The sequence below is a fragment of the Cupressus sempervirens genome, chromosome 5, assembly GCF_028749045.1.
Source record: "Cupressus sempervirens isolate cs-2001-9-10 chromosome 5, ASM2874904v1, whole genome shotgun sequence".
Lineage (NCBI taxonomy): Eukaryota > Viridiplantae > Streptophyta > Pinopsida > Cupressales > Cupressaceae > Cupressus > Cupressus sempervirens.
The window spans coordinates 1,044,387,856-1,044,532,034 of NC_143122.1; positions in this window are offsets into that span (position 1 = coordinate 1,044,387,856).

The following is a 144,179-nucleotide window of genomic DNA, read 5'->3' on the forward strand; positions in this document are numbered from 1 at the left end:
ACGATCTCCAAGGCACTGGTAATAGGGGACATTACCTTTCAACAGAGCCTTCTCAACCCTTCAGTAGCCAAAACATCTCGTACATGATCGTAGTCATTTGGCGGCAATAAGTTTTAAGCTGCAGAATTGAATTTGAGATGATTTGCTTTGAAGATTACGCAGGGTACATGGGTGTTCAAGAATACAACGGGGATGACAAAGTAAGGGCACAGGACTCAATACCGACCACCTTTCCAAGCGTAGTTAGTGCCATTAAAATGCTGGGGCAGTAAGGTTTAAGCTTGCGTGGGCACCAGCTTATAACTTTACCTCCATCCACCTGCCACGCTAGTGCTTAAATGTGCTAGGAGATGTGATGGAATCCATTCCCAAAACGTGTCAAAAATGGTAGGTGCTTGGGGAGGGGATTAAGTGAGTTTCAAGGTGGTTGAAAAGTTTCAAGCTCATCCTCTCCACAAATGTTAACTTTGCTGGCACCCAAAATTGCTAATGTTATCCCCCCCGACCCCCAAAATTTGCACTTGAACCAAGAACTATCATATGTTGCCCTAGATAGGGACATGCGTCAGATTATACGATGGGTATGGTCAGGGTGGCTCATCACATTAAAATGTCGTCATTTCAAAGGAGGAACTGAAAAATGATAGAAACCCGAGTGACTTGTCAATGCAGAAAGGTTATGAAGATGTTGGGATCATTTCAGCTGAGGAACCTAAACAAAATAAAATCTAGAAAGAGTCATCAACAATAGTATCACAGAATAGTTGTGAAGATGTGGACACTTTTTCAACTGATAAAGCAGCAACATGGGTTGATTATGGAGATGTTGAAATCATTTCTGTTCAGGAGTCCAAACAGTATGAAAACAAAGAAATTCATCAAGGCACAACACTTATCCCATAAGAACATACGCCTCCACCAACAAAAATAAAAATAAATAAATAAAATAAAAGGTTGTCCCTCCAATCACGTCGACCAAGGCTGCCAAATCATAGTAGGGGAGGTCTGCCATATAGGATATGTGTGGTAGTAAAGGCAGCTAGGCTAATGGTAGAGCGCTTGCTTAACATGCGAGAGTTATGTTAGCATGAATGATCAATCATTGCAGTCAACTAAATAATTAATAGAATTAATCTATCGTAGACTTGTAGTTACTAACAGGATTAATAATCATAGATCATGTTTATTTTTTTCTATTTTATTTGTGCAAGGATTGTTTCTACTGGAATGGCCTTTCAATCGAATCATGTTATCACTCTACGTCAAACGAAAAAAACAATAGTAGCACTATTTAATTTCAAACATAAAAGATCATCTACAGGAACTAAGAGTATAAAATGGGTTTTGAGCAAAATCATCCATAGGAAGAAAAAGTTCAAATCCAATTTGAACCTGATGTGATCCAAACACACAACCTTCTGCTGCTTTAATTTGTGAATTAATTTATTACCAACTTGTTGGGGGTATTTGGGATGAGTAAATCTAGTTGGGAGTCTCAGAGCCCATGTCGATGATGTAGACGTAAAATTCGAACACTAGACCTATTGGAGATGGCTTCACCAACTCCTTAGAATCTCCTATGATTCAACCTCTTGACCCAAGTGTAAATTACCAACTTCAAATGCCTCCACCCTGAACGTGCTTAACTTATTTGTGTTTGCTGATGGGTTGTCCATCAGTCCGCTCAAAGTTTGAAATTGTTTGAAATGTTTTTGAAAGACTTGAGCCTGCAACGTGGACAAAAATCATGTGAGGTAATTGACATACCATGGCTTTAATGCCTACCTAAAAAACTTGGACTTTCCTTTCCTTGCCAAGTGATGAGGCCACTAGAGGCTACGAATTTCTATGAAGATGTACATGGGTTATGCCCATTAATGTTTCTGTTGACTTATTTTAAACTCCACCTAGTCCCTCTGTCCAAGTCTGTCGCCTAGGAAAAAGTGGGGAAAAAGTTATTTCATAAAGTTTGATTGGTAAAAATTTTGGGCTTAAGATATTAGAGCAAATAGATATGTGTATAGTTTTATATTTGTTATCATTATTATTATTATTATTATTATTATTTTATTTTTTTTTACTTAAAATAAGAATTTTATAGGGAATATTCTCTATTAACATATGAAACCATAATTCCCTTGCCCATTCAAAATCTAGAGGCTTATTTTGCCTTGAGACATCCTTTTTTTAATTAGCCCCCCCCCTTTTTGTTTTAACTTGCATTTTTTTTTTTTTAAAAAAATTTTTTAAGAGGCATAATTTTGTGCCTTGTAGATTTTCATAACAAGGACATTTAATTCATGTATTTTTAAACTTCTACACTTTATATGGACCCATTATTGCCCAAGTGTTATGAACTAGGCTCTGATACCAAAATGTCATGCCTAAAATATAGGGCATAAACACACTGACAATTTTTTTTAAAATTTACTCTTCAAATAGGATTAATACTCATCATATCAATTAGTCAAGGCAATAATATGAAATCTCTTTCCAAAACTGATTCGTAATAAAACAATGTAGCTCCCATCCATTATGAATTTTCCTTCTCACGTTTGGATCTTAAATTTTGCATGATTGTTCTCATCATTATATCAAGTTACAATTTGATCGGTGATCATCATTTTTGAACAATTAACAATATCATAGGAAGTTTAAATATCAATTCAATTACTTTTAAGCAACATATGCAAAAACATAAATACTGAAAATTCCACATGCAAGAAGATTACTCGATCTTTTCTCTTCTATTAATCAACCTGGTTCAAAGGCTCCATCGGGAAAGAACCAGTAAGAAAACCTGATGTCGTTGCCAATCATTCACAATATAATTTACATAAAATTTACAATTCATGATAAACTCTTCAAAATTTCTTCACAAGACTTCCTTATTTAACTTCAAATCTTCATGGAAACACAAGGAGAACAAGAGTTGACCCAAGATGATTCAACACAACACAAGGAACAATTCAACATACACCCAAACTGGTTTAACACAATAAATCCATCCATAGGACCCTATTAGGGGGAAGGTGGATTTTCCCAATGGGAGATGTCAATCACCATACCTTAACATAGCCCTTTCGGGGCTAAAACCTCAGGAACTTTCTTTGTTCCACAAATGCCCTTTCGGGGCCAATCCAACAAGGATTTTCTCTCCTTTCCATACTCAAGATTTCACAATATCAACAAGGTATGTGATGACCGGTAGGGGCCCATACACCCTACCCTTTTTCCCTCCTCTCACCATGAAATGAGACTCTGCACCATTAAGGTCCAACTAAAGCCCTACCCCCACATGGCCACTTCTTCCCTATCCAAGGGTGAGTAATGCCAAATACACCTCATGAAAACCCCTCAATACAATACATCAAGACAAGCACAATAGTGCAACAAGAACAAGAATGAAACCCCTCCAAATCAACCCAACACACAAGCAAGCAACATCAAAGAACCACACTATACCTTATGCAAGATTCAAACAAGAACAATATGAAAAAAAAATCCAAATGAGTGAAGAACTCCTACCTTCACAAAATGTTATGGCAAATGGTAAGTTGAGAAGAGCTTTTCCCTTACTTCCTTCCATCTTCCACTTTCTCTAAAACTAGAGATTGGGTAACAACCCCAAAACTACTCCAAAAAGGCCCTCTAAATAATATCCAAACTCAACCACCAAAAAGGGCAATAACTCCCCCACTTGACTCAGGTTTCTAGAAACTTCTAACTCAACCTCCCCACTAAAGAAAACTTTAGGGTAGAGTTTATGTTGTCAAACTCATGATGGAATTTCAATTTTCGCAACAAAGGAAAAATGGGATATTTGGGAAACCATAAAAGTCAACAAAATGGGCTAAGGGGGTGAAAAATGTCCCCAACCCATACCCACACCCCTTGGGTACTTAAATTTCATGTTTTTAGGCCTTTAGGATAATTAGAGACCTAACAAAAAGCTAGGAATATTTTAGGATTTACTAACAACCTTCAAAATGTAGATAACTCACTAATCCTAATTAGGGGTAATTAATCTCAAAACAACTAATTAAAAAATAAATTAACTAACCAAATTCAACTTAGATCTTTAGGTTACTCAGTCCCTCTAACTATCAAGTTGGAATGCATACACAATTCATAAGTGTCAAGCGACACTATAAAAACATTATTACGAAGCATTAACATTTACTGATTACAGAATGATACATTAATACATCTCACAATAAAATTAAGTTACGAACAACAAGGTTTCCACAAATAGCACATAGGGATCAGTTCCATTCCTCCATCGGGTTTCTCGGCTAAAATATCCTGCACACTCATTGCACACATCAGTAGCACAAGAAAGTCACATGCATATATGTATATAATGTATCAGAGAAATTACATAAATTAACACATCCATCTTTCAAATAAGTTAACTATTTAATTCATTTCTACTCACATTTAATCATAAAAAATTATAAAATTAACATAACATAGCTTATCCATTCATTTAGATTAAAATACTAGAATAATCATTGTTAGTGAAATTTTAATATTTAAATAGTCGAGATAATGTAGTAGTTCTCGAATCATGGAGCATTAAACATGGATGTATCAATTGCTCTCAATTTCATTAGGACATTCATAATATAAACCATTACTTCATATCAGTTCAAATCTCCTACAACAGATTTGACAAATAAATTCATAGTTAATAAGTATGTGCGAGAAGGGGCCTCACAATAAATAAAAAAATGCCTCTCATTAAAACTATTATAACATTTTTCCTCATTGATCATTTGAAGATTTTTCCCACGTGGACTTAATTCACCCTGTCCCGGAGAGAACCCAGAATTTGTTTAACGAGATTCAACCTCTTTTTCCTAGAAAATGGGACACAAAAGGATTGTTTTGGTTTTTTGAACATGTTGTATATATTTGAATATTCTGTGATCTCGATGTTGTTATTTGTTTGATCTACCCTATTTGCAGCATGTGCTTGATATATTCATTTTAATAAACTCCTTAATACATCACAATAACATTATATAACTGGGATGAGTTATGTATTTGTAATTTTCTTTTGGAATGGAATTTGCTTACTTTTCTTATTTAGCTTCACACACTTTGCATTAAATCAAATCCATGGACAAGTGCAACAGTTTGAAAAATAGGCTCTGTGCTCCTTATAATGTACCATTGCTTTTATGGCATGAGGATTCTTCTGCCTCAATACTTGTCGGTTATATATTATTGTTACTTGAGTGATTTGACCACTGTATTTCCTTTTTCTTTTGTGGAATTGACTTCTTATAGCCTCATTAACACTCTGTCATTTTGAATGACATATAAATATGGTCTCCACCAAGTGAATGCTTGTACTTTGTGAGCTGTTGTTTTTTTCCAAGTGCTCAATAACACGACCTCTATTCAAAACTTCACCACTGTATTTTATAGCTTTCAATATTGTGTTAAGCCTCCTTACATCACTGTTGTAGCCTTGAAAATTGTATCTTAGAATATATTTTGACATTACTGGCAGATCTATAGCTTCTTATATTTTTGAGTGAACATTTTCCATGTTTATATACTTATCTCTTGTTCGTTAAAGGCTGCTATGAGGGTTAAATGAAGATAGCACCTTAGGACATTGATATTATTCTATAGTTGCACATATAAAAAAATTTGTTAGATAAAAGTGGTTCTTTGATGATGTTTTCTCATTTAGTTTCTCTCTGAATGATGACCATGCTGCATTCTTCATGACATAAATTTTTGGTTACTTGATTTTCATTAGTAAATCTCATGCTCTTGTAGAACATATATGAAAGTATGTGTGGCTGCTCAGTTCTTCTTGAACTAACACCATTTTGTACCATCTTGCAGGTGTGCTAATAATGTAATGATAACTTCCGCAATGTGGCTGATCCAAATATAAGCTCGACAAAAGATTATTTCCACAAGGCAATAAGAGATCCTAACCTTATCTTTCCTATTGACTAATATACCCATACTTTCATATATGGAGCTTTTTTGGTACACATCCACAAGTTGCTTGTGGTCATACTATACTTTTCATTTGTAAATGCAATTAAGATTTAACTTGGATTGCAAAAGTATGTTAATGTTTACTTAAATGTACTTCTTATTGGAAAGAAAATGAAAGGACTTAAGTTCCACAAATGCATTTACCTATATCCTTTGTGAACACTTATGCATCTCAATGTATTGATTTATCTTTCACCAATAAAATCAGTTGGTGTTATACTTCTTCCTTTTGTGTTCCTTTTTTATACTTTTTCTCTCAGTCACTTTCACATGTGTATGACTTGAATTGTAGCACAAGAGATAATACCTTAAAAAAAATGAAATTTGTACAAATGGAACATACTTATGAAGCTCATTATAGGTGACAGTAAGCATAACAAGAATGCTTTTAGTTTTTGTATATAATCTTGTGTTGACTTTTCTTGATGGTATGATATTTTGAAAAGGGTCAAAGATGGAATCATTTATAGTATGTTGTATCATGACAGGTATGGTGAGTCTTTTCCAGTCTCAATAGAAGCTCTTGATTCTAGCTTCTATCTTCCAATTGGGAAAGAAAAGGTACATATGTTTTGTTTAATCTCTTATACAAGTTCAATTTTTTTGACATCAATGGCTTATCCAATTATCAAATTTTAACAGATTGAGAAAGAAGGGAAGGTTGTGACAATCGTAACTTTTTTAAAAATGGTTGGCTATGTGTTGCAAGTAAAGATATATGTTCTATTTTCTAAATGAATACCTTGCTTCCAAGTTAGGATCAATTTATCAAGATGATGTTACCACCTTAGGCTTTCATTTTTTCAGCTGTGTATTGCAACAAAATAAATTGATGCTTCAAAGATGATTTATAAATGCTGTGAAAACATGGCAGCTGTAGCTTCAGGTGGCATGCATCTTGCTTGGTTTTTTCTCACAGAATGGAAAATAAAATCATGTAATTGATCAACATGGATAGTTGTCATTTTATATATTGATCAACATATTGCCTAATCAACATAACGAGGAAGATGCCACTGGTATTCTACAAAAATATTGGTTGTCTTTCGATCATTGATCGTAGGATTCAAGCATCACTTGCTTGTGCATGTAATTTGACTTATCATCAATTATTCTCTTCCACCAGTATTCCTCCCTAGAAGTTTCTAGCATCCATCACTAAAATGATTTTACTATTATTATCCCTTAATAATTATTTTTGTCACTATATTTATTCAGAAATGGGTGCACTAATTTGATGTTAAACTATTATTTGAAGAAGCACTTGTCTATAGCAAGGCAAGAACTTATATTGTATATAAAACTCAACCATTCCTTTAAGCCATCCTCATAATTTTCAATGTTCCTTTAGCCCATGTAAATGATAACTTCTATACTTCGATATACCAGTTTCAAGAATCATTAGCTGATCTTATAGGTAGTTTTGTAGGTTAACCAAATTCATTCAAAAAAGTCATCATGACACATTGGAATGGAACTATGAAAATGTTGGGGTGTTAAAATTAGTGATCTTTTTCTTCCTGTTACTTAGGGAAATTTATGGTTTTTTCAATGTATCTTATAGTTTTATGTTCACACATTATGCATGATTATTGTTTAAAGGGTGCTAGCTCAATGGAAGAGCACCTGCGTCACAAGCAAGAGGATGGTGGTTTGATTCCATCATGTCATAATATGACCAAATCTACTATTAAATATGCTACTAAATATACTACTAAATATGTGATTAAATATACTATTAAATATATGATCAAATATACTACTAAATATGTTATTTAATATACTACTAAATATACCACTAAATAAGTAATTTAATATACTACTAAATATGTGACTAAATCAATGATTAAAATTAGTGATCAAATAAGTGACTAAAATTATTTAGTAGTAAATTTAGTAGTGTTATAAATGACTGGATATTAACTACTATTAGTCATGTGACTAAGTTTAGTCACATATATACAATTTTTAGTGGTTTTTTTAGTCACATATTATTGTATTTGTACTAGTGGGAGAAATATTAGTTTCATGGATGAGAGAAAAGCATAATTGTATCTCATAGTCAAAAACATAAAATAAGTATGTGGTAGTTGAAATCAATTGTCAACAAGTTGCGTAGATGAAATAAATTCTTGAAGAAATATAGGAAACTATTGAAGAACTAGTTGGTATACATTGTGACAACACTAATTCTATCAACATGTCTAAGAATCTATTAATGCACTCAAAAACCAAACACAACAATAAAGTATCATTTCTAAGAGAGAAAGTGCAGAATAAAGAAGTTAGACTAGAATATATTCCAAATAAGCAATAATTTAGTGATATATTTACAAATCTATTTCCAAGAGATAGCTTTGAGTACTCAAGCTAGGGATTCTACCCCTATTGAGAATCAACTAATATGTAGTGTGCATTAGTTCATGAAGAGCCTAAGATAATATTTTCTATATAGACTAATGAAGACATGGGCTTCTCATGGGTGGAGTAGTCTAAAAGAGATATTACATGAATACCATAATCAAAGCGATAAGTAAGCTTAGTAAAATGTGTGGTGTCTTTTGTATTGTTATCAAAGGAGAATAAATTTGGTAGTCAAGGGAAAATATATGCGTATAAGTGATGAAGAGACATAGATGATAAGATGAAGAAAATAATCCAAAAAGAAAGATCATATTGTATGGGGAGATTAGTTTTGTGGCATAGGATTATATTGTTTATTCTTGATTTTCCATTAATGCCAAAGGGGGAGATTGTTGGCATAACTATTTTATAAGTTTTTGATGCAAAAAGAAAAACCATGTATTGTATTGTTCATCAGTTATACTATTTATCATTGATGTTTAAAGGTTGGCATATTATTTCCTATTATTACAATATCTTTAGCAAGTCTATTGTTTGGAGCACTAAGAAACTAAGAAGAGAATAAAAAAGGCACCTTACCAAGAAATAACTAGAATAATCAATGGAAGGAATTTTAAGTGGTGGATTATCTTACCAGATTATCAGAACATAAGGCTTATCGAGGAAGTGAGAAAATAAAGTCAAATATTAGGTCAAAATATTTTTTGAGAAGTCTTGATATGAATGGAAAGATGTCTTTGTGATTATTAGATCTAGGTTTAGAGCCCGTGAAGTACAAAAGCATAAGGAAAAGATAAGGAAGAGAAGAGAACAATATCAACTACAAGTGAAACAAATCTATTAAAGAAAGGAAAGGAAAAGGTCTATTACAAGACAAGAAAAATAGTGAATGGTATGTTAATGTACATTGAAGACCATGATTGGATTTGAGATAGCAAGGCAGTGTAAATCATATATCACTTTTATTTTTGTTACTTTCTTATCATGTTAGTTGTTTAATTCTATTAGAAGGGTTACCTTAATTAGTTTTTTGGAAAACCTCTAACAAGGTGGAATTCTTAGATTAGAGTGTTGAAATCCTTTAACAAGGTTACTCCTAGTAGAGTAAATATCATCATAGATCTAGAGGTGTATCCTATAATGAGGTACACTTAACAATGTTGTGTAAGTCGTAACCAAGCAAGATCCTAACAAAGTGTATTCCAGAAGAGTACATTATTTTGTGAACACCAACCTCACACCATGATTTTCACCCAAATTGAGTTTCCACAAGAATAATATTGGTGTTAGTATTGTTTGGATGATTACACTATTTACTTTGGTTTAATGTTCACTAACTAATAACAATGTTATAGGTACAACTGGATCTTATCGGTAGACTATCTAGAAGTTATAAGAACAAAATTGTCAATTTGGTGATTACTGATTCACCACCCGCTTCCCCCTTAGTGATTAATCCTATACCTACAACAAATATTATAAAATAAAAAATTATTATTTACTTCATAGGATTGATGAGAGAAGTATAAATGGAACAGCAAAGGTTATCACACACGATCTAACTTAGAAAGCTCCATGGTTGATGAAATTTTAGTAAGCTCAAAATAGGATCTAACACAAAAATAAAAATGGAAATGTTATAAGTCCAGTTCATGAAAATGTATAGAGATAAAGGAGAAGGGTATGTAAATATTTGGATGAATCAACTCTCTTTTCAATGATTATATGACCAAAAGGAAGATGTCCCCAATAGGCTCAAGAGAAAGCTCAACCGCTAAATGGGGACAACTTTCCTTTTATAAATGGAATATTTTTTATGAAGTTAAGATGCTAAAGTAATGTGAGTAAGGTACTTAATTTAGTATTTGTATAAAATATGAAATTGTAGATAGAAAAATCTGATATTGAGTAAATAGTTGTAGATGCAAAAAACAAAGAAAGGTATTGTTGAAGTTGGTGAAAGATCAACCCTATAGCTCCCAAGAATCACCTACGAGAAAATACCTATCACAAAACCAAAAGAGCAAAAGCTATGGAGGATGGAATTCCCAAATCCATAGATGTGACATTCTTGATGAGTAAAAAGAGAAATTGATATTAATCAAAAGTGAATGAATTAGTAATTACAAAGAGATCAATCCTTATAAAGGATATCAAAACCCTAAAAGGTAGAACCTAGGTTGTATTAAAATAATTAATAAATGAATTAATTATTATATTCCTAAATTTTATCTTAAGTAAAATAGAGTTAATTAGAAAATATCTAATTACTCTAACACCCGCTTAATATAAGCTTAGGGATTAGCTAAAAACATAGAAAATACCAATGAAATTAGATTTGGACCATAACAACAAAGCTAGAAGAAGTACCCAAGCACAAGCAAATATCTAAAATGAGGATAAATAGAGAAAACCACATGGGAAAAATCCTACTCCAAAAAGATATGGAAATAATGTTGAAAGAACTAGTGAAGGACTGAAGAGGCCTCCAAACTATAAAACATCCCAAAAGATAGGAACAAAAGATGATCATGAAGAACATCACTGAAGCATGTAGAGATTGCAAAGCTTTGTAAAAATTAATTATTGATCTGAAAAACCTCCACTGAAATAGAACCTGACTAGGTAGAGAAGACTATAATCTGCATAAGTGCTCTCAGAAGACACTACTCAAATTAGGAGGAAAAAAAGGAAAAAAATTGAACTTGAAGATGCAAATAGCATAAACATCAAAGCCTAAGGCGGTGATAATTCAAACATGGAAGGCTACAACCAAAGTAGGAATGAAAAGAAGAGTGTCTATATGGTAAATGATTCATCTCACCAAAATGCATAGGTACCCAAATACTGCATCTGCCTAGTACATCAAAATAAAAAATTGAATACATAGCTCACTCCATCGAACCAAGGAAGCATGAGAAACAACAAAATAAACACCACGCCCCCCCCCCACATAATGTGAACAAGGGTGAGGTGATAGGAAACTAGAAAAGTGGGCTAAAAGAATTGCTTGTCAAGGAACTATGATCAAGATGCACAAAAGGATACATATGTGTGTACTAAGATGATCAGTCTTAGACATTTCATGACATTATTATCATGGAAAAGAAACTTACTAGACAAAGGAAGATGAAAAACAAAGGAAAAAAATCAACCCTCCATGAGATGTGATGAATTCCAAAAATACAATAATTTGTATTAGTATACTTAGATGACACTACTTGAATCAGAAGGAAAAACAAGGGAAAAATAAGTAAAACAAAAATAGTGATGGAATATGGCACTTTATCTTAGTACATTTGTAAGAATGCACATAAATGATGTCTACAAAGACTAGAAGAGACATAAGGATGATATAATAGATAGTACAACCCATGATGAGTCATCTGAAGAAATGAAATTGATCCCCAGACTTGAAACAACCAAGGTATCCACCAAAATGAAAAAATAAAAAATATTGAATAGAATATTCCTAGAAAAGAATATGAAATGCAATTAACATCACTAGAAATAACTCTGAAAGACCTTTCCAATGATACAAAGAATTCCCAAATCAAAGTTTAGATGCTCAAGATATGTCTCATGGAGTGCAAAATAGAACCCTTTAATTTGATTGCATAAATAGGAAATCAAATAAAATTAAAAGCCCAAATAACCTACACCATCATGATAGTTTCAAAAAGAGATTTCTGACAATATACTATTTGTCAGAACATACCTCCATATGCCTAATATATGGCAATAAAACCATCAATAGGGCTTTAGGACAAAACAAATCAAATAAATGATGGCTAAATGGATTTCAAATTTTGAGTTCACAATTGCTAAAATCATGACATGTAGCTATAGGTGTTCCTATACCACTAATGTTGGCGATTTCACATAATGATGCAAAATCATTTTACAAAGTCTTTTAAAAAACTTTTTGAAAGGCTTTAAAAAATTATGTGCTTTTTACTAAAAAGCTATGCAATTTTTCAAAAAAAGTGTTTTGATATTTTTTGTGATTTATTTCTTTAATTAAAAAAATTATTACATTGAGAAGTGTGTCAAGATCTAGAGGTAATATTTTTTGCCTCAAATTGTGTCTAAATTGGACAAATTTATATGGGTTTTTGGTTGCTACAAATATAATGGTGAGGTCCATTTGGGCTCAAAATGCACTAAAAAAAGGTGATGCCCCCAAATCCAATACATAAAAACTCTAAAAAATAAAGCCAAACCTCTCAAGAAGAGAACACAAGTATGAAAATCTGAAGCTCTGATATCATGTTGAAGTTGGTGAAAGATCAACCCCATGGGTCCCAAGAATCACCTACATGCAAACACCTATCAAAGAAAGAGATAAGAAAAAGCTATGGAGGTTGGAATTCCAAGATCCATATATGAGACATTCTTGATGAGGAAAAAGAGAAATTTATATTAATCAAAAGTGAATGAATTAGTAATTACAAAGAGATCAATTCTTATAAAGGAGATCAAAACCCTAAAAGGTAAAACCTAGGTTGCATTACAATAACTAATAAAAAAATTAATTATTATATGCCTAAAGTTTAGCTTAAGTAAAATAGAGTTAATTAGAAAATATCTAATTACTCTAACAAGTATTGACCAATGGGTAAAATTTGAATTGAGACTTTGATTAAATTTTTATAAGGATCTCTAACTATATTTTATCTGCACAATCTTGATCTAGTGGCTTTGTAATTTGCACATTCACATAAAAAACATGGGAAAAGGTTGAATAGAAGGGTTTTCCTTTGTTAAACCCCTTTTACAAATTAACCTTGAAAAGAAATGAAATAAAAGAAATCATATTTTCATGTAGTAAATGCTAGATATAAAAATGAAGTATATCATATCTTGATAATGAAAATACTTCTTTCAATAAAATCAAATATGTTCATTCTGTAGAGTTGACTAAACACAAAATCTCAAAATGTAATGCCCCATCAGGGAACCCAAAAGAAATTAGCCTAAAGTTTCACTAAGCTTGCCAAACATTTTTTTAATACAATAACAACAAGAGATAATATAGCAGAAGAAATAACTCACATAACTATAAACAATCCACAAATAGATTACATCTCTTAAGGGTCCCATGATGTTGAATCAAATAGATATATATGTTTTATTAATACTAAATTTGAGACATAATGAATCTACATCATAGAATAACCACAAGTACAAACCCAATTAAATAATATACAATCACATAAGATGCCACATTGCATAACCAGAATGCATAATCATCCACTGTACAAGTCACAGGATATGAAAAGCTCAAAGAATATACATCATGAATAAATATATCATCTCAAAAGATCTTTGATAATCAAGTATAATACTATAAAATATAACCATTCAACAGACACACAAGATCTAGATGGAAGGAACAACTACACAAGTACATACAACAATGACATCTAGTTTTTGGATCTCAATGGTATACGAAATACTACCACCCAACCTCATTAAACCTAAATGGACCACACCCATCATAATGAGAAGATAATCTCAAGTTCCATATGGATATCAAACCTAAAAGTCATAACCAATATCTAGATTAAAAGAAAACCTAATAGCAACCTATCTCAAAGGTACTAAGACACAAATAACATCTAATCTCATAGGCAACAAAGACACATAGGAAATCTACTATGTAACTAGGCAAGTTTTATTACATGAGCAAACTCTAAGGTTACCTTAGTAGCCTCTCTAGACTGTTGCCCACTAGTGTCTCTATGCAACATTAATATCCTTTTTTATAGACAAGGCATACTAATGAGGCAAGGTCATAACCAAGCATCCTCTCTACTCCCATCCTAGCCTGTACTAGCACTCAATGCATAGGGAGGAAAATTATTGACTCTTATTACTTCATTAAACCCATTTAAAGAAATGTTATCACTTTTTAAAACAACTTACAATGGGTTACCCAGGCAACCTCCTTAGGGATCCAACCTCTATTTCAAGCCATTTCCCAACATACACATAGATTAGCTACCCTAAGACCATGAAAAGTACAAGTCATAAAATCACAATTTTCACCTTAGACCTATATAAGAAACTTGAAAGAACCAAAAGATAATTGATCAAAAAAACAAAGGTTACAACAAAGGAATCACAATAATCACCTCATTCCTATACAAGAAACTGGAAAGCATCAAAAGATAACTAATCAAAATTCAAATGTTACACCAGGAAATCACACCATTCACCTTAGTTCTATACAAGCAACTAATCAAAACTCATCATAGAAATGCATGAATAAATCACAATGTTTGGGTATAAAAGTTCATGACCAAAATATACATAACATCAACATAGAGAAAAATCCCCCAAGCCTCTAGTAAACATCCTGACTGGTTAATGTACTAAGTCAAATTCTAACCCAACACAAGGTAAAACATACATCACATCAAAACTAGTTTTGTAAATCATTTATTTTAAAAATGTGTGTGTTTGGTTTACAAATAGGGTTCAAGTTTTTGTTTCTATTCAAGTGTCATATTGAATAAGCGTTTTGAGTTCTCAAAAGAAAAAGAAATGAATTTCATATAAACTGAATCCATCTTTTAAAATAACACCCTCAAATTTTAAATGGAAAATTCTCTCTTAAATAAATATCTAAAATATGTCATATTTTCTAATGTTTTTCTAATATTTTACACTTTTGTAAGAATAAAAATGGCAAACTTTCTCAAAAATACAAATAAAGTAGACCAGTCGATCAATCTCAAAAACAAGGCTAAAAACCCTAATTCACATTTGATAGACAACAATCTCATAGAAAATATGAAGGTCTAGGCTAGACCATAGTGTCTCCCTACCATTAAAGATTTTGTGAGATCAGAATATGTGGTCAAGATGACAAATAAATTCTCCATTTTGGAGAAATTTGAGGAGAAGGAAAACCAGGGTCATCCTAGTCACCATGGAGCTATTATCTTGCAACAGGAGAAATCAAGTAGGCATATAGACAATACACCTAAGTTTAAGAGCTCCAAGGTCAAATCTCCTTACATTTATTCATGTTTGATAGGGTTATTTAGAGCTCAATTGATTGTTTTTACTATTGATAGTCTGGACAACCCGATTAGGGTTTTTAACCTAACTAAGTATGCCCATTCTAACAATTGTGAGTTATCCCATAAATAAATAGGGTTATGTATGTCTGAGTCTGCAGATTTGTTCCATTCCAATAAGTTAGGGTTTACTTATCCACCATCTGTAAGTGCATCTCCTAGTTCATATATCCCCCCCCCCCAATTGAAGACCTGTGGTTGAGAAATATCTTGCTTCATCAAAACCTAATAAGCATCCTAGTACTTTGGATTCATCAGTTTCTAAAGTTAATTCTATGATTAGAAACAATGAGGACAGCAAAGAAAAATGGCTCAAACATCAAAATGTTGGAGTTTTCACTGTTTGGAATGGCCTTGAGAAAGATTTACTCCATCTCTCTAATTGGCTAGAGGAAAATTGCAAAGAGCAAGTATCTCTCACTTTTCACATAGAATTCTTTATTTGCACTGTATGGATGAATATGTTAAAAAAGACTTTATTTTTGTGTCTGAGTGTTTGTTCAAAGGTTACGCTATCAAATTTGTAGAATGGTTCTCGAATTGTAGAGAAGAAGTTTTAGATATCATGTTACCAAATTGGTTTAGCATATAGTCTCTGCCCTCAGAGCTGCTTCAAATAGAGTTTCTTAAGTCAGTAGGATCTGCTATGGGAGAACTAATAGGTATTGACTCTTCCTTTCAATACTATAATACTATGAAAATGCTCATCAAAACTAAGATTAATCAACCTACATGGATGCAAAGGAAAGTAACAACAAACAGAGCTACATATGATTTAAATTTGCATATATTTGATGGTAAAATATTAGAAATTATAAGATTAGATGACAATAGAAAGATCAAATTTAAGACATTGCCACTTACTTTAGATTCAACAGAAAGTTCCCAATGATGAGAATAAAGAAAATAAGGATATGCCAAAGGATTCTTGATCATAAGACTCCTACACTTTCTCATAGAAAGATTGAGATTCATACAAAACCTTCTTACACAAAAAGGATAGATAATAGAGGGAAGGTAGATACATTAGTAGTAAGATTAAACCTTAATTTAGTTATAGTGGCTGATCATAAGAAGAGCCCTGGATTTATACAAGATGATAATTCAATAGGAAAATAGAGATCCACTAAAGAAAAACAAAGAGCTTCAAATAGAAATAAATACAGAGTAAGACTATAGAAGAAGGTAAAGTTATAGAGACCAGTGGGAGTATAAATTCATAGCACTTTGATGGAATACTAATATCTAATGATATGCAAAAGGAAAAGTCTAGTCCCCATTGACACTAAGTATTAGGGACTAAATATAAATCTTAGAAAAGACACTACAGACAAAATTTTAAGTCTAACATGTGAAGAAGTCAAAGGTAGAGATATTTCAGCAACACAACAAACAAAGGCATTACTAAAAAGTGAAAAGGGCAGTTTAGAGGATATAGAGAACTCACTGTTATTTGAATCAAATCAAGAAGGTGAAGGGCAATACAAAATCATGATGGAAGAGATTAAATTTAAAAAATGCTAGGTACATGAACAAAGGAAAAAAAAGTAACACTTATCAAAGAGGTTTCTAATAGATTATTCAAACTTTGGCAAACTCCATCAACTTCAATTAGTTCACCATTTACCTCAGTTAGTAATCAAAAGGAGAAGAATAGTGGTGTAAAGAGAATAGAAAAACCTCTTTCAAAAGAACTTCATGACTTCTTAAATAAGGATAATATTTGGGAAGCAAAATTGGAGAACATGAGCATATCAAAAATTAGAAGAAGTAGCCTTGATCTATTAACTAAGGAATTAGTTCAAGTGTTTAGTTTGGAGAATATAGATAAAAGCACTAAAGCTCAGAGAGAAGACTTAATTCAAAGAGTAATCAAATTAGGAGGATACAATTATACATGTGAAGATTTAAAAAGAGATCTATTTAACATTGAGAATAAGGATAAAGACAAGAGTCAATCTCATATAATGGAAATAGAACATTTACAAAGGGAAAAGGTTGTGGGTAAGGACAAGAAAAAAGGTTATGATCTAGAGATAGGAAATCAATCAAGTCTAATAAATCAAATCTTAAGAGAACTAGAAAATGAGGATGCAGAAGGAAAAGATAGAAATAAGTTGTCAGCTACTCAAAATGTAGAAAAAAACTTTTAGCAACTTGGGATTCAGATGAATCGATAAGGTCTATACTCACCTAAATGCAACAAAGTGAAAGGTAAAAGAGGAAGGAGATCTTTGAAGGAACTCAGGGAAGTAGATGGTCACAACAGAGAATAGAAAAAAGATAGATTAGTTACTTAACAATGGGAAGGGGAAGTGCCTTCCTAAGGAACCATGAAGATCACAGCATGGAATGCTAGGGGTTTAAATGCCCCTAGTAGAAAAAGACTATTTAAAAAAAACCTTAAATCATTCGATTCTAAAATCATTTTATTACAAGAAACAAAATTAAATAAGCTAGAAGGAATTAAATTAGATAAAATGTTAGGTATTTGAAGTTCCGTCCTTCAAGATTCAGTAGGTGCTTTAGGGGGTATAGGATTCATTTGGAATCCTAGAAAGGTTTCCTTAGATATTTTAAACATAAATAATAATTGGATTAGTGGTAATGTCCAAAGTTTGAAATCCAACCTAAAGTTTATTCTAATTAATGTTTATGGTCCAATAAGTAATTTGGGAAAAAAATCAGTTTGGGAAGAAATCAACATATTATGAACGATTATACAGATAATATGTTCTTAGTAAGTGGATATTTTAATACTATTCTAAACTTAAGTGAAAAAGTAGGTGGAGTTCAATAGATCTCCCAATCGTCTAATGAATCCATTTAAATGTGAAAAAATGTGGTTTCTAGATCCTAGCTTTATAAGTAATATCAAAGAATGGTGGGTGCAAGGTAATTTTGAAGGTTCTAAGATGTTTATTTTCATTTCTAAAATAAAGATGCTTAAGGGGTAGATTCTCAGATGGAATAAAGATCACTTCAATAACATTTTTAAAGAAAAATTGATATAGAAGAGAGACTAAAGGATTTAAATTTAGAAATAGTTGAGAAAGGCATGAATAATGAGAACAATTTGTTAGAAAAATAATTACTTGCTAAATAGGAGGATTTATTATCCAAAGAGGAAATTTTTTGGAGATAAAAATTGAGAGAGAGATGGTTAGATGAGGGGGATCAGAATATGAAAATCTTCCATAATTCTATTTTATATAATAGAACTAAGAGTAAAATATCTAGTATTAAAAACTACTTGTGCATCTTAACTAACAAACCAAGTGAAATTGTAGAAACCTTTGTAGATCATTTCTAGAAAATTTTAAACAATTGTGAGGGGTCAAATAGAGAATTTCAAGCTAATTTACTCAAAGTAATCCCTAAAATTGTTTCAACCAAAGATAACAAGGTTTTAAATAAACCTATTACTTTTGAAGAGGTCAGATAAGAAGTCTTTAATATGGACCTTGATAAATCTCTAGGTCCAAATGGTTTCCAGGCTTTCATTTTCTAGAAATGTTGGAATATTATTGGCCTAGATTTTTGGAAAGCTATTGAAGCTTCAAGGAATGGTGGAGCTCTGCTATCTAAAATCAGCTATTCCTTTCTTACTCTGATTCCCAAAAAGGCAGAGCCTGAGACTCCAGGAGACTTCATACCTATTGTTTTATGTAACACAATTTACAAAAAAAAAAAAAAAAATTCTAGCAAATAGATTAAAGAGTGTCCTTCCAAAAATAAAATCTAAGGAATAGACAGGATTTGTTCAAGGTAGATCCATTCTCGATGGCATTCTCACCATCCAAGAAACAATTCATTCTGTTTGCAAAACAAAGAGATATGCATGTTCATGAAACTAGACATACAAAAAGCCTATGATATGGTTGATTGGTAGTTCCTTTGCAAGATTATAGAAGCTTTCAGTTTCTCTCATCAATGGATTAACCTTATTTTTAAATTCATATCTTCTTCCAAAATTTTAGTGCTTATTAATGGGACTTCCGAAGGTTTTTTTGAAATGTCTAGAGGTATTAGACAAGGAGGTCTGCTATCTCCTTCCCCTTATATTATTATGGTTGAAGCCTTTGGGAGAGCTATTACTGATGCTTATAATAATTAGAAGATTTTAGGCATTACTGCCACAAGGAATATGCCTAATATCACACATCAGAAATACGCAGATGATACTATTTTGCCTAGTAAAATCATAGTAAAAGAGGCACTTGGCCTAAAATCTATCATAGAATTATACATGAAAGCTTCCAGATAGAAAGTAAATGATCTTAAATCTGAGATTTATTTTATGAATACAAAACCTAAAGTGGAAAATCAGATATTTTATATCATGGGGTACAAAAAAGGTCTATTTCCTTGCAAATATTTGGGCATTGCTTTAGAGAAAGGCATGAAGTCTAGTAAGGTTTGGAACAACAACCTGGAGAAATTGGACACTAGGTTAAGTAGTTGGAAAGATAAATGGCTTACTAAAGCTAGAAAGAGTATCAAGATAAGATATGTTTTGTCTACCATTCCAACCTACCCTCTTTCCTATCTTCCTCTATCCAAGCACCTCCTCCTCAAATTTGAGGCCAAAATAAGGGATTTTCTTTGGAATGATTGCGAGGAAGATAAAAAATTAGATCTCATAAAATGGGAGAACATTTGTAAACCTACAGATATGGGTGGATTAGGAATTAAGAATTTACAATGGAAAAATGAAGCATTAGGTGCTAAATTAATATCGTGTCTATTTAAGGAAAGAGAACATAAGTGGGCTAAGATTATGTATAATAAGTATCTTAATGCAGATGATCCTCTATCAATTTTTAGAATGAATACCCTTCCTAAAGGGTCTGAGAGTTGTAATTTTATGATTAAGTGTCATCACCTCGTTAGCAAGTACCTAACTTGGGATGTCGGTAAGGGTGATGGGGCCCTATTTTGGGAGGATTCTTGGGATGGGCATCCTCCAATAGATACTAGTCAAATCCCTGTGGATCTCAAAGAAAAATTAGTCAATCTGTGAGGAAGTAAAGTCAGTAACTACAAGACAAAGGTCACTTTAGAATGTATATCTAGATGGATTTGGAAACCTCTAGAGGGTATTGAATTGGATCTAGCTGCTATAAAGTCATATGAAAAGATAATACTAGATAGGAAAGTTAAGCAACTCAAGAGAAATAATAAACTCATCTGGGCAGCATCAAATGATGGTAAGTATAGCATGAAAAATGGATACAAAGCTCTGATACATTCACAAAAATGCAATGAAGTGGAAATTCCACTTAATCTCTAATGAGACTCTGCCTATCTACTAAAGGCAAGATTTTTCTTATGGCTGGCATTTCAAAATAGGATTAAGATGGTAGACAAATTTTGTAAATTAGGCTTTGAAAGTCCTTCTAGGTGTGTGTTATGTAAATAGAAAAACAAGGATTTGGATCATCTATTATATATACATCCATTTTCCCAAGCATGTTGGTAATGGCTTTGATATATGTTAGGGTGGTCTTTTCCTTTTTAGAAATCATTTATTGACCTCCTCAAAGGATGTCCTACCAACCTAGTTAAGGGCATTTATAATAAACTCTAGAACATCTTTCCTTCCATCTTGGTGTGGGAAATATGGAAAGAAAAGCATAGATGATTTTTTCATGACTCAGAATTGAAGCCAAAAGAGTTAATATTAAAAATTGAAGCTAGCATAGCTGAAATAACCAATTCCCATCTTAGAAACTATAGAAAAGAAGAAGGCTCCTTCTCTATTTGGGATGGTCAAATGAAAAATAATTGGATAAACTTGATTAATCCTCCACTTGTCTATTTCAAGAAAAGAAAGGAGGCTAGGGAAAGGTGTAAATGGTCTCCCCCTCTAAAAGGATGGGCTAAAATTAATTTTGACAATGTAGCTAGAGGCAATGCAAGAACGACAAGTATTGGTTGTATCATTATTGATAATATAGGAAAATGGATCGCCAAAAAAGCCATGTCTATTCAGCCAACTTGCAACAACTTGACAGAACTAGAAGCACTAGATAAAGCTCTACAACTTTTTCATAAGTTAGGTTTATCAAGAATCATCATTGAGGGTGATTCATAGATTATTTTAAATGTGATTAGGAAATGTGCGACCCCCAACTAGGTCCTTAACTCTAGTTCTTAGACTTCTAGATTAGTTTACAGAAACTTGAATATGTCACATTTTCCAAGAAGGTAACCAGAAGATGGATTCTTTAGCAAACAAGGGAGCTAATGGTGTAATCTCCTTGATTATTAAAGATGTTTCATAAATACTTCCAACATAATTATTTAAATTCTTAGTTTATCCTAGTAGGTTTGGCTCTTTTAAATATGATTTAGTCATTAATATGAATAGTTTGGGGTAAATCTCTACCTAAAGAAGAAAAGGAATGTATGCATAGTATATTGTATATAATAAGTCCCTAATTGATGGTATATAAGCTAGACTAGCAGATATAGGTTTAGGTTATTTTCCCTGGAACATATCCTTTGGGATATCTTAATTAGATTCTAACTTCATAATGCATTTTATGCTAGGTTTTTAGTATGACTCGCCACAACATTAGCAAGTGTGGTTTGGTTGCTTCATTATTCCTTTCTAATAGGCTTTTTTGAGGACTATCTATAGCATAATAGTCTATTAAGTGATTTCAATCCCTAAGAAAGTGGAGGAAGGTTCGTGGTATTTCTAGAGTCTTCATGAGTATCTATTTCATCCCTTTTGTAGAATCACTATCATGATTCTGTCTCTTTTCTTCAAATCATTGAAATGGATACACTTGTACTATGACCTTCCAAGGCAATATCAAACCTAAAAGGTGGAATAGGGTGTTGAGGTTGATTTACAAAATGATGTGCATCACTATTAGCAGGGCAATAGAAGAAGCTTTCTTCAAATATGACTTCACCTAGAGGACAAATAGCTACATTATAGGTATTTTGATTGGTTGCATGGCGAGAGCCAAGATTAAAAAATGGGACATGATTAGATTGTGTTTGAATATCTTTGATTCCACTTGGTGTCATGGCTTGTTGTAAGTGGTCACAAGCTTGGATGAGAATCTTTGAGTGCCCCTTCTAGAGATGTATATGGAGCACCCTCCAAGGAGCCTAGTTGTTGCAAACATACTAAGGTGGCCTGCATTGGTGATAAGAGACCAGGTAGCTTTCAATAAGGTATGGTTGAAGATGGAATCATGATTCCAATTTCTTTTGAGATGGAGTAAAATTAAGGAGGACAATGGAATTATTTGGATCTACAATTCTCTGGGTTTGTTCAATGCATATATTCATCCGAGAGTTGAATTTGGTAAATTGGAGGCACTTGACTTCTGCACACCTAATATTGAGAAGTCAAGAAGGGAGAATTTTTCCTTTAAATTACCTCCCTTTTTCAAGTCTAAAACCCCTAATGACATTGTAGAAGTAATCATGGTATTTTGGAAGAAATAAGGTGGTCACAGTTTAAGTTTGATAGCTCTAATTTTTTCGAATATAGATGCATATTCTAGTCTATGTTGCTGGTTGTATTTGGGTCTTATGATGCCTTTTTTGGAAGAAAATCTCATCGGTATGCTACCTTTATTAGCAATTTTGGTCTTTTACTTTTAGTACTATGTGGATAGTAGCCCTCTAGCTTAGATCAATTAGATCCTTGCTTCTCAAGGGATTAGTTGAAATAGTTTAGTCTATATTATGCCCTTTGTAAGAGGAGGATCTAAGTAATGGTCTTTTAATATAAAGCAATTTCATTTTATGTATTTACTCCAATTATGAATATATAAGTTATACTTATAGTAATTGTGGCAATCTTGAGTTAACTGTTATGTTGTTGGATCCTCTTTTTATTATGGTTTTCATTCAACTTTGATTTCAGCATTGGAAGATGTTTAGTCATGTATGAATGATATTGCTATGATATCTTAAGAGCAACAACTGGTATCTTAGCAAAATATTTTATTATGTTAAATTTTCTCTACAATCGTGGGTCATCTCTCTCAGTAAACATGGTTGGTTTCAGCAAGGAAATTTGTTCCAATTCTGTCTGACATGTGGTTCACTTTGTTGAGATTATGTAAGCTAATTGATTCGTATATGCAAAGGATGGTAATCTCCATAGCGCGAATAGGGTAATTCTCAGATTAATCTTAGCATTTATAGAGCTTTGAGATTATCTTTGGAAGTTATACTCTATTTTCCTACTACTAAATCTTGTCATGGTATGCTCACAATGGTAGTTTGGATTAATTTTTTGTTGATTCATTTGACGGTTTTATTGCCATCCTTTTGGTAGCTTGGATGGTTTTGAATATTTGTTGTTTCTCAATAATATAGTTGGTTTTAATTCTGTCCTTGGCTAGATGTAGATCTCAATGCAACTTGAGGATTAATTAGTTATTTTTTTGAGTCTTAAAGTTAAGAATAGTCTCAATATAGTGTCTAAGTTATGCAAGGATATTATACCAATTTTGGCATATCAACATGAGTATCTTTGGAGATAACTGGGATTTAGTTGCTTCTTTTTGTCTCTTTAGGTATTGTAATCAAAATTTTGTATATAATATTGCCTAGTATATTAGGTTAGTATCAAGATGGTGCTTTCTCAATTATTATTATAAATATAATTCTTTGATAGGGTTAAACTCTAACAATTTTACTGATAAGTCTTTAATTATAAAAGAAGGGATTACAATTATACTAATGAATTGGTAAGTGTAATGTTAATCCAGAAGGTATGAGTAACAATTTATTTGGTTCAAGCTAGCTTTTAAGTTTTAAAGATTAGTTAGTATTATTATTAACTAGTCTAATTGTCAAGATAGCTAGGCAGGGATCAGCGTATCTTTCAGCAACAGAAGGATGCAAAGATAAGTGGATGAAATGGTTTTCTATTGGTTTCAGCTATATTTATGAAATATTTGATCATATGTACTCATTTGAAATAAGATCCATCTATTGTAATAATAACAATAATGATAATCTAATTGAGGTATGACCCTTTTATGATGTAATAATAAAAGACCATGGTCCTTGGCTAGACTGGAGGTTTTCTTCCCCATTCTTTCCTACTAGTGCCCATTTGAACTATGGTATGCTATTGTAATTAAAATTTTTTATTAATAAAAATTATCAAGGCCTTGGTCATTTGTCGATAAAAAAATAAATCTAAAATATGTCTATTCTAATTATTATATATTAAAAAAATACAATTACAACACCTTATAATTAAATACTATTATTAAACTTTATTAAATATTATTAAATTATTAATACTAATAATTATTAAATTATTAATAAAATAATATTAATATTAATAATATAGAATAAAACCTTTTTTTAAAAATCACAAAAATCCAAAATGCCATTACATATCACATACCCCAAAGTTGAGGAGGCCGAAAGTGACCTAGTTGCTTTGGCAGCTCGCTGCCTTAGCAACATCCGTTGCATTGGCAAGGTCTATTGCTATTGCAACATGTGTTGCCATTGCAATGGGGAGGGGGAAATTCATTGCCCTCTCTTCCCTTTCATTTTTTCTTTTTTTAAATTAAGAACTGAAAATCATACACCCCCTTTTTAATGATAAAAAACTTGCATTCCAACAATATTCTAAACCCTGTCTTTTTGAGTAAAAATAGAATTGTATCTTAATATAAAATTATCACTGTATTTTATTTACTATGGTTACAATCTTGATTTTCTTTTGTAATGAATTATTATTATTATTTTTCTAAATTTATCCAATCCAAATACAAGAATTCTCAATCAAAGGGTTTCGTATTGATTTCAACTACAAACATTTTTGAAATGAAGAACAATGATTAATCACAAACAAGAGTTTTCAAACAGAGCCATTTCCAAAACAAGATTCTCAAACAAGCATGAAGAAGGCAGAGAGAAATACGAAGATAAATTATTGTGACAAATTCAAGCAACATTCCTACCTTGATCTGATGCTAACCAGATGAACACTCAAATATTGCAAGAATTTTATGTTTCCTCAAAAAACATTTTTTCTCAAAATTTGCTCCTCCAAACTCTATGTGTGGAGAAATGAGCTCTAATTTCTTAATAAAGAGCTTTCTCCCCAATTTTACAATCACGTGAACTCTTTTTCTTTATTATTATATTTTATTTTAATATCATATACAAAAATTTTGCATTTTAATTAAAATAAACTTCATTAAATTTATTCTCCCTCTCTCTTTTATTAAATCACAAAACATTTTCAATAACAATATTTAGAGTATTATAAAAATGAAACTCCTAAATAAATTATTATTAAATTAAATAAATATAATTATGCCAAAATTAGAACTTTAATTAAATATTTTAAATTTAATTCTTTTATTTAATTAATTTCTCAATTAATTAAATATAATTTAAAATTGATTTTTTAGTTAAAATTTTCATTTAATCAAATTATTTAACATTCTCTTAATTTGATTTAATTATAACTAAAAATCACATCAGACTCACAAATTGAAACAGGAAAACTCATCTAAAAGACAAAGTACTAAATCAAACTCAAGAGTCAAAATCTTCAATTCACGTCACTTGATGAATTCGAAAGGGTAAATAACTTATAAAATTGTCATACTTTCTAGGAAAATTATTTTAGGGTTAGGATTTGGACTGAATAAATATCTCCCCCTTTTACCATTGAGATACAATGATATGGCATGCTCATCCTGACAATTCAGGAAGCCGATGTTTGGTACCTACAATCTGCATAAAATCTAAGCATATACATATACATATTTATTTAAACTAAATAGACAATGGCAGTGAGTGGTGCATCATGAAGATCCTAACTAGTAGATGACTACGACTCCCTCCCTTAACCACATTAGAAATGTCAAACATGAAGTAAAACATACATCTACACCATACACATGCAAGTGTGGGGTAAGTATTTGTAGAAACTGCATAAAATCATCCATCTATCTATTATCATCATGAGATAATTGAAAATCACTATATACAAGCATCATCATTGAAAAAATAATCATGAACACATGAAATAATTGAGTATGAAGTAGCTCATCAAATATATCAGTTAACTTATAAAATAACATCTAATCAAATCAGGTAACCAAGTACCAATAATCATAAAATATAATGATAAAATTGGCCTAAAATAATTTGGCAATAACATGAAAAGTAAAGTAAGGGTAGGAATTACATCCACCTCCTAGACTTAAGCTTACTCTTGGAACCCTATGAACAAGATGAAACTCAAGAACTCAATGTGCAGGTCCTATTGGACGCTTTCTCCCTATAGGAAGATAAGACTCCACTAAAAATACCCTTTGTAGTGTACCTATATCCCCAACTGTGGGTTCTAAAACTGTAGGTCTCTGATCTGATAACTATGATTTCCATTGAGGATAATGGGACAACTTATGCCCATCTTGTCTGCATGAAAACCATTCTCTATCAAAACTCCTCTACACTCTAGGTGTGTTGAACTGCTGAAAAATACCACCACTAGCAAAAGAATGAGTACTCTAAGCTAGTTGGTCATACTAATTGTGCCTATTGTGCTAAGAGTATTGAGAATTCCTAGAATGTAGACTGCCATCACCACTCTATGCTGGAGGATAAGACCCTCCCTATTTCTACTACGTATTGCCTCTAAAAGAAGGAGGTTTCTTATTACCACCCATTCCCTAATTACCTTTTGACTCTGATGCTATAGGTGCTCCCACAAAACTACCATATCCCAAGGTGACATTTTTCTCTACAAGAATAGCCTAATGTACTACATCCTTGAGGGTTTAAATAGGTTGGAAAACCTTTACACCCCCAATGAGATAGTTTCTTAGACCCTGAATAAAGTGTTGAACCATTAGTGGTGAACTATCACTAGTTCTTGCATAAGGCATGAACTAATAGAATATTTGCTCATACTCTGCCACGATCATAGTATACTACCTCAGACTATGGAACTCATTTGCCTTGGTGCCATTCCTCTAGTAGAAAGCATTCACATAAGTTCTCAAGGAATAACTCACATGTAACAATGTTCATGTTTACACCTAGTTTCTTTTCATCAATGTTCCATCATGTATCCCCAAAGAGCTTTGGGTAAGTGATGGCATACCTCACTTTGACATTAGAGTCAAAGTCCTATATAGAAAAATATCTATCTAATGCAATTAGCCAGTACTCTACCACATATCTTGTACCAACACCATTGAAAGATTTGATCTTGGACCTCTATAGGTCCCTCATCTCAGTGGCCTTAGCTAACCTCTATCTATCACCACGAAGATCTCCCCGAGGACTCCTAGATCTTTGCCTCTAATCATTCCCAGCATGATATGATCCCTTCTAATCAGAACCCCTTAGAGGAGGTAGATGCTCTAAGATCATCCTCATCATCTATCTCAAATTAGTCTCCTCTGAGTCAGCATGCTCTTCTCTATGGCTCTCTTCCCTATTTTATTCCTAAACAAGACTCTCTCTATGATTCAAAGGAGGACTAACATGTCTCTTGTGGTATCCACAACACATGCCCTATTCCTCACTAGGAATGGGGACCCCCTACTTTTTTTGACTCCCGAACTCAAGGTTTGAGAGTCAAGAGAATAAAGTTCTATTAGACTTAGAATTTTAGAGTAAAAAAATAAAAAAATCACAAAAACATAAAAAATTGAAATATCACAAAAACATTAGAAAATAAAAAAATCACAAAAACATTAGAAAATTTGATTTTTCTTTTTTGAAAATTTGAAAAACACAAGAAAAAATTGAAAAAAAACCAAGTGCATGATCATACGCGCAAGTGGAGTGCATGTTGCACATCGGTACACACATCAAGGCGTGCCATGCACTTGGCCTGACGCAAAGGGGAGGGTTATAAAACCCTCACCAAATCCAAACACTCATCATGTTTTTGTTCATCTTTTGTAGGGTTTCAGTGACTAAAAGAGGTAATGAATAAACTTTTCCCATGTGGCGGTGTAGCCTATGCCCTCAAATTGAATGTGCGCACGGTGACAACTTTAATTTTGTGGTGGCACAGCCTACGCCCTCAAACTTCATGTGCACCTGTGGTGGCAGCTTTGCCTACATAATAGCATGGCCTATGCCATCAAACTTCATGTGCAACTACGGTGGCAACTTTTCCCACATGGCCTGTGTCCTCAAACCTCATATCCACCCATAGTGGCAATCATGCCCAAGTGGTGGCACGACCTCACACCCTCCAACTTCATATCCTCCTACAGTAGCAACTTTTCCCACATGGCAGTGCAGCCTTGCACCCTCAAATTCCATGTGGTGGCAACTTTGCCTGCATGGCAACACTTTAAACTCTTATGCACATGGTACGCCTAACATAACAAGCATCATGGTGTTAACACAACCCGTGCCCACACTTACATGGCATCACTTGAACCCATGCAGTGCCCCTATACACAACTCCATTTTTTTTCTTTTTTTTTTAAATGTTAAAAAACCAAAAAAAATAAAAATAAATAAAAAATAAAAAAGGAAATAAAAGGAAAAAATAAAAAATAAAATTATAAAAATAAATGAAAATAAATAAAATGTCTAAATGGGGACATTTCTTTTCTTTTCTTTATTTTAATTCATAGTTTTTATGTTTTTGACTAATAACATTTTTGCTTATAATGTGCAGGTGATCAAATGGCATCCACATCTGGAGCAACACCCAAACCAGTAGTCTTCAAGTTCCAAGGTGTACTTGTGAAGTCTAGATTCCATGATGATTATGCAGAGATTAGAGATACCGACATCAGACACACAGATTAAAGGAAATTCCTAAAACTTTGCAACAAGCCAATAGAGAGGTCAGCCTTGGTATCTGCATTGATTCATTTTGGATTGGTGAGTGTAGTGTCACATCCAATGTTAGTACAGTTGACTGAACTAATCATGGCCCTATCACAACATTTCATTCTTGATGAAAGAGTGGTTAAGAGTATCACTAGAGAAGTGGTGTTGGATTTGTGACCCAAAAACATTGAGAGGGTCTTTCATATTCCTAGAGCAGACCAATTCATTCGACTCTCCTATGAAGCAGCTAAAAGATGGTATAGAGAGAATCAACAAGAGGCCATTGACATTATACAATCCTCATACCTAATTGAGAAGCCTCCTTGGGGAAGGATAACTGGAAAAGTGGATATGACTCAAGGATATATGAAGGAAGACATCAGGTACTCTATTATTCTCCTGAGTAGAGTCATGGGCTTACCCACAGTAGGTTACCTCAGCACCTTCATGGTCAACTTCATTGAGACCATTAGATAGGCAAAAATACCACTGGATTGAGCCACCACACTAAGTGAAAACTTGTGTGAGCAACAGAGGATGGTGAAGGATAAGAAGAAATTTTACATGAATTCTTACATGGTGTACTTGCTTGTAGCAAGGGAAACAAACTATCCTAGTTTGTACAGAAAAGGAAGCATGCAAGACCCCAATGCCTAGCCCTATATAGTCTATACTCAATTGGTGAAGAAGAAGCTCTCAACATAGAGCAAGGAATATATGATAGTGAATTATGTGTTCATCTTTGCTATCATACAATTCATTGAGGGTGACTATGGGAAAAGGTTATCTGATGAAGCCAAAGCACAGATCATGGCTCTCAAAGCCTACTTCATCCAGTTCAAGATGTTCACATATTTATGGGTAGTTGGTGCATCCATCAATCCTAAGAAGCTTTTGAGATACCCAAGTGACAAGTTGGTACTATTGGAGATCTCTAGGCAAATTGAGTCAGCCTATGAGAAGTTAAAGAGGCAATAGAGACCCTACTAGGAATGACCATTGGTCATTGGGCCATATCAAGTGAAGTGGAAATAGGATATTTTGTCCTTTGAGTGGGAGTGGGAGGACTATACTCTTGAAGAATGCAACTCTCCCTAGCCATATTTTGACAATGTCAAGAAAGTGGAGAGTCTGGCAAGAAAAGACTTCCATCATAAGGATGCTATTGAAGATCACTAGATGAATGCCACAAATGAATATGATGTCCACATTAGAGACTATTGTAGGATGAATTTGTATCTAGTAGAGAAGGCTCTCTAGTTGACCATCCCTAGTGAGATAAAGTAACAAGATTCGAAAGAGTTACTAGACCCCCTGTTCAATGTGGATAAAATTGGTGAAAGACCTATTCTGAATATAGAGGTTGATAGGGAGGAAGGAGATGATATTAATCATCGAGCAAGACATGTCATCAGAATGACAAAGGATTGGATCAAGAAACCTTTTCCACTTGAGCCAATTCTTGACACAATAATCTTCCATGCACATGCTCACCTAGAAAGAGGTAGAGGAAGGAAAGTAATAATTCCTATCTTTGTGCTCCAGTGCCCTATTAGGGCTAGAGACAGTCTACCAGCTTGATCGCCTAGTTGGATATTATCACCCTCTTGAAAGGAAGGGAAAGAACAAAAGAAAGAGGACCCCTCCTTAGAGGTTTCAAATGGAATAGGTGCCTTCCTAGCAATAGGAATAGAGTCCATAAGGGTCTCAAGATACTGGAACTACCCTAGTCCAAGATAAAGCACAGTTGCCTCCCATTGTGTCTAGCTAACCAAAAGAGGGAGAGATTCCATAAGTCTCCATTCCTTCTATGCAAGATGAACCTACTTCTCCTTCTACCTCCAAGAAATAGAAGAAAAGAATTAAGATTTATATGAAGAAAAGGAAAAGGATCATTAGAAGATTAGTGCCCAATCCATCTATCCCTGAAAGTATTCCAAAAGGAGATAAAGAAGAAGAAGAAATAGAATCAGAGGAGGGAGAGGAAGAAAAAGTTCCCCTATAGGGAAGAACTCTACTAGTTAGAGCCATAGAATTACAAAGAATAAAGAGTGCCACAGGTACCCTATCATCCACTCAAGTAGAACCACTAGAGCTCTCTTCTTCAAAAGATGAAGTACAATAGTGGGTAGATGTGAAGAGTGAAGAGAGTGGTGGTGTTTTCTCAATGTCAAATTTTGATTTCATGCCCATAGGTATAGAGTTAATTAGGGATAAGATCAAGGACACCCCTATAGGTGAACCTCAACAAGAAGATTGGACACAAATGCTACTAGATACATAGGGTCCTGATCTCACTCCTCCATCTCCACCATAGATTACAGTGGTAGATAAGGGTTTGATAACTCCTCCACCTCTAAGTTTAGAAGAGCAGTAGGTTCAAAAGGAACTATCATCAGAAGAGAAACCAAAACAAAGAGCTACCAATGAAGTGTCAAAGGAAGGACAAATGGTAGAATATGCACAAAAACCTTCCCAAGATGCTAAGGAGAAAGTTACAGAATCTAAAGACTAAAGCTATAGAAGGAGATTCCTCACAATAGGAGATGACTCCAACCAAGAGTGATAAAGGGAAGGAGGTAGTTGAATGCACACCTTCATCATCAAGAGCCAGATCCATAGGAAAATATATCCTAAGTTGGTTTCAAAAGGAGATAATGAGAAGTGCTAAACCTCAGTTTTGTACATTGGAGGATGACATTTGTGATATTGTAGAGATTTTGAACAAACCTAAGTCTCCACCACATGAGGTGATACCATTAGCATTTGTCACCACCATGCAGAACCAAGATTTATTTACACAAGTGGCTCTTCCCCCTGAAGATAGAGATGTAGAAGGCATTAGCTTCAAAGATTATAAGATGAAGGATGTTATGTTGGGAAGGCCTACACAAGATTCAGTCCAACAAATGATGACCATGGGAGTCAAAGAGGTCCTTAGGCACATGGAGTAAGATGAGATTCAACTTCGAACACTTCAAAGGAAAGTCAAGATCCTAAAGGGATATCTAGCTGAATTCATTGGTCCTCTTGATCCTAATTACCCTGAGAATACTTTGAACAATGTACTTAGAGAAGGGGGAGGTGTACAATTAGACCTATTTTTGAGAGCTTGTTAGGAATGGTGAGGAAGTTTTGAGGAGAAAGGTGTCACCATCATCACAAAGAATCTAAAGTTATTGCATGCTACATAGGAGAACGTGAACAAGATCATAGAAATTTTGAAGCAGGACTTCAGTATTATGGATGAGGTACAAGCCTAGAGTAAGGATTTGCAGACTCTACAAGCCATAAAGGGCCAAAGATACTGGGTCTTGATTGATGTATATACCAGAGAAGAATTGGATTTGATCAATGACTGGATAGAGAAAATAGCAGATAGCAATAAAGTAATGGAGACATTACATGAGGAGATCCATCGACTCAAGGACCAAGCCTGAGAGTGAATTTTGGAAGTAGAAAGAAACTATAGTGATGCATGCTTTGATATTTTTGAAGATGAGGAATGAGAGAAATTGTTAATTATAGAGATAGTATTGGAAAATTTCAAGAAGATTTTTGTAGAGGTTGTTGATGATGAAGACATTCGACAAGCCTTTAGAACAGACGAAGCCCTATTGGAGTTGGACACCAAACTCATAGATTTTGCAAAGACTCAAATTGAGGTAAAAAACTACAGACATAAGGTCAAGGATAAATATGAGGTTTTAGATCTTTTGGATGCAGCTAAGATTACTTAGATGATAGAGAAATTTAAGGGCAAACATCCAAACATAGCTTTGGGCTGAAGAAGAACAAAACCCAGATGCCAGAATTTCAATTTTGACACTTAGCAAAATTTTGAGATTTTGACCCTGTCAAGGTCCATAGCTCTACAACTCCATAGCTTCACAGGTTCATAGGTCCCCAGTTCTGTAATTCAGAGGTGCACCAATAGTTAATTTCTTGTTCCAAAAAATAGCACCTTCCATGCATCAGGAATGCATTCTAATGACAGTTTAACTTTGACACACACCTAGTGAATGACCAACTTCTATTTTTGACACCTCCATGCACTTCCACTTAAACTGATGGATTCCTCCTACTTTTTCTCTCATGCTTTCTCTATTTTTGACATGTAAAGGGCTCATGCATCCAATTAATGAATAAAATATGGATGGAGTCCCTCTAAGCACCAGATTAATTATCAGTTTGTATATATTTAGCTTGTTTAATGTTTTAAAAGAATTTTATTACATGAAGATATTTTTAACTCTCAACACAAATTGAGGATATGATTACTTATAAATACCCCATTGTAAAATGTAAAAAGGGCCACCATTATTATGCAATAAAATTATACTTTTGGTGCTCGCATTTGGAGTGTAGTCATTCTTGCCTGCATGTGTCATTTTTTTTTGAATTTTGTTCATGGAATTGTGATTGAGCCAAAGGTTTATTGCATTGTTTTCGATTGTATGATCTTTTAGTTTTGGTTTTTGCTATAGATTTGCGAATTCTACTAATGTAACAAGCTTGAGAAGAGTTCATCAAATTGCGTCTGCATAGTCTTTTTTCTTGCATGAGCACACTTTCCACAGCCTTGCAATTTGATGAAAGGTAAAATATCATATGATTATTAAAGTTTCTCACCGACGATTGCATTAGTGGATTCTAGGAAGCATTGCTCCTATTTTCATTCGTTTCTTATTGATTTCTTTGAAAGTTTAACTCACAGCATTTTTTTTTATGTAGCTTATGTCTGTCTAGGATTTCAATTTCAAGTTATTTCAATTTCATGTTATTTTCTTTCAGTTTCATTATTTACTTTACTAACCCCTTGTTAGAATAGGAACTCATTTTAGTTGCACTGTTAGATTGCATTCATTGAAAAACAAGAAAATACAAAAAATATTGTTCTTTTCTGTGTTATTTTGAGACAGCAAATAGATTTACTTCATTCTGGGATCATAATTAGAACCAGAAAAGGCCTCCTTGTGAACAATCACATTTATCTTCAACTGAGCAGATTTTGGTATGTCGCAAGACAAATACTAAACCTTGGAGTTGATCCCAAAAGATTAGCTTTTCAAGAGAGGAATTGCGCAATGGATTACTGTTGTTGACCTCATGTAAAAAAAATGCCCAAAAATGTTCACCTCTCCCATGACCTCTACCTTAGCCTACATAATGACATCTAACAATTGATTCGGTCTCATACACCATCCTCCTACAACACCCAAGCAAGAACAAAAAAAAATGATCACATAGTCAACAAAGGCATGCCACTAAGAAGTACAAGTATTTAAGTATTCAAGTTTGAAGTTTTTAGCTATTCAAGTTGTAATAGATACATATAACTATTTAAGCTTCCTTTTAGTTTGACTAGTTGTCATATAGTGGCATTCCAATAGACTAATGGTCCCAATGTAGAAAATTGAGCTCAGTTACCAAATGTAACACCCTACTAGGGGACCCAAAGTTTCACTAAGTTTGCCAAACATTTTTTATAAAGATAACAACAACAAGAGATAATATAGTGGAAGCAATAACTCACATACCTATAAACAATAAATAAACATATTACATCTCTTAAGGGTCCCATGACGTTGAATCACACACATAAATTTTATGAATACTAAATCTGATATGAATCCACATCATAGAATGACCACAAGTAAAAATCTAATTAAATAATATATAATTACATAAGATGCCACATGGCATAACTAGAATTCATAATCATCCATTGTACAAGTCAAAAGGTATGAAAATCTCAAAGAATATACATCATGAATAAATACATCATCTCAAAAGATCTTTGATAATCAAGTACAATACTAAATAATATAACCATCAAACAAATATACAAGATCTAAATAAAAGGAACAACTACATAAGTATATCCAGTAATGACATCCAACTGTTGGATCTCAATGGTATAAGAAACACTACCACCCAACCTAATGGAACCTAAATGGACCACACCCACTGTGCTGAGGAGATAATCTCAAGTCCCATGTAGATATTAACCCCAAAAGTCATAACATCTAGGTCAAGGAAAACCTGATAGCAATCTATCTCAAAGGTACCGAGACACAAATAACATCTAATTCTAGATGCAACAAAGACACATAGGAAACCTACTATGTAAGTGGGAAAGTGTCATTGCATGAGCCAACTCTAAGGTTACCTTGATAAACTCTCTAGACTCTGGCCCCCTATTGTCTCTATGTGGCATCAATATTCTTTCATATAGATAAGGCATACTAATGAGGCAAGGTCGCAACCAAGTATTCTCTCTACTCCCATCCTAGCCTGTACTAGCATTCAAGGCGTGGGCAAGGAAAAACACTTACTCTTATTAATTCATTTTAAACCTATTTAATGAAATTTAATCACTTATTAAAACAACCTACAATGAGTTACCTAGGCAACCTCTTTAGGGTTCCAACCTTAATTGCAAGCCACTTCACCACATATACATAGATTACTACCCTAATCTCATGAAAAGTAAAACTCATAAAATCACAATTTTTACCTTAGTCCTATACAAGCAACTAGAAAGCACCAAAATATAACTAATAAAAAATTCAAAGGTTACAACAAGAGAACCACAATAATCACCTCATTCTTATACAAGCAACTAGAAAGCATCAAAATATTACTAATAAAAAATCAAAGGTTACACCAAGAAATCACACCATTCACCTTAGTTATATACAAGCAATGTGAATACATCACAATGGTTAGGTAAAAAAGACCGTGACCAAAATATACGTAACACCATCATAGAAAAAAATCCCACAAGCCTCTAGAACATCCTAACTAGTTAAAGTACTAAGTCAAATAGGAACCCAACATAAGGTAAAACATACATCACATCAAAAGTAGTTTAATGAATCATTTGTTTTGAAAACATATGTCTTCGGTTTACAAACAAGGTTCAAATTTTCATTTTTATTCAAGTTTCATATTGAATAAGGTTTTGAGTTCTCAAAAGAAATAAAAATCAATTTCATATAAACTAAATCCATCTTTTAAAATAACAACCTCAAATTTTAAATGGAAAATTCTCTCTTAAATAAAAATCTAAAACATGTCTATTCTAATTATTATATATATAAAATACAATTACAACACCTTATAATTAAATACCATTATTAAAATTTATTAAATATTATTCAATTATTAATACTAATAATTATTAAATTACTAATAAAATAATAGATTAAATTAACTAATATAATAATCATTAATAATAATAATATAAAATAAAACCTTTTTAAAAAAATTGAAAAAATCCAAAATGCGATTACATATCACATACCCCAAAGTTGGGGAGGCCACAAGTAGCTTGGCTGCTTTGGCAACTCATTGTCTTGGCAACATGTGCTACCTTGGTAGTGTTGTTGTGTCTACTACTACTATAGCATGTGCTGTCATTGCAGCTAGGGAGGGGGGAAGCCGTTTCCTCCTCTTCCCTTTAAAAAAAAAAATCTTATTATTATTAAGAACTAAAACCATACCCCTCCACCCACCCAACCCACCCACCCCCCCCCCCCCCCCTTAATCGATAAAAAACCCACATTCCAACAACATTCTAAAAGCTGATTTTTTTGGACAAAAATAGAACTGTATCTTAATATAAAATTATCAAAGTAATTTATTTACTATGCTCTATATATATATATATATATATATATTTCTTTAAACAAAATCTAGCAGAGATCTGATAAGAAAAAAATAAACCCGATCGAATTTGTTTAAAAAAATCCTAATTTTCTTTTCCAAACCCTACCCCAAATTATAATTTGTTTTCTAAATTGATCCAATCCAAATACAAGAATTCTCAATCAATGGGTTTCATATTTATTTCAACCATAGATATTTTTGAAATAAAGAACAATGATTTCATAAACAAGGGTTTTCAAATAGAGCCATTTACAAAACAAGATTCTTAAACAAGCACAAAGAAGATAGAGAGAAATATGAAGAGAAATTACTATGATAAATTCAAGCGACATTCCTACATTGATCTGATACTAACTAGATGAACACTTAGAGATTGCAAGAATTTCCCATTTCTTCAAAAAAACCTTTTCTTGAAATTTTCTTTGTCAAACTGTCATGTCCCCTTTTCAAATAATTAAAAATAATAATCTTTGCTAAGGCAGGCAGGCCCAAAAAGGTGAAGTTTTGGAAAAAGGGGATAATCTTTGGAAGAGAATGGACTAATAAATGAAGATTATTATTAAAATATGTTTTATTAACCCCTCTTGGACGTGAGTTAGGGTTATGCCCTCTTTTAAGGGGTTTGGAGGCATTTTGGGCTAATTCCAGAACTTGATTTTGCTCATTTTTTTGTTATTCTTTAGAGGCTGCCAAACCTGTGGAGAAGGAGACCCAAGAATGAGAGTTTTCAAGTTTCTAGGAAGGCTAAGGATGGGAGTTTGAAGCCATTCCATGTGCATGGTCATGCAGAGTTTGCCTTTGTGCTGAACAGTGCAGATTTGTGAGTTTTCAGGTGTATTTTTTGTAAGAGTTTGGTGTTTCCAGTTGAGTATTTCATATCAGTTTGGGTTGCTGCTGTATATCAGACTTTTAAATGTTAAAATAGATCTGAAAATATGTATTTGGATATGATTATACTTCTGTGATATATTATTAAGTTTTTGTGGTGATTCTGGGCTATTTTGTGCTATTTTCGGGAGCCCGATGAGCATTGTTTTTGTCCTCCATTTGGGAGCTATTGTGTGCATGTTATACAGATCTGAAAATTTCATTTTATAGGATTTTATGCTTCTCAAATTTTTGTAAAAATTTCCACTTTCAAATTTATTAATAATAGGTGAAGCTGTGAAGCTTTTGGCACTATTTTCGGCATACCCGATTTGGGGTTTCTTGAGAAATTTGGTGGATCTTTGTGATATTAGTTGTTTGATTTTGAAAATCTGATTAAAGGCATGAAATATCATATAAAATAAGTAAAGGGACATTTCAGTGGTATCAGAGCCATGATCTTGCCAGCCTGAGGGTTTGTAGAAGTTTGCATGTTAGTTTTGACAACTACCCAGATCTTGCATGTCATAATTTATGGTTGCATGTTGCTTCTAATCAGCTGCATGTCAAAATTTATGGTTGCATGCAACTAAGTAAAAGAGAAAAGAGATATTTATAGTGAGAAAAGAATAAAGAAATTTTGATCAAACCTCCAGTTGAAAGTAAAAGTATAAAATTCAAGGAAGGAAAAAGTATGGCTAATCTAGATGAGATGGCAAAGAAATTCTTCCAAGACATCCAAAATACTTAGAAGCAAACAGTGGATAGTTTGGAAGAAACTAGAGAGGCTTTATGAATATTGACAGAAAAACTACAAGGAGTTGCATCTATTAATGAGAAAGGGAGCACTTCAGAGGAGCCAAGAAATTTGAAATCCACACCATCTAAATCAACCAAAACTATTTTCTTGCCTGCAGATGAGCCACCAGTACCAAATCCAGCCATTAATCCTATGGAAGAGGTTACAGGTAACTTGATCACATTAAGAGCTACTTACAATGGCTTAGATGATGACTTTCGTAGTTCAGTTCCTTTTAGAGAATATGTGGATATGATGAACACTTTGATGCCCAAGAAAGAGTACAGAAGGGAGCATGACATAAGTGGAAGAGAGCTCAAAAATAAAATAAGCAAGTTTATAGCACCTACTTTTGATGGAAAAAATAAAATTTCAGCTAGAGCATGGCTATAAAAATTACAGACCTTCTTCACACTTAACCCCATGAAGGAGAGTGATGTTGTTCAAATTGCAAGTCTACACTTGGAAGATGCAGCCTATGATTGGTGGTATCATGGAATGACTACTCAAGGTCATGATCAGGTAACTACATTTGATGATTTTAGTCAAAGAGTGATAGATAGATTTGACCTCAAGGATGATGATTATGAGGATGTTGTTGTGCACGATGGTGAGATACCTAGTAGAGATGAGCAGACATTGAGCATTCATGACTTTTCTGAGAGAGAGGACCAGGCACAGTTAGATGCTTCGTCACATGAGGTTGAGGTTAGTAGTACTTTACATGATTTATCCCGCCAACTGAAGGTGAGTGAAGACAATATTGTGACTACATTATCTCATCATGATAGGTATGTGGAGTTAGTTGGTATTGGTCATATTACTCAAGTGAGGAGTTTGCTTGAGTTACTAGCTGATTCTAGTTTACTGATATGGACTCGAGATTGTTATATTGGTGTTTGGGATTCAGTTGACTGGAAATCTTTAACACTTTTTGGTAGCAGTGATTGTTTGGGTGCTATCATGGATTTGATTAGCAGATTGCATGGTGTTGTCTTTTCTTGTGATAGTAGCTTGTCCAATGTTGGTATTATTTTTTATACACTAGTGTTGGGCTTTATTCATATATCCAATCGACCATTTTTGCTGGAATGTGTTGATGGTCTTTCATATTTGGTAGTGTGTACAGATGAGTCCCAAGGTCATATTGGCATTGATGACATCCAGGAGGATGTAGTGGGAAATTTTGAAGACTTAGTTTCTTTGGTGGTTTCTCTTGGTACAGAGGAGTTGGATAGCAGTGCTACAGTTTTTGATACTCTGTTTGTTGATATGAGCTTTGGAGTTGATTCACAGGATATGGATGGTAATACTCTAGAGACTAGTAACTTTGAGGATACTCCTTTAGAAAGTGCATCAGAGGAGGTTTGTAGGAGATAGTCTAGCTAGTGCCATCATGTGTCTAATCAATTGAGAGTTAGTGAGCAAGACATTGCTATCGCTTGCTAGCATTTTGATGCTACTCATCAGTTGTTAGCCGTTTATGGATGGAGTTCTCCTACTAGTGATGAGCAGGGAGGCCGTTATCTTTCCTTGATAGAGTTCCACTCTTTATGGGAGGCTATCCAAATTCTAAGACAAGATTATATGCAGTTGGTAGCCGATAGAGATTATCTTATGGAGTGGGGCAGTACAACATACGATGCATTGTTGGCCCATGAAGATAAGGTGAGTGAGCTTACTCAGCAGCTTGAGGTGACTTCTGAGATTTTTGAGAGTACACAATTGGCTTTCAAGGAGTCAAAATTTCATTTGGCTAAGGTGACCATGGAGTTAGAGAAACTATAGTCTTTACTAGATTCTATACAGTTACAAGCTATGGTGTCTGGTGATTCGAGGATGTCCATGGTCGAGATTGTCAAAGATAGTGGAGATGGGGATGCATCCATCCTTGATACTAACATTGGCATATCAAGTTTGTCCCCACTAGAGTCAGGTTCAGTTGAGTTGGGTGCTGCAATAGATTGTTTGGTATGCCTGACATGGTGGTGACCTCTAGTACTAATGGCACGAAGACTAGAGATGATGTATCAAAGACCATGTGTGATGTTGGTGAGCCGACAGTTGGCATGGTTCCTGCTAGTAATACTACTCCCTTGGCAATGTCTTCAGAGGTAGTAGTCAGTTCCAACTTTGTTAGTGATCAATTGCAGTTAGTTACATCTGGATTGCAGTCTGAGCCACTGATTGAGATTGGTTCATTCTATTGACATTACATTGTGAGATATGCTCATGACCATGTTGATGAGATGATGATATAGAGATGTACTTTGGTTCCTAGTGCTTATCATCAGTTATGGGATAATTTGATGCCTCGGGATGAGAGTTGTGATGGGCATGACATGGTGATAGGTCCTGCAGTTGATAGCTTGATAATACATGACTTAGAGCAAGAGTTTTGGAGTGATGCTTCAACGAGTGTTGTTATTGATTCTACTCCTTTGGCTATGACATCTCCTGACTTAGCTAGTGATCAGTCACAGTGGGTTGTATCACTTGTTCATGGTGAGCTATTGATTGAGGTTGGTTTTTTTTATCAACATTAAATTGCAGGGTATGTACATCAGTTAGCATTTGATCCTTGTGTTGAGGAGTTGATGGCAGACAAACTTGGTTTGGGTTCCATTTCTTGCTCATTTTCTTGTAATGTATTTTTACCATCAGTAGTGCATGGGAGTTATGGTTATGAGATAGTGGCTAGTGATTTGTAGAGTTGTGTTGACTACAAGAGTTGTATAGTGTGTGGATTCTCCATACTTGGTACAGTTTCATTCAAGAGCGTTCACCATTATTGCAGAGCTGGATTATACATTCCGTATAGGCCAGTGAGATACGTTGATGGTATTTACTGTGTTGGCAGTTTGATTTGTGCCCTTTACTTGGGTTTTGATGTTCTAAGAGTTTGTGTCTCATGGGTTTTTGACTATGGCATGTTGATTTTGGAGTTTGGTTGAGCTATAATTGTCAGTTTGATTATGGATTCCTCTTGGTCATATTGCAGAGGATATTGCAGGAGCCTGTGTTAATTGGTAGTAGTATAGTTGATGACTACATTTGGGATCCAGGTGGATTGATTGGTTTATTGTTCAGCCATTGCTTGAGGACAAGTAATTTTTGGGAGGGGAGGACTTGTCATGTCCCTTTTTCAAATATTTAAAAATAATAATCTTTGCTAAGGCAGGCAGGCCCAAAAAGGTGAAGTTTTGGAAAAAGGGGATAATCTTTGGAAGCTAATGGACTAATAAATGAAGATTATTATTAAAATATGTTTTATTAACTCCTCTTGGACGTGATTTAGGTTTATTCCCTCTTTTAAGGGGTTTGGAGGCATTTTGGGCTGATTCCAGAACTTGATTTTGCTCATTTCTTTGTTATTCTTCAGAGGCTGCCAAACCTGTGGAGAAGGAGACCCAAGAACGGGAGTTTGCAGGTTTCCAGAGAGACCCAAGAACGGGAGTTTGTAGGTTTCTAGAAAGGATAAGGATAGGATTTTGAAGCCATTCCATGTGCATGCTCATGCAGACTTTGCCTTTGTGCTGAACAGTGCAGATTTGTGAGTTTTCGGGTGTATTTTTTGTAAGAGTTTGGTGTTTCCGGTTGAGTATTTTATATCATTTTGGGTTGTTGCTGTATATTAGACTTTTAAATGTTAAAATAGAGCTGAAAATATTTATTTGGATATGATTATACTTTTGTGATAGATTATTAAATTTTTGTGGTGATTTCGGGCTATTTTGTGCTATTTTCGAGAGTCTGATGAGCATTGTTTTTGTCCTCTATTTGGGAGCTATTGTGTGCATGTTATACATATATAGAAATGTCATTTTATAGGATTTTATTCTGCTCAAATTTCTTTAAAAATTTCTACTTTAAGATTTATTAATAATAGGTGAAGCTGTGAAGCTTTTGGCACTATTTTTGGCATACCCAATTTGGGGTTTCTTAAGAAATTTGGTGGATCTTTGTGATATTAGTTGTTTGATTTTGAAAATCTGATTAGAGGCATGAAATATAATATAAAATCAGTAAAGGGACATTTCACAAACTCTATGTGTAATACCCCAAAATTGGCACATTACCATGCTAAACCAATTCTGGTCTATTTAGTCAATCCTAAGTCCTCTTTTACTAGGCAATTTTGATTCTGATAGTCACAACTTGATCTAAGTGTCAAATGTAAAAAATCCCTAATCTGTATTATTATACTCTTTATTCAATTCCTAAGTATTGACTTAAATTAGCTACATTAAACCTATTAATTAAGTTTAGTTTAATTATAAGTCTTCATACTTTAATTAAATTAAAATTACCTTTTTAGCTAATGTACAAGAGAATTAAATGTATTTGATTTAATAAGATATATCCTCATTTTAATATATTGAATTTAATTATTCAATTAATTAAGATTATACATTTGTGAGGTTACATTCAATTTTGTTAAATTAAATATACTCTCCAAATTCTCTCTTCAATTTGAAAATGGAAACTCTGAGTGAATTGGAATTGGAAATGGAATTTTTTGGTGTAATTAAATATTCACTAATTACACTTACTTAATCTTACTTAAGATTATGCATTGCATAGTAGTTTTCAATTGAGACAATTGGGAGTTTGCACCACAATTAAACACATCGTGTAGGTAGAATTCCACTCTAGGTGGTCATAGTTGTTATATCTTTCCACCTTTAGTGCACATATCACATTATCATCCTCGTCATCACACATACTTCATTGCATAATGGAGGATGATCCACCTTTCATAGACATGTGATTCCACCTTGTATGGGTGACATCTTATCTTCTCCTTATCATTGTTTCTTATCACCTCTCCTATAGAAGGAGGCCTATTATGTACATTTAAAATCAATCCCTTGGATGTCAATCAAGTCCATTATCAATAATAGCATTCTTGCATCTTCATGCAATTGTCTTGCCAATCTCTTATCGAAGTTATCTTGGTCTTTCATTTGATCTTGGGGGTGTTGTAGAGTCACCTAAAACTTTAATAGAATTAACTTAGTTTACACTTAGAAGTGAATTAGTTAACTTCATTTGCACAAGGAAGTTTCCACTCTAACTAAATCTCATTCCCAATCTCGACCATTCATTCAAATTGATCTTGGCCGTTGATCAAGTTTTGAGATTCTATTTAAGAAACCTTCAATTCCTCATTATGAAGGTTGACAATTGATAGTATCAAACTTATGCTAAATTGCTCACCCAAGAATTTTCACATTCTTAGCTTACATTTCCATATTGCTCTCATATAGATTAAGATGCATACATTTAGTATAATTTTTTCTTTTTTATTTCTAGGTTACTTGCATACATTTAGCTTTAAATTTGCATATCATCTAGCTTAAATAAATCCTTCATTATAGGTTTCTAGTTGCTAGCTTCTCGTTCTCAGAGCAATAACATAATCATTCTAGTTAGAAGGCAATAGATTGACTTACCACATTGTTTCAGATGAACAACCCAATGTTCATTCTAGGATGATTCTACATATAATGATCGTGTTGAAGTGTGTGTGAAGATTGAGGCCCATATTTCCCCCATACATTTATGGCACCCACCATGAGGCCAAGAAATTAAGTTTATGGCCTCATTTGTTCTTTTTTCTACATATTTTAATGTTCTATCACTATCATTTGTATAGTACTCTAGTTTCTCACGTGAAAAATCTCATTCTTGCACGAAGAAACTAAGATTTCACTCCCTTTACTACTTTTCCTCATGTGAAAAAGTGTATAATCTCATGGTTTTTCATACGGTGTAACGTCCCACCAAGGGATCCAAAAAAATTAACCTAAATTTTTACTATGTTTTTGAAACTTTTTTTTTTAAGAATAACATATACAACAATCATAAAGTAGCAGAAGCAATACCATACAATCACACATAAGCAAACATAACAGATTATATTCCTTAAGGATCCCAAGATGTTGAGTCACATTTAAATTTAAATAATATCAAGTTAAATAAATAACACATCCATATGAAAGTATAACTACAAGTCCATTCAACTTAAATAATATACATTTGTTCCAATTGCCACTTGGCAATTAAATTCAGAATGTACAATCTTCCACTATACATGTTACAGGGTATGAAAGGCTGAAAGAATATACATTTATAAAAATAGATTACATCATCCCTTTTAGAGCCATGAAACAAAATACAATACAATAAGTAAAATCATTCATCATAAAGATATAATCATCCATCATAATACATAAAGATAGAATAAAAGAAAATGCAAATAAGGAACTCCAACCATAGCATCAACGAATGGATCTCAATGGTAAGAGTAAAAAGCACTACCACCCAACCTTGTGGTAACCCAAAAAGGTCCACTCCCACCGCACTAAGGAGATAGTCTCAAGTCACAAACATGATAACAATCCAAAAATCAAAAGTAATATCTAAGTCAAGGAAACCCTAAAAGTAATCTAACTCAAAGGTTCCAAGATAAATCAACATCTAGACCCAAAGGAAAATAAAGACATGTAGGGAATCTACTATGTAAGTGGGCAAGTGTCATTGCATGAATCAATGTTAGAGTTACCCTAGTATTCTAACTTGACCCCAGCCCCCTAGTGACTCTATGCAGCACTAGTATCATTTCCTACTAATAAGGCATACTAATGATGCATAGTTGCAACCAAGCATCCTCTCTACTCCCATCCTAATTTGTACTGGCATTTGAGACATGGCCGAGGAAATACAAAGATTGCTATTAGGTTCATTTTACTCTCATTTAGTGTAGTGTTTTCACTTATTAAACAACTTACAATGAGTTACTCTAGCAGCCACTTTGGGCCCCCACCTCCATTGCAATCCACTTCCTGACATTATATATAGATAACCTACCCTAAGCTCATAAAATCAAAAATCAAAGAATCATAGTATTTCCCTTAGTCCTATACAAGTGATTGGAAAGCATCAAAATATAGTCCACAAAAATCAGTCAATTCTTTACAAGCAACTAGAAAGTATCCCAAACATAACTGATCAAAGACTCAAAGGTCAAGACAAATATGTCATACCATCCCTCAAGTTATCATGTAAGAACACTAAAAGCAATAATAGACAATAGATCTAAAACTCATCATTAAGCATATAGACACATTACCTTGGTTGAGTTTAAAAGATCAAGATCAAATCATCATATCACAAACACAGAACTCCCAAGCCTCTGGTAGACGTCTTAAAACTAGTCAACACTCTAGTCAACCCAAACCCAAAAACATATACAACATACAGGTAACAGTGTAGTTTTGTAGTTTGGTTTGATTTTGAAAACACATAGTTGAGTTAACAATAAGGTTTAAAAATTTGTTTCAATGTATGTTTCAAGTAGATGAGATTCATAGTTTATCCTTACAAATTAACCTATTTCTTATATATGAATAAAATGCACAATTACCCTAATTTGTTTATAAGTCAATATTTCAAAATAATTTAAAAGTAACTATTTATTAAATTATTAAAATAATAATTATTGATTTTCAAATAAATTAATTTACAATTTTATTAAAATCAATAATAATAATAATAAAATAAAGTTAAAACTTCATTAAATGATATTCATCATTAATCAAACTTAATTAAACTAAATTTCATTAAATTAATTAATAATTATTAAATAAGTAACTATATTAATACTCATTAATTATTTATTAAATTATTAATAAATAATGATTTAAATTAAATACAATTTAAATTTAATAAAAATAATTTTAAAATAAAATTTTAAAAATGCATGATACCTTGTGTTTAGGGCCTATCGACCTTTATGAGTTGTGTGGCCACCCTACTATCGTAGGGCCTATGATCGCAATAGTATAGAGTACTGTTGCTATCGTAGTACCATGTGAATAGCAACAATTATGTCATTGGCTAGGGATAAGGAGGGAGGTGGGGGAGGTGGAGTAAAACCCGCCTCTCCTCCCTTTTACTTTAATATTTTTTTTAATAACTTTTTTATATAAAAAACATTTTTTATTAATATAAACAAAACTTCATCCATTACAAATTTTTATAATATATATTTTTTTACAAATCTTCTATCAAACACTTTGATAGGAAAATTATGGCGAACCAATAAAATTTTCAATCTAAAATTTCTATTTCTTTCAAAACCTTCTCGGATTAATTGTAACTTTAAATCTACAGAACGAGGGTTTTACTGATATTTTAAATCATCACATATACAAAAGAAATCAACATGCATACTAGTAATTTCAAAATGAAATATTGAAAGATTCATCACGATGAAATTTGGATAAACAATTCACAATCATGATGAAGATAGGAATATTAAATAACATAATTTAACTAGATGAACAAAACATAAGGATCTACCTAGTTCTAACACTAAATTCCTAAACACCCAAAGATTGAAAACCTTCTCTCTAAAAATTTCCTTCTCCAAAAATTCCCGATCCCTGGAAAGTGGACCCTCAATTGTTGATAAGGAGTTCTCTCCTAAATTTGGGGCATCGATTGTGCGATCACCCGAGGGAACTCCTTGATCACAACTTGTTAACTCTCTATTGTCTTTTTCGAAACTTCATGCATACTATATGCAAGTTTAAATATCTTTAGTAAATTAATTTCTTTTTCACTCTTTAATTTATTTTTGAAGTGTTAATTGATAATTTATTTATTAACTTAAGTAGTAATAATATTTAGCATTTATTTAAAAATGATCTCCTAAGTATATTATTATTAAATTAAATAAATATTATTACACTCTCAAACTAGACTATAATTTTATCTTTAAATTTAATTCTTTTTTATTTAATTAATTTTTCAATTAATTAAATATAATTAATTTTTCAATTAATTAAATATAATTAATTATTAAAAATATCATAATAATTTTCTATTAAATTAAATCATTAATTTAATCTTTTAATTTGACTTAATTAATAGAAAATCACCAAAGACCTATAAGATAAAATACGAAAACCCATCATAAAATGCCACATGCAAGATCAAACTCTAGGGTTATAATCATGAATTTTTGGCATGCAATGCATTCGGAAGGGTAATCATCTCAGATACTTGTCCTAATTTTCTAAGACAAATGGGTTTAAAGGTTAGGATTTGGACTAAAGAATTTATCTCCCCTCTCTTACCATTGATATATTGGATAGGGTACACTCATATTGGAAACTTAGGGAAGTTGATACATGGTACCTATAATTTGCATAAAATTCAAGCATGTACAAGCACATATATACTAAACTAAATCGGCAATGGCAGGAAGTGGTGCATCATGTAGATCTTAACTAGTAGGTGATTATGACTCGCTTCTTTAACCACATCAAAAATGTCATACATAAAGAAAATATACATGCACACCATACACATGTAGTACGGGATAAGTATCCATAAGAAAAAACGTATAATAATCTATCTAACTAATCATCATGAAATAACTAAAATCACTATAATAATCATCATCAAGGTATAATCATGCATACATGAAGTAAATAGTACCAAGTAGTCTCATCATAAAATCAACCAAGTGTGAAACAATATCTAATAATCTTAAGATAATGCTACTAATCATAAAGCATAAATTGGCCTAAAAGAGTTCAGTAATAATAACAAAATGTAAACTAGGGGTAGGTACTACATGATACATGTCATTTTCTCGTGCGGGCTTGTATAGGATTTCATGCAAAATTCAACATTAGTAGTTGTAAAATGCAGTTTTTAGATTCTATTTTTATCATCATGATTTAACTAATGGTTGTTTATAAAGAATTTTCATTTTGATTTTTGATTTTCAATAGCTTAACAGTGGTCTGTAGAACACTTGTCAAAGAAACCTTATTACAAACCCTTGAAATAGTACTAACTATTTGATTGTAGGATGTTTGTGGAAGATACATGTGCTAAAGAATATGTTCAAATCCACTAAAACATTGTGTTTTCTTTACTACTTTCTTACACATAGTTTAATAGGGATTATGAACTTCATAGGGTTATTGACAAATGAATAGGGGAGTATGCTCTTTACTACTTGGAAGTGATGCCCAAGAGTAAATCAAAAAACTAGATGCCTTTGAAAGACAGTGCCTGAGGGATGCAAGAAAGTTAGTGGTTATCCTATATGAGTCTTTTTTATGAAGGGATGATGACTTCCTTTTAGGAAATCAAAATCTTGAGAAAAGGCAAGTTGGGATTGATAAGCTAACTCGGTGATGAACATGTTATGTGTGTTTGGGTGATGTGACAAGGTAGAGGAGTATGTTGTTTCCCCTTGTAGAAAATAAAAAACTTGGACCCTTAGATCTGAACCACTAGTCTGAGTCAACCTTTAGAGGGCCTACCAGAGTGATCCAACCTTAGAGAATGACCCAAGTGAGCACACTCCTTTCACTAAAGATTCCAACTCACTATAATAAAGAAGCTTTGTTGAGTGAAAGACTCCAAAGCCATGTTAATTCCCTCTTCTTCATTATGATATCACATATCAAGAAGATATACTACATTGGCCAGCATCAGCCCCAGTCTTGCTAGTGAAGTGTGTGCACTTACAGATGCTGGTGTGGGCTACTGGCCTCAACTTCATTTGCAAAGCCACCAAGGGTTAATATGAATGGAAGCCAAGTAAAAAAAATTTAGTTAGTTGCTACTCAGTTCACCTCTGAAAGGGTGCATTAATCTCTGTGCAAGGAGGGGGGAGAATCTCTCATGTAGATACTCACCATAGGCATGTACCTAGATGTTGGAAGATGGTATACATGCTTGACCCTTGCCATAAGGGTGTTTATTCAGAATATATGTTATTTAGCCCTTGGAATACACAAAAAACATGGGTGCCCTCTAGTGGGGTGACATAGTTGTGTGAGGTGAATGCATGCACATAAGTTGTGGGACAAAAGTTTTGCTTCCTCTTCCATTTTTGGTTATAGAGATAAAGCATGTCTTTTTTGAGTCTTTTAAATTTTCCAAATCTACCAAACAAACAAAAGGTCAATACTCCCCCATCCCTCCAAGTTGCTTTGTCCTCAATTGGATTGTTTGCAACTACTGCTTGCTTCCTGTGTCTAAAAGCAACTATCTATTTGAAAACCAAAATGATGTCCAAAACTTGGAAACTATGTTGATATCTTCTTGAAAATTGTAAACACAATCAGCCTTCTATTTAGAACTGTCAAAACCATTGAAAACCTCTTTAAGATCAGTGAAAAACTATAGGTTTGTCCTTTTTCTCACACCTAGATTTGTGAATTTTCATACAAGAAAAATCCTTGTCAGCACTTCCTCATGGGGTTCTTTGTAGTTTCTCATGTGACTCTCTACAAATCTTGGCACAAGATTTTTCCAAACACTGTATACTAATGCCAAAATTCTCTTTTTGTCAAACTTTCAAATCCTTGCATGACTTTGTGCAAGTCCTTGTGTGAGAAAAATGGATCAATTTTTCTATTCTAAAACTTCACCTAGTTCACTATGCTTTCTTGTGTTATTCCCAATGAATCCTTGCATAGGATCTTATCCTAAAATGGTTAAACTATTATGTCAAATTTATTTGCACTCAAAGTTTGATCTGTGTCTACAACATTTGATCACTTTGTCTATAAACAATGTCAAACAATCACTTCTTTCTTAGTCAACAACTTGCAATCTACATGTGAACTAGTCTCCTCACTTAGTTATCGTATTATGTCCTTTTGTGTTTTTCATACTTTGTGTCATGATAGTCATTACCCTTGGCTATTCTAGCCATTACTCAGATGACTCATACCTAAGTATACAACACTCTTATCTCATTTTTTGAGGCTACATTCTAGTGTGGTCCTTGTCTAAGCTTTTTCTCTCTGTCATTGTCTATGACTATGGCAACAAGGAGTGGAAATGTGTTTCATCCCCATAAACTTAGAAAAGGTAGAGCTAGGGGTTGTAATTGTGTTAGAGGTCACTTCTTAGCTTATACATGATCTATATCTAGTACATCTAGTGAGGAGTCATCATGATCTCTTTCACCTGTTAGATCACCTTGTGTTTAGAGAATGTTTTCCATAAACTTACAACAAACTAGGAACCCCTTGTATCAAGAGGATCCCAAAACTAGAAATGGTCATACATCTCCAAGCAACACAGTTGAATTCTTATTTAGGAGACCTTTTCAACCAACATATACTAAAACTTATCACAATCCCAAAATGGCTAATCAAGACCCAAAACATGGAGAACAAGATCACCAAAGGAATGAAAGACATAAAAAAACCTTTTACTAATGAGAATGAGGAAAACAAAGAGATACTTCCTGATTGTATTGAAAGATGTCATAAGGATAAACACTTCCAAAAAGTCATGGAAATCTTTCTTAATGAAGAGAAAGATAAATACTTTCTCAAACTCGCTCGGGAGGGAGCCAAGCTACCTCATCACTTTAATGTCAAAATTTTCATTACACCTAAAGAGGAAACTAAAATGTCTAAGTTGCAAAAACAACTGAATATCATGCAAGAACAATTAGCCCCAATGATGCATGAGAAGGAAAAACCTACAAAAACATACACTCTAGACACTCTTTTTCCATTTCCTTTTGACAAGAGTATAGAAATACCTCCTTTTCCAAGAGGATTTGAGTTACCCAAGTATGATAAATACATTAGAACTTCTAAACCCCAAGATCATTTACAGGAATTTGGTACCTAGTTTATCGAATTTATGCATAATCAAACGTATCTCATGCATATATTCCCATGAAGTCTAGGTGGTCAAACCATGGAATGGTTTTCATGATTGGCTACTAATATAAAAAATTTTGATGAGATTGCAAATTTGTTTCTTCAATAGTACTCCCACAACATAAAACATCTAGTTAACATACGAGACTTGTTTAACCTTAAACAGAAAGTTGGGGAACCTTTCCTCACATTCCTTTAGAGATGGAGACAACTTTACACCAAATATTCATGAAAGATTCTTGAAACAAAAAAATTTGACATCTTCATTGATAATATTTTTCCCAACTTTGGGTATAAAGTTCAACTTCAAGGTCCACAAACCTTTGAAGACATGGCCATACAAGCTATCCAAATAGAGGAATTCCTGGTCAAAAAGGGTGAAATAACCCTTCAAAAGGACACCAAACAATGATCAACGTCTAATAAGGACAAATCTAAGTATGTGAACAAGAATTGAGAGGTGGTACATGATGGATTCATTAACAACATTACTCCTAAGCCTACTAAAGCAACTTTCAATCTTATAGAAAATCTCAAAGCATCTAAAAACATTGACAAACCTCTTTCTAACAAAAAGACATTTGGAAACAAACCAAAGAACTCATCTTGGGTTACATGCCAAAAATGAGATTATGCACCTCTTGGTGAACGTTTCAATGTGGTCTATAAGACTTTGCTACAAAAAAAACTCATTTCTCCATTGGATAACTCTTGTCCTTATGATCCACAACCATGACCCTCATGGTGGAATGAAATTGTATTTTGTGAATACCACTAGAACAAGGTCACAAAACCAAAAATTACATCAATTTGCATCACAAATTTCAATACCTAATTGATGATGGTGACATTGTTGTAGATGGACATAACAAGAACACAAATCACATGGCTTTCAAGGAGCCATTCCCCCAGTATGAAAAAGGATAAAACTCAAAATAGAAATCTCATAACAAGATCAACTATACATATTCTAATTATGATGAGATAGTTCACATGGTTGAACTAGTGGATTTTGAATATTGTGACATTATCAACATCAAGGGAAAACAAGAAAACACTAAACTTAAGACACCATTTGTCTTAAGGGGTGCTACATCCAATACATCTGACAATGAACCATCACAATCTTGTACCAACACTATTACACATTCTTGTGCTAAGATAGTATCGAAAGGCCATGTGCCATCTACTCCTAAATTAGCACAACACAAAGACAAACCTCTTTTTGGTCCATCTTGAGAAGGTACAAAAGTTTCAACATCTTTTGTGGCTATTAGCTACAATATCCTAGATCAATTACAATGAATGAATGCCCAAATTATGATATTTGAATTGCTCAAAATCTTACCTACCCATAGGAAAATTCTTGATAAATCCCTCACCGAGGGAAATGTACCATAGGATCTTGATCTTGATAGGTTCCAATCTATGGTAGGTCATCTGACCTCACCTTACTATATGTCCTTCTCTAAGGAGGACAACAATTCACTAAGTCATCTGCATAACCAAGTGCTACACATTGAAGTCATGATACTCCAAAAATGCATCTATTGTGTACTCATTGATAATGGAGCTGGTTTAAACATTGTCTTTTCTAATCTACTTAGACAATTGGGCTATTCTGAAGAGTCCATTGACCCTTGTCACAAGATAACTATCAAGGGATATGACGAAGTTGAGCATAAATATTTAGGTCTTGTTGTGTTGCCTCTCTAATTTGGTCCTATAAAAAGGGATGTCACTTGTCAAGTCCTCAACATTCTATTAGTGTACAACATCCTGCTAGGGAGACCATGGATACATGAAATGCGAGTTGTACCCTCAACTTACCATCAATGGGTAAAGTTTCCATTTCATGGCTCTGAAGTCACCATACTTGTAAATACTATCTATACTTGTAACATGCTAAAATATACTGAAATATTGTTACCTGCTAATAGGGAGTCTACAAACCATCATGATAATAAGCTAAGATAAATCAAGTAGTCATTCAAGATAAAAGAAACTAGGATGGGTGAATATCACATAGAACCATTTTTTTCTTTGACATCTCTTCCTGAGTCTCCCATCATTATGGGAGACCATCTAAAGTGAAGAGACCTTTTGTACTAATACCTCAAACTAAGTACAATGGTAACTTTGTTAAAGATATTGTACCTCTCATGGAGGAAGATGAAAATAGAGCCATTATTGCATGGATATACAAAGAGGAAACTCTAGTTGACCTCATAGAATAGTCTTGCAAAATTATTCCTTGAAAGTATGGTCCAGGTCTTAAACTCTGAAATGCATTGGCTACAAGGGGAATGGTCTAATTGGATGCAAAAAAAATGGTTTGATTGATCCTATCAAAGTGATATCTAGAAGGTCTTGAGATACATCTGGCCTAGGCTTCAAGAAGATTCCCTTTCATCTAGGGATTAACAAGTTTATACTAGAACCTAAAATTACATCTGACCATGACGATGATGTTGACAATGAGGATCCTTATCTATATCCAATTCCTACTAATATTTCTACATTCTTTGTGGAACCAGATGATTTTGTACCACGTGTCAACACCATAGATGTTGATAGTGATTCTTCTAACAACATTATTGATTCTCCCTGTATTCAACAAGAACATGGAGAGTTTAGTCATGATTTAGTCATTGAGAAACTTTTTAAAAATCTACATGATGAAGAAGAATTTTTCCCTATCACTGTTGGGGAATTCTAGGGTCTATCTCCATGTAGCACAAATTCTCGAGAGTATGAATTCAACTCTCTCTCAAAAGAAGCTACAGACAAAGACATAGATCAAGTTCATGTATATAAAAATCAGCTTGAAGTAGGTGAATCATCTAGGGTTAGGTTGAATAAGTTTCATTCAACTAGTGTCATTGAGTCTTTGATTAATGCCAATATAACTCAAAGGTATTTGAACACACTTGTGGATGAAGTTTCTCTAGGTCTTGAATTGCTTGTCCATGTAATTGATGATTATATTGTGAACACTATCAAACCCACCACATCTCTTTCACTCACCTATCTTGAGCTCATAGACTAGAATTCCAATGCATCTAGTGAAGTCCCTACATTCCAAAATGACTATGCTCTTGCCTGCTACTTAAACATTGTCAAACCTGTACTGTTGTCCACCAGTGAACAAAGTGTCAACACGACTAAAGCTAACATCAAATATCTTAGCGAAAAAATAAAAAATAAAAGAAATAGAAGATCTAATGGTGAAAACCACATTGTGGTAGTATCAGAACCTAAAATGGTAAAAATAAAAGACATATCCAAAGGTGAAAACCTCTCTGAGGTGCCTACAAATGAGATATTTGAAACACTTCCTAGTCATTTTTAGGAGAGATCATCAATGTTGATAGAACTGACACAATCGATCAACTTGGGAATAGAGGAACAACCTCACATGATACATCTTGCACAATCATTATCTCCAAAAGAAAAAGAGGAATTCATTGCCTTCTTCCAAGAGAAAAAGATAAATTTTGCATAGGCATACTAAAAAATGCTAGGTTTATATCTTGATCTCATAAAGCATCATTTATATATTGCACTAGGAGTTAAACTAGTCAAACAAGAACTTAAAAATGCATCCTCATGTTGCATTACTTGTTAAAGATAAATTAGAGAAGTTTCTAAAAGCAGGTTTCATCTATGTTATTGATTATGCTAAATGGATATCAAACATTATTCTAGGCTCCAAGCATGAAAATCTATCAGAGTTTTTATAGATTTTTGAGATATGAACTTAGCATGTCTGAAGGATGATTTTCCACTCCCCAACATTGATATGATAGTGGATATGATAGCACGATATGAAATGTACTCACTCATGGATAGATTTTCTATTAGAGTAAATAATTCTTATTTACACTTTTACTTAAGTTTACTTAGGTTAAATGCATTAGTTATTAGTTATCACCTAGGAGTTAGCATACCTTTTACATATTGACTTGTTGACAACATAGAAGTTTGTGTATGTGTTGTCAACACCTTGTCATACTTATCCTTTCACCTATTTGGAGGGTAATCCACTTTTCATGGACATATGCTTAGTTGTCATGCTTATCTCGTAGCATCTTCTAGCTTGTTCTAGAAGCTTCCTTGATGATTTTTTTTTAAAAGAGGGGTCAATGCTTTGACCTAGAGTTATGAACCAGTGAGGCCACAAATGAAGGACCTCATCCCCATGAGATTTGACCCTTTATGGCAAGGATAAAAATGCAACAATGTAACCATCACAACGTGCCACTATTGGATTCCTTGAGGATTTTATATTTGGGCTCTCCTATTGTAATTTCAAAACATTTGATAGCGCATATTGTACAACAATTCATTTTTCATTGTTGCAATATTTTTCTCTCACTCTATTTAGTTTCTCCAACCTCTACCCTTTCTCCTTTGGTTTCTCTTCGACAGGTTATTTTCATGTAGGTGATCTTGGTGAGCTATGAAGTTGGCTTTCATCAACTTCTACATGGTATCAGAGCTAGAACTAGCTTTCCAAAAATATAACATTTTCAAAAAATAGAGATATGATGCACAAGATATGCTTGCCAGAGTGAAAAATAGAACATTCAACTTTGAATACAAAAAAAAGCAACTAAGTTGCATCAAAACCACAAAATACCTACACCAATGTCTCCATCTCAAAACTAGATTTCTAACACTTTTTTTGGATTGGAAAAATACCTCTGTATGCTCAAGTTATGGCCAAAAAATTGTGAGCAGTTCAAAAAGGGACCTAAAGAGGTTATAGGAGTACTAATGTAGTGCTAAAATCATGCTAACATCAGCATTTGTTGAGCCTAAAATTTATAGCTATGAGGTTATCAAGGAAAAAAAAAGATTTCCATGTGGCATCCACATAGCAGTACAGTTGCAAAATGTTGACGTGGCATGGGATCTTTTGTTTTGGGTTGTACTATCTATTGTATCAAGATTTTTCCCTTTCTGATCATTGTTGATATCATTTGTAAGCATCTTTATGCAAACACACTAAGATAAAGTGCCACTCTTGCATTTTAGGATCATGAACATTGTTTTGTGATAGTTGTACTCGCACTATTTTATAAATTGCCATGGGGGGGATAGTTGTCTGCCAATTTTGTGCCCTCTTCCTTTTTTGCCTCATGATGTTTCAATGGCACATGCCTTTATAGGTTTTTGTACCTCTTACTCTCTCTTATTTTTCTTGGCTCTTTCTGTAGAGGATTTTGGCCCACCTTTTTAGTTGCTTGTCAGCTCACCCCATCTACATTAAGGGGGGTTTATTCTATTGTTTCTAATGCTTCCTTGGTTTAATGGTTTGATAGAGTGAGCTATGTATTTGGTATTTGATCCTATATACTAGGCAAATTGTAGTGGATGGATACCTATGCATTTTAGTGAGATGGATCATCTACCATAGAGACACTCTCGATTCATGCCTTCTATTTTCGTGGAGGATCTTCATATTAGCAATTTCTTTCTAATAGAGTTTACATCTTCTTCATGCTTCAATGATGCTCTTCATGATCTTTTTTCATGGTTTCTAAGACATTCCTCTAGTTAGAGGCTTCTTTAGTCCTTCACTAGGTTTTCAGCTATCTCTTTTTGGAGAGGAGCTTTTCCCACTAGGTTTTCTCCTTTGTCTTTAGTTTTAGAGATTTCATTGCATTTCTTATGCATCTGTTCATGGGTACCTAACATGGCTTTGTTTTTGAGACCCATTCTACATTTCATCTTAGCTATTGTGAGCTTAAGTGCATTCCCCTAAGTTGCATTTAAGGTGGGGTGTTAGAGTAAATAATTCTTACTTATGCTTTTACTTAAGTTTAATTAGGTTAAATGCATTTCTTATTAGTTGTCACCTAGGAGTTAGTATACCTTTTACATATTGACTTGTTGACAACACAGAATTTTGTGTACATGTTTTCAACACCTTGTCATACTTATTCTTTCACCTACTTAGAGGATAATCCACTTTTCATGGATGTATGCTTCATTGTCATGCTTATCTCCTAGCATCTTCTAGCTTGTTCTAGAAGCTTCCTTGAGGCCTTTGTGATCAGGCTCTCCTAGTGTAATTTTAGAATTTTTGATAAAGCATATTGTATAGTAATTCATTTTTCATTATTGCAATATTTTTCTCTCACTCTATTTAGTTTCTCCAAGCTCTAACCTTCCTCCTTTGGTTTTTCTCCGATAGGTCATTTGCATGCAGGTGATCTTGGTGAGCTATGAAGTTGGCTTTCATCAACTTCTACATTTTTTGGTTATAATCAAATTAAAATTACACCCAAAGATCAAGAAAAAATTGTTTCACTTGTGCATGGGGAACCTTCTATTGTAATGTGATGCCATTTGGTCCTAAAAATGTTGGTGCCACGTATCAAAGGGTAATTACTACAATTTTTTTTGATATGATGCATAAGACTATAGAGGATTATGTCAATGATACCTTGGTTAAGAGCACAAAATGCAACACTCACCTTCAAGATTTGGGACCCATCCTAGATCATATGGAGAAATTTAGTTTGAGACTTAACCCCAAGAAATGTACATTTGGTGTAACATATGGGAAATTACTTAGTTACATTGTCTTTGCAAAAGGAATTGAGGTTAATCTAGAGAAAGTTCAACCAATCATGAACATGTCTTCACCCTGTAATATCAATCAGATGAGGGGCTTACAAGGAAGACTTCAATCCATTCACAGATTCATCTCACAGCTAGTGAATAAGTCATAACCTTTTACCAAGACTTTGCATAAAGGTGTGAAATATAACTAGAGCCAAGATTGCAATAAGAGTCTAACATAGATAAAGCAATACCTTGCTAATCCACCAATCTTGATGTCTCCTATCTACAAGAAGCCTCTTATTCTATACATCTTAGCAACAGAGTCATCTCTTAGTATCTTGCTAGCTTAAGAAAATAATGATAACAAGGAAAGATCTATCTACTATTTGAGTCAGACATTAATTTATTATGAAATGAATTATAGTATCATTGCAAAGGCTTGCTTGGTAGTCACCTTTGCTTCCCAAAATCTGAGACATGACATGCTTTCTCATACACGTGACTGGTTGTTAAAATTTATCCGTTAAATTACTTACTCAGCAAGGTAGCTCTAACAAGAAGGTTAGCTAAGTGGGTCATGATATTAAGTGAGTTTGATTCAATATGTTGAGAGAAAGGCTATCAAAGGACAAGCAATCACTAATCAATTAGTAGAAGAACCAATGTAGAGTCTTCTTTTGCTAAACATTGACTTCCTTGATGAATCAATTCTAATGCTTACACACCAAACATAGGTGATGTTCTTTGATAGTTCCCTCACACAAAAGGGACCCAGTGTTGGGCTTTTGTTCATAACACCATAGAGGCATTCACTACCAAAGGTGTACAAGATTCTATTTCCTTGTACAAACAACATTGTAGAATATGAAGCTCTCATTAATGGCATGAAGATTGCAATTGAATGGAGATTGGATGAATTACAAATCTTTGGTGATTTATAGCTCATAATCAACCAGGTCAAGGATGTGTATTAGATGAAAGATGAGAATTTGATACCTTATAAATGCATGGTGGATGACCTAAAGAAATAATTTGCTCATATTTTCAACAAATTCCTCGGGTAGACAACAAAGTGGCTTATGTAATGGCTGCTCTTTCTTCTATGTTATAGATGCTAGAGAATGATCTTTGACACGAGTTCTTGGTGGAAATGTTACTCTACCCTGCTTATAATTTTCCTGAATCTTAGATGATAAATTCTATTATGAGACATGAGACATCCTACTAGCACCATCTATATTCTACTTGCATGACCAAACAATTTCAGACAATCTAACCCAAAATGAAAAACAACACCTTATCCACAACACTTCACAGTATGTCATTAATGCTGATGACTTGTGTTAGTAAACAGTTTTCCTCATAAATGTTCATATGTAAAAATTGAGAAAATAATGTAAACTAACAAATGAATTCCTATAGAAGAGACTCAAGAATTCTTTGCTTAATGTTTCTTTACTGAAAACAGGCGCAACTTCCTTTATTATAATGAGAATTTTTTGATCTAATAAACTCAACAAAATGACCTTTTTAGGAAAACGATCTTGAAAGTGTTGAATCAACTTATTTTATCTCATCAATACAAAATGAACTTTAATGCAAAAGAACCACTCAATTTTAATTATCAAGATGATCCACATATTTGAAAATTAAAACTATCGAGTAGGAAATTCAATAGAACTAACTTCTCACAGCATCCCAAGTCTTCAACTGACAATTCCAAAATAAATAATAGACACAGCTAAAATCTTAAATAGTATCTTCAAAAATACTGATTTAAATAGGTAGATAATAGTATCCACTTACAAAGCTTTTAACCATAAATCAAACTGTAGAGTTTCACTGTATCTGTAGAAATTTTGAAATGCTACTTCTAACTTAGAATAAAACAACAAACAAAAATAGTTTTGTCTATCGATCTGCTAGAGAATTCTAACCCCTCTACCATACTAGTTATTACATATATATAGGCATGGGGCTGGACTATCACCAAAATTACCCCGCTAGGAGTTAATTGTCTTTTCCTAAAGTAACTACTAACTGAAAATGCAAGAAAAATGAAACTAGGAAAAGAAAATATAACTAAGCGATTAAGTGTAACCACTTGTCTTGATCAGGTAGCATTATCTCCACTTGCCACACCTTTCACCATCTTCCACATTTCATAGGCATTCGAAAAGGCTAAGATAACAGATTGATGCGGCAAACCAATATAGGCGAACCTTTGCTTCCATATTTCTTTCATCCTCTTCAATTCAACAACCTTTTCTTCATGCATTTCCAAGTGTTTTACAGTGATGATTAACATAGCTTCAGTATGCACCATGTTAGAAAATTCTTGCTTAGGTTGTTCCTTCTTGTCTTGCCACTCCTGGAACTTCTTCTAAACCTCTTTGATTATTTCATCTGATTGGGCAACGGAGTCATCTTCTTTTCCCATGAATTGTTTGTCAAACCACTTAAGGTTATTTTGAATAATTTGGTGTATAACCTTAAGCTCTTGCAATGCTTCTTTAATTTCAGTTACTCCTTGTGTCAATGCTTCATTCCTCAATTCGATGCAGTCTTTGATGACATACAGGGCCTTTTCATCTAGACTAGCTACGGGGCATTCAACCTAGAATTTCTGTAGGCCAAGTTCTTGCACATCTTCTAACCACATCACCACCTTTGCTCATTTATTCTTCTCTTTTTCATATCCTTCATTGCTTAACTCCACCTTTTTAGTAATGTTTGATATTTCATTTGAGGCATCATCCAAGCGACCTATGTGTTTTATGGTATCATGTAGAACATCCTGAACCCATTCATCGGCTACTTTAGCTACCGCTTTGCACTTATCTAGATTCTCCAATGATTGCTGATTGGTCACATAGGACACATCAATGATGGTTGAAATCTCATGGATTGGCTTTGCTTTAGGGTGCAGGATAGCATTGATATATTGCGCCATGTTTTTTATTGTTTCCTTCATTTCTTGCTTAGCCTGTCCATCTTTCCATACTCTGTGCGCAATCTTTTTATTAGATACTTCAAAGAATTCCATGTCTACTTTGTAGTTCCCTTTTCCCAGATCAACCTTTGTTATCTGGTAGTCTTGAGGAATCACAAAATCATGATAGCTTCCATCTGGTGGTGTAGCTATCTCTACTGCCCATCATCCTGAATTCTTATCAAAATTGATTCTTGCCTCAGTTCTTACTTTCTTTACTTTAGGTGCCTTACCAAGACACTTACTAACCAAATTTTCAATAGGCATGGATATTGGTACTATGTTCCTTTTCTTCTCATTGATGTCTCCAGCCATTTAGGCATAGCTTGGTCTTTTACGATAGCAGGGGAGCATTTGACAAGGGAGAGACTACTCTCCTGGCCTTCAGTAGTTATTGGCAAATTTTGGGATTCAGGTACATTATCCACCATAGGTGGGTCTTTTGCTACCTCCAGGTCCACGGTTATGGTGTTCTTACTTTTGACAATTGATGCCTTCTTTGTGCTTGAACGGTTTATCCTCTTGCCCTTTAGAGTTTCACTATATCTACAAAAATTCTAAAATAATACTTCTAACTTGGAATAAAACCACAAACAAAAATAGTTTTGTCTAAAAATTTGTTGGAGAATTCTAACCCCTCTACCATACTAATTATTACATATATATATAGGCATGGGGCTAGACTATCACCAAAATTACCTCGCCAAGAGTTAATTGTCTTTTGCTAAAGTAACTACTAACTGAAAATGCAAGAAAAATGAAACTGGGAAAAGAAAATATAACTAAGTAATTAAGTGTAACTGCTTGTCTTGATCAGGTAGCACTATCTCTAATTGCCATGCCTTTTGCCATCTTCCATGTTTCATAGGCAGTCGAAAAGGCTAAGATAATGGATTGATGCAACAAACCAATAAAGGTGAACCTTTGCTTCTAGATTTCTTTCATCTTCTTCAGTTTAGCAACCTTTTCTTCATGCATTTCCAAGTGTTTTAGATTGATGATTAACATAGCTTTAGTATGTGCCACGTTAGAAAAGTCTTTCTTAGCTAGTGCCTTCTTATCTTGCCACTCCTGGAACTTCTTCTGAACCTCTTTCATTATTTCATCTAATTGGGCAACAGAGTCATCTTCTTTTCTCATGAATTTTATGGCAAACCACTTAACATCATTTTGAATAATCTGGTTTATAACCTTAAGCTCTTGCAACACTTCTTTAATTTCAGTTACTCTTTGTGTCAGTGCTTCATTCCTCCATTCGATGTAGTCTTTGATGACATACAAGGCCTTTTCGTCTAGACCAGTTACGGGGCATTTAGCTTGGAATTTCTGTAGGCCAAGTTCCTACACATCTTCCAACCACATCACCACCTTTGCCTAGTTATTCTTCTCTTTCTCATATCCTTCATTGCTTGACTCCACCTTTTTAGTAATGTTTTATATTTCCTTTGAGGCATCATCCAAGTGACCTATGTGTTTTATGATATCATGTAGAACATCCTGAACCCATTCATCGACTACTTTAGCTACCACCTTGCACTTATGCATATTCTCCAATTATTGTTGATTGGTCATAGAGGACACATCAATGATGGCTAAAATCTCACGGATTGTCTTTTCTTCAAGGTGCAGGATAGCATTGATATATTGCACCATGTTTTTTATTGTTTCCTTGATTTCTTGCTTATCCTGTCCATCTTTCCATACTTTGTACGTGATCTTTTTATTAAATACTACAAATAATTTCATGTCTACTTCACGGTTCCCTTTTCCCAGATCAACCTTTGTTATCTGGTAGTCTTGAGGAATCACGAAATTACGAGAGCTTCCATCTGGTGGTGTAGCTATCTTTGCTGCCCATCATCCTAAATTCTTATCAAAATTGATTCTTGCCTTGGTTCTTGCTTTCTTTACTTTAGGTGCCTTACCAAGACACTTACTAACCAAATCATCAATAGGCATGGATATAGGGACTATGTTCCTTTTCTTCTCCATTGATGTCTCTAGCCATTTAGGTGTAGCCTGGTCTTTTATGGTAACAGAGGAGCATTTGACCAAGGAGAGACTACTCCCTTGGCCTTCGGTAGTTACTGGAAAATTTTGGGATTCAGGTACATTATCTACCATAGGTGGGTCTTCTGTTACCTCTAGGTCCACAGTTATGGTGTTCTTACTTTTGACAATTGATGCCTTCTTTGTGCTTGAACGGGTTATCCTCTTGCCCTTTGGAGTTGCCTCTTGAACTTGAAGTTGAAGTGTTTCAAGAATTGCTTCAACTTCAACTTCAACTAGACCTATAATAGAATAAGGAAAACCTTGATTAGTTTTCTTTTTGGCAGTCCTTTTATCTTTTCTTTTTGAAAACTTCCCAAAAAGGTTTGGAGTAGCCGTTGCCTTTAACTTTATCCACTTGATGGTTCTAGCTATTACATCTTTAGTACGGGCATAGACATCATTTTCTTCCCTCTTTTCCTAGTCAATTTCAGGAATGGGCATGCATTCAATCTGGTTAATATAAAACTGATCAAGCACTTCTTCATAATCATCATCCTTTAATCCATAAGTATCCAACTCTACATTAAACATAGTGATCTATTTAATGGTTAATCGTGACCACAGTCTTTTCCTTACTTCAAATTCATTAAGGCAGTTCTCCCAAAAATCTTCTAAGTATGGGGAATGGACCAGGGATACTGCATTCTTAACATTATTTTTGACAAAGCCAACATATTCAAAATCTAACCGAGAAATGAAAGGCTTAAAACATAAGCAAGTTAATGATTTTGCTGACAATATGACTTCTTTCAGACTGGGGCATCTATAGTGTCCAATTTCAATTGGGAAAAATACTGAAGAAGATCTCTTTGAAATCTGAAAAGACTCAATCATATAAAAAAATTTCCTACACCTCTCAAATAACACTATAGAGTTTGAACAATAATGCGGTAGCTTTAAAGGTTCTTCAAAAAAACCACCCACTCTGATATATGTGAATCTGGGGAACTGAATGTAATAGCAACCATAGATTTGCACAACTTGCATAGCTTCTTCTGACATCCTATCATTCTCCCAACCTTGGAGTCCAAATACCAACTTTATTGACTTGGTGGTTCTAGCTATTACATCTTTAGTATGGGCATAGACATCATTTTCTTCCCTCTTTTCCTAGTCAATTTCAGGAATCGGCATGCATTCAATCTAGTCAATATAAAACTGATCAAGCACTTCTTCAGAATCATCATCATTTAATCCATAAGTATCCAACTCTACATTAAACATAGTGATCTATTTAATGGTTAATCGTGAACACAGTCTTTTCCTTACTTCAAATTCATTAAGGCAGTTTTCCCAAAAATCTTCTAATTATGGGGAATGGACTAGGGATACTGCATTCTTAACATTATTTTTGACAAAGCCAACATAATCAAAATCTAACTGAGAAATGAAAGGCTTAAAACATAAGCAAGTTAAATGATTTTGTTGACAATATGACTTCTTTCAGACTGGGGCATCTATAGTGTCCAATTTCAATTGGGAAAAATAATGAAGAAGATCTCTTTGAAATTTGAAAAGACTCAATCATAGAAACAAATTTCCTACACATCTCAGATAACACTACAGAGTTTGAACAATAATGCGGTAGCTTTAAAGGTTCTTCAAAAAAACCACCCACTCTGATATATGTGAATCTCGGGAACTGAATGTAATAGCAACCCTAGATTTGCACAACTTGCATAGCTTCTTCTGACATCCTATCATTCTCCCAACCTTGGAGTCCAAATACCAATTTCCCTAGAAGGACATCATTTACCCATTTAAACTCTTTGCATAATGTATTCTCTTGAAGATCACCGTAATATCAGTAGATGGGCATGTCCTCAACCCAAGGTGCATGTGGAAGATAGTCCCATTCTTTAGATGCCACTAAGATGCAAATTAGATAAGAAGATAGGAAAAATGGACTACAATTGTTAATAGTTATTAAACCACTATGTAGGTTTTCTGTTATCAAGTTAAACCAATCAATGAATTTAACTCCTTCAACGATCTTCTGTATGAAAAACTACATCCATGACTCCCAGTGGAATGCATGCTCATTTCCCTTAACCCTATTCAGAAAAAGAACATTATCTACAATTTCTTTTATAAAATGCTCAATAGTCAATGGCTTAGGAAGTCTACAACCTCCCTCTCCTGGTTTCAAAAGCCAGGACTAAGCTATCTTGTTGTCATAGTTGTTTTTGTTTTCGACGTATAGGTGCTTAGCTTCTTTGAATGTCCATGGCTCATAGGGTTCCTTGTGAGGAATCCCAAAGGATGAATGGACACTGGTTCTATTGATTCTAATAATCACTTCCCTTGAGGCTTTCTTAATGTATCCAAAAATAGGGTCATAATGGCTTGCACATTCAAGGATGAGTTTAGGGTATGTGATAGCAGTGGGAAAGGTGGTGGCTTCTAATAATCCACTATCAACTAGCCTCTGGTAAATAGGACTTGACTGGGTATTCTTGGCTCGTTCAATCACCTCAGATAAATTTTTATTTACTAGAAATGTGTCATGAATTTCAGGCAATGAACTGAGCAAAGATGGCTTCTCTAACTTAGGCAATTTTGGGCAAAAAAGCATCATGATTGCTAATAAAGATAGGTTTACAAGATACGGCTTGAAATATCTCAAAACAAAGCAAACACAATTTGAAATGCAAAGGGTTATGAAAATGCACTTACAGTTTGATAGAGACAAAGCCGGCAACTTGCCCTTCTTACCCGATAATGCTGGAATTTCTTCGGAGAAAGTGGAATGAGTGGGAAAGGGCTAAAATGAATGCATTTAAGGAATGATTTGTGTGGGAGATTGCAGGATAGATTTGGCAAGTAAGTGCAATAATTACTCATTCATGTGGCATGTATTGGAAAAGACATCGTGTGTGCTTTTTTTTAAATACTCCATCAAATCCGCACATATGTTGTTGTGTTAAATGATCATGACATGACAATTTTATCTCTCAATCAAATCTTGTCATAGCCAAACATGTACTGCCTTAACTCCTTCCATTCATAACTTCGCATGTCTTGGGAAATGCTATACTAGGACCCACCTTGATTTGGTTCGAAGATTTGAAACCTACATACAACTTTTGTTAGTGTACAAAATTGACACTAAAGTTGAAGTTGAAAATTTGGGTGATTGGGTTTCAACTTCAACTTTGACTTTACTAAGGCCAACTCGAGGAAAGAGATCAAACTTGACACAAGAAGACTAAAGTAGACTTGAACTTGAAGTTGAATTAAACTAAAACTTCAAGTTCAACTTCAGGAAAAGAAAACTTGGGACCGAAACATACTAGAGTGAGAGAAAAAAAAAAACTCACAATCAGCTCCTATTGGGGAATGAGACTAAAAGGATCATGGATGAACCTTGGGTCTTAGGCTTTGCAGACCAACTCAAAAGATAATGAGACAACACAAAGAACAAAAAAAGGAAAGAAAGAAGAAAAAACTAGAAGATGGTATTTACAATGAGACATGAAACAAACTTAAAGATGGTACAGCTTGAGATCCTACATGTTGTAGGATAGGGGAAATTCATCTCCATTAGGATACTATAGTTTGAAGGCAATTGAACCTAGTTCTTCACATATTGCAAATGGACCTTTCCATAAGCTTGAAAACTTAGAATGGGCTCCCTTAGGTTCTCTTTTCTTATCCCATAACAACACCTGGTCTCCTTTCATGAATTTTTGTGGTCTCACCTTTTGATCAAAAATCCTTTTCACTCTTGCCTGATGATTTGTGATGTGATCCACTAGCTCTCTTCTTTCTTCTTCTATTTTTTGGAGATATAGTATTCTCTTCTCAATGGAAGACTGGAACATTTTGTCTTCAATTGCTTTCTGCAAATTCAATTTAGCTAGTTCTAAAGGCAAGGAAAATTATGCCTCAACTCCGTACACCAATTCAAAAGGTGCCATACTTATAGCTCTTTTGGGAGAAGTCATGTCAACCCAAACTGCTTCATATAACTTCTTGTGCCAATCTCTCCCCTTTTCATCCACCAATTTTTTCATAATGTTAACCAGGTTTTTATTTGTGGACTCTACCTATCCATTGCCTTGAGGGAAGTAATTTGATGAATGAGACAAATGGACACCATGATCATAACAATACAATTGAATTTCCCTAGATGAAAAATTTTGTGCATTATCTGTCACTATTTTACTGGGGGTACCAAAATGAATCAAAACATTTTCTGTCAAAAATTTGCACACCACCTGCAAGGTTGTTGCTTTAACAAGAACTGCCTCTACCCATTTAGTAAAATAATTAGTAGCAGTAAGGATATGTGTATGTCCTACACTTGAACTCAGATTAATAGGCCTTATAAAATCCAATCCCCACTGTTGAAATGGTTCTTCTATGATCACTAGTTTCAGGGGTAGAGTGGCTAATTATGGTTTCTCAGTAAATAGTTGACACTTTTCACAATTCCTAACCCAATGATAAGCAGCTTTCAACATTCTTGGCCAATAGTACCCACTTCTTAGGATCTTTAATGTTGTTACTATTGATGAAAAATGACCTCCGCAGGCTTCGTCATGGAAGGTTCTCAATAACTTATCCTATTGGTCAGTATCAACACATCTTAAAAACATACCATCTAAACCCCTTTTATAAATGATATCATCAATTATAAAAAAATTTACTACTCTGAGTTGAAGGGTACACCAGTCTTTTCCTTTTAGGTGATCAGGACATATTTTGTATGTTAGGAAATAAGCAATATCTGAATACCATTCATCTTTTAAACTTACAAACAAGCAGGTGGGATATGATTCTTCTTTTTCACCTTTTGCAATAAGTTTACATAACCCCTGTCCTCAGACCAATTTAGCTGGTCGAATATCCAAATCAAATTCTTGGACTTTTGCTACCCATGTTGCCCAATTGTTGATTGCTACATCCTATTGTGTGAGAATGCTCTTGACTGCGGTGGATGGCACATATACTATAGAGTGAGAGTGCAGAATATACTATCTAAAGTATTTTACTACTTTTACAATAGCAAAAGCTTGCTTTTCAGATAGAGAGTAGTTAAGCTCATGTTTCTTCAAAGGTACACTCATAAAAGACATAGGCATCTCTTCCCCTTTATTGTTCTTTTGGAGCAATATGCTTGACATGTTATGCTCAGATGCGTAATAATACATTATAAAATCTTTTTTAAAATAAGGATGAAAAAGCATTGGAGCTTTAGCAATAGCTTCTGTTACATCCTTGAATTCTTTTAACACTGGTTCATCCCACTTGAAATTATATTTTTCATTGAGTAGCTTGGCCATAGGTTTAACAATTTCTCCAAAATTAGGCACAAATTTTCTTAGGAAATTTATTTTTCCAATGAAGGACTTAATGCCATTTCGATTAACAGGAAGACATAGCCGTTGGATGGCTTTCACTCTTTCTAGGTCAATTTTGATACCTTCTTTTGAGACCATGTGTCCAAGTAACTTTCCTTTAGTCATGGAAAAATTTGATTTCTTGGGATTCAATGATATTCTATGATCTCTACATTTCTAGAGTGCTTTTCTCAAATCTTTTAGGTGTTTCTTCCATCTTGTGGAAAACACTGTCATATCATCAAGGTACACTCTGATGCATTTGTCCAATAAGTTACCAAAGGTTGAATTCATAGCTCGCTAGAAGGTGGCACCAGCATTTATTAATCCAAAAGGCATTCTTTTTTAGGCAAAGGTTCCCCATGGTGTTGTAAATGTTGTGTTGTGTTGATCATCTTCAGCAACTTCTATTTGGTTATAACTTGAGAAACCATCTAGAAAAGACATCATTTCTGAACCAGCAACTGTTTGAAGAACTTGATCCATTATTGGCAAAGTGAAATCATCTTTCAAACTTGCTTGATTAAGGTTTCTAAAATCAACACAAATCCTTATCTCTCTGTTCTTTTTTCTAACTGGCACTATGTTTGCCATCCATGTGGAATGATGGATTGTAAAAATAATGTGAGCTTTTAGCATCTTATCTATTTCTCTGAATATTGCATCAGAAACTTTTGGATTATATGTCCTCAATTTTTGCCTAAAAGGGGAGGTACCTGGTTTCAAAGTAATATGGTGTTTGAATTTACCATTTCTAAAAGTCTTCAAATCATCATAAGACCAAGCAAAGACATCAACATATTCTAATAGGAGCTTAGTGAATCTAGCTTTCTCACCTTCATCACAACAAGTTCCCAAATTGATAATTTTGGGATTATGTTTATCTCCCAAATTCACCTTTTCATAATCAACATTCAGATCTTCTTTAGATGTTGCATCTTGACCTAGGAAGGTATCTTGCCTATCAAAAAGTTTTTCAAGCTTGACCAAGCCTTTAGGTATTAAATTCCCTTTTAACTATAACACATCACTCTCATCAGGTAAATTAGGACAAAATTCCCTACATTCCATATTTGAGCCTCAAAGTAATTCATAGAGAACTTCTCAACACTTTGCAAGAAAGCATTAGTATGAGCATCATCTTTAAATACTTGCCAGGAATTATTATTATCAATGACACTCAGTCTGTGAATGATTTCCACTGAATACTTCTTGTTTATGAAATCAAGATGGGGAATTAACAAAGAAGCTGATACTACTAAGGACTCTGCCTTGTCATTCAGTTCTTGAGGGATTGCTTCAATTGCAAAGGTATCAAAACCTTCAATTTCGTCCCATACACAGTTTCTATAATGCTTCAGTCTTTGATTTTTAACTGAAAACATACCTTCAACCTATTTCACTATTAACTCAGCATCTCCTCTTGCTTTTCATAGCTTGATGTTCCTTCTTTTGGCTTCTTCTATGCCTAGAAGTAGGGCTTCATATTCAGTTGTATTGTTGGTATTTTCAAAGGCAAGCTTATAAGAAAAGGGGAATTTTTGATCATCAGGTGATATGAGAACTACATCGGCTCCAGATCCATTTGAACAATAGCTCCCATCAAACTCAAGGGTCCATAGCAGGTCTTCTTCTAATGATTTATCACCTGTTTTCTCATCTTTAGACAGAATCAAATAATTAGAAAAATTAGTTTCTTGATAAAGAATTTGAGATTTAGAGTCATCAGATGGAAAGACTATGTATTTGGATTTTGTTTCAAGTAATAAGGTTACTTTCTCCTTCCCAATAGGTATCACAACTTGAGACCAATCCATCTTAACTTCCCCTCCTAGATCTCAACAGAAAGTCTAACTAAGAAGCATGCCATAGCTTGTGGGGATATCCACTACTAGGATGGTGAGTTTAATTCTTTCTCAGGGTAAGCAGCTAATGACACTTGGGCATCTTTAATTTGACCCACTAAGGGTACTTGTTTTGAATCCATGGAATAACATTTGCCAAATGTTTTGGTTAAAGGAAGATCCAAAGCTTTTTCTACTACTGTTAGCATTATATTATTTGAAGCCCCTGAATCTATGATGCAGTTATTTAGCTTAAAGCCATGTAAAAAGAGGGAGACATAAAATGGATTAGGCTTGTGGTTATAAGAGGGTTCAGGACTGATTGGATCTAGTTGAATTACATCTTCCTGACTATGGCATTTTTGTGTTTCTGATTTCTTGTTGTTTGAAAATTCTTTCTTAAGTTGAGCAACTATTTCATTTCCTTCCAAGACTTTGAACTCATTGATCTATTTGGCTGCTTTTTTAGGAGATGACTAATTAACATACTCAATCAACTTATTAAGTTCACTAGGATTCATTTTCAAATATTCTACAGGAGAAATTTGTATCCTTGATGTCTTACAAAACTCAACAATGTCAAATGTGGAATTAGAGTCAGCAACTTTCTTTAAGATTTGAGGAGTTTTTGTTACAACAAGTGATGACTTACCTTCACTTTCTCCTTTCACCCTTTGTTCCTTGGCCTGAGTAGGAGTTGATTTATTTTTATCATGAGTATCAGCTACTCCAGTTCTTTGCCCTCGAGTCAAGACCGAAAATGAAGCCTCTTCTAAGGTCAATAAGATGTCATTACCCCTATCAGAGTCAGATTCATACTCAAGGTAATAGTTTACAGAGTCGCCCGCTTCCTCAAAAGATTCTTCTTCTATTATTACATTAGTGGAAGCCACTTTTTCTACTTCAAGCTACTGATATCTAATATTGTTAGGGCAAGAAGTTCCCTCATGATCATTTTTAAGATGAAAAACACAAATGTTGTTTTTTCTAGGTGGAGCTTCAATTTGTAATCATTGTTGACTTGAGGGTAATTTAAGTTGTTTTCCTTGAAAACTACTTTGGCCTGGGTATTTCCTTGGAATATCTTGATAATGACTATTCATTTTAGGGAGTTGTTTCTTAATATCCATCACATAATTAATGAGCTTTTGAACTAATGGGTCTAATTTTTTGGATGAAGGTGGTTGAGTTTTAGAATTTTGCATCTCTTTCTTCCATTTACCCACAGCCAAAAGGTCATCTTCTAGTTCAATTTCCAGTCTCTGAGTACCTTCAACATCTGCTACTTTGTTTCTTCTTAAGTGAAAACTAATATCTAGAGGCATTGCATTAATAAAGAATCCTTTACAATTTTCATCATTAGGTCTCTTGGTAGCAGGGATTTTATGAATTATCTTATTGAATTTTGCTACAAAATCTCTCATGGGTTCATGTACTTCCTTTTTCAATTGAGTTAACTAGAGTAGCAAGGTATGTTCATCTTCAGAGGATTTAAATCTATATTCAAAAGTAGTATGCATATGATTCTAGTCAATAATGGACCCTTGAGGAAGATGATGAAACTAGTATGTTGCATCATCAATCAAAGTTTGCACAAATAACCTCATAGCCACATCTTCATGTGCAACGACAAGGATGGCACATGCGGTATTAAAGACATTAAGGTGCTCATCAGTTGATTTCTTTCCATCACCATAGAACTTGGGCAACACTTCTCTAGCACCTTTAGGAAGTGGATTAAGATTAACTCCAAGAGCCAAGGGACCTACTTGTGCACCCCACAGATTAGCAGCCATCCTAGGGAGGAAAAAATTCAAAGGTTGGATGTTTAAATGAGAAGGTATTAATGTCCCTAGTAATATTAAGGCTTAAAGGTTCACATCTATTGGGGTGGATTTCTTAGGGGAAGTTGGCCTACTTTCACTCTTAACAGGCTTCTTCCATTTCTGGGAGAGATCAGGGGCGAAATTGAGGTTTTTTACAAATTTGTAAGACTCGTCAATGAACCCCTTTATTTCTTCACTTCGAGTATACCTTCTAATAGCTAGTTTATCACTATATAAACTAACATTCAACACTCAAAAAGGCCTTGGGATTAGTCTATCAACTATTGGTTCTTCATTATCAATAGGTACACCTCTAATGAGTTCAACTCTTTCTTCTTCTCTATCAAGAACTTGGTTAACTTGTGTAAATTTCTCTAGGCTTGTTCTAAGTTTCTAGGCTTGTACACTTAAATCAAAAATGATATCCTCTTGTGTATTATCAAACCCTAAGCCTAGTTGAAGTACCAAAAAAAATTCATAATGAGGCAAAACCATTTTACTGTTGCCCAGAAGACTCACAAAAAACTGTTAGTAAATAGTTTTCCTCATAAATGTTCATATGTAAAAACTGAGAAAAGCATGTAAACTAACAAATGAATTCCTATAGAAGAGACTCAGGAATTCTCTGCTTAATTTTTCTTCACTAAAAACAGGCACAACTTCCTTTATTATAATGAGAATTTTTTGATCTAATAAACTAGAAAAAATGACCTTTTCAGGAAAATGATCTTGAAAGTGTTGAATCAACTTATTTTATCTCATCAATACAAAATGAACTTTAATGCAAAAGAACCACTCAATTTTAATTATCAAGATGATCCACATATTTGAAAATTAAAACTATCGAGTAGGAAAATTCAATAAAACTAACTTCTCACATCATCCCAAGTCTTCAACTGACAATTCCAAAATAAATAATAGACACAGCTAAAATCTTAAATAGTATCTTCAAAAATACTGATTTAAATAGGTAGATAATAGTATCCACTTACAAAGCTTTTAACCATAAATCAAACTGTAGAGTTTCACTGTATCTGCAAAAATTTTGAAATGCTACTTCTAACTTAGAATAAAACAACAAACAAAAATATTTTTGTCTATCGATCTGCTAGAGAATTCTAACCCCTCTACCATACTAATTATTACATATATATAGGCATGGGGCTAGACTATCACCAAAATTACCCTGCCAGGAGTTAATTGTCTTTTCCTAAAGTAACTACTAACTGAAAATGCAAGAAAAATGAAACCAAGAAAATAAAATATAACTAAGTGATTAAGTGTAACCACTTGTCTTGATCAGGTAGCATTGTCTCCACTTGCCACACCTTTCACCATCTTCCACATTTCATAGGCAGTCAAAAAGGCTAATATAACGGATTGATGCGGCAAACCAATATAGGCGAACCTTTGCTTCCAGATTTCTTTCATCTTCTTCAGTTCAACAAGCTTTTCTTCATGCATTTCCAAGTGTTTTACAGTGATGATTAACATAGCTTCAGTATGCACCATGTTAGAAAATTCTTTCTTAGGTTGTGCCTTCTTGTCTTGCCACTCCTAGAACTTCTTCTAAACCTCTTTGATTATTTCATCTGATTGGGCAATGGAGTCATCTTCTTTTCCCATGAATTGTTTGTCAAACCACTTAAGGTCATTTTGAATAATCTGGTGTATAACCTTAAGCTCTTGTAATGCTTCTTTAATTTTAGTTACTCCTTGTGTCAATGCTTCATTCCTCCATTTGATGTAGTCTTTGATGACATACAGGGCCTTTTCATCTAGACTAGCTATGGGGCATTCAGCCTAGAATTTCTGTAGGCCAAGTTCTTGCACATCTTCTAACCACATCACCACCTTTGCTCAGTTATTCTTCTCTTTTTCATATCCTTCATTGCTTAACTCCACCTTTTTAGTAATGTTTGATATTTCATTTGAGGCATCATCCAAGCAACCTATGTGTTTTGCAGTATCATGTAGAACATCCTGAACCCATTCACCGACTACTTTAGCTACCGCTTTGCACTTATCTAGATTTTCCAATGATTGCTGATTGGTCACATGGGACACATCAATGATGGTTGACATCTCATGGATTGGCTTTTCTTTAGGGTGCAGGATAGGATTGATATATTGTGCCATGTTTTTTATTGTTTCCTTCATTTCTTGCTTAGCCTGTCCATCTTTCCATACTCTGTGCGCAATCTTTTTATTAGATACTTCAAAGAATTCCATGTCTACTTTATGGTTCCCTTTTCCCAGATCAACCTTTGTTATCTGGTAGTCTTGAGGAATCACAGAATCACGAGAGCTTCCATCTGGTGGTGTAGCTATCTCTGCTGCCCATCGTCCTGAATTCTTATCAAAATTGATTCTTCCCTCAATTCTTATTTTCTTTACTTTAGGTTCCTTACCAAGACACTTACTAACCAAATTTTCAATAGGCATGGATATTGAGACTATGTTCCTTTTCTTCTCATTGATGTCTCCAGCCATTTAGGCATAGCCTGGTCTTTTACGGTAGCAGGGGAGCATTTGACCAAGGAGAGACTACTCTCCTGGCCTTCAGTAGTTACTAGAAAATTTTGGGATTTAGGTACATTATCCATCATAGGTGGGTCTTTTGCTACCTCCAGGTCCACGGTTATGGTGTTCTTACTTTTGACGATTGATGCCTTCTTTATGCTTGAACGGGTTATCCTCTTGCCCTTTGGAATTGCCTCTTGAACTGGAAGTTGAAGTGTTTCAAGAATTGCTTCAACTTCAACTTCAATTGGACCTACAACAAAATCAAAAACACCTCGATTAGTTTTTTTTTTGGTAGTCCTTTTATCTTTTCTTTTTGAAAACTTCTCAAAAAGGTTTGGATTAGCCATTGCCTTTAAATTTATCCACTTGATGGTTCTAGCTATTACATCTTTAGTACGGGCATAAACATCATTTTCTTCCCTCTTTTCCCAGTCAATTTCAAGAATGGGCATGCATTCAATCTGGTCAATATAAAATTGATAAAGCACTTCTTCAGAATCATCATCCTTTAATCCATAAGTATCCAACTCTATAGTAAACATAGTGATCTATTTAATGGTTAATCATGACCATAGTCTTTTCCTTACTTCAAATTCATTAAGGAAATTTGCCCAAAAATCTTCTAATTATGGGGAATGGACCAGGGATACTGCATTCTTAACATTATTTCTAACAAAGCCAACATAGTCAAATCTAATCGAGAAATGAAAGGCTTAAAACATAAGCGGGTTAATGGTTTTTCTGACAATATGGCTTCTTTTAGACTGGGGCATCTATAGTGTCCAATCTCAATTGGGAAAAATACTAAAGAAGATCTCTTTGAAATTTGAAAAGACTCAATCACAGAAAAAAATTGCCTACACATCTTAGACAACACTACAGAGTCTGAACAATAATGCAGTAGCTTTAAAGGTTCTTTAGAAAAACCACCCACTTTGATATATGTGAATCTAGGGAACTGAATGTAATAGCAACCATAGATTTTCACAACTTGCATAGCTTCTTCTGACATCCTATCATTCTCCCGACATTGGAGTTCAAATACCAATTTTCCTAGAAAGACATCATTTACCTGTTTAAACTCTTTGCATAATGTATTCTCTTGAAGATCACCGTAATATTGGTAGATGGGCATGTCCTCAACCCAAGGTGCATGTGCATGATAGTCCCATTCTTTAGATTCTACTAGGATGTAAATTAGATAAGAAGACAGGAAAAATGGACCACAATTGTTATCAGTTATTAAACCCCTATGCAGGTTTTCTGCTATCAGGTCAAACCAATCAATGAATTTAACTCCTTCAAGGATCTTCTATATGATAAAGTACATCCATGACTCCTAGTGGAATGCATGCTCATTTCCCTTAACCCTATTCAACAAAAGAATAATATCTACAATTTCTTTTATAAAATGCTCAATAGTCAATGGCTTAGGTAGTCTAGAACCTCCCTCTGCTGGTTTCACAAGCCAGGACTGAGCTATCTTGTTGACATAGCTTTTTTTTTTTTGACGTACAGGTGCTTAGCTTCTTCAAACATCCATGGCTCATAGGGTTCCTTTTGAGGAATCCCAAAGGATGAATGGACACTGGTTCTATTGATTCTAACAATCACTTCCCTTGAGGCTTTCTTAATGCACCCAAAAATAGGGTCATAATGGCTTGCGCATTCAAGGAGGAGTTCAGGGTATGTGATAGCAGCGGGAAAAGTGATAGCTTCTAATAATCCACTATCAACTAGCCTCTGGTAAATAGGACTTGATTGGTTATTCTTGGCTTCTTCAATCACCTCGGATAAATTTTTATTTACCAGAAACATGTCACAAATTTCAGGCAGTGAATTGAGCAAAGATGGCTTCTCTAACTTAGGCAATTTTGGGCGAAAAAGTGTCATGATTGCTAATAAAGTTAGGTTTACAAGATACAGCTTGAAATATCTCAAAACAAAGAAAACACAATTTGAAATGCAAAGGGTTATGGAAATGCACTTACAGTTTGACAGAGACAAAGCCTACAACTCACCCTTCTTCCCCGATAATGTTGGAATTTCTTCAGAGAAAGTGGAATGAGTGGGAAAGGGCTAAAATGAATGCATTTAAGCAATGATTTGTGCGAGAGATTGTAGGATAGATTTGACAAGTAAGTGCAATAATTACTCATTCATGTGGCATGTATTGGAAAAGACGTCGTGTGTGCTTTATTTTAAATACTCCATCAAATCTGCATGTACGTTGTTATGTTAAATGATCATGACATGAAAATTTTATCTTTCAATCAAATCTTGTTGTAGCCAAACATGTACTGCCTTAAATCCTTCCATTCATAACTTCGCATGTCTTGGAAAATGCTATACTGGGACCCACCTTGATTTGGTTCGAAGATTTGAAACCTGCATACAACTTTTGTTAGTGTGCAAAATCGACACTGAAGTTGAAGTTGAAGATTTGGGTGATTGGGTTTCAACTTCAACTTCCACTTTACTAAGGCCAACTCGAGGAAAGAGATCAGACTTGACACAAGAAGACTGAAGCAGACTCTAACTTGAAGTTGAAGTAAACTAAAACTTCAAGTTCAACTTTAGGAAAAGAAAACTTGGGACCAAAACATACTAGAGTGCAAGAAACATATAAGCACTAACAACTTGTTTAGGAGAGGTCTCGATGGAACACTCCTTAGGTGTCTAGAACCTTATTGTTGGAATTTACAAGTGGGAAGTATACTTATGAGAGGGGGGGTGAATCAAAAGTACTAAGCTTTAACCAATAAAACCTTTAACATCCATTAACACATGCATGAAACATATTTGAATAACATGAAAGTAAAAGCATGCATGAAAATAATTGACACCATATTTTATCACCCAGAAACCCTCCACAATCATAAGGTAAAACTAGGGTGGGGATGACACCCCAACTTACTAATATAGCAATAATGTAACTTTCAAGGTTACAAAATTTGACCATAAATCATGGTCTTCCCTATGAAAGGCATGCCCTGTTAAAGACTTTTACACCCTATTAGAAGTGTACCTATCTAAAGGATTTACAAAACTTTCACTTGGAATGTCACCCTATTAAAGAATTTATACAATGGATGTTAAACCAACCTAATTCCATAGGATTTCATTCTAATAATACAATTGTTAGAGAGCATAGTAGAATGTTCAACCTGATCACATGCAATCTAATATTATTGATTCTAGATTGCTATTCAATCCAATCTGATCCTTACTAATTTGATATGAAGTTGTTGTAGTGCTAATACTCTATTCTGCTAACCTGCAATTTTCCTACTCTGCTTAGTCACCTTGAATGTCCTCTTGTCACTTCACCCTTTTTACTCCTTTTTTTCTTCACTCTCATGCATCATATTCTCCTCTTTGAATTATTGGGCTTTGTCCTCCTTAAAAGGTTTTTGTGACTTAGGGTTAGGTATGAATCTACGGCTAAGATTCATCCTTTTTTCCTCTTTAGCATTCCATTTATTTGATTGGTTGCATTTTGATTACATAGGGAATCAAATAGATTTGATCTTATCTCTAAGCTTTGAGATCTATCCATTAGTTGGCATGCAAAATGGTTTACATCTTAGTTTGTGAAGGCACAAACTCTTATGTCAATACTATTTTACTTGGCACTTGATAAAACTATTGCTCGACACATACTAAAATTTTGTCTTACCTAATTATGCTCATCATCTATTGTTCACTCAACACTTATACTTACTCAGCACTATCTATTTCCTTGGCACCTAAGTGACTTGACACTTACTATCTTTCTGATTTGACATCTATTACAACTCAACACTTGTATATATTATACTCAACATATGTTGCTTTCTTGGCATTAACTCAGCAAATAGCATAAGTGTGTTGACACTCAATTTTCAAAACCATTCTAAGATCAACAATCTCCCCCTTTGACATGAGTGTCAAAAACACTTAACTATACATGATGAATCTATCTCCCTTAAGTATAACACAATCATAGTTTATCATATATTCAAAACTTCAAAAAAAATTCAAAATTTTGTAAAGGACTATACACCTCAAAATCTTGTAACTCCCCCTGAGCTAATGGGCCTTTTCTATATCCAAAATCTCTCTTAGTAGATTTGTCTCATGTTGATTCATTATAATACTCTTTATCTAATTTGTTCTGATATGCCCTATTTTTTGTTTACTCCCCCTTTGTCTATTCTTTTTCTCTATTTGTTTTGTCTCCCCATTTAACATGTCTCCCCTTGTAGATTAAATCTCCTTCTAGCTTATCTCCTCTTTTTGATTGATCTCCCCTTTTACAATTTCTCCCCCTTTTTGACACTTATGTCATAGGGTTTATACTCTAACTGAGTATTTAGACAAGAAGGTCTTGTTCACTTCCATCACAATTCTCAAAGTAGCATCCCATTTTTGTAGTGCAACTTTTAGGGATTTAATTTGTGTTGATGTCTCTGCTGCAAGGTGAACTAAGTCATCTAATGTTGAAAGATTAGGATCTTTATTTAACACATTTTCTACATAGGCTAGTTCCTTCTATAGAATCTCCATGTGGAGGGTTAGGGCAGCTTTAATTTGAACTAATTTGGCTCTTGTATTAGCCTCTTCTACTGTCAGTACAACTATTTCCTTTTGAGTGTGAAGCGTTGTATGAAAGTGCTTCTCACTTTGAGCTAGATCTTCTGGTGATTTCATGCTAGATATCTTCAAATTTCTTTCCAAGCTCAATATCCTCTAGCTTTCTTATGTGAAGATGGATGAATCACACAACTTTGTGTATAATGAGAATATATTCTCAAGTACCTTATTCACTTTTTCTATCTTATTTGCCAGCTCTACCTTTGATAGTGCAATTTCACTGGATATATTTTCATTGACCTTTGCTTGAAATTTCTTTTTTGACCATTCCATAAGTTTAACGTTTGCATCCTAGTCCTCATTTGTCACCTATTCAACAATATCTAACAGTTATTCTAATATGTTCTTTGCCTCATCACGTGGTTGCAATCTAAAGGCATCTAAGAAGATGTCCTTGATCTCATGTAATGCTTGCTTTTGTTTATACTCATTTCTAAGTATCTTTTGCTTCTTTTTCCTCTCTAATGTCTCTTGCATGATATTAATCTATTCAAGCATAATGTTTTCATAGTCATATTTTGGAATGACTATCTCTTTATCTAGTGTAGGGTCTCCATAGTGAAGTACCCTTGCAACTCTTATGGAGCTTGAGCCTAGTGTTGAGATTTACAATGGCATAACATTAGTGCTCAGCTTCTAAAGCATTCTTGTGGGAGTCCTTGTAGTTGGCAAATTTACCAAAGTCTGAATTACTTCTTGCTCCTTTTCCTCTGGACTTTCCTTGTCCTCTTCTAATTTTTCTTTATATATTACAATAATCTATGGTGGTGCACCTTGTATTTTTTTAGTAGGTATAGAAGTAACCATCTATCATATTTGTTCCTTTGCAAGCTCTTTCTCCTTTACAGTCTGAGTCTTGTGTTCAATCATCATGACTTGAATTGTGGAGTCAATCTTTGTAGATGCTTCTATTGATCTTTGCACTATAGGTTGTCAACTGGTAGCTATAGGGATGATAGAAGGTGGTTCTTGTGTATTCACCTTGTCCCTTGTCAAGTTAGCTACAACTTTCTACAATTCATCTACACTAACCAAAATAGGATTATTGCATAATTGTGCTTGTAATGTAGTTTGGTCAAGGATTTTCTTAAGATCCTCTATAGTCAATGGGTTGATGTTTTGACTAGAGTTGTCAAGAACACCCTTTATAGTTATTGTATCTACAAGTGTAGAGGTGTCATATGGAGGGCTTAATGGTGGTAGTTGTGTATTTGACACACTTTGGTCATTTTGCTACTCCTCAACTATTGCCACTTCATCTTTTCTTGGTTGTGTCTCCTCCATTGTGTTGTCACCTCTTTCTTTCTTAGTTTCTTCTTCTTTGTCATTCTCCTCTTCTTCCCCATCATTATTCCCCTCAAAGGGATCCTCTTATCCTTGTGTAATACTTGTTAAACCATATATCAACTTCCACATCTTAGTTGATTTATTAACAACATCTTCAATGTTATTTTGGAGAATGCTAAAGGCTCTATATTTGGGGGGAAATTTGTTCCCATGCTTCTTATTTTCCTTAGTGATCTTACCTCTTGTCAATTCTGGCATTACTTTAGCCAATGTAGACTCTCTTAGTTCTTTCTCCATATTAAGGCAATAATGCCATTTATTTTCAACAATAGAATATAAATCTTTTGGCATTGAATTATCAAGTTCAATTGGGGTGTTCTTGAACTTTTCCATCATGGCATACTCTAATTCCTCAATCATATTTTCCTCATCTCTACTCAACTTACCAAAATCAACATTTTTCATGCCAGTTAAGTCTGCATTATCCTTAATATTATCACAAATATTTTCTACATTGGATTTGGATGCATGAATTACCACTCTGAATAGGCTTGTGTCTTCTGACTTGGTCTTTTCTTCATTAGAGTTAGGCTGTGCAACATATTTTCTCCTCAATTTCTTCTTTAATAGACCTTGTTGCTCAATAGCCCTCTTCTTTTCTTTTATTTTCTCCTATGCCTTTTGAGTAGTATCCCTTTTAGTGTCTCTTGTGACAGGAATAGTAGGCTTAGTAGGACTTGTCTTGGCTACTTTCTTACCCTTTGCCTTGGTTAGAGGTTGTGTGCTTGCCTTTCTCTTCTTGGGCTCTAGTTTAGTTGGTGCTTCCTCAACTTGTTCCTCCTTAGCACCTTCTTCCTCAACATCCTCATCCATGCATTATATCAAAGAAAGTGGTCCTTGGGCCAATTCTTCTTTTTCTTCATCTTCATCATTATCTCCAATAGTTCCCTCTCCAAATTTGACCTTGTGTTTCTTTACTAGTTTTTCTTTCTTCTTCAGTGTGGATGCTATTTTCAGCTCCACTTCCACCTTTGATTTCACAACATCATATGTGCCAAAATGTTTTTCACCTTTATCAATTTCTTCTACAAGTAATGCAATGATGGCAATTGATGCTTCATCAATGTTTATCTTATATCCTAGTGGCCTTAAGCATCTAACTTTTGGCATTGCTTCTTGAATATAGGTGTAATCAATATCAACTAGAAAACAGATATCATTAATGTGTTGCTCTAATAGGGAAACTAGAATTCTTAGCCTTTGTTTCATAGACTTCTTGAAATCCTCAAAATAGCTAGTCTTAATTGTCTCAAAATTGTCTCCCATCTTCTCTATATATTCATTTATTTGTACAATAGCTGACCTATTTGTCTTCCATCCTATCTTACCAAATGAGGTAAATTCATTTTAAACATAGAAAAATGTACATATCATAATGGAACCAAACTTACACTAAGCACTTTTGGATTTTCTTATTGCTCCCAAATTCTCCATTATTTGTTGTAGTTACAATTCTGCTAGATCATATATATGATATTTCTTTACAATTTTATATCCTACATCCATTGCAATGCATGACACACTATTTAGTCAGCTTGATTGGTAGAATTTGTGTGATATAACCCTTACTCCAAATTCTATAAGTGGATCTTTGATGGTTTCTATGGTCATTCCTCTCTTATTCCATTATGCCCCTGTGTTCTTCTCAAGGACTTCCTTGGAGTCACTTCTCAAGGTCTTTGGCCAATCTAGGGTTGGATAACTTGTGACCCTATGTATGATTCTCTTTGATATTTTAATAGGACCACCTTCCAACCATAAGCATCCATCATGGATTCTACTCAAAACTATCCTAATCCACTTTGTTTTGAAGACCGTAGAGAAATCTAAGGCACAAATTAGTCCCTTTCTTTCAACAATATTAAATTCTTCTTTTAACACTCCATTCTCACATAGTTTATTGTAAGCCTAACATATTTCCCTATCACTAATATCTCCAATATTACAATTGTAGCATTCTCTAAAATCTTGAACCATGACGACCTTTGGTGGAATGACAGATAATGCACCGACAAGGTCATTCTTGTATGCAACTTCTAGTATGGCCCTAAAATTTGGTTGCTTAACTTCATTTTTGACTAGCTAAACCTTAAACAGTTGCTTATCCTTAGGGTTTTTGGAGTTAGAATCCATTTCTACAAACTAGGATTTTAGCAATTTCAAGACAACATAACTCGACACTTGAGAAATACATTAGATCGATGAAACAACATTTGATTACTATTTAAATCTACTCAAATGCTTTGTACTTTCTCAAAAATTACTTCTTTTCTTTTCTCGCTCTTTTCTCTATGTTCACAATGTTGAAAAATGATTGAAAATCTTCAATGCATGGCATTTAATGCTTAGTGCATATATAGCTATTAATTCAACTTGTATAAAATTTCTACCTTACTCAGCATCAATGAAAATTCTACTTCACTTGGTAGCTATAGGAATTATACTTACTCAGTTCCAATAGAAGTTCTCTTTACTCGATAGCAACTACTCACTCGGCTCTGTCTAGTCTTGGCTGACAACTCGGCACACATTATCATTCACTCGGCATCTGAAGGTAACTTTTCATATTTGGCAACAATATGAAAACTTAAAGATTTAACTTTGAGTTTTCCTTCATAAACTTGCATCTTTATTCATGCTATTTTTATCCTTTATAGTACTAGCTTATCTTGGAACTGATGTATAATGAAGCATTTAAATATCAGTCCCGCATACCTTCTTTTGCTTAGTTTGATGAGGTGTGACCACTTGACCTATTAGGTAAAGTGATCCCTCCATTAGATGTGTTGCTTCCATCTCTTTTCTTCCATGTCTTATTCATCTTTCCTTTGATGTATTCAACATATGCTTTTCCTTTTCCTTTGTTGAACTTAGAGTTGGGTGTCTTTGACCTTGTTGGACAATACTTGCTGATGTGAGTTGTCTTTAGGAAGCTGTAACAAGTTGTTTGACTCAACCATCTACTATAGTTACCACTAAAATGTGTTCTTATGCAGTTCTTAGGGATGTGTCCATAGTCTTGATAGTAGTAACAACTTTTCCTAGTGTTGTAGTCCCAATTGTAGTGATGTCCATGACTTTTTGTCTTTGATGGTTTGTTTGGTGACCACATAGGCTTAGATCTGCATTCAAAGGCTCTATGTCCATATTTTTGATAGTTGTAGTACTGTCCTTCAAATCTTGGTGTCCTAATGGTTCTAGTCCTATAGTCATGTGCTTGATGACCTTTCTTATTGCACTTTTGATAGTGACCCATGTTTTTAGGTTTTTCATGATGATTGGCATTCTTGATCCTACACATATTAATAATATGTCCTTTCTTACCACAAAATGACAAGTGGGTTTTGAATTCTTACATTTGTCACTTCTTTCTTTAGCAGTCATGGATGATTCTCCTTCTTTAGTGCTAGTATAGCCTAGTCTTAATGTGTCATTGCTAGCTCATAGAGATTTCAATAGTTGCTCAAAGTACTTAATGGCTTCATTGGGCTTATTGAAGCTCTTTGAAATTTCTCTTTCTCTTCTCAAATCATTTTGTAGTTGTTCATTCTACAACTTTAGTGTGGTGATCTCAATGTCTTTGACATTCAACTCATGATGGGAATTCATCATCTAACTTAAGGTATCCAATTGCATGTTGGATGTTCCTACAAGCTCAATTGACTTCTCTTCTAGCCTATTGGCTAGGTTTCTCTTGTCATCTTCTATCATGGCGTTATCTTCAATGGGTCTCTTTTTCTATTCAATCACTTCACATAGCATCACTGCATCAAACTCCTTTGAGTCTCCATTTGCAAATACTTTAGTAGTGTCAATTTCCTTGTATTGTGTATCATTCTTAGCTATGGCAATGTCCTTTCTTCTTTTTAGGGATTTCCTCAGTTCTTCCTTGGCTTCTTCTAGAGAATGTAGAATGAGATATATTTCAATCTCTTGGTTCTCTATAATCTTCCCAAGCTTGTAGACCTCCATCTCTAGATCTTTTCTCCAAGCTTTAAAGCTCCTCCTAGTGAGAACTTAGCTCTAATACCAATTGTTGGAATTTACAAGTGGGAAGTATACTTCTAAGGGGGGTGGGGAGTAAATCAAAAGTACTAAGCTTTAACCAATAAAACTTTTAACATCCATTAACACATACATGAAACATATTTGAATAACATGAAAGAAAAAGCATGCATGAAAATACTTGACACCATAATTTATCACCTAGAAACTCTCCAAAATTAGAAGGTAAAATTGGGGTGGGGATGACACCCACAACTTACTACTATAACAATATTGTAACTTGTTAAGGTTATAAAGCTTGACCATAAACCATGATCTATCCTATGAAAGGCCTACATTGTTAAAGGCTTTTACACCCTATTAGAAGTGTACCTATCTAAAGGATTTACAAAAAATTCACTTGGAATGTCACCCTATTAAAGGATTTATACAATGGTTGTTAAACCAACCTAAGTCCATAGGATTTCATTCTACTAATACAATTGTTAGAGAGTATAGTAGAATGTTCAACCTAATCACTTGTAATCTGATGTTCTTGATTCTAGATCGCAATTCAATCCAATCTAATCCTTACTAATCTGACATGAAGTTGTTGTAGTGTTGATACTCTATTCTGCTAACTGATATTGCAATTCCCCTACTTTGATAAGTCACCTTGAATGTCCTCTTATCACTTCACCCTTTTTACTCCTTTTGTTCTTTGCTCACATGCATCATATTCTCCTTTTTGAATTATGGGGCTTCGTCCTCCTTCAAAGGTTTTTGTGACTTAGGGTTAGGTATGAATCTATAGCTGAGATTCATCCTTTTTGCCTCTTTATCATTCCATTTATTTGATTGGTTGCATGTTGATTACATAGGGAATCAAATAGATTTGATAATATCTCTAAGCTTCAAGATCTAGCCATTAGCTGGTATGCAAAATGGTTTACATCTTAGTTTGTGAAGGCACAAACTCTTATGTCAATACTGTGTTACTCGGCATTTGATAAAACTGTTTCTCGACACATACTAGAATTTTGTCTAGCTCAACATCTAAATATGCTCAGCATCTATTGTTCACCCAACACTTACACTTACTTGGCACTATCTATTTTATTGGCACCTAAGTGACTTGGCACTTACTATCTTTCTAATTCGACATCTATTGCAACTCGACACTTGTATATATTATACTCGCCATATGTTTCTAGCTCAATATAAGCTTACCAAATAGCTTAAGTGTGTTGACACTTAATTGTCAAAATCATTCTAAGATCAACACCAATGAGTCCAAACATGCATTAATAAATGTAAACAAGGGCATTTGTGAATCTCACTCTTATGGCTTGATACTAGCTTGTAAACTTATTAGCGTTGGTTACTATTTGTTGAATATAGAGCAAGAGGAAACCGAATATGTCGAGTCCTACAAACAATGCTAGCTCCATGGAAATATGATTCATGCTCTAGCTAGGGAGCTAATTCCATCTATCATGTTGTGGTCATTCCAATAATGGACCTTTGATATTCTAGGCCAAATTCACCCATCTTCTTCAAATGGACATAAGTTCATCATTATAGCTATAGACTACTTCACTAAGTGGGTAGAGGCAGTCCCTCTCTCTAGAGCAAATGGAAAATTTTTATATCTGTTCATTATGAATTACATCATATGCAGGTATGGTGTACCTTCCTCCATCATTACTGATAATGGAGGATAGTTTTAATATAAGGATCTTAAAGAATTATGTAAAAACTTCAAAATCATGCAACATTAGTCCTTTTTTTATTACCCCCAGGGTAATGGTCAAGTGAAGGCATCCAACAAAGCAATCCTTAAAATCTTGCACCACACAGTTAACAAATATGGAAGGGACTAGCACCTTTAGATTAATCTAGCTTTGTGGGCTTACAGAACAAGTATCAAAACTCTAATGGGTACAATTCCCTTTGCTTTGGTATATGGAGTAGATGTTGTGCTTCCAATTGAGGTTGAGATTCCTACTTCGAGAATCTCCATGAAGGGCCTCATTGCTGATGATGACTATAGAATATCTCAGCTTCAAGAGCTAGAAATTTTAGGTGAAAGTTAGCAAGTGGCATGTGACCATCTTTGAGCTTATCAGCAACATATTTCTAGAAGCTACAATAAGAAAGTTAAGCCACATGACTTCCAACTAGGTGATCTTATTCTGAGAGAAAACCCTAAGAATCAACAAAAATGGGTATAGAAAGGGAAGTTCAAACCCAACTGGCTTGGTCCATACATAGTTACTGTAGTGTTTGGATCTGGTGCTTACCAACTTTCTACAGTCGAGGGAGAGGCACTCAAGGAACCCATTAACACTCTTCATCTAAAGCGGTTCTACAATTGATCTAATTCCAAAAGCTCTCTGTATATACTTAAAAGTCCTAAAAAAATGTGTGACTTCATTCAATTTTATCAATTTTATACTTGACTATTTTTAAGTCAAAATTTATTTATATTCTTTGTCCTGATGTGTTCTCGAATTGATCACACATTTGGGTTGTTTTGTTATCCCAAATTGATCACATACTTCAATTTCTTTCTTTGACTACATGTGTTCCCAAATCAATCACACATTAATCACACATTAGTGAAAGAGGGGCAAATGTATGCATCTTAAAATGGTCACCTAGACTATGGGCCCCCATTATTCAATTTATCAAATTTCTTGAATCAATGGTTTGCAATATTTTATTAAATCAATTCAAATCAATTTCTTTGATCAAATTGTAATTATTTCAATTATTTCAACATTTCCTAAGGTTTGATCATTTTATCCTAAGTCTTATTTAATTAAAAGAAAACCTCTCTTTTAATTTAATTAAATATTTCCTATTTAATTAAAAGAACTTGCTCCCTTTTAATTAAATAAATTCCACTTGAAAAAGGAAATAAAATAAATAAAAATTAAATAAATTATTTTTCCTCTACATTTAAATGTACATATTTCTAAGTGGGATTCCATTCAATTTTCCTCCTGTTTTCTCATTAGTGGAATTTTGTCTCACACGGATCATTCTTTCTCCACCCTTGATTAAATATTATTGTCCCTTAATCTTAATCATCCATTCTTTCTCCACCCAATGTTTGTTCTAAGATGATTTCGCATATAATGATTGTGTTGAGGTGTGTGTGAAGATCAAGGCTCACATTTCCTACATACATTGTGTGTGTAGAAATGAGCTCTAATTTCTCAATAAAGACCTTTCTCTCTTTAGGATTTTGGTTTTACAATCACACGAACCCTTTCTCTTTATTATTTTATTTTAATTTCATGTGCAAACTTTTTACATTTTAATTAAAATAAACTTTATTAAATTTATTTTCCCTCTCTCTCTTTTATTAAATCACAAGACATTTTTAATAATATATTTATTACTTCAACTAATATAAATTAGTGTTTATTATAAAAATGAAACTCCTAGATATATTATTATTAAATAAAATAAATATAATTATGCCAAAATTAGAATTTTAATTAAATCTTTTATATTTTATTCTTTTATTTAATTAATTTCTCAATTAATTAAATATAATTAAAAGTTAATTTTTTAAAATATTTTTTTATTAACTTAAATCATTTAACGTTTTCTTAATTTGATTTAATTATAACTAGAAATCACAACAAACTCACAAACTGAAATAGGAAAACTCATCTAAAAGACAAAGTACTAAATCAAACTCAAGGGTCAAAATCTCGAATTCACGTCACTTGACGAATTTAGAATGGTAAATAACTCAGAAACTTGTCCTACTTTCTAAGACAATTGGCTTAGGGTTAGCATTTGGACTCAAGAACCATCGCTCGTCCTTATCATTGAGATACTGCGATAGGGCACGCTCATCCTAATAATTCAGGGAAGTCAATGTCCAATACATGCAATCTGCATAAAATTTGAGCATGTACATATACATACATACATACATACATACATGCATATACTAAATAGGCAATGGCGTGGAGTGGTGCATGGTGTAGATCCTAACTAGAAAGTGACTACGACTCCCTTAACCAAATCAAAAATGTTAAAAATAAAGTAAAACATACATCTATACCATACACATGCAAGTATGGAGTAATTATCCATAGAAACTACATAAAATTATCCATATATCTATCATCATGAGATAATTAAAAATCACTATATACAAGCATCATCATTGAAAGAATAATCATGAACACATGAAATAATCGAGTATGAAGTAGCTCATCAAATATATCAACTGAGCTATGAAATAGCATCCAATCAAATCAAGTAACCAAGTACCAATAATCATAAAACATAACCATAAAGCTGGCCTAAAAAAATTCAGCAATAACATGAAAAGTAAACTAGGGGTAGGCATTACACAGAAGAAAATCATAAAAAACAAAACCTTATGGACCGTAATGATTGATTGAGGAGAAAAGAAAGAAGCTTTGAATGGAGATAGATGGATGTGGATCTCCATCCTTGATAGAAAAATTATCTACTTGAAATCAATTGGGGGGGGAAGCTAGATCAATAGAAGAAAACAATTTAAATGCTTGATAAAAATGATTGCTTGAATTTCCTAGACTTGGTCATTCTTTATTTGCTTGATTTGATTCTTTACACTTGACACTAATGGATATATATACTTGAGAGATATTGATCATGAATGATAACAATAAAACTTGTCTCTAAAATATGAAGAGGAGATGGTTTATATACATATCACTTCATTTTGGGGAGCTAAATTAAGCAAGCTGATCATGAGACCTCATTTCCCCAAAATATCTTAGCACATATCCTTGGGCCAAATTTGGATCAAATTCTTTAGGGATAGGCCACTAATGGTGAGCTATAATTGGAAAAATGGGCCCATATTTGAAATAGGTACTAAATTTATAATGGACATGTTACATTTTTTATTACACCTTAATATGAGGTAGGAACATATCATGGAGGAAAAAAATAAGGTTATAGGGCTTAGGTGACAAAATGAATTATGGAATTGGCTAAAAAATAAAAGAATATATCTAGAAATAAGGGACAACCTCAAGTTAAGAAAAACTAAAAGGAATGGAGGACCCATACATAAATTTAGGTACTCTTTAAGTGCTATATGAGATGCTACTATATAAAGTCAGTTAAATGGGCACAATGTAATCCTTAAATTGTACACAAAATAGGTGCTTACAATTCAGGAGTATCCACTAACTCAATATCATCACCAGACATTGTTAAAACATCTTAACACTCATTTCTATACCTCTATCATCCTCTACAAAACAGAAAATAGTTCACTCTATTGGGATGACATAAAATGGAAACAATAGGTTGACATCTAAGATAACGCTAACCTCATATAGTTAACAATCTCCTCATTTATCCTTGATGGAAACACCAATGGTGATCACAACTAATAGCATCCTCTTACTAATATCCCTTGGTATCAACACTTGTAATGTCCCCAATTAAAAATAATAATTAAATTAAATTTATTTTTATATGGTCCCAAAACTTAATAAAAATATATTTTAGGCCCCTTCATATATATTAATTAGTTTATGTTTTATTGTGCCAACCCATTTGTAACCCTTTGGGAAGATTCCTAGACCCCTTTAGAAGGTTAATTTTGGCATCATTGTAGGCATGATGAGTCTTATGTTTTCTTTTTATTTGACAATTCTAGTTGGATATTATCTTATCTCTCATTTTGGAGGTGCAAGATCCTCCCTATGTTGGCATCTACACTTTTTGTGGGAATCGTTCCTCACCCTACTCCGCTTACAATATGAAATTTGTAATGCCTTCATTTGATGACAAATTTTAATTGATTTCTTTAAAAAATATAGGCTTACGATATGAAATTTGTAGTGCCTTCATTTGCAGACAACTTTTAATTGATCTGTAAACAAACTATGTGTTTCTAGGGATTTATTCAATGCATTGAGTTAGTATGTATAAAAATTCAAAGAGTATAATGTGTAGATTTTGGTATTTTATATGAAACTTATTCTATAGAATATTTTTAGTGCTCCTAGATCAATTAGATATGTTGGAAGTGTAATCACCCAAAAATGCTCACCTAGGCTATTAGCCCCCTTCTCAACATTTTAGCTAAATTATTTAATTATCTACCTATGCCAATTCTTGAAAAATTAATTTATTTAATTTTATCCTATAGTTTGACCACTATATCCTATATTCATATTTAATTAAAAGGACCATGTCCCCCTTTAATTAAATAAAAGACCCATTTCACCCCCTTATCCTAAGTTGCACACATAAATCATTTTCCCCCAATTTAAAAATAAAATAAAAGACTTGTTGTCTCACATGGAGATGCAAATGTCAACTCTTTCTTATTGGTGGAAATTATCCTGCACATGGATCATGCCATAATTCAATCCCCACTCTTGATCATTCATATCTTGATCTTGATCTTAACCGTCTATGCATCTTTAAAAGGGAGAACTCTCTCCTCATCTAAGGACCCCCAATTTTGAGCTCTTGTTTACTTATTGGTTTTCTTGGAGCATTTGTGGAGAACTTCTATCTTATCTATTATTTATTCTTTCATCCTCATGTAGGTGTAGCTTCATTTGCATTAGCTTAGTTTCCTTGTGAAATTGAATAGCTCACCTAGTTTATTATAATAATTGTGTAATACTCCATTTTCTTAGTATAGTTGCATTTTGCATTCCATTTAGCATAGTTACATTTGGATTGCATTTCCATGGAAGCTCTTTGACACTAGCTCTCTTGTTTGTCTTATAATCTCCCATCTCATGGTTTATCCATAAGGGGTTGCATTACGTAGGCTTAGGTAGGATCCATATCATTTTTCATTGTACCCCTTTGCACTCCCATGACTAGGGAGTTGTAAGCCATCATCCAAGATTTCCAATCTATGGGATACCTTGGGTAGAATGGTTTAGAGGAATGCACAATTCTAGCATACATTTTTGGCACCCACTATGGGATGGGAAAATGATGAGCATTGGGATGGGAGAGTACACTTTAGACTCCATTGCAACATTTCTAGTTTCTCCATGGTCCTATGGGAAACCCTCTAATAAAATGATGCCTTTGACTTCCACCATTACTATTTATGGCATGTTTGTTCAATCCTCAACTCCTTTAGAAGCTGAAAAATAAGACCAAGTTCTTAGATTTATAGAGAGGATGAGGATAATAATGAGATCATTTTTACTACACCTATTTCTCCTAAGATATATGGAAAGGGATATCAATTTTTGACAAAAATGAGCTATAAAAGTCAATGACCTTTAAATAACAATAAAAATTCTCTTGTTGAACCCCTAAGTCATACCGAAGGATTAAAAGGTAAAGATACTATAGGCTTAGGATACAGTGTTGAAAATGACTTGCCATAGTTTGATAGGGAAGTTCCTACTGATAGTGAGTCTAAAGATGATACTCAACATGCTACTAATACTTTGACACATGAAGAGGACCTCATGCCTTCTACCTCCCTTCTCTAGGGAGAAGACATGCTATTTTATGATAATACTATTGAAGCATTCACATCTAGATAACCAAAACTTGATGATGAATATCCTAAAATAGAGAGAATTAGAAGAGACAGCCCAACTGATAGCTCATGATCAAAGCAATGACTCATAGGATTATGAGTGGGAGTCTCTTTCTTATTCTTCATGTGAATTGGGTGTGGATCTAATACATGCCTATGTTACCCAACCAAATAAAATTGATGAGTCTCATGCATGGTTGGATTAGTTAGATTCATAACTTGCCTTAGTAGACCACATTGATGTCTCTAGGATGCCTCCTAATTTAGACTCTTTTGGAGCTTTCCCTATAAGTTTGACCTATTTCATCACTAGAGATGAATCTTATCATGTTAAAAACCTTGAAGCTTCCATATCACTTTCCCTCATGCACCCAAATCTCATAGATTGGTCTATTCAAAATCAAAGACCAAAGCTACCATGATTCTGAAATGATTACGAGAGTGCATGTTACCTCAACACCATTGAACCCATGGTTTCTTCCACTAGAAAATTGATAGTTAGTATGATTAAAACATACATCCAATATCTTACTCATAACCTAAAGATAAAAAAGAAAAATAAGTGTTCAAATGGCAAAAACCACCTTGTGGTGATATTTGAACCTAAAAAAAGTAAAAACAAAGATGCATATGAGGGTGAAAACCTCTTTGAGGAACCTAAGGATGAGGTATTTGGTAGTCTTCCAAGCTACTTCTAGGATAGATCATTGGTCCTAATAGAACCAATGCAACCATTCAATCTTGGTACCATAGAATCTCCTAAATTCATACAAGTGGCTCAACCCTTATCAACAGGGGAAAGAGAATAGTTCACTCATTTTTTTAGGAGAAGAATATCAATTTTTCAAGTATTTATGCTGACATGCCTAGACTTGACACAAATCTCATAATACAACATCTCTCTATAGCTCTAGGCATTAAGCCCATTAATCAAAAATTAAGAAAGATACATCAATATGTGGCCCTACTTGTGAAAGCTAAGTTAGAAAAACTCCTAAGTTCCAAATTCATTAGAACTATTGATTATGCTAAATGGATCTCAAACATTGTCCATGTTTCCAAACATGACAAATCCATTTGTGTATGCACTAATTTTAGGGGCTTAAATAAAGCATGCCCAAAGGATGGCTTTCCACTACCAAACATAGATATTATAGTGGACATGACTATAGGTTATGAAATGTATGCCCTTGTCGATGGATTTTTAGGCTATAATCATATCAAAATAGCTCTTGAGCATCAAGAGAATACAAATTTTACATGTGAATGGAGAACCTTCTACTGGAATGTCATACCTTTTGGTCTTAAAAATGTAAGAGCTACCTATCAAAAGGTTATGACACAATCTTTCATGATATGATGCACAAAAACATGTAAGATTATGTTGATGACACATTAGCAAAATCTAAACAAAGAAGCACTCACTTATCTAACCTAAGTTTGATACTAGACCATATGGAACAATTCAAACATAGGCTTAATCCAAAGAAATGTGCTTTTGGTGTCACATCTAGAAAACTATTGGGATACATCATCTCAACCAAGGGAATAAAGGTTGATCTAGAAAGGTACAAGAAATTATGAATATGTCACCTCCCAAAAATATTAGCCAACTAAGGAATCTATAAGGACACATTCAATCTATTAGGAGGCTTATTTATTAATTAGTTGATTAGTCACAACCCTTTAAAAAAAATGTACACAAAAGATCAAATTTTAGATGGAATGAAGAATGTGAGAAAATATTGGTAGAAATCAAAGAGTACTTATCAAAGCCACCTATTCTTGTTCCTCCAATTGAATTGAAACCATTCATCCTATATTTTTCAGCTATGGAAAATTGCCTAGGAGATTTGTTAGTACATCATGATGAAAATGGGAAGGAAAGGGTTGTATACTATATCGATCGCACATGGGTATCTTATGAGCTTAACTATAACAACATTGAGAAAGCTTTTCTAGCTATAGTATTCACATCACAAAAACTATACTACTCCATGCTCACTCCTACCACACAATTGGTTGCCAAAATCGATCCTCTAAAGTATCTCTTGAGTAAGGTTATGCTTGCAGGTAGATTGGAAAAATGGATGATGGTTCTCTCTAAATTTGATATTCAATATGTTGAGCATAAGGCCATTAAGGGAAAAAATATTGTTGATTAGTTGGCTAAATTTTCCATCACAAATAATGCTCCTACGCAAATTAACTTCCCAAATACTTCCATCTTATACATTACATAAAGAACTTGGAAGATGTTCTTTCATAGGTCATATACTCAAAATGGTGTTGGTGTTAGGATTCTCTTTATTACACCTCATGGGTATACTATCCCAAAGTCATAAACTATTGTTTCCATGCACAAAAAAGATGAATATGAGGCTTTTCTTAATGGAATCAAGCTAGCTCTAGAATGGAGGATAATAGAATTGCATATATATGGGGATCCTCAACTTTTCATCAACCAAGTGAACAATGACTACCAAACCAAAGATGACAAGTTAGTATCTTACAAGAAATGAGTTAATGCCTTGAGGAATTACTTCACGCTTATCATATTCTAGAAAATTCTTAGGGAAGAAAATAAAGTTGTTGATGATATGTCTTCCTTGGCATTTATCCTACAAATACAAGAACATAAATCTCACTTCGAGTTCTTGGTGGAAGAGTTACATCATCATGTATATGACTCCCTTGATGACTGAGGAATTTTCACTATTGTTAGTCATGATTCCTCTCATTATTCTACCATTTTCTCCTACTTGCATGATCACATAACTCTTAAAAACCTTACATGCAACAAAAATATGCCAATGTACTTGTAACACCTTGCACTATACTCTCATCTCTAGTGACTTATGTAGGAAGGGCTTAGATGGAATATTTGTTAGGTGTTTGGAGATAGATGAGTTCAAAAAGGCATTAGCTAAAGTCCATAATGACATTTTTAGGCCACACTCTAATGGCCTTTTACTCACTCAAACATTTCTTAAGTTTGGCCAACTATGCAAGCCAATGTTGTTAGATATACTAAGTTGTGTAAAAAATGTTGGTTACATGACAACTTTATTCCTACTCCTAGGCATGAACTCATTGCTTCCATCACATATTTGTGCCTTGTGAGCAATGGGCCTTTTAATTGGTCAGTAAGATCCATCCAAGTTCTTCTAGTGGACATAAGTTCATAATTATAGCTATTGGGTATTTTACAAAATGGGTCAAAGCTATTTTGTTGTCTGTTTCAATAGGGAAAGATGTTTTCTTGTTCATATTGAATCACATCATTTACTGCTATGGTGTCCCTTCTTCCATAGTTATTGACAATGGGGGTAGTTTAAAAATAAGTACCTAAAATAACTTTGCAAAAAAAATAATATCAAACAACATTGGTCCTCAATATACTACCCCCAATAAAATCGACAACCTAAGGCCTTGAACAAAACACTATTGAAAATTTTGCATAGAACAATTCACAAGTTAGGTAGAGATCAGCACTTAAAAATTAATCTAGCATTATGGGCCTATAGAACAACTAGGCAAACTCCCATTGGGGCTACAACCTTTTTAGTAGTCTATATTTATGAAGTTTTCCTTCCACTAGAAGTCAAGAATCCCTCTTTGTGAGTCTCTTTACATGGATTAATTATTGATGGGGATCATAGGGCTATGCAAGTTCATGAGATAGAAACCCTAGATGAGTTTTGAAAGGCCTCTTTTGACCACATGGAAGCTTATCGAAAAAGAATGTCTACCAGCTATAATAAGAAGGTCCATACGTGCAAATTTCAAATGGATGAGCTTATTTTTTGAGAGAACCCTAAGAATCAATAAAATAGAGAGAAAAAGCATAAGTTCGAGCCTAACTGGTTGGTTCCATACATTGTTACTAGAACATTTGGACCTAGTTTTTATCATATTTCTATATTTGAGGGATAACATCTCCTTGAGCCTATCAACATTCTCCATTTGAAGAAATTCTATTCTTAAAGCTGCTATTTGTGCATACATTATGATCCTAAAAAAATCCAAAAAAACATATATGATGCTGAAAAAAACCTAAAAATCAAAAAATGTCCTAAAAAAATGATCCTCTTAGTGAAAAACCTAGCAATAGCCACTTTGATGCATCACAAAAAAAAATTCAAAAATTCAAAAATAAAATTTTTTAATATAAAAGTCCTTAAAATTTTCCAAGTGGTGAAAACCTAGAAAAAAACATTACTTGAGACCCTTGTACCTATATCTATTAGTCCTACTTTGTCTTCACTCACTTAATTTTTCTTTATCTATATTGGAAGTTATTCTTATATCTAGGTCTAGGGGGTAAAAATTTTTAGCTTATCAGGGTCTCTACATGCATTGGTACTTCTTTGGAAACTTGACCAACAAGATTTCTCAACACTTCCCCTTGACATTGAATGTTTATAAAAAAAATTAGAGACTTTAGCTACAGTCTTGGATGTTGTGATATTTCTCACTAACAGACTTGCATTGTAAAGAGATGGTCATGTGACTTACACACATACACTTAAACAATACACTTGTTGAGATTTGATGGACTTTATTTTCTTTGTGTGTTTTCTATGATGATTTCTTTGTTCAGTATTCTCTCCCTAATATTCTTTCAAGGATTTCATGGACTGGAAGACTAGGTTCATGGAGCATGTTTTACATGTTTCCTACTTGAGGGTATACCTTGATAATCTAAAAATGTTGTGAGCCTTGATGCTTGTCCTACTTGACATTTTGAATCTACAATGTATCATCCTTGTCTATTTTTGCAAGACCACACTTAAGGTTTATCCTTGCACTTATGCCTTGATACATGTGTAATCTTGCTATACTAAAATTAGGGAATCTAACTACATTAGTCATCTTGACTTACATGTCTTTGATTCGTAGTTTGGATTCCCACATACATATCTGATATAGATCATGTTCATATCATCATAGCTATACTAGTGAGCATTGTATGATCTTCTAGTGTCCCTAAAAAAGGTCAATGATGAAATTAGAGTCTAAAATTTATGTGTCCCTTATGAGTAAACCTCATTTTATACTAGTTTGTATTTTAGGACCATTCTAGCTTAGTCTTGCATTTTGTATATGGAGAGATCTCTCTCTTCATCTTTTATGAACATGTCAACTAATTGCATTAATTTATTTTCATTCCTCCTTGATCATATCTTTCACTCCTCTTCAATCATGTCCATTCAACACTTCTTCCATATTTTTCATTGCAAGCAGTTAATCTCATCATCATATCTAATCTATCCCAAGTATCACATTTTCAAAACATGAGTCTACATCATAATATGAGAGCTAAACATATCTATGAGAGAGATACACCTATGATCATACATAAGCATGATCATACATAAGTAATATCAAATGGAGATATAAAGGGAAGTGTTGAAACATCCATACAAATCCATCACATGAGCATGAAAAGTGACAAGTACATAATGATATCAAATCTAGTATCTCATATATCTCTAGATGAATCAAAGTACATGTACATGTGAGATCCAAAAATATGGATAACTATCTCAATATACATGTACATCATCACTGTGTAATAAGGACATCAAAACATAGATCTAAACGAAGACCTAAGACTAACTCCCTCCCTAATGGGTAGGATGTGGCTGAGGGGGAGATGTTAGGGTTTGATAGATCCAAAACAATATAAGATTAAATAGTTATATGCAAAAGCAAAAGAAGAATACCAAATGAACATAGATAACACACATATAAAAATGGTTTACCCCAAAACCTGGGCTACATCCACCTACATAGCCTTTAACTTTTCTATTATCCAATAAAAATGTAAACCAACATTGCAATGAATTATGCATCTCAACTGCTACATGATCAAATGCCACAATATCAACAATCTCCCACTTGGAGACTGATCAGGCTACACACCAAACAATCTCCTACTTGGAGATTGAAACTAGATGATAATGTAGGATGTGCAACTCCCACTAGATAAAAGACTTTGTTGTCTATTACCTCCATGATCATTAGTCAAGAATCCCAATGGAAGCTGAGAAAGAAATTGGCTTCTCCTTAGGGACTACCTTCATGAACATGTCTGCAAGATTTTCACTTATGTGAATCTTTTCAAGCCATAATTAGCCATCCTCCAAAACAAACCTTATAAAATGGTACCTGAGTTGCACGTGGATTTTCCTTGAATGAAAAGAAAATTTCTTTGCAAGATGAATGAAACTCTAGCTATCACTTTATAGTGGGTGATCTTCCTACTTTTGACCCAATTCCTCTAGCAAACATTTTAACCAAATCATCTCCTTGCTAGCTTCCATAGTAGCTATATACTCAACTTTAGTGGTTGAAAGTGGATTAACCTTATGCAATCTAGAAATCCAACTCACTTTAGTAACCCCTATAGTGAAAACATAACCTATAGTACTCCTCCTTGTATCAATACCTCCTGTTAGATCAGAGTCAAAAAATCCACTTAGAGAATAACTAGATCCTATGAAACATAATGCCTTTGTAGTAGTACCTTTAAAATTTTGAAGAATCCATTTGACAACATTCCAATGTTCCATGCCTGGATTGCTCATATACCTACTAACAACTCCCACTGCATGAGAAATATATGGTCATGTGCATACCATTGCATACATCAAACTACCAATAATTGATGAATATGAGATGTTAAACATTTTATCTACCTCTTCTTGTTCCTTCTTTTTTTTAAAGAGGGGTAAATTCTTTGACCTAAAGCTATGAACTAGTGAGGCCACAAACAAGAGACCTCATCCTAATTAGATTTGAACCTTGATGGAAAGGATAACAACTCAACAACTTAACCATCACAACATGACACTATTTGTCCCTCTTCCTATTCCTTTGGGTACATTTCCTTAGTCAATTTGAAATGACTAGCCAAAAGTGCACTGACTACTTTTGCATCCAACATATTAAATATTTTCAACACCTTTACATACTCACTTTGGGAAAAATTCAAGGTTCTATTTTTCCTGTCTCGTATAATCCTCATACCAAGGATTTTCTTAGCATTACCCAAATTCTTCATAGCGAATGATCTTGCTAATTTCTACTTAAGTTTGTTTATTTGTTGCAAATTAGACCCAACAACAAGCATGTCATCAACATGGAGTAATAGGATAATGTAAATCCCATTATCCAATCTCTTAAAATATACATAGTGATCAAAATGAAATCTATGGTAACCTTTTTCAACCATGAAACTGTCAATTTTTTAATATCCATAGACTCTTCCTTAACCTGCACACTAATTCTCCTTACCCTTGACTTTGTATCCATTTGGTAGCTACATGTAAATTTCTTCCTCCAAATATCCATGAAGAAAAGTTGTCTTAACATCTAGTTGTTCAAGATGCAAGTCATCTATAGCCACAAGACTTAGAACAGTTCTAATTGAAATCATTTTTACAATAGGGGAGAATATTTCATCAAAATCTATTACCTTTTTTTGTGCAAAACACTTTACTACAAGTCTGGCCTTATACCTTTTCTTTCCTCCATCTTCCTCCTTCATCATATAAACCCATTTGTTAGGAAAGGCTCTTTTTCTTTTAGGTAAAGGGACTATGTCCCAAGTTCTATTTTTTAATGATTCCATCTCCTCTTTCATGTTGAGCTTCCACTATTATTTGGCATCCACCTACATTGATTCTTCATATTCTTTTGGTTCACCAGAATCAGTATATAAAATGGAATACAAAGAAGGAGAAAACCTTTTAAGAGGTCTACTTGACCTTCTAGAACATCTAACACTTACATGAGTTTGTGGGATAACTTTTTCTTCCTAAGCATTTGGTACTAGTGGCTTTTCAATTTTAGGAGTTTCAACCAACACCACATATTCTTGTTTGACCTATTCACACTTCTTTTCCTATAATTATTCTTTATACATGAACTTCTCATTAAATATAACATCTCTACTTATAATTATTTTAAGATTTTCAAATTTTCATAATTGATAACCATAGTCATCTACTCCATATCCAATAAAGGTACATTTTTGAGATTTAGCATCAAGCTTGGTTCTATTTTTTTTATCAATATGGACAAAAGCTTCACAACCAATAGTTTTCATAAATGAATAATTTACCTTTTTTCGAGTCCATGCTTGCTCTTGAATACCACCATCCAAAGGGGTTGAAGGTCCTCTATTTATCAAATAAACAACAATGTTTACAACATCTTCCCACAAATGAAGAGGCAAACTAGCATGAAATCTCATGCTCCTTGCATGTTCGATAATTGTCTTATTCATTCTTTTTGACACCTCATTTTCTTGTGGGGTTCCTCGAATTGTCTTCTGCCTTGGAATTCTATTAATAGAACTGTAATCTTCAAAGGTTGTGCTACAATGCTCACCTCCTATCATATTTGAGACACTTTAACTTCTTTCATGTTTCATTCTTATCCAAAGCTTTCCATTTCTTAAATGTTTCAAAAACATCATATTTTTGCTTCAGGAAATATGCCCATTTTTTTTAGTTGAATCATCTATAAAAATAACATAATAATGAAAGATACCAAGAGATGATACATGTGTTGGTCCCCATACATCTAAATGTACTAGTTCTAACTTCACATTCTTCTTTTCTTTCCCAACTCTGAGAAATATGACTCTTTTCTATTTCCATAAACACAATTTTCATAGAACTCTAAATCAATATTTTTTAGTCCTGGCAATATATTTTTAGAGTGAAGGATTTTCATCCCTTTCTCACTCATGTGCCAAGCCCATGGTGCCACATTTTTTAATATGTTCTTGCAACATCTATAGTAGCTTTCCCTACATTAACATTATTAGTAGCAGCTAAGGTAGAATAAGTGTTACCAGTACACAAATATAATATGCCTACCTTCATACCTTTAGCTACAACTAATGAAACTTTAGTGACCTTCCAGATATTATATAAAAATATGACTATGCAACTTTCACTACCCAATTGTCCTACAAAAATTCAATTCTTCTTAATTTAGGGACATGCCTTACCTCTTGCAGTATTCAGTCATTTATGTTTCGCAACTTGATCCTTATTTTTCCTTTCCCAACAATAGAATAGGGATCATCATTACCCAAATATACCTATCAAAAATCACGTTGAACATAATTTTGAAAATATTTTATGTGGGGTGTAGCATGGAATGAAGCCCCATAATCTATTACCTAGGAATCATTAACATTATCCAAGCATAAGATTAAAGCATCTTTTAAATTAATACTTGCAACATAGCTTCCTTAATGTCATCCTCATTTTTGTCTCCTTGATTTTTTTTTCAAGACCAACAACCTTTCTTTAGGTGACCAAGATTTCCTTAGTACCAATAATCTTTCCTTCCATTAGATTGAGAATTTCCTTTCTTTGACATCCCTCATGACTTGTTATGCGAAGGCCTTTGTTCTTCCCTTTTTCTCCATATTTAAAGTAGAGCCTAATGAGGTCAAAGTTTCACCTATGATTTTTTGTCATATTTCCTCTCTTAGGATAACACCAAAAAATATATAAAATTTCAAAATATTTGAACTAGAGACAAAGTTACTTACAACCACAACCAAATTATTCCAGCTTTTTGGAAAAGAAAATAAGATTAAGAGATCCCTAACCTCTTCATCGAATGAAATTTGTACAAATGACAACTAATTGGTCACTATGTTAGATAGATTTAAATGATTCGCTATAAATCCTCCCTCACCCATTTTCATATTAAACAAATGATTCATAAGAAATACCTTATTCGAAGCTAAGGGTTTCTTGCATAACATAGTCATGTCTCTATCAGCTCTACTATCATTTTTTCCTTTGATATGTTGAAAGTTACAAATAGTTCAAGGCACTATTGAATAGATCCTAGTGCCTTCCTATCCAAGATCTCTTAATCTTCCTCTGTCACAATTCCCTATTTCTTGGTTTTTCCTTCTAATAGATTCCACAGATCCTTTTGATACAAATAATCTTCCATCTACATTCTCTAGAACTGGAAATTCTGGCCATTAAATTTTTCAATATTGAATCTGGAATCCTTCATTACTCTAACTCAAATCTAAAAGTCCTATCAATCTATAGCAACAAACCTTTCTCTAATACCAATTGTTAGGGTTTTACAAATCTAAAACAATATAAGAGTAAATAGTTATATGTAGAAACAAAAGAAGAATACCAAATGAACACAGATTTAACATGGTTCACCCCAAAACCTACGCTACATCCACCTACATAGCCTTCAACATTTCTATTATCTAGCAAACATTTACATCAAAAGGAGATAGTTGTGTCCTCTTTAGTGGCTGATCAAATATACCCTCTCTCTCTGAGTAGAGAGGCACTTGTTGACCCACTAGAATTGTAGCAATGTAGAGTCCATAATAGTAAGCTTCTCTTTCTCCTTGTCTCTCAGCCTTGCGATGAGCCTTGATTATCTCATCTTGCAAGGCTCTCTCTTTCTATCAGCCTTGTTAGTCCTAGTGTTTGAGTCACCTTTATTAATTCTTTTTTTTACTCCTCACTTGTAAGAATCTGCCTCTCAAAGTATGTGTTAATCCTTTCAAAGTATTTCATTGAGTTAGACACATAGATTTGAACCTTATTGTGAAATTATTATGGATGAGTCTTTTGAATCTCTTTGAACCTCTTTGAACCAAGGTTCAAAGTAGCTTAAACTAGTTCAATCAAAGGTTTTGGAATAACTTTTTTTTTACAGGAAAGACCTAGCAAATACGTCACTTGATTACCTTTGAACCACTTCAAACCACATTGTACTAAGGTTTGAATAGGTTTAAAGAAGTTCTAACACTGAAAATAAACATCAAAAGGTATTATCAATATTTGATAAGACAGTTGTCTCAAAGTCGTGAAAGATAAAATCCTAATGATGATGTAGATACCTCCTTAGAACCATTACCACCTAGTATAAATGATGAGTTGGTGGAGTAAGTGGGAAAGTTAAATTGGGGTTTTCAAAAGTATATTAATGATAATTATGACACTTTCCTCAAATAAACATTTAATAAAAGGACATCATGACTTCTTGAAGTGTGTGTACCAACCCACAATAATCTCATCATTAAAGTGTTATCATTTAGTGGTACTTTCCCCTAGTATGCAAGTTTTTCTTAAAGAAAGTCTGAGCTTATTTTCATTCTATTCCATGAAAAATCAAGAGAAAAGTAGCGGGAGAAGAAAGAGAAGTTTTATTTTGGGTTTTTAGTAGTTTATAGGTGTGGGTTGAAAACTTTTCCTTCCTTCTTCTTTAATGTCATTTTTCTTCTAGAGGAAAGATTTGGAAAGCTCATTTTTCTATTTAAAAATGAAGTTTGTTATGAAATTTTTTGGAAATACCTCTAGTGTCAAATGCCTATAATTTTTTATACAAATTTAATGGGATTTGAATTTTAAAAGTTACAAGAGAAGTTTTTAGAACAAGCATGTCTTGAGGTTCTAATGAGTGCTCTCCTTCAAGAAACTTCTTTCCCTTTTGCATTGCTAAGCCCAAAATTACTCCAATACTCTCTAGATTATTATGATGTTAAAGATAAGAGCATACTGAATAAAAATGGTGAACCCTTGCTATCTATTACTAGGGATACCATCTCATTTATTCTAAAATTACCAGAGTGTTCCTTTGCTAGCTTTAGTCCCACTCATTACTTAGTCCAATTCTGAGAAGACCCTTCAAAATCTCGTAATCAGATGGCTAGAAAGTGGACAAAAACCTTTTATAGAGGAGGTTCAAGACTACCTAAAGTTCTCACTAAGGATCACATAAAACCCCATATACATAACTTGATAGTTTTTTTCAAAGGGCTAGCAAGTCAGTTGATGTTCTTGTTTTTGAAGAATGAATGTTTTATTATAGATATTATTTTGACTAGTAAACAATGCCTTGATTGGGTCAAGGTGATAGCCAACTCATTAAGGAACCAAATCAAGAACTCACAAGCCTCCATGCAAGAATTTTACATGTCTTCCTATTTGACTTACTTCCTTGCATGTATGTGTGATCTCATCGTAATTCCTCATGAAACTTGGAGTAAAGATATAATGGTTAGTCCCTAGAAGCTCAAGTGTTAGTTTAAAACTATAGAAGTTTCTACAATCAATTCCCTAGGTTCAACTACATTAGAATAGGGGGTTTTGAGGAAGAACCAATAAATTTACCAAGCCAAAATATGTAGGCAAATGTTTTCTTTGGTTAAAGACAACCTCCTTGAAGAAAAATGGGAATCTGTATTTCCCATTAAACATGATTCCATGGCTTTCAGTACAATGATCAATACTTTAGCAATTAGGAGTGATTAATCAAACTTCAATTTATGACTCTATCATGAAAGAGGGGGTTTTGATAATAAGAACTTTTCAAGGCTAGTGCTTGGTTTAGGAGACTAGATTCGACCAATGTCTCACCTTGAAGACTTATGGGAGGACTACAACATCAAACAAGAGGTCACCAAAAGAGATCACTCAAGGATGATGTTTTCTCAAATAACCTCACTAAAGTTGAAATTTTTGGAAGTATAAGAGGAGTAACTAAGAAGGGAGGGGTGAATCAATTACCACAAAAACAATTCCAAAACCCTTAGATGTCAATATAGACTTCCTGTAAACTCATAGTTCGATTAGAACTAGATATTCACTATAACTTAGTTAACAAAGTGATATGATATAGTAATGTGTATTAACATTTAGTAACTTAGTTGTAGAAAGATAAAGTAGTAAGAAAATAACATGAATACATGAAACACCAATATTTAACGTGGAAACCCAGTTTGGGAAAACCACCAATGCAACTAGTTATAACTTTTCACTCTTCTAAAGTGAGCCCTATTAGGAGCCAACATTGTTAAAGGTTAAAAAACACATTGTTAGGTTTGACCCTATTAAAGGATTTAAATCACCCTATTAGGGGTAGCCTTGTTAGAGGTCTTAAGACACTTTAATCTAGAAATTCCACCTATTTAGAGGATTTACAAAATGGTTGTTAAGTCAACTCTATTAAGAGATTTTTTCACTGCTACAATTGTTAGAGAGTAACAATGATCAACCTGATTAGTGAAGAAACTGGATTGCTGATTCAAATCACTATTCTAGATTATCCTCTAGATCCTCCCTAATTAGAATAAATCATTTTCTGCTCCTTCGATACTCTACCCTTAATCAGATATCCTTCTCTATTCACATCTTATCTTCTTCTCCACTTTCTCTCTTACAATCAAAAACTTGACCTTTCATATATATGAAACATAATGTCAAGTTAGACTGAATATCCTTTCAAATAAAAAAATAGCATTCGCTAAGTCAGATTGCACAAACTAACTAATAGATAAAACTAATATGTTGAAGGTTGGCTAGAACAATTTTTGCATTTTCACACTTTAGCCTTTGAAAGACTACATATTTAGACTCCAAATAAATCATGGAAGTTATTTAGACCATATTTTGACCATTTCTATGCCTAACTACCCTTCTATGCTTATCTAGCCCTCTAAGACAACTTTTTTGCACTTTTTTGCCCAATTGACAACAATGCAACATTACACCTAGTTTCCTATCATGCACTACATCGGTGCTTCACATGCATGAGGACCCTTATACCAAGGACCTCTTTATTCCTCATAGGTCTTATCAAGACTCTTATTTCCTCTTAATGACCTACCCTAGGTTCTCCTACACCATACTCCCCCAATGAGTTGAAAGTCCTTCTAAGACTTTAAGAGGGAATAAGAGAAAGATCAATGCCATGTTTCTTAAAGTCTCCTTCTACAACCCAAGTGGCATCACTATCTATTTTCCCCTTTCATTTCACAAGATGCATCATTTTAGCCTTATTCCTAGTTACCTTATGCACATTATTACTCAAAATATTCTCATCTTAGAAATCTCTTGTAGAGAGTTTTGTCAAGGTAGCTACAATGTATTGAAGGTTTGTATCCTCTACTAGAATGGAAGCTAGAATAGGACCCTTATAGGCTACCAAATCAGTAACATTAAATGTAGTGGATAAGCCCATATCTATTGGTAGATCAACTTGATATGCATTGGCTCCATGCTTGGCTAGAATCTTGCATGGGCCCACCTTCCTCATATGCAACTTGTTAGATTCTTCTTTGGATAGCCTATGCTTGTTAAGGTGAACCATGACATAGTCCCCAACTAAAAATTGAACATCTCCCTTCCTTGTATCTTCCCATTTCTTCATATTTGTTGTATTTTGCTCCAAGGTTTTCTTGACCATATCATGAACTTCTTTCATGGAAAGAGAAAAGTCCCTAGCCACTCCACTAACCTCTATACCTACTTTCATATCCCTTAGTTCAAGAATCTCTCTAGGATACACTCCATAAACCACTTCAAAAGGAATCTTCCTAGTAGACTTGTTTATAGTGTCATTGTAGGCATACTCTAATTGTGCAATAATGTGGTCCCAACTCCAACCATACTCCCTAGTTAAACACCTCAAGAGGTTTCCTAGGCTCCTATTAACCACTTTTGTTTTCCCATCCATTTAAGGATGGTAGAAAGATCCAAATGAGAGGTTTGTCCCCAACTTGTGCCATAGAATCTTATAAAAAATAACTCATAAACTTAGTGTCCCTATCAAAAAAAATGCCAAGATGTAGTCCATGTATCCTAACTACTTCCCTAAAGAACACATTAGCAATGAAACATGCATCATGAGTGGTTTTACATGGCATAAAGTGAGCCATTTTTATGGACCTTTCCACAATGACATAAATACTATCAAAAGCTTGATTGGTTTTAGGTAGCCCCACCACAAAGTCCATGTTCAAACATTCCCAAGGTCTTTGAGGAATGGGCAATGGTTGGTATAGTCTTGGATTAGTGGCAACTCCCTTATTTTTTGACAAACCATGCAACATTGAACATAACTCTTCACATCCTTGCTCATGATAGGCTAGTAGTAGAACCTTTAGACCAAATCCATTGCCTTATGAACTCCAAAATTCCCACTCAAAGAACCATCATGCTTCTCTTGAATCAAGTTTTTTCTGGTGGATCCCCTTGGGACACATATTTGATTGCCTTTGAACAAGAGGACTTCCTACAAGGTGAAATTAAAATACTAATGAATGGAAATGGTTAGTATAATTAGTACACACACTTGATAGGGCTTGGAAAAGTCTAGATCATTAGGATATAGCTCTATGAAGTTTTCAATTCCCACACTTCTTGTACAGTTAGTAACCTATGGCTAAGTACATCTACAACTTTGTTTGCAATGACTTTTTTATGTTTAATGGTGAAGGTATAGGCCTGAATATACTCCACCCACTTCATGTTCATGTGACTCGGCTTATCTTGGGAATTTAGAAAACTTCAGGACCGATTATCTAAATACACAACAAATTCTTTAGGCAATAGGCAATGCCTCCATTTCCTCAAGGCTTGGACCAAGGCATACATCTCAAGGTCATTGAAAGAATACTTCCTCTTGGATTCATTCAACTTTTCACCATGGAATACAACTGGTTTACCCTCTTGGCTAAGGACTACTCCAATGGCAAGGTTACTAGCATCAAATTCAATAGTAAACAACTTCTCAAAGCTAGGTAAGACCAAAATGGGTTGAGTGGCAATTTTTTGTTTCAACAATTAAAAGTTCCTAGTGGCTTATTCATTCCACTTGAACTTGGCTATAATCCACCCTTAATGGTCTCCAACAAGGTTGCACAAATATGATTAAATTGCTTAATGGACTTTCTCTAAAATTGTGTGAATCCATGGAAACTCCTTACCTTTGAAGTAGTCTTGGGTGTTGGTCAACTAAGTATGGCCTCCACCCTAGTACAATCTATCTTGAGCCGACCTTGTGAGATAACAAAACCCAAATAGACTAGTTCATCCTTCATAAAATCACACTTTTCCAAGTTTATTGTGAGCCTAGCATTAGACAACCTTTACAAGACTAGACTCAAATTCCTTAAGTGCTCTTATTTTGTGCTACTAAAAATCAAGATAAATGACAACAAACTTACCCAAGTAATAAAAAAAAACTTCATTCATAAGCCTCATGAATGTGGAGGGGACATTTGAAAAACCAAAGGGCATCATTAGCCATTCATACAACCCTTTAGTAGTCTTAAAAAATTTCTTCCACTCATCTCCCTCCTTAATCCTTATTTGATGATATCCACTCTTTAAGTCAATTTTGGTGAAGTACTTTGCATTTCCCAAATAATCAAGTAAATCTTCAATTCCTTAGATTGGGAATCTGTAGCTAATTATTATCTTATTAATTTACCTTGAATTTATACACATTCTTCAAGAACCTCCCTTCTTTGGTACCAAAATATTTGGTACTACATATGGTCTCACACTTTTCCCTATCAATCCATGATCTACCAATTCTTGTAATTGCTTGGCTATTTCCTCATGTTGACTAGGTGTCCTCTTATAGGATGCTTTATTAGGAAAAGCTTCTCCAAGGATGAAATGTTGGAATTCACAATTGGGTGTATACTTTTGAGAGGGGGTGTGAATCAAAAGTAACAAACTTTAACCTCTAAAACTTTTAACTGAAATCAATCACATGCATGTAAACATATCTAATAAACATGAAAGTAAAGACATGCATGAAAACACATAACACAATATTTGATCACCCAAAAACCCTCCAAAATGAGAAGGTAAAACTAGGATGGAGATGACACCCACAAATTATCACTGCAGAAATATGTAACCAATTAGTGTTATAAAGATTTGACCATCATCAATAGTCTATCTTGTGAGAAGCCTACCCTATTAAAGGCTCAACACTCTGTTAAAAGTGCACCTGTCGAAAGGATTTTACAAACATTCACTTGTAATATCACCTTGTTAAAGGATTTACAATATGGTTGTTAAACAAACCTATCATCATAGGATTTTCATTCTCCTAATACAATGGTTAGAAAGTATAGTAGAATGTTTGACCTGATTACTTACAACCTTTTGTTGCTTATTTCAGATTGATGCTCTATCCAATCTATTCTGATCCTTGCTTATCTGATGTGTCTTTAATCAAAGTGTTGATGCTTTATTCTAATTGACTGATCTTTCAATACCCTATTTCACTAAGTCACCCTTCTGCTCTTTGCTCAATTTCACTCTTCTTTCTTCTAGATTCAACAACTAAATTAAGAGGCTTTGTCCTTCTTAAAAAGGTTTTGTGACTTGGGATTTGTTATGAATCTACAACTAAGATTCATCTAATTTTGCCTCTTTAGTATTAGAATTATTTAATTAGTTGCATGCAGTATACATAGGAAATCCAAAAGATTCGATCTTATCTTCTAGAATTCAAAATTTGTCTCTTAGCTGGCATGCAACATGATTTACCTTTGAGTTTGTGAAGGCACAAACTCATATGTTGAAATAGTGTCACTCAGCACTTACTATTAGTTGATGCTTGGCACATACTATTTACTAGTGCTTGACACATATAGGATTTCTATCTTGCTCGGCACCTATACTTCACTTAGCACTTATAGTGACTTGGCACTTATACTGGCTCAGCATCAATTGTCACTAGGGACTTTCTATCTGCTCGACATCTAAATAGCTCAGCACTTGTTGGATTTCTGGCTTGGCACATACTGTAGCTTGACATCTATATTATACTTAGTTCATCAACTTAGAGAATTTGTTAAGTGTGTTGACTCTCAATTGTCAAAACCAATTTGAGACCAATAATCTCCCCCTTTGACATGAGTGTCAAAACTCTTTACTATACATTATGAATCTGATCTCTATGAGTATAATATACATTTGTTTGACATATGTACAAAATTTTAAAATTTTAAAATTTTGTGAAGATACCTCAAAATTGTAACTCTCTCTGAGCTGATGTGCCTAACTATAACCAAAACTTGACTTGTTGGATTTGTCTCATGCTAATACTCTTTATCTCTACCTTGTTTGCTCTACTCTATTTCATTTGCCCTATTTTTTCTTTGTTTTTATTGCCCCTTTCACACATCTTTCCCTTGTAGTCTTTGTATTATTTTGACTTTATTATTTTTCAAAATTTATCTTTATCTCCCCCAAAATGTATTATCTCCCCCTTTTGGGTATCTCCCCCTTTGGGTCTCTTTGGGTATCTCCCCCTATCTCCTAATTTATTATCTCCCCCTTAGGTTTATCCCCCTTTTTGACATTTATTTCAAAGGGTCCTTGTGGAATAATTGAATACTTATCCAAAAAAGATGTATTTACCTCCATTATTATTTTGAGAGCAGCATCCCAATTGTCTAATGTAATCTCCAATGCTTTGAGCTAGATGGTTGTCTTCGTTGCAAGGTGTACTAGACCTTCTAGTGTAGAAAGATTGGGGTCTTTCTTCAAAACATTATTTTCATAGGCTAGTTCCTTAAGCAATACTTCCATGTGAGGGATAAATGGCAGATTGTAATTGTATTAGCTTGGCCTTTACATTAGCCTCATCTGCTATAAGTACAACTAATTCCTTTTGTGTGTGAAGCATAGTGGCAAAATGCTTCTCACTTTGAGTTGGATCCTTTGGTAGCTGCATGCTATATACTTTAAGGTTCCTCTCTAAGTTCAATATTCTCTAGCTAGTCTCTTGTGTAAAAAATGAGGAATCACATAGTTTGGAGTAGTGTGAGAATATATTCTCAAGTACTGCTTTTACCTTCTCTATTTTCTTCACCAACTCTACTTGAGAAAGTGCTATCTCACTAGATATTTTCTCATTTAGCTTCATTTGGAATTTCTTTTCAGACCATTCAAGAAATTTGGCATTGGTATCTAGGTCTTTATTCTATACCTGGTCCACTATGTTGGCTAGTTGCTCCATTATGGACTTTGTTTCATCAGGTACTTGCAAGATAAATGCATCTAGAAAGATGTCCTTGATTATCTCATTCTTATACTCATTCTAGAAAGAGGTACTTGCAAGCTAAATGCATCTAGAAAGAGGTCCTTTTCTTATATTCATTCTTGAGTATCTCTTGCTTCTTCTTCTCTAGTGCCTCTTGCACTTCATTAATCTGATCAATATTCATTATTTTATAGTCATACCTTGGGATGACTATCTCCTCATCAAGTGCAGGGTCTCCATAGTGAAGTACCCTTGCAACCTTGGTAGAGCTCGAGCTTGATGCTGAAATATGAAGTGGTACTACCTCAGTACTCAGTTATTGTGTAATTTTTGTAGGAGTCCCTATTGTAGGCAAATTGATTAGTGTTTGAATTGCCTCTTGTTGCTTCTCCTTAGGGCTCTCCTCCTTGTCCTCTTCAGTTCTTTGTTGATCAATTATAGTGATTTGAGGGGGTGCACCTTGACTTTGTGTTTTAATGATAAAGGTATCCTTCTATCTTGTTTTCTCTTTTCCTTGCTGCTCAGCAGTTGAAGTATTTGGCACTGTGGAATCAACCCTAGAAGATGTGTCTTATGTTGCTTTCTCTTGGGGTTTTCCACTTGTAGTTGTTTGAGTATGTGAAGGTGGTTCTTGTGGATTCACCTTCTCCTTTATTATCTTAGCTATAGATTTTTGAAGTTCCTCCACACTTAGCAAGACTAGATTAGTACACAACTGTGCTTGTAGTGAAGTTCCATGAAGGATGTTTCTAAGATCCTTTGTAGTTAGTGGGTTTATGTTTTGACCAAAGGTGTTAGGGACATCTTGTACTATCACTAAATCTATAGGTGTGGTAGTTACATGTGGAGGGCTAGGAGGTGGAATTTGTGTGTCTTGCAAACTTTGATCTATTTGCTATTGTGCCATGCCATCCTTTTGTGTATCCTTCTCCACTGTAACATCTATCTTTTCTTTCTCTCCTTCTTCTTCCTTATCATTTTCCTCTTCATCATCTTCATCATTCCTTCCCTCAAAGGGATCTTCTTATCCTTCCTTGACTATTGTGAGCCCATAAATTACTTTCCACATGACTATGGACTTCTTCACAACATCTTCAATGTTATTCCACAATATGTTGAAGGCTCTGTATTTGGGCGCAAATTTTCTCCCATGCTTCTTATTTTCCTTAGTTATTTGGCCCTTTGTAATTTTAGGCATCATACAAGCCAATGTTGACTATCTTATTTCCTTCTCCATGTTTAGGCAATAGTGTCATTTATTCTCTATAGTGGAGTATAGCTCCTTAGGCATAGTGTTATCTAGTTCAAGTGGAGTATTTTTGAACTTAGGCATCATGGTGTATATGGATTCTTCCACCATGTTTTTCTCCTCTCTTGTCAACTTATTAAAATCAATGCCTTTAAGTCCTGACAAGTCTACATTATCTCTTATATTGTCACATGTGTTTTCCAAGTCAGATTTGATGGTGTAACTTTCCACTCTAAATAGGCTATTATCATCAAACTTAGTTCTCTCATCTGACTTAGGAGGTGCCACATATTTTCTCCTTAGTTTCTTTTGTGCTGGAGCTCCTTGTAAAGTGACATTTTTCTTTACCTAATCCTTAGCTACCCTTGTTGTAGCTCTTGTATTAGCCCTTGTGGTGGGTTTTGTAGGGCTAGGTTTGGCAACTTTCTTCTTTCCTTTTGGTTGAGCAGCATGCTATTTTTGAGCTTTTCTTTTCTTTGGTTCTGCCTTTGGTGCTTCCTCTTCCTCTTTCTCTATGGCAACTTCTTGTTCTTCAACATCTTCACCTATGCCTTGGGTTAGTGCTAGTGGTCCTTGACCCTATTCTTCTTCTTCTTCTTCTTCTTCTTCTTCTTCTTCTTCTTCATCTTCTTCCTCCTCTACCTCTATTGCCCCTTCTCCAAATTTGGCTTTTAACTTCTTCACCAGTCTATCCTTTTTCTTGATGGTGGAGGTAGTATTTAACTCCATTTCCACTTTGGACTTTACAACATCAATGGTTTCAAAGGGCTTTGGAGTCTTATCAATCTCCTCTACTAGCAATGTTGTAATTTTTGCAGATGCCTCATCTATATTTATCTCATAACCAAGAGGTCTAAGCCATCTTACCCTTGGTATGGCTGCTTGTGTATAGGTGTAATCAATATCAAGAAGAAAAAAAATATCATTAATGTGCTGCTCCACAAGTGAGATTGGAATCCTTAGTATTTGTTTCATTGATTTCTTAAAATCTTCAAAATAACTTGTCATAATAGTCTCAAAATTGGCTCCCATCTGCTCAATATATTCATTAACCTGCACTACCACTAACCTATTGGTTTTCCAACTAACTTTATCAAAAGAAGGGAACTCATTCTATACATAAAAGAATAAACATATCAAAATTGATCCAAATTTGCATTGTGCACTTTTGGATCTCCTTATTGCTCCAAGATTTACCATGATCTATTGTAATTACAACTCTACTAAATCATAAGTATGATCCTTTTTCACAATCTTATATCCTACATCTACTGCAATACATGGAACATTATTGAGTCTGCTAGATTGGTAGAATTTGTGGGAAATGACTCTAACTACAAAATCAACAAGAGGATCCTTAGTGGTGTTAATGGTCATGCATCTCTTGTTCCACTTAGCTCCAATATTCTTCTCAATTGCTTCTTTAGAGTCACTCCTAAGTGTTTTGGGTCATTCTAGGGTTGGATACCCAGTTACCCTATGTATAATTCTCTTGGAGATTTTGACTGGCCCATCCTCCAACCACAAACTACCATCATGTATCATACTCAAGATAATTATGATCCATTCTATCTTAAACACAGTAGGAAAATCTAGGGCACGAGTTAATCCATTCCTCTGAATGATTTGATACTCTTCCTTCAAGACTCCATTCTCACACAATTTATCATATGCCTCCCTAACCTCCATATCTCTTACAACTCCTATCTTACAATTATAGAATCTCCTAACATCTTGAACCATTACTACCTTAGGAGGAATTATGGATAGGGCTCCAACAGGGTCATTTCTATAGGCAACCTCAAGGATAGGTCTAAAATTGGGTTTTTTGACCTCATTACTAACCAACTAAACTTCAAATGGCTCCTTTTCATGGGTTTTCCTAGAACTCAAGGCCATTTGTGAAAACTAGGGTTTCAACACACTAAAATTTTGAAATTTCATAGCTCAGCACAAGTAAAATACCTTGAATTCAATGAACTTGTGTTGAATCTACGTTGAAATCTACTTAGATGCTTCAATCTCTACTTGGAATTCATTCTACACTCTTCACATTCTTTGCTCTTTGATCGTGATAATGAAAAATGATTCAAAATGCAACATATACCCTTGTTTCATAACATTTAATGCTCAGTGTGTTTATAGTTGTCCACTTGGCTCCTTAAGTAATTCTGTGTTACTCGGCTTCCATTGACTTTCCAATCACTCGGCATACACTGGAGTTCCTTTGACTCAGCTTCAATATGAATTTCCCTTCACTCAACTTCCACTACTAACTCAGCTCCTACCGGCTTTGTCAAACAGCTCGGCATATTAAGGCAATTTACTTGGCATCCAAAGGTAACTTTTAACTTTGCATCTCTATTTATGTTGATCTATCCTTTTCAGTGCTAGTTTATTTTGGGAACTGATGTATGATAAAGAATTAAATATCAATCCCACACAACTTCTCTTACTTAGTTAGATGAAGTGTGACTACTTGACCTTTTGGGTGAAGTGATCCCTCCATTAGATGTGTTGCCTCCATCTCTTCTCTTCCATGTCCTATTCATCTCTCCTCTGATGTGTTCAACATCAACTTTTCCTTTCCCTTTGTTGAACTCAGAGTTGGGTGCCTTTGACTTAGTTGGGCAAAACTTGCTGATGTATCCTATCTTTAGATAGTTAAAACAAGTGGTTTGACTCAACCACCTATTGTAGTTGCCACTAAAGTGTGTTCTAATGTAGTTCTTAGGAATGTGTCCATATTCCTAATAGTAGTGATAGCTTTTCCCAGTTTTGTAGTCCCAATTTTAGTGATGTCCATGAATTTTGGTCTTTGTTGGTTGATTTGGTGTCCACATAGACTTTGATCTACATTCAAAGGCTCTAAATCCATACTTCTTGCAATTGTAGCAGTGACCTTCAAATCTTGATGTCCTTATGGTTCTAGTCCTCCAGTCATGTGCTTGATTTCCTTGCTTATTGCACTTGCAACAATGACCTATGTTCTTGGGTTTGTCATGTGGATTGGCATTCTTACCTACTTGCATTAGAGGAATGTCTCTTTTTACCACAAAAATGACAAGTGGGTTTAGTATTCTTACCTTTGTCACTTCTTTCTTCTACAGTCTTAGATGACTCTCCTTCTTCAGTGCTGGTGTAACCTAGTCTTGAAGTGTCATTGTTGGATCTTGATGATTTCAGTAGCTATTAAAATTACTTGATAGCTTCATTAGGCTTATTGAAGCTCTCTAAAATCTCCTTCTCTCTTCTCAAGTCATTTTTCAATTGTTCATTTTTCATCTTTAGTGTGGACATCTCAATGTCCTTGACATTCAATTCATGATGTGCATTCATCATTTGGCTTAGGGTGTCTAGCTACATGTTGGAAACTCTTGCAAGTTTGACTTTTCCTCCAATCTATTGGCAAGGTTTCTCTTGTCATCTTCTATCATAGCCTTATCTTCAATGGTTCTTTCCTTTTGTTCAGTCACTTCGAAAAGCATCATGGCTTGTGATTCTTGCTCAATCTTGAGAGATCTGATCTCTTTTGCTTGAGCTCTTTTCTTTTCCATCAAGTCTGTTATTTTTGCATCAAACTCCTTGGAATCTCCAAACACTTTTTAGGTGTCAATATCCTTTTATTGTGTGTCATTTTCAACTATGGCAATGTCTCTTCTTCTCTTTAGAGATTTCCTCAACTCTTCCCTAGCTTCTTCCAGAGAATGCAAAGTGAGATGTATTTCAATCTCCTGGTTCTCTATGATCTTCCCAAGTTTTTAGACTTCCACTTGTAGATATTTTTCTCCAAGCTATAAGGCTTCACCTTGTGAGAACTTTGGCTCTGATGCCAATTGTTGGAATTCATAATTGGGAAGTATACTTCTGAGAGGGAGGGTGAATTAAAAGTAAAAAACTTTGACCTCTAAAACTTTTAGCTGAAATCAATCAAATGCATGTAAACATATCTAATAAACATGAAACTAAAGACATGCATGAAAACACATAACACAAGATTTGATCACCCATAAACCCTCCAAAATAAGAAGGTAAAATTGGAGTGGGGATGACACCCACAACTTATCATTACAGCAATATGTAACCGATTAGTGTTACAAAGATTTGACCATCATCAATGTTCTATCCTGTGAGAGGCTTGCCTTATTAAAGGCTCAACACTCTATTAGAAGTACACCTATCTAAAGGATTTTACAAACATTCACTTGGAATGTCACTGTATTAAAGGATTTACAATATGGTTGTTAAACCAACCTATCATCATAGGATTTTCATTCTCCTATCGATGCTCTGTCCAATCTATTCTGATCCTTGCTAATCTAATGTGTCTCTGATCAAAGTGTTGATGCTCTATTCTGATTAACTAATCTGTCAATACCCTATTTCACTAAGTCACCCTTTTGCTCTTTGCTCAATTTCACTCTTCTTTCCTTTAGATTCAAGAACTAAATTAAGAGGCTTTTTCCTTCTTAAAAAGGTTTCATGACTTAGGGTTTGTTATGAATGTACAGCTCAGATTCATCCAAATTTTCCTCTTTAGTATTAGAGTTATTTCATTGGTTGCATGTAGTATACATAGGAAATCCAAAAGATTCAATCTTATCTTCTAGAATTTGAAATTTGTCTCTTAGCTGGCATGCAACATGATTTACCTTTGAGTTTGTGAAGGCACAAACTCATATGTTGAAATAGTGTCACTCAACACTTACTATTAGCTAATGCTTGGCACGTACTGTTTACTGGTGCTTGACACATATAGAATTCTTGTCTTGCTTGGAACCTATACTTTACTTGGCACTTATAGTGACTCAGCACTTATACTAGCTCAGCATCAATTATCACTTGGCACAATCTATTTGCTCAGTATCTGAATAGCTCAACACTTGTTGGATTTTTGGCTCAGCACATACTATAGCTCGGCATCTATATTATACTCAGCATCAACTTAGATAATTTTTTAAGTGTGTTGACACTCAATTTTCAAAACCAATCTGAGACCAACATGAAATCTATCTAATGGCTAATAGCTATCTTAGGTGGAAATGTTGGCTTCCCATCACTTAAAATGTCATCAAACCAATTTAACAAATCTTCAACTTGCTTAGGCAACTGTGATCTAATTTTGCTTTGTGCATTATGTGGCTTGAAAATAATGGCATACCCTATGCCTTCCCCTTCCTTCATGATGTTTAGGAACTCTTTCTTACCAACCATTAGGATATTAGGTCTGACCAATCAGTTTCTTTCTCCCTCTAATAGAAATTGAATGGTATAAGACTCTTCTCCTTTCTTTGACTTGTAAACATTCTTCTTTCCATCATATTGGTCTTCTTTCTCATATTGCCATAGCCTTCCTAAATGGATATGGAATGCATCCACTAGTAGTATATCATAGAGAAATCTATCCTTATACCTACCAATATTGAAGTCAACCCATGCTTGTTATTTTACCTCTACATGTTGGTCCTTATTCAGCGATGTGACTCTATAAGGACTATTATGAAGGAGTCTTTTAAGTTTTAATTTTAGTACTACTTCTTCTGAAATTATGTTATCAGTAGACCTAGAATCAATGATAACTTTACATACCTTGTTCTAGACCTTGCATTTGACCCTAAACAAGTCTCTTCTTTGACTTGCATCCTCCTTCATGGGCTCCCTTATGAGTTTTCTTATGAACATCAAATTCTCACCTTCTTTTGAGTTAAGTGGGATCAGTTGCCTTCTTGCTACCACCATCTTCTTGAGCATAAGTCACCTTTCTTTCTCCTAAGGTAGAAGCCTTCTCAAGACACCTATAAGATGGATGCCCTATTTGATTATATTTGTAACATTTTATTGTGTCAAAGTATGAAGGTTCTCTGCCTTGACTATTATTTCTACCCCTAAAGCTATTATTACCTCTATGTCTTTGGTTAAATTCACCTCTTGAACTGCTTGAACAACTTGGTTCACTTGGTTTACTATACCCTTGCAGTCTAGTTTCTTAGCCTCTTCTACCACCAAAGCTACCTCTTTAATTTCTCTGCTCTCTTCCTTTTCCTCTGCTTCTATTTTTGAAGTCTTGCTTCTTCTTCAACTTCTCCTCTACCTCAAGTGCTAGTTGCTAAAAAATTTGTAGAGTGTTAGGAATCCAGAACTGAAGTTCCTCTTGGATGTTCCATCTCAAGCCATTAATATACCTAGCTATCTTAATGCTTTGAGCTTATTGCACCTTGGATCTTAGGAAAAATTTATAAAACTCTTCGGTATAACTTGCCACATCATTTGCTCTTTTTTTGAGATTCTACCTCTTGGTATGCAATTTCACTTCAAAGTCTTTAGGAAGGTAGGTATGTTGAATTTGTCTTACCATATACTTCCAATTTTCATAGGGTTTCTTTCCCTCTTTCCCTCTTTCATCTTGAATAAACTTCCACCATCTAAGAGTTTCTCCACTCATCCTTACCTTTTCTACTTTCACCTTTTGAGCTTCTATCACATTCTCACTCTCAAAGTAGTTTTCCATGCCTTCCAACCCTTCTAAGACATGGTTTGTATCCAATTTTCCACTAAAAAGTGCAATCCTTATAAGGATTTTTGATTCAATGTATTTATTTCTCTAAGAAATGGTTATTCTTCTATTTCAAGATCAAGTGTGGGTGCCTCCTCTTCATCAGACACTTGTTGCTTCTTCCTCCTACCAGTTGAACTTATTGGTCACTACTTCAAATCTTGCAAGTTTCTCTCTCAAATATTGTCTCTATGGTTTTTATCTTAGCCTTAAAATATAATTTTTCCTCATCCTACTCTTGAACCTTCTTAGCTAACTCTCCATTTGTCACCATGGTGGATCCTATGGAGGATTCCCCTTCACAGTTAGACATGCACTTATTTCTCCCAAAATCAAATTTTATTTGATACTGATTTGATAGGAGTAGTCTAGGGTAGTGTAGGTAGTTTATATACACTCCTTGGTATCCCCTTCTTACACAAGGCTAACCCTGATCAATTAGGGACAACTTTCGCTTAGACTAACCTACCCATTTAGTCTTGCATACTAGCTTGAAACTTCATTTTAGGCCTCCTTGATGACTTATTTGGTGTATCAATGGTTGGAGACTCTTCCTATGGTTTCTTAGACTTATTTCCATTCATCTACCACAATCCATCCATTATATTTCTATATGATCCTTTCAAAGCAACAAAAAACTCCTATTAGGCCTAATAGCCCTCAATTAGCCCTCCTGGTGGACTAAATTTGGATTTGTGCAAATATTTCCTTAAGAAGGTCCCAAACAAACTTTAGATTGAGATACCCTTTTCAAAGGCCTTTAGGATTCTTGAGGTCTTAGGTTCCCAACATCTACCACATGCCCTAACCCACTTTTTGAGGGTTTGTTAGGGTTTACCAACAATTTTGACCAATTAGCAATAAAACTACTCTTGCTCCTTGACTAGGGACTTCCAACACTCCTCCTTTAATTCATAGATTCTCCATTCAATTCTCTATCCTTCCATAATATGCTTCCTATTAAAAATTATTCGCCCTTGTAACAAATTTGGTTTCCTTGGCTCAATTTTTAGCCAAGTACAACTCTATCTCGCCTAGGGCTTCCAAGGAAATGGGTTGGCCATTTACTTCCATATCCATACTTCCTAATACATAATTTACAAGGTTTCTACTATCATTTCTCAAGGTTTTAGAGAGTTTCAACCATGAAGAATGTTGGTAGACACCATTTTGTAACTCTGCCCTAGTACTGGCTAGCAAACAAGAAGTTTCCTAAAACATTTATTGTGAACACAAATTGATTGCTAAGAACTTCAAAAAAAACAAGAAACAAGTATATACAATTTAGAAACTAGATTAAAATGCAAAATAACTGATTCAATATCATGTCAATGAAAATCCCATTCTTTCATTCAAACTGTCATTGATTTCCTTGTCTATTATATGCATTCATACAGCTCCAAAACTTCCAACCGTACAATAGTGACTTGAAGGGCTTTAAAAAATCATTTCCCAACTCACTATACCAAATCCCACTCATTTCTAACTTCCTTGTGCCTTCTAACCACCTTTGCAACTTTTGCAAGAAAAATTGCAAAAAGTGCAAAATTGTAAACGTGCAATTTTTGCAAAATTGACAATTTTTACGTTTTGACACTTTAGACTTTGAAAGACTACATATTATTACTCAAAATTAACCATGGAAGTTATTTAGACCATGATTTGGCCATTTCCATTCCTAACTACCATTCTATTTTTATCTATCCCTCTAAGACAACTTTTGCACTTTTTCCCCCAATTGACAACAATGCAACATTACACCTAGTTGCCTATCATGCACTACATTGGTGCTTCACATGCATGACCCCTATACCAAGGACCTCTTTGTTCCTTCTAGGTATTATCAAGACTCTTATTTCTTCCTAATGACCTATCCTAGGTGCTCCTGCACCACCAACCTAACTCAGCTAACATAGCAATCCCCGAAACTTCTCTTCTTCTGAACTTGGTTCCAACTAGAAATGCTCGGTTAGAGTATAAAAATTTTATAGCATCAATGACAATATACAATTGAATAATTATTATCAATAGAAATTTAAGCTATAAGAGCTTGTGAATCAATCAAGTTTCATGACCCCCACTAAAACAAATGAAGGGGTGTTAGTTGCAAGTACCATAACTCCTAGATTATCCAATCTAGTGAACAAGAAATGTAGCCTCAAGCCTGTCTCCATTCTAGTTAAAGACATAGTCACCAGATATGCCACTCGCACTCCTAAGAGAAAGAAGGTAAAAAATGATGCTCACCTACCAAAGATCCTACCAAAGGGAAAGTGACTTTAGAGGTAGATACCTATAGGAAAAAAGAAGGCACACATGAAGTGGAAGCCAAAGATTTTAGGATCACAACCATGAACTTGGGAGTCCTCATTAGGGATACTGGCAATCACATCTTTAAATTTTTGGCTAACCACATGTTGAATTAATCAAAAAAAGATAGCAAGGAAAAGAGAGAACTAAAGTGGCTGGTCATTTTTATGGTTGAATACATCAACTCCTTAATGAGTGTCAGTGCACTTCCCTTAATGTAGGTTCCCCAATCATTTGACCCCAATTCTTCTAATAGCCAGTAATTGGTCAAACAAATTCAAAAAAGGAAATCTCATTTTAGAATCAATGAATAGTTGTATCAAGTTTTTTGTGGAGGAAGGAGGTAAATTTATTCTAGATTTTACCACTACATACGTAGAAGGGGAGGTGCTACTTAGAGAAATCTAAACCCTCATTCATTTATGGGAAGCAGATAAAGGTTGAGGTCGACTGATAGTTTTCCAAGTGCAAGAGGTTGAAAATTATAGTGTAATAAAATTACTCTCTAAAAATCCTATGAAAACTCTAGATCCTTGCATGTTTTCCATATTGAAAAGAAACATGAATTGGAAAGTATCCCTTTATAAAGTCACCTTAGAAGAAATGTGAATGATTGAGGACAAAATCAAGGAAATGCATAAGATGGTCCTCAAAGACATGCATATAACCAATCCTACTATTATTCTATAGTTCAAGGATGGAAATGCAAATTCAGAAACTTTAATAAAAAAATTCCATGATGTTATGTTTAAGATCAAGGATAGTGACACTCCTACTCCTTAGAAATTCACTATGGTGACCAACATGGAATCTATGTTGTATTTGAACAGGGAACTCATGCTGAGATAGAGAAAAAGGATTAAAGAGTTAAAGTGGCAAAAGGACACTTGTAGGTCAAGATTTCTCAGCCTAAAGAACTTGCATTCTCATGTGGCCCAAGAGTTCATGAGTGCCTTTCGGAGTTGGAAATTGGTAAACAAGCCACATCAGAAGACAATAAACTTGATGAGGAGAATTAGTTGCATGATAGTTATCTTTTTGAAAACTATTTTAACTAGCTAAGTTTGATCATTTTTTTGTAACCGAGATGGTTGGGTTTTGATGGAGGCCTCTCAGAATTTAAAACTATATGCTAGAGCATAAAACTACTTAAGGGTTAGCTTTTAGATAGAAAAAGATAGTCTTAATAGTAGTGTGAAAAATTTTGTCTTTTTTTTAATGGTAATCAATGAAAAGTAAGGAGGATAATCTAAATGTTGGTTTTAAGACTTTGAACTTGAAGACTTACATTTATATATTTATCAGAACATATTATAGTTCAAGACTTTATGTTTGAAATTGGATATTGTAGTGCCTACCCCTAGTTTACTTTTCATGTTATTTTGCAAATTATTTTAAGCCATCTTTATCTTTATGTTTTATGTGTTAGTGGTACTTAGTTACCTAACTTTATTGGATATTATTTCTTACTCAATTGATATATTTGATGAGCTACTTGATACTCAGTTATTTTATGTGTTTATGTTTATCCTTTTGCTAATGATGCTTTGTATGTTCATATAGTATTTGCAATTATCTCATGATGATAGTTAGATGGATGATTTATATGTAGCTTTCTATGTTACTTACCCCATACTTGCATGTGTATGGTTTATATGTATATTTTACTTTATGTTTGACATTTCTGATGTGGTTGAGGGAGGGAGTCATAGTCACTTACTAGTCAGGGTCTACATGATGCACCACTCCCCAACATTTCTTATTTAGTTTAGATTTATATGTATATGGACATGCTCGACTTTTATGTAGATTGTAGATACCAAGCATCAACTTCCCTAACTTGCTAGGATGAGTGCCCTATTGCAGTATCTCAATGGTAAAGAGGGGAGATAGTTCTTGAGTCCAAATCCTAAACCTAAGCCAATTGTCCTAGAAAATAGGACAAGTATTTCAGTTATTTACCCTTCCAAATTTGTGAAGTGACATGAATTCAAGACTTTGACCCTTGAGCTTGATTTAGTACTTTGTCTTTAAAATGGGTTTTTCTTATTTAGTTTTGTGGGTTTGTTGTGACTTTCAGTTATAATTAAATTAAGTTAACTTTAAAATGGATTTTTCTTATTTAGTTTTGTGGGTTTGTTGTGATTTTTAGTTATAATTAAATTAAAGAATATTAAATTAATTTAATTTTTTTTAAATTACAAAGGAAATCCAATTTTTAATTGTATTTAATTAATTAAAAAATTAATTAAATAGAAGATTTAAATTTAAAAGACTTAATTAAAGTGTTAAATTTTGGCGTAGTAATATTTATTTAATTTAATAATTATTAAGTTAGGAGTTTCATTTTAATTAATGAACTTTCAAATATTTGTATGCAAGAAAACCTAACCTGTCAAGAGCACACGAACAAGTGAAGTTAGTTGTACATGTATAGCAATGATTCAAACAAGATTGAAATACAACTATTCTACTTGAGTTTTAAAATGTAATGCAACCAAAAAGAAAGAGTCCTCATGCAACCTCAGATAAGCTCAAGAAGGGCACCCACAAGAGGCCTTGTTGTGTGCTCAATAGTGAGGGATGTGAATATGCTCTCCCAAACACAACTATTGAATGAATCTCATGATGATTTAAAATAAAATGTAATATATATGAAGCTAAATAGATGTGAAGAGAATGCTTCAAAATATGGTTATGGATGCAACCATGCTCAAAGCATTCAAGGATGGTGAATATGGATGCAAGAAAGAAAACTAAATTATCAATGCAAGAATGAAATCTAACAACTACCAAAGAGTTAGCAACTTCATGCATAAAATTACCAAAGAACTCTAGAATTACACTAGCATGATAAGAATGCAAATAAGGGAGATGGGAAATCCTTGAGACAAGGGCTCTATTTATAGGCTTGAGAGAGGCCTTGGGGAGGTGGCATCCATGTGGCATCCACATAGGTACCAAATGGGAGACGCATGGGCTAAGGAGAGAAGCCATGAAAATTTCAACATAAGCCTTTTTGGTGAAAGGGATGGCTCAAGGTTTGCTCACACATGTGAGAAACCTTGGAGAAAGAAAAGGGGGACAACTGTGTAAGAGTGTAAGACTTTTTTGATAGAATAATAAAAGGGGGGATTTTCTTGGATTTTGAGTTGCTCACAAATGTGTCAGCAAAAATTTAGGGACTAAAAGGTGTTTAGAAAGGTGTTTAGGATTAATTAAGTGAGATTAATTAGTGGGTAGGCTTAAAAGGATGAGAGTGATGGGTGTAGACAAGGTTTTAGGTGGGATTAGGATTAAATTAAATAGGATTTAATTTAATCATAGAATTATAAAATTTAAGTGAAGGGAATTAAATAAATTGAAATTTATTTAAAAGGGAATTTATGGAGCACTATGCATTAAACAAATATAACACATTAGAGGGAAGTATTCAAATTAAATTTAAATACATCAAGGAGGTGAACCTATTTAATTAAATAAGTAGAAGAATATGGAAAATACAATTAATTAATAAATAATCAATTATAGTGTCAAGAGAAATATTAAATAAATTAATATAGTGTTTAGGACAATTTTAAGTGTCTACAATATTATTATTAGTTAAATTAATTAATATACTATTAAATATGTCTTGTGATTTAATGTGTGTGTGTGTGTGTGTGTGTGTGTGTGTGTGTGTGTGTGTGTGTGTGAGAGAGAGAGAGAGAGAGTGAATAAATTAAATATATTTTATTTTAATTAAAATGCAAAAAGTTTGCAAATGAAATTAAAATAAATGAAATTAATAAAGAAACAGGTTTTTCGTGTTTGCAAAATTGAAACCCTAAAGGAGAAAGCTCTTTATTAAGAAATTAGAGTTCATTTCTCCACACACAGGTTTGGAGGAGAAAATTTTGAGGAAAGGGTTTTCAAGGAGACAAGAATTGTTACAACCTTCGAGCATTCGTCTAGCTAGCATCAGATCAAGGCAGGAATGTTACTTAAGATTGTCATAGTAGTTGTTTATGAATCTTTCTTTTGTCTTCTTCATGCTTGTGTGAGAATCTTTATTTAGAAACGGCTTTGTTTGAAACCCACATTTAAGTAATTACTACTCTTTATTATTAAAAATGTCTATGAATAAAATCAAATTTGAAACCCTTGTTTGAGAAACTCTTATTGGAAAATTGGATTGATTTAGAAAATTATGAACTAGGACAGGGTTTGGAAAAGAAAACTAGATTTTAACTTAACAAATTTGACCAATTGCAAATATTCTTCCTATAATATCTCTATTGGAAAAGTTTGTGAAAAATATATGTGATTACAAAATTACCATAGTAAATGAATTACTATGATAATAATTATATTGAGATGGTAAATATATAAATAATAATAAAACAAAGTTGATTGTATTTTCTTTTGGAGGGCTTTGTTTTTTCAAGGAAATCATTTTTAAAAAATTGGGAGGTTGGTCACCACCCCCCACCTCCTCCCCCCTCCTTCCATTTCTGATAGTTTTTGTAAGGTTTGCACATGGTAGACCTCTGTCGTAGCAAGGATGTACTACTAATGCAGTACCCTATTGTTGCGACAGCAGGGCTATTGTAGCAACTTCTTAGCCTACGAGCTTTAAAATTAGGTGAGGTTAGTTTTTAATGTTGTAATTTTTTATATATTTTATATTATTAAATAATAACTTTATTAAATTTAAGTCATTAATAATTATTATTTGATTATTATTAGTTATTATTATTAATTAATTAATATTAGTTATTAATAATTTAATAGTTACTATTATTAATAAGTTTTAAAAAATTAGTAAAATTTTAGTTTTGTGTATTGATAAATAAGATATATATAGATGTATATTTTAATTTGGAAATTATCATTTAAATTAGTATATATGGGGGAATTGTATGGTCTTTTTATATGACTCAAAATTTTGGTTTTAAATAGTTCATTTTATATGAGATGATTTGTATTACTAAGAAAACTTTATTACTTTTCTGAACTCAAAAACTTTGTTAGATATGACACTTTAAAAATGAAAACTTGAGCCCTATTTGTAAATCAAACTTACTAGGGTTGGTTTGATTTAGTACATTGACTAGTTAGGATGTATACTAGAGGCTTGGGAGTTATTATTTTGTGATGTTGATTGTGATGTCATGGTTAGGTGTTTGATCTATGATCATGTTATGTTCATTATTTGGTCATGAACTTTTATTTCCAACTATTGTAATGCATTCACATAATTCTATGATGAACTTTGATCAGTCACTTGCTAGTACTTTCTAGTTGCTTGTATAGGACTGAGGTGAATGGTGTGATTCTCTTGGTGTAACCTTTAAGTTTTGATCAGTTGTCTTTTGGTGTTTTCTAGTGACATGTATAGGACTAAGGTGAATACTATGATCAGTTATATTTTGGTGCTTTCTGGTTACTTCTATATGACTAAGGTGAATATTGTGATTTTACGAGTTGTACTTTTTATGAGCTTAGGGTAGGTTATCTATGTGTATGTTAGAAAGTGACTTGCAATGGAGGATGGAGCCCTAAAGAGGTTGCCTAAGTAACCCATTGCAATTTGTATTAATAAGTGATAACATTTCATTAAATGGGTTTTAAGTGAATTAACAAGAGTCAGTGTTTTACCTCGCCCATGCCTAGAGTGCTAGTACAAGATAGGATGCTTTGTTGTGATCTTGACTCATTAGTATGCCTTATCTATACAAAATGATATTGATGTCGCATAGAGTCATTAGGGGGCTAGAGTCTAGAGAGGCTACCAAGGTAACCTTAGAGTCAACTCATGCGATGACACTTTCCCACTTACATAGTAGATTTCCTACGTGTCTCTGTTGCCTCTAGGAGTAGATTTTACTTGTGTCTTGGTACCCTTTAAGATAGATTGATATCAAGTTTTCTTTGACCTAGATAATGGTTATGACTACTAGATTTGATATCTATATGGGACTTGATATTATCTCCTCAACATGGTGGGAGTGGGTCATTTAGGTTCCATGAGGTTGGGTAGTAGTGTTTCTTATACCATTGAGATCTAATAGCTGAATTTCATTGCTAGATGTACTTGTGTAGTTGCTCCTTTCTTATGTTTATGTTCAATGGTCATATTTTGATGTACTGTACTTGGTTATCTAGAGATCTTATGAGATGTTGTATTTATTCATGATGTATATTCTTTGAGCTTTTCATACCTTGTGACTTGTACAATGCATGATTATTTATTCTATTTATGCCAAGTGACATCATATGTAATTGTATATTACTTAATTAGATTCATACTTGTGGTTATTCTATGATGTGGATTTCTTATGTATCAAATTTATTATTAATAAAACTTGTGTATGTGATTCAACTTCATGGAACCCTTAAGAGATGTAATATATTTATGGATTGTTTGTATGTATGTGAGTTATTGCTTCCGCTATATTATTGCTTGTTATTTTAATCTTTAAAAAAAATTATATAGCAAACTTAGTGAAACTTTACGTTAATTTCTTTTGGATTCCCTAGAGGGGCATTACAGATATGGTGGTCACTTTGTGAATCATTGTGTCAATTATTCTATGATATTGATTACTATTTTAAATTTATGTTCTTTTCTATCATGTTATTTGATGCATTTAGAGTACCTCCATTTTTCCAAAGTTCTATTCAATACTGAGAAAATTGTATTCCTTAGTCTCTGTATTTCCAAAAAAAATAGATTTTACCTCCATACCCAAGAGAACATGAGAAATCCTTAAGTACTTTTAGGTAAAAGTATATATACATGTTTATCTTTGTTTAAACTAAATTTATTGATAATCTATTAGAGGGAGTTGTACCCCTTAGAACTTAGAGGGGAACAATTAATAAAACGTTTGCCCAACTATTGTGAACTTCATTGATCTCCCATCTTGGGCATACAGAAAGTTATTTAACTTTCAAAAAAAGGGAGATAATATATTTTCCAACAAATTTTGGTGAATCTACTGGGGAGTCTCTAAAAAGGACTAAACCCTTCGAATTGATAATGAATCATAATGTTTCTTCCACATAATGATGTTTTTTCCATTTTGCAACAAAATTTAGGTTTTTTTGATACACAAGAAGACATAATCTCAGACCTAACTTTCATCACCTAGAAATATTAGCAAAGTAATCAACAAGTCCAGAATGTCCTTGAAGTCTTAGAGAGGGAGGAAGAGAAATCTAAAGTTTTAACAAACTTTACTTGTGATTCAAGAAGCAACTGTGGTGGATAGACTCACCCAAGCCTGGACAAGACCTTAATCTAACTTAATATATTCAAGCCTAGCTGATAAACGATACACAAGAGGGGAGCGAGACAAAGGAATCCTTGATGTAAACTTTTAACCTCTCAAAAATCTAAACTTCCTTCCTAATTTTTACACACAATGAAAAAGGACTAAATCTTGTAGTAGACCTACTTCTCCCCTAAAGACCTCTCCTATCTCACGTTTTGTACAAGCCCTAATTCATCTAAGGACTTAAACACCCTCTTACAATAACATCCATCCATTGAATTTTAGGTTTCCAAATATGGTCATTAATCAACCTTGGGGAAAAAATAAAGGTCCTCTCAACCTTGGAGTGAATCCTACTACTTTGCCAAAGAGCACAACCAAGAGTTTACCTAAGTTTAGTAGTGATGGAAAAGTTTCCATAGATGATCATTTGAGTTATTTTCACACAACATGTGGTGTTATCAATGTACCTACTTACGAGATAGCTATGAGACTTTTTTTTCAAACACTCACTAATGTAGTGACACACTCGTTCAACCATTTACCTCAAGCTTCCATAGGTAGTTGAGATGATATGAAAATAGATTTCAAACTAGGTTTAAAAATCCTAATAACAAATGTACTCTATTGATCCAATTAAGGCAATTGAAAAAGGAAATTCATGAACCTATGAGGGAGTTCTTAGACAATTTCAATAGGTTTCTACAAATAATTTTCATAGCCTCTAGGCCTAATAGTGAAAACCAAAATATTTTCTTTATGAATGTTGTTTTTCCTAACATAAGTTTTCATTTGTTAAAGGATGGAGTCATTGATCTAGTCACTGAATAGAGATAGGTGATTCAGTTGGAAGACACTTTAATTATGGTAGGAAAATGCAAGAGAGAAGTGCAATCATCTAGGTCCTCCTCTACATTTGATCCTACTAATGCTCTCATGCAAAGGTTAATGAATAATATGGTCATTCTTAAGAGGAAACAAAATAAAGCTTGCACATTGTATCAGACATCATACCAAGACATTAACCAAAGAAAACATAATATGATTCATGGAAAAACTCATTTTTGACTGCACCTCAACCAAGGCTACAAATTGAAGAAATCCCTAAAGAAACAATGTGTTATTTTCATCTAACCACATATCATGATGGTTAGACATGTCCTGATTACCTGAGATGCATTTAGATTAATGCAATGAGGGATGGCATTACAGGAGAACATCTAGTAGAGAATAAAGGAACAAAGCCTGAGGGTTCTAGTTCTTATTTCTTAGAGTATGAATATGACTTAGAGGAGGAGATATTTTGGTAACATTACAAGACCCTATGTGTGTTATTCTCACTTGAAATTAGAGAGGTCAGAAATTTAACACTAGAACTAATATTATATGCAAGTTCTAAATAGAAAGACCAAATGCATAATGACACCGACCCCCCCCCCCCCGCCCCGCCCCGCCCCCCCAAATACTAAAGGTTCACACTTTAGTATTTTTTCTAGAATAGAATGAGTCACCAATTCTTCTACCTTTGACATTGTTGAATTCTGTAAATCCTTTACCATTTCTATTTCTCCAGTGGAATATCTGAGGATGAATCCCAAAGAATTGGCCAAACTAGTTCAATATGTAAAAAGGGAACTTAGTTCAAATTCCCAATTTAGTGAATCCAATACATCTAAAGTTTCAATAGCTCTTGAAAAACCTAATTTTGTATCAAAAGGCACACCACAATAAATTAATGTTGGATCATCTGCCCATGCTATGGAAAGTGAAATAGAGGAAAAGAAACCTAATCCATTTTACATCTCTTTGTTTATAAATGGTCAAATGCTTAATAATTGTATTATAGATTCAGGAGCCTCTAATAATATTATGTCTTCTTCTATGGTTAAATTTGTTAGTCTCCCCCTTACAAAAACCTTTGGGTGATGTTACTCCATGGATGGAAAATAATTGTCACTCATGGGACAAGTTAAAGATGTGAAAGTTGTCCTTGATGAATGTCTAGAAAAAAGGTTAAAATTGATAGTATGGGTGGTTGATATCCTTGCAAGCTATCATATTTTGTTGAGTAGGACCTTATGCAAAGATATGGGAGGAGAAATTAAAATTGACTGGTCAAAAGCATTGATCCCAGTGGGCAAGAACAAGATAAGATTAGAACTAGAACTATATATATATATATATATATATATATATATATAATGGTTCCTTTAGATAATCCCAAAACTCAAATACTATATGAAGAATGTCAATTTGGGAATTATGTGATTCTTCCTAATAACTAACCTGAGACAATTGTTGATGATTCTAAAGAAAAGAAGTTATGGAAAATGGAGTTTGATGGTAGTTGTTCCAACTCAAGATTCAATGTTGGAGTAGTTTTGATTCCTCCCTCGAGAGAGCCTATTCCTTTCTCATTCATATTAGATTTCAAGAATACCAATAACACAATGGTATATGAAGCCTTATTGTTGGGACTACAAGAAGCCAAGTCAAAGGGAGTAAGGAAGCTAATAGCTAAAGATGATGTTGAATTGATAGCAAAGTGGGTAAGGGGCCAATTTTTTGTCAAGAATGATAGGTTAAAACATTATAGAAATTTGGTTTGGGATGAACTACAATCTTTTGATGCTTTCTAAATTGAATTCGTTCCTTGGTCTCAAAATTCTAGAGCTGACTCATTAATAGTTTTCACTTCATTTCTCCTATCTCATCCTGATTTTAAAATTGATGCTTATAGAATAGTAATTATCTATAGAGTGAGTGTACCAAATAATGTTGATCATTGGAAAAAAAATTATTATGATTCACAGTTGAAGAAATTTATTGGGTGTATCCAAAACTTTGCTAACTTGTTTTTTGAAGGTTCAGAAGTAGAGAGTAAAGATGTTGGTGAGAAACTCAGCAAATTTGATGAAGTGATACAATTGAAAGGAAAAAAAGTACAAAATGTATTAGTTTCTCTTGAACACATTTTACAAAGGAAAGATAGTTCTATTAAGAGAGACACAACCCATAATGAAGTTTTGTAGGAATATGATAAAATTGATATTGGCAAGGAAGGCATTCCCAAATGGATCTCAAATGGCAAGACCTACTCTACAAGAGAGAAAGACAATCTAAAAATACTATTGGTGAAGTATAGAGATGTGTTCACTTGGGGATATGAATATTTAAATATTTTAAAGAATGAAGCGTTTAGACATCATATACCTTTGAAACCTAGTGTGACACCATATCGTAAAAATTACAAGAATTACAATCCAAAGGTATCTGAAGCCATATTAAAGGAAGTGGAGAAGATGTTGAAGGTCAAGATCATCTACCCTAGTCATCATTCATCTTGGATAGCTAATATTGTACCTATAAGGAAGAAGAATGGCGAAATCAAAATTTGCATGGATTTCAAGAATCTCAACCAGGCTAGCCTAAAAGATAATTATGCACTTCTGACAATGGAGCATATCCTGTAGTCTGTAGCTAGATTTGAAGTTATGTCAATGCTTGATGGTTATTTAGAATATAATTAAATAAGTGTATCTCAAGAGGACCAGCATAAAATGGCCTTTATCACACTCTGGGGCACTTATGCTTACAATATAAGAATGCATTTTAGACTAATTAATGCAGAGGCAACATTCTAAAGGGAAATGATTTATTCATTCAAAAACTTGCAAGATAATATCATTTTGATCTATCTAGATGAATTGACCATCTATTCTAAGAGAAGTAAACATCATTTAAGGGATTGATGTAGTATTCATAGATGTAGGCAACATGGCATATCTTTAAACCCCAAGAAGTTAGTTTTCTTTATAGAATAAGGTAAACTTCTAGGAAACATCATTTCAAAAAGGGGGATAAGGATTGATCCTAACAAGATGAAAGCAATTCAACATCTCTCTCTTCCTACAAATAGGAGTAATGTGAAATCATTCTTTGGCCAGATAAATTTCTTGAGAAGTTTTGTACCAAAATTCTTCAAAAGAGTAAGGCACATGTTGAGTGTGATGAGTGAAAAACATCCATTTAAATGGCTTGAAGAGTGGAAGAAAGCTTTTGAAGATATCAAAACTTCCATCTCCCAAGCTTTGATGTTAGTCAGCTTTCACTTTAGGAAAGACTTTATCATTTACTATTATGCCTCAAAACACACCCTGTCAGGCATCTTAACTCAAAGAAATGATCAAGATGAAGAAGCTCCTATTTCTTTCATGAGTACACCGATAAAAAACACATGAGCTAAATTATTCTCAAGTTGAAAAATATGTATTTTCCATAGTTAAAGCAATAAAGCAATTAAATTATTATAGCTTACATTCACATTTGACTATATATGTGCTAGAAACTGCAGTTAAAAGTGTGTTGACTCAACAATAGATCAAATTAAATAAAAGGGAAGCATATATAATCTCACCATTAAGCCCACTAAATTGCTTAGAATGCGAGGATTATGCAGATTAATAGCAAAAAGTAAGGAACTGGTGCAAGAATATACACATGTTGTTCCCACAATCTTACTAGTTAGCTTGAATGATCCCTAGTTCTTGAATGTGGTATACTATCTAACTTATGGTAAGTTTCCTAAACACTTGAGTTACAAGGAGAAGCACAACCTTAGATTAAAGGCAGCCAAGTATGTGATTTCAAAAGGAATGTTGTACTAAAGAAGGATTGATGAAACCTTCCTAAGGTGTGTCGATAGTGAGAAGCAAGGGAAATTATTTAAATTATATCATTTTGATGTTTGTGGCGGGCATTTTTCATCTATGATAACTTCTTTCAAAATCCTTGGGAATTATTTTTATTGGCTAGGAATGTTCAAAGATGCTTATTATAAGTCAAAAACTGTGAGAAATGTAAATTTCTCACCAGTCGTCCTCAACTTGTAATGTTACCTTTAAATCCTATGGTGATAGATGGACCTTTTTTCCAGTGGGGCATAGACTTCATAGGACCCCTAAACTTACCATCCAATGTCGGTCATGTTTATATTCTTACGATGACTAATTACTCTACTAAATGGGAGGAGACAATTCCTAAAAAGAAAGAAAACTCTACAAGTGTTTGTGATTTCCTAATGAATTTTATTTCTATTAGATTGGGGATCCCTCAGGATATAGTTGCAGACAATGCCACATATTTATTCTCTAAAGAAATCTCCATGTTCTGTTATGAACATGGGATATCTCTGGCTCACTCTTCAAATTACTTTTCTTAAGGAAATGGACAGGAAAAATTCAACAATAAAAATTTGGTCATAATAATGATGAAGTTAGTGAGTGACAATACACAAAATTGGCACAAGAAATTGTATGAGACATTATGGGCTAATAGGGTTACACAAAAAAGATATATTAGAATGGCACTTTTTGAACTAGTCTATGGAGTTGGAGCACAAGTTTCCTTACCACTAGAGTTGTTTATTGTAAAGTTATAATTAGTGATTGAAGATTCATTTTTTTAGAACTCTTTAGAGAAAAATGTACCTACCAAACTCAAAGAAGAGAGAGATAAGCTGGTTGATCATTTGACTAAACATCAGATGAAAGTCAAACTAATTTTTGACATGAAGGTCAGGGCTCACAATTTCATGAAAGGTAATGAAGTTTTGTCATGGGATAGGAGGACTAAACCAAAGGGAGCACATGGCAAGTTTGATTCTTTATGGAAAGATCCTTTTATTAACTTAGAGTTCATTGGCTCAAATGCTTTTCACTTGATTTATTTAGACAATACTCATTTTCCCTTCACCTACAACAGGTAGGACCTAAAATTATTCAAGTTGTAGTTCCTTCACTATGTCCTTCCCCTTTGTACATAATTTTTTGTTTTCTTTTCATTTCCTATTTTTTCCTTTTTGTTTTTTTCTCTTTTCCTTTCAATCAATTTTTATTCCTAGCGATTTGAGTTCTCTGCATACTCCATGCACATAGTCCCCAATCAGAGCCCATGTTAGCCCTAGTTTTTGGGTCACCTTTATTAATTCTCTATTTTTCTCCTCACTTGCTAGAATCTGCCTCTCAAAATATGTGTTGATCCTTTCAAGCTATTGCATTGATTTTGACACATAGAGTTGAACCCTATTGTGAAATGTTTGTGGATAAGTCTTTTGAACCTCTATAAACCAAGGCTCAAAGTAGTTCAAACTAGTTCAATCCAAGGTTTTGAATTAACTTTTGTTTTTGCAGGTGGGACCTACCAAATACATCATTGGATTACCTCAAAACCACTTTGAACCACTTTGTGCTAAGGTTCAAAGAGGTTCAAAGAATTTCTAACACCAAAAATTGGTACCAGAAAGTATAATCAATTTTTGATAAGATGGTTATATCTCAAAGGCATGAAAGATGACATCCTAATGATGATGTAAATACCTCCTCAAAATCATTAAAACCTAGTACAGATGATGAGCTAGTAGCATAAGTGGGAAACCCAAATCTTTTTATCAAAAGCTAAATTAGAGTTGTCAGATGTAATATTCCCTACTGGGACATTCATTTAATCAATTATAAATTTCTATAGTGCAATGTTATTATATATAATCTCTATAATTATTTTCATTTATCCATGTTTCTCCATATCTAAATATGCTTGTTTCTCAATTATAATATTCTATATATATAAGTTCTCATACCTAGAGTCATGTACTTACATAAGTAGTACTTATATTAATTAACTATATATTATATTAATAATATATATTAGATTAATAATATATATTATATTAATAATATATATTAGATTAATAATATATACTATATTAATAATATATAGTTCAATTATATTTCATATTAGTAATACTAAATAGTTTTATTTTTAATATTACTACCTAATATATTTAATTCTCATATTTTAGTAGCAATTTAGTATGATAATAATAAATCATAACTATATCATTATTTATACTTTTATTGATTTATAATTTCTTTATATTTTGGTTATATTTATTGACAATAAACTTACAATTTATATTATTATTATTATATAAAATTTCTTTATATAATCATTAAAATGATTTTTATAAGTGGTTTATCTCATTTATCTATTTCTTGATATTGTCATAATTAGAGGACATGACAAATCCACCCTTCCTCAAATTTCTTGTCCTTAAGCAATCAATGTTTACACTAAAGTCACGTACAAGGTGTAGACTAGGATGCAAAAAATACCAATTATGGATGGAGTTTAAATATCAATGCATGAAAAAATCAAGTTTATAGAGTAATTACATAAGTTCTTGAAGACATGAAGCATACATGAAGAAGACACATAAATGCATGAAGACATGAAGTATACATGAAGAAGACATATTAATGCATGAAGACACAAAGCATACACAATGTATACACATTTTGAAGTATTAAAAAAATGATTTATAATTATGCTTTTAGCCAAAATCATGTACCAAATGAATATAGGTTAGTACACATGAGTATAATAAAAGAAACTAATAGTTTTAATTAGGAAAAATAGGGTTCGAAAAAATGCTTATATTTCTTCCTTATGATAGAAAAAATCATTTCATGATTTATTCATTCATTAATTCTATTTATTTCTTATGAGTTCAACTTCTATGTGTAAGTTAGGTCATCTAGGGATTGGACAAGGAGAACTTGTTAAAGCTTGGGTAGACTCGTGATCCTTTTTCCAAGGTATTGTTGATATTTTAATGGGTGATTTCCATCCCTCACCATGCTTAGGTGTTACACCATACTATAGTAATCAAAAATTGTGGTGGGGTCCTATAGCTTGATAAACCTAATCCGAAGAGTTAGTACATACCCCTCTTGCCTTAAGACTCGTCCCAAACCCTCTTATCTGCTTAGTCCTTACTGATTAACATAATTTTGTGATCATTTTAGAATCATTACCTCTTAATGTTTGTTATCCCTCACCATGCCTATGTGTTATAACTTACTAGAGTACTCATGCATTGTAGTGGGGTCCCATAGCTCGATAAGCCTAAACCTAAGAGTGGAATAGGATCTCGATTCCAAATTATTATTATTTTTCCTTATTTGATATTTTTTGTAGGAAATTTTCCTCCCTTGTCACTTATATTTGAACTGTATAAAATCCTTAATATTTTTCATGCTATACTAATTGAAGGCGCCCATTTTAATCCTAGATTCAACGTGTTTGGTGAGCCTCTCTAAGTTTTGCACTAGTGATCACAAGTTAGAGTTTATGATACACTATGGAAGTCATAAAGTAAGTAATATAAGTCAATGAGTCTCAATTCTTAATATATCATTAGCCATCAAAGGTAGAAATAAGTTGAAACTAGAATTGTCAATTGTCATAGGCATAAACCCTTGGAAATTTGTGATGGTATTATTGTTCTTTCTTTTTCACTCCTCAAATTGGTCCTTGAAGTCCCTAATAATTGACTCATGCAATTATTATAGTCCTTATGTCCATGTATGTTAATAGCTCATAATGATTGACTAAAGAAACCTTTATATTAATTCTCCTTTCTTTCAATTCCCTTATATAATTTGGTGCTATACTATGTACGAGACTATGGCAGTTCCCTTCATACAAAAATCTTTGGCATTTTAACTTTGGTGCAATAGAATGCATGGTAACGAGATGACTTCATCCAATGACATGCTTTTTCCCTCCATGTGTTAGTTGGTCTAGTTGGTGGAAGTCTCATAAATATATCTTTAATGCATATTTCCCCACTCTACGTCATATTCTATGTAATTTTCTCTCCACGTGATATGTTATTATCTAATGTGGGAATCACCCAGAAATGATAAATTAGTGGAGAATGTTATGTATGCCTATCATAATTTTCCTTACATATGGCATCTAAAGTAATGTTTAAGTCCAATACAATCCACGTATCTGACATGTGAGTGGTCCCTTACTACATCCTCCATTTTAATCACTACTTTCAAAGTGGGTCTACCACCCTCATCTTTCTCCATATTTTGAATGCCTTCAATGATCTTTAATTCCACATAATATGTAGACCCAAGCTTACCTTATCATGTGGACAAAAAAAATGTGAATTCATTGATGTGTATCATGTTGAGCATGTTTTTTTTTTGTTCTATTCTAGATTTAATACTATTAGAGTTTTAGGTGACTCTTCAACACCCCCAAGATCAAATGAAAGACCAAGATAACTTCCAAAAGAGATTGGCAAGGCAATTGCATTAAGATGAAAGAATGATATTATTGATAATGGACTTGATTGATATCCAATGGATTGATTTGAAATGTACATAATAGGCCTCCTTATATAGGAGAGGTGATAAGAGACAATGATAAGGAGAAGATAAGATATCACCCACACAAGGTGGATCACATGTCCACCAAAGGTGGATCATCCTCCATTATGCAATGAAGTATGTACGATGATGAGGATGATAATATGATAAGTTCACTAAAGGTGGATTGAGATAACAACTATGACCACCTAGGGTGGAATAATCCTACACCATGTGTTTAATTGAGGTGCAAACTCCTAAGTGTCTCAATCACAAACTATTGTTTAATGCATTATCCTAAAAAAGTGTATTACACCAACAACAACCCCCCCTGGCTTAAGTGCAACTTAGGGGAATGCACTTAAACTCACAATGCAAGATGGGTCCAGCTACTAGGCCATTTTACATGCCCATATAAAATATACAATGCAATACATGAAATATAATCTCTCATAAAGTGGAAAAAGAGAGAAAACCTCATGGGAAAAAACCCTCCTCCAAAAAGAGAGATGAAAACAAGATGCATGATGGATGGAGTACTCAATACCCCCCAAAAATTGCATACATAATATATATATATATACAAATAATGATCCCCCATGGGAAGGAAATAAGGAGACATGATATCCCTTCCATAATGAAGAAGCTCTAATGTAGATGAAGAGTACCTACAAGCAAAAATATAATCCAATGCCTACAAGAAGCATGTCTCCCCTTAGGAAGATATAAATACATCAAATGATGAAGAAGCAACTCCATGAGTAAGGAGGAATAAAGTCTCCATGTATGCATCTTTGAAGAATAAATAGGCATCTACAAGCTCCAAGATTTTGTCACACCATCAAGCTGACCTATGAGATGTGAAAAAATAAGAGAACATGAAAAGTTGGGAAATCCCAATCTCTAAAGAAGGTGAATAAGTATTTGAGAAACATCCTCAAATGTATTAACCAAATCTACATTATGAGACTCATCTGAAAGAGCATCCAAGAATTCATCCCACACTACAAGATCTAAAGCATAAAGGTCATCCTACAAAATAGAAGAGCTCATGTCTGAAGAAGAAGGAGGTGGAAGAGCAGGAAGTTCAACACTTGTCTCAAGAACAAAATTATTCAAGTGTCTAATGTTCTCCTCACAAGAATTATTCACCCTTGATAAAGGGTTAGGTACATCATGAATATCATCATCATTATCAAAAAAATGTGTAAAAGAATACAAGCGTGATGTATGATTAACAACTCCTATAGCTATGACATCTCTAGTCTCCATGTCCCTAATATAGACATAATCAAGAGTGAACTCAACAATTTTACCTTGTCCCCCATGATTAATTTGGTAAATCGAAAGGAGATTAGTGGTCAAGGATGGTACACAAAGAACATCATTAAATGTACCCTCTCCCATAGGAATATAATATTTCCCATAGGCCTTCATGTATGCATTATTACCCATCAATATATGTGGGGAAGTATAACGCTCAATAGAAGAAAATATATCCTTAGAAGATGCCATATGATGTGATGCACCTGAATGAAGAAACCATTTACCTTGTTTAGGATGTGTGGAAGCAATGAGTGCTTTTCCTTTGCCTTTGGATGATGATGTAGATGTAGTAGCCTCATAATATTGAGAAGAAGGAGAAGAAACTGATGAGGGAAACTAGATATTTTCCTTTTGAAGAATGTGAGTGAGCTCATCAATTTTCTTATGGAAAAATTTATGCTCATCATGCCCTAACTTTTTGTAATAAGCACATTTATGTCTCTTTCTTCTAGATGTTTTCTCTCTTGAAGAGGACTTGGATTCAATATTATGTTTTGAAGGAGATTAATCACCTTTTTCATGTTGTGTAGGATCCTTGTGTTGTTTGTTTCCCTTTCCTTTGGGAGCCTTTGGAGAGGAGTCATTTGTAACCAACGCTTGATACTTGGAAGGCTTCTATTGACCCATGTGTGCTAACTTTGCTTCTTCCCTTGTGAGTTGAGCTACAAATTCATCAAGAGAAGGCATTTTGTATATGCTACCAAGAGCATCCATAGTAGCATAGAATGTGAAAACAAAGATTGAATATTCAAGACCTAGCTTGGAAAGAATAGATAATATCAATTGCTCATCATCTTTAGTAATGCCACAATTAGAAAGCTCCAATCTAATGTAATTTAACTTAGAGAAAAAGTCTTGAATATTGTCAAAATCACATGGACTTAGACCTATAAGCTCATTCTTCAATTTTAATTTTTTTATTCTATCAAGTTTACCAAAGATTCCTTCCAATGTAATCCAAGCATCATTAGGATGTGTGTAGGATGCAATATGATATATGAAATCATTGGAGATGGTAGATCTAAAAGAGTCAAGTGCTTTATCCCTTCTATCAAACCATTTCCTTCTTTCGACAACACTTGTAGTTGGTTCTAGATCCTATCCAAGAATCATTCTAAGCAATCCAATACTCATCAACTAATTAGAAAATGCTTGTTTCCATTCATGATAGTTATATGCAGTGAGTAATGGAACTTTTGAAAAATCCATAATGAACCCAAAGAATGACTGAAATCAACTAATAACTCCTTCAAATTACTAATTCAATTAAGAAAATTAAAATCCAAGTATTCACCAAGTGCAAATATAGCCAAAAAAGACCTATTTCTAAAAGTGATATGTCCACTCCAAATCACTTAAATATAATTATAGATCTACAAAGTAGAGGAAAAATCATGCACTTTCAAAAAAACTGCACCTGAAAAATATTACCACTTATGCCCAAATAAAGCCTTGAAAGTTCCAAAAAATGGGATTTTCAATTTTCAGAAAAAATCAAAGATAGAGATCCAAAATCACCTACACCACTGTGTAGATTTTGAAATTCTACCCCAAAACAAAACAAAAAAAAAATTTGAAAAAAGGATTTCATACGAAGGAGATATCGTTCTTTAAAAATCACCTCTGATATTATTTTTTCTAAAGTGCCACCACCGCACCTTCAAAAATTAGATGGCTCTAGATTTGGCCTCAGATATTTGATTTGGATTAAACAAAATTTGATTTAGGTGTTTTTGAACCTCCTTTATAAGATTCCAACCTCTAATTTGCACTACCAAGCTCTAATTTTCACCTACAATAGAAGGTCACAAAATACGACTCCTAAAATCTCCTCCAAATTGTGATGTCCAAATTGCGAATGCTACACCAACAATAAGTCAAGCTAAGATTGCACTTCTTGAGAAGAGGTCTTCACACCATGAGAGCTCTTATACCATGTTAGAGTTTTAGGTGACTCTACAACACCCCCAAGATCAAATGAAAGACCAAGATAACTTCCAAAAGAGATTAGCAAGACAATTGCATGAAGATGCAAGAATGCTATTACTAATAATGAACTTGATTGACATCTGACAGATTGATTTGAAATGTACATAATAGGCCTCATTAAATAGGAGAGGCCATAAGAGATAATGATAAGGAGAACATAAGCTATCACCCACACAAGGTGGAATCACATGCCCACCAAAGGTGGATCATCCTCCATTATGAAATGAAGTATGTGCAATGACAAAGATGATAATGTGATAAGTGTAGTAAAGGTGGATTAAGATAACAACTATGACCACCTAGAGTGGAATTCTCCTACACCATGTGTTTAATTGAGGTGCAAACTCCTAAGTGTTTCAATCACAAACTACTATGCAATGCATTATCCTAAGTAAGATTAAGTGTAATTAGTGAATATTTAATTACACCAACAAATACCAATTCCTTATACATAATTTTTATTTTCCAAAGGTGTGATGTGTTTGGTATGGGTTCCTTCTCAAACTACTATGCAATGCATTATCCTAAGTAAGATTAAGTTTAATTAGTGAATATTTAATTACACCAACAAATACCAATGCCTTATACATAATTTTGGTTTTCCAAAGGTGTGATGTGTTTGGTATGGGTTCCTCCTCATTCTATCCTTCTTTGATTGTTGGTATTTGATTGGTCTATGAGCTGTCATATTTGTTATTTCATTCCTATTTTATTTCCACTTGGTGGGTGTTGTCAATATTAGTCAATAATATCAACAATAAGGCCTGACTTCTTAAATGAGGTTTGGCTAAAATAGTATGTTTTTAGTTAGGGTTGTATTCAAATTCAACAACAATTTTTTTTGTGTGCCCAATATGTATTCCATGGTATGTCCTAGAGTAATCTTTGTCCATGGTTACTTGTGATTCTAATAGTATAAATTACTACTTTACAATGTTTTTGCATCATTTCTAAATAATTCCTCCACTGAGTATGTCATTCATTAAATCTTGGACAAAAGTTAGAATGCCTAAGTCTATGATTATCTAATGCATGCTCTTAATAATATTTTTAAAATATTTTAGTTTGGTAAATGTCTGTGAGCTATCTTCGATGGTGGTTGTCTCTGCTATTGAGTAATTTTATTGTAGCTTATAGGATGGCTAGATCATGCTCTGATACCACTTTAACATTCCCTACTGGGACATTCATTTAATTGATATAAATTTGATTAGTGCAATGTTATCATATATAATCTCTATAATTCTTTACATTTATCCACATTTCCCTATATCTAAATATGCCCCTTTCTCAATTATTTTATATATATATATATATATATAATTTTATATATGTGTGTGTGTGTGTGTGTATACATACATACATACATATATATATATATATATATATATATATATATATATATATATATATATATATATATATATATATATATATATATATATACACATATATATATTCTCATACCTAGAGTCATGTCCTTTCATAAGTAGTACTTATATTAATCAATTATATATTATATTAAATATATGTTTTAAATTATATTTCTTATTAGCAACACTAAATAGTTTTATTTTTAATATTATTGCCTAATATATTTAATTTGAAATCAATTCCCATATTTTAGTAGCAATATAGTATGATAATAATAAATCATAACTATATCGTTATTTATACTATTATTGATTTATAATTTCTTTATAATTTAATTATATTTATTAACAATAAACTTATAATTTATATAATAATAATTAATATTTATAATTTCTTTATATAATTGTTAAAATAATTTTTCTAAGTATTTTATCTCATTTATCTACTTATCTATATTGTCATAATTAGGGGACATGACATCAAAAGTATATTAATGATGGTTAGGAAACTTTCCTTAAACGAGCATTTAATAAAAGGACGTCCTAACTTCTTGAAGTATGTGTACTAGCTTGCAATAATCTCATCATTAGAGCCTAATCATTTAGTGGCACTTTCCCTGGTATGCAATTTTTCCATGAAAAATCAAGACTAAGCAGTGAGAGAAGAAAGAGAAGTAAGTTGGGTTTTCAATGGTTGACAGGTGACGGTTGAAAACTTTTCCTTTCTTCTTCTTTAATGTCATTTTTCTTTTGGAGGAAAGATTTGGAAAGCTTTATTTTTTCTATTAAAAAATGAAGTCTGTTATGCACTTTTTTGGAAATACCTCTAGTCTTGAATGATGAAGGCATGTAAATTCTTATATGAATTTAATGGGAGTTGTGTTACAAGCATGAATGCTGATGATATTCCTATGGGGTAGTATTGAGGAAACATGATTAGATCATTATCATGATAATATGTTACATTCATGACTAAGTTTCTCATTGATGTCAACATAGCAATTACTATGGTATTTGACAAAAGAACAGTGGAAAGATCAAGCTAGTATGGATAGACAGTTGAGAATTTTCACTAAGTGGGGTTAAAGGAGATCATACTATATGTCTAGTATATGTTGCTAACCTCAGAAGAATAAGATATTAAGTTTGGAAGAAGTTATGCAAGTTTTGGTGATGATTGTTCTGATATAGAGTTTACAACGGCATGTTCTGGTAAACTTGTTATATCTCTTAGCAGATTTATTATTCTAAGAAGCCAAAGTTATAGATGTGAAGAAGACATGTTGGTAATGACATGGCTAAGTTTTCTTGTCATAATGACATGTGTACATAAAGATATTCAAGTTTCAAGGCAGAAGATTAATGTTATCGCTAAGTGTAATGTGTTCTTAATATGGTCCTATAATAATTAATTGAGAAGGTTTAACAGCCGACTCAAGGAATTTTTTTATGGATTTGATATAAAGGAAGGAAATTTTCCTTTATCATGAAGATGGATAAAAAGTTATTGTAAGCAACAAGAAGAGCTGAATGCAAAACTGAGTAGAGCAGAGTGAAGGTGAAGGAATCTTCATTGCCAAGGTTTTATTGTGTGATCCAAAGTTGGATACTTGGATCCAAGGTTAGTGACCTAGTCTAAAAGGTCTAATAGTGATTAGTCTGGTTGACAGGATAGAGGAAAGGAGTTAAAGTATAGTACATATAATTATTCTGCAAGGCATAGTTGAGAGATCATTTGGACAGTGAGTTCAGTGATCTTGCCCCAAAAGCTGTGTAGATAGTGGGTCTTTCTGTCTTCTCACAACTCCTAACAAGGTTGGCACAACTCCTAATAGGGTTGGAATCTCCTAACAGAGATTTAAAGTCTCCTAACAGGGCCTCGTTTGTACTAAATATTGTAATAGACTCCTAACAAGGTTCATTCTCTAACAAGGAATATTTATATTAGTGCATCATATTGTGGGCATTATTCCCATCAAGGT